Source organism: Scleropages formosus, chromosome 7, assembly GCF_900964775.1.
Source record: "Scleropages formosus chromosome 7, fSclFor1.1, whole genome shotgun sequence".
NCBI lineage: Eukaryota > Metazoa > Chordata > Actinopteri > Osteoglossiformes > Osteoglossidae > Scleropages > Scleropages formosus.
The window spans coordinates 17,633,550-17,758,742 of record NC_041812.1 but is presented as its reverse complement, the minus strand read 5'-3'; the positions used below and the strand labels follow the sequence as shown (position 1 = coordinate 17,758,742).

At 44.1% G+C, this 125,193-nt stretch overlaps 2 protein-coding genes across 4 annotated transcripts in view; one reads left to right on the top strand and one right to left on the bottom strand.

Annotated features, from left to right (window-relative positions):
• Window positions 1-39,821: 39,821 nt before the first annotated feature.
• Window positions 39,822-107,355, bottom strand: zfpm1 (zinc finger protein, FOG family member 1). 3 transcript variants are annotated; one of them, XM_029253607.1, is made up of 9 exons: window positions 106,878-107,355; window positions 81,088-81,231; window positions 77,539-77,661; window positions 57,377-57,513; window positions 48,604-48,706; window positions 48,062-48,280; window positions 45,792-46,088; window positions 45,012-45,254; window positions 39,822-43,992 (listed from the first exon to the last, which is right to left on the bottom strand). In XM_029253607.1, exons 1-9 carry the CDS (start codon window positions 106,915-106,917, stop codon window positions 41,651-41,653), a joined length of 3,648 nt encoding a protein of 1,215 aa, XP_029109440.1. In that variant the 5' UTR covers window positions 106,918-107,355; the 3' UTR covers window positions 39,822-41,650. The 3 variants fall into 3 exon arrangements, with proteins under 3 accessions (XP_029109440.1, XP_029109442.1, XP_029109443.1); XM_029253609.1 differs by having other exon boundaries at window positions 45,861-46,088; XM_029253610.1 differs by lacking the exons at window positions 57,377-57,513; window positions 106,878-107,355 and having other exon boundaries at window positions 81,088-81,174.
• Window positions 107,356-120,856: 13,501 nt separating this feature from the next.
• Window positions 120,857-125,193, top strand: part of ces3 (carboxylesterase 3) — a 7,218-nt gene continuing 2,881 nt past the window's right edge. The window contains exons 1-8 of the mRNA XM_018739369.2: window positions 120,857-121,004; window positions 121,943-122,147; window positions 122,243-122,381; window positions 123,067-123,200; window positions 123,351-123,504; window positions 123,726-123,830; window positions 124,315-124,416; window positions 125,131-125,193. The exon at window positions 125,131-125,193 is cut by the window's right edge and continues 93 nt beyond it. Coding sequence (XP_018594885.2) covers window positions 120,950-121,004; window positions 121,943-122,147; window positions 122,243-122,381; window positions 123,067-123,200; window positions 123,351-123,504; window positions 123,726-123,830; window positions 124,315-124,416; window positions 125,131-125,193 — 957 coding nt within the window. The 5' untranslated portion in view covers window positions 120,857-120,949. The remainder of the gene's footprint in view (window positions 121,005-121,942; window positions 122,148-122,242; window positions 122,382-123,066; window positions 123,201-123,350; window positions 123,505-123,725; window positions 123,831-124,314; window positions 124,417-125,130) is intronic.

Here is a 125,193-nt window from a genome sequence, read left to right as displayed (position 1 = left end):
CATGCATGCATTTTCAGTATGTTTACCGTGTAAAATAAATTCCTATTAAATTTAATTTTTTTCTTTAACTCCTCTGAAACACCTTCTTTAACTTCAGAACATACAATGATTGGACAGAAAAATGTAAATGTACCATTGTAGAAGAGCTGGTCGAAGGGCTTCGCATGGCATATAACTGTATCTGCTAGTATGTTGGAGTCTAAGCAGAGGATTCAAAGCCATTGTCCCATGAGAAAGTGAATTCAAAGTGAATCAAAAGCCCTGCCTGGCTGATGGAGGTAGTAAATACTACAGACGTCATTCCAAAATATTCCAAAAGTGCTCAATCAAGTGCAAAAATTAGTGTGATTCAGACCGTATCAGTCAGAACATTCAATCACTGGTTACCACACATTATCTGTGGATGGAAAACACAGTCATCCTGACAGAAACACCATAACACAGGCTAAAAATAATCAGTCACTGCCATCAACTGCTAATAAATATCACCTTTGCCTTCTGATGGACTACTGAATATCAAACTCCAACTGTACTGGGTCTGTGTCATTCATTCTGGTTTCTCGTGTTTGACCGCTACTTACATTATTACATTTAGTGTTGCCTTTCTAAAATAGTTTACCTGGATTTTAGACATGGGTTTTCTGTGAGTACAAAAGATTCTTATGAGGAGCAGCGAAGCAAATTCACTTGCTAAATGGGCATTGCGCTAATTCAGAGATTGGCTTAATGCAAATGAGGTTGAAACTCAATTCCCAGCCTTCATCTGTCAGCAGCTACTTACGCAAAGTGAAAGAACACAATCGCCTCCCTTTAACATCGCAATTAAATGGTAAAAAGGTCAAGTTAAGAAGAAAAAAATCCTTCCCATCTGACCATGAGGTTTGAAAGCTCTAGAGTTAAACAGTCAAACATAATAATATCTGTCTGGTTCTCAGACTCAGTATCATAATTCATGAGCAATAAAATCAATTGAAAAGTCAAATATATTCCAAAATTCTGACAAAGCAAGCAAAACTCCTGAAATATGTTGTTTTCCTCATTAGATTTCTCATTAATCTTTATACATCATGAATTTTCCTGCTCAATTTCTTCCTGGACCGCAGAATGAAAGTGAGCACGGACTGACCACTTGGATCTGAGTGCGTGCAGCCGGAAGAGATTACTTGAACAGAATGGCAGGTGAGAATACACCTGTCACTCCCACGAGTGCTTTAATCTCGAGGGCATCCTGCAGAAGATCAAACCGTTTCTGACAGGAGGAGTAACAAGAAATTATACTGATCTTGAGAACAGGTACTAACTGGGCTCAGGAATGGATGCAGCAAGTCAGTTGAGGGGTTGCCTTGGTTACACTGGGTTTTCTGAGCCGCGTTTTGGCTAGAGAGATGTCTGCAAGGCCGATAAGGAGCTCGCAAGAATGGATTTCCGATCAAGACTAACAATGCCAGTGCTGCCATTAATAACGCCCCTTTCAACAGGGTGTCATTCATCCAGATGAGATTCCTAACAGAAGTCAGAGGAGGATGGCCGATGGGGGGTGGCCACTTCACTGAACTCTGCAAATAGCCGAATTTAGTATAGCTTAATTACTGACGATTCAAAGCTAAAGCTATTCTCGCTTCACAAAGAACCCCATTCATCATGCACGCAAATTAGAGCCGGATTGCATAAAAGGTATTAAAAAGAGTGTTTAATCTTTTTGGAGGCAAAAAAAGAAGAAGAAGTCACATGCCCAGGTAGGAGAGATTTGCCCAGAGATGCTGTGATGGATGGATAAGAACTGAGTAAGCTGCACAGGACGGGAGGCGGCACTCTGCCAGGTACCCAGTGGCCCTCTTATCACAAGCTGTTACTTCACAGCATTCGGAGCGCTTTGTTTTTCCAATTCCTCTCGGCTTGACAAAGTCAACATCACCAGGAATTCTCTCTGATTACTTTACTATCCGTGCTGATAGAATTATATGGAATTTGTGGGAGGGAAAGTCCTTAATGTGAGAAACTGATAGAAGAAGAGGTAACAAAAAAATTAAAGTAATCCTAGGGGCTGCATCTTAGAGAGTGCTCGCCACATAATAACGTCAAATACTGTAATTAAGGATGAAAGGAGTCAAAGCTGTATCAGACAGTGAGGCGGAGTAAAAGTAATGAGAGGAAGGCTGCATATTTGCATTTTTGGAAAATCACACATGTTGTACATTTGAGAAGAATAAGATAAATTCCTTCAGTGCATATCAAGCTGTGCAAGTCGAGGTTAAGTGTGCATTTTATGTAACAGCTATACTTTTTGTATATGGTGGAGGACGCAATCACAAAAATCAGAGTATAAAATATGACGTGTCTGATGTAATTTTTTTTAACAAATGCATTTGTAAAGTACAGCATTTCTTTTATGAATAAATCCAAGAACTAATCTTTTAAATATTGAAACTTCCCTCGAATCTCCATGGATTCACACCTTCACTACTTTGCTATTTTAGCTTGTTTTAAAGCAAATATAGATTCTTCAGTGACTAAACCGTATTCAGAGGTACTGCATAGTCAAATTAAATATGCTGTATGGTAATTGAGTTATGTATTTATATATGAACAGCTAATTTCAAGAAAGAATTTCAATACTTTACATAAGCATGTAATAATATAAATTTTTAAATTGTCCCTGATGAATGCTCACCTCCTTTGTATTGACAACCTTAGTTACACCACATGTGGTCCATCTTCTTGAGTGAATATATTAAAATAAAACTGAGGCCTTAATGTTGATTTGGAATGCACAAATATGTTTGATTATGAGAGGGGAGAATAAATATTTCAAATCAGTAAGCGACAGCTGAAACATTCATCCATTTTCACAAACCACTTCTCCAGAACAAGGTGGTCCAGAGCCTGTCCCAGAATAACTAGGTACAAGCCTGGAGGGGGAGAACACACTGTAAAGGATACCAGCCCATCACAGGGTAGTCAAATACATACTATGGGCAATTTAGCATCACCAATCCAAGTGAACTGCATGTCTTTGGACAATGAGAGGAAGCCCACACTGACACAGGGACACTATGCAAACTCCACATAGACTGAACTAGATTCAAATCCATGCCCAAACAGACTGGATGCTGTGAGACAGCAGTGCTATTCGCTGCGCTAACATGCCACCCACAGCTGAAACAGCAGATCAAAAAACAAACTTGTGAAGCGCAAAGGGCAGCATGTATAGCAAGCAAGGGTTTTTACCTCCGTTATGCAGAAAAAGTATAACTAAGACACCACTATCGGATTGTGTGATTTTCAAGATAATATACCATCATGTAAGGATACTATGAAGCCTAAATGCTATTGTTCAGACCATAAATTTCATAAGTCAAAATACTGTTCAAATTCACAGCATGCATTTTGATCGATGAGGCAGATCATAATAATAAACATTACAAATAATAAATTACCAGGAACTTTTGCACATTGACACATTAATATTCATAACTATTTCGATCCATGAGCTTACTTCAAGTGACAGAAGGTTTGCATAATATTTTCTATTACAAACCTTTCTTGACAGAGTAGAGAAAGCACAACAAAGTTGTAACCAAAGGACAAGAAAATAGAAAAAATGATTTCTTTTTTTCCATTTTATGAACAAATAACTATTCAAATATGTTTCTGGTTTAACCCTGATGAATGTGCACTGCTTGCCAAAAAATCTCACTGGTTCCTTTCCAGCATGCAAATAAACTGAAGCTTATAAAGTGTATGATTTAACCTCTATTCATCATATATGATTAGTCATTGTGAGTCAGGAATGTGAATCAATTCATTCTGTCTGATTCATTTTGGCTAAATGAACTTATAAGCCTTCAGACCTTTCATTTTTGCCTCATATAAATTCAAGGATTTCTTGTGTCAGACCAGTTTTTATATAGTGGCACATGCAGAGAAGTTGAGGGGTGGACTGATGTTATTTGAATTATGCATTTATTTTTTAAATGAAATGTGAAGTTCTACATTGTGAGACTGAATAACACACATATTTCCAATGTCACTTCTTTTTCACAAAACATTGTTTTTTTTTTTCCCCAAAAGCTGCTGCCCCCAACTTCCTGTACATCATCTCAGCTTCACACCCCCATCCCCGCCCACCTATGCACTAACCTTCATTCAGACGAGTGAAGGTGAGGCAGATTCTCCATCATGGAAAGAGAAGTGCACAAAAGAGCATTGAAAACACTTTCCTTCCAATTGATAATGAATTGGAAATTGTCCTGTGGGTGTCTGCTTGTGCCTCATCTGCCATGGTCCATGTGTCACACTGTAATTACCTGATCCAGGCAGGCCCTCCTCAACGCTTAAATTAGATTAGAAACACTCTGCCAGGGTGTGTGCATTGGGGGGGGCGTTATTTAGTGCCGATTCTCTTCATCTGAAGAGCCCCTGCTACGGCTGACCCCCCTGCAGCAAGAGGGACAGTGATGAAGAGCTAGGAACATCTGCTCCCCATTCCTAAGGTGTGTGTACCCACCTGCAGACTGGATCCACACCTGGCTTCTTAATTCACGTGGTTCTCCAGCAGTCTTCCCTCAGGACCCATGACAGACACTAATGTCCATGAACACCCTACTGAGAAGATGGGAGTGACCTCTACATGACCTTCACAGGTCTTCAGTCTAGCAATGGAACCTCTGGTCACCGTTTCACTCACAAGTTAAAATTTCAACCCACAATTTTATTATTTCAGAAATGACTTATGTTATTGCATGATGAGAGTTAATTTACACCGATTCCAGCAAAAGCAACAAACCCAAACCAATTATCCATATACTGATTTATGACCCTTTACGCTTCTTCCCATGCATTTTATATAATGAGACATTAGTCATTATTTAAAAGCTAATTAAGGACACCATTTATAAACAACATGGGGAGTAAATGGAAACATTATAAAGAAATTAATAAGCCTTCTCTTTTGTCTATATGGTGCGTTGCAATATTAACCATATGTGACTGAATTCTAAAGCATACTCAACATCCTTCAGTTTTGCTTTTCCTTCTTAAAAAGGTGCCAAATCTTTCACCTGTATGTCCGGCTCTATGCCGCAAAATATATTAACAAAACTGTCTGGTATGAAACGGTACGGGAGGCTTGTGTGCGTGCATGTGTGTGTGTGCGCGTGTGTGTGTGTGTGCGCGTGTGTGAAGGGGTAGTGGGGAGCTGATAAAGCTGGGCACCCAGCTTAGTGCCGATGTTCTAACAAGAACATTGCAACTAAAGGCAGCAAAAGAAAAGGCTTTGAGCTTTTTATATAAATCCAGCAGCTGCCAAGGAGAGAGGGTCTCGCTCTCACCTCTGCAGCGCCTTTGCTGCGGGAGATTACAGCAGTCTCCACAGAAAGGAGTCCCTCAAGCCAGATCAAAGATCAGCCAAGGAAGATAACACGGCTGGTTACCATGGAGCGGATGAAACGATCAAATCTACGCTTTGAAAAATGGCAAGCTGCTTTCCGACAAGGCTTCAGCTTAAAACAGCTGCCTCTCCCAATTGCCTTGCTGTAACTGTATTTTAAAATAAAATTTATTTACTGTGCTCAGATAAAGTGGAAGTAAATGTCATACCATACAGGACTGAGCTAATAATTGCATTTGAAGATGTTACAGTTCCAGTTGCAATTAATTCAGTTTTTTGTCAATACCGTTAACTCATTTCTCCAGGAGGACTTACAGGGATACAAAGATTACAAACCCGCTCATGCGAAATGCATAGTGAAAAGCGTTCTGACAGCACAGGGGAGGACTTTCGAAAACTGACTTTATCAATATAGTTGCTAATTTAAAAATGTAAAAATTTAGGACAGCTGGCAAATAAGCCGGAACTTGCGATTGCCTGGTGTGCCAACTTTCGGCTCTCATGCTCTTCTAAAAATTGCCATATTTCAAATGACAGCTGTTCAATCCGAGGGCCATCGTAAGGGCTCTCTAGACTCTTCTCAGTGTAAGCAGATGGATATGATCGTTTTTGACATTTTGAGCTATGGGTGCAAGGACAAAAGAGGTCAGCTGACCATCAGTCTTGTATCCCTGTCATCCTATTATCACAAACCCAACAGTAATGCCACAGTTTAAAAAAAAAAAAAAAGTCAGACAAGTTCTACCTCCATTCTAAGAAAATATCAGAAACCACCCACTGCTTGTAAGAATTGGTACAAGTGTGGTGTGTGTAAATGGCTTCAAAAATTTAAGACACATGAAGTCACGTATTTGTGAAACATATGAATACAGTCTAAAGAGTATTTGACAATGTATGTAATAGAAAAGTTATATAGACTACATACTTTGCTTTGGTTCCGTTCATTGACACCTTTAATATCAATCATGAAATTACGTGGAGAGTGTTATGCAAAGACAAAATGCTAAGAAGACCTAGTCTGTCCAGTCTCTCCCAATCTGTCACATAGGGTTATTCCTTGATTAAACACACGTTAATACTTATAAGTGGTAGGGGCAATGAATGCAAATTGGAAAGAAAAAGAGAGAGCCGTGTTCAGGTGTTCAGATCCCGTGTGGTCTTGATGGAGTCGACTCTATTGCTCCCCAGACAGCTCAAAGGTGATCCACTTAGAGCCATGCCAGCAGCCCCTTCATTTCATACACAGCATAAATAGGCAAAAGCCATTAACTCACTTAATGGTGCAACTAAAGGCAGATGATGATTGCTCGACTGGGGTCGGTGACATTTTTCTCAGCCAAATCCCAGTCATGTTTGTTATTCCTGGTAACAACTCAACCTGTGTAGATTACGGTTGTCATCAGATGTCATGAAAAGGTAAGATTTTTCCCCCAAGGTAGACTCTCAAAATCAGCCTGAATTTAGGGAAAAACAGTTGTGAGCTAATCAGAACTGTTAATGAGAGAAACATATATTTGAATACAATATAAAGAGTATTTTTCTGACAAAGTGTGGAATAGGAAAAGAGTTATTGTTAATGCACTGATGATAAAGGTGTCACCTAAATACACACACATGCACATGCTGACTGAAACCGCTTGTCTCGAGCGGGGTCACGGCGAGCTGGAGCCTGACCCGGCAACACAAGGCGTAAGGCTGGAGGGGGAGGCGACGCACCCACGACGGGACGCACCCAGGAGGGGACGCCAGTCCATCGCAAGGCACCCCAAGCAGGACTCGAACCCCCCCACCCACCAGAAAGCAGGACCCGGTCAAACGCGCTGCACCACTGCAACCCCCGCCCCCCCCCCCCCAAATAAATAATAAAATACAAATTAAGGGAAAGCAGTAATGTGAGGTCTGCTGTATATTGGTACAGTGAGTAATATGCTTCATCTGTTTTCTAATAATTGCTGCACAAAAACATGAATTTGCAATACTGGTAATTGCTGTCTTGGGCTGAGATGCCTTGTATGATTTAGTTGTACTGTACAGCTGGTAAACTGCACACACAAAAAAAAAAAAAAAAAAAAACAGCAGCATCCTTGTTTACAGACAGACGCTGTGATTTCAGCCACAAGTACCTACTCCACGGAGCCTGAGCCTCTAGGCAGTGCATCAGGGTGTATGCTCTGCCGGTGTGAGGTGGTCTCTGTCCTGTTCTCTGTTTTGTTTAGAACCCTTTCTTATTCCCTCTGATCTGTTTATTGCCATGGTGATGTGTCAAAACCCTATTGTCTCCAATGTGCTGATAGGCTTTAATGAGAATGCAGCTGATTGGAAAATAAAACCTCCAGTGAAACAACAGGGGGGTGATGATGTCCTTATTTTTAATGCAGGGGTTAGGAAGGGGGCTGTGGAACCCGTGCTTTATAAAGAACTAAATACTTCAGAGCTTTTCAAGATACTCTTCAGAACGCTTCATTATTTCACAGCTGGCTTTGTGCTCATGGGTATCAAGATGAGGGCATCTTTGCCTTTGTCCATACATACAAAAAAAAAATATTGTTTCTTCTGCTAAAAGAAAAGTCATCTGCAGTTTAAACTGTTCACATCTGGTTTTACTGGAGAGATCAGCCAAAGGAAGCTTTTACTGATCACCCATTTTTATGCATGTTAATTTATGTTTTCTGCCTTGATCAAAACTGTGGAGTTTGAATACACCAGCAACATTCCAGTACAGTAAGCAGTACTGTAAACAGATTCCCCAGAGAGTAAACAGATGGTAAATAAACAGCACCATAGTTCCATGTGTCAAAGTTTAAATTTTCAAATTAGGACTGCAGTGCATCAGAATATCTAGAGTAGACATTCTTATCTTTTTGTAACCCACAAACCCATGTAAAAACCTCAAGAAAGTTGATTGCCTTCAAAGAAAAATTTCCATAGGTATTTATCATTCCAGTGCAAGGATCAGCTGGTAGTATAGCAATTGCAGTTGCTGATGGTGGATCCAAAGGTTGCAGGTTTGAATCCCACCAACAGCTGTAGCATCCTTCAGCAAGGTACTTACCCTAGGTTGCTCCAGTAAAATTACCTTATAAATGCATAAATAATTATAAAAATGTAAATCACTTTGGAGACTATAAGCTGAATAAAGAAAATTGTTTGAGATGAATTGTGCCATTAATCGTACAACGTTTTTACATTTATTTAGCAGACGCTTTTCTCCAAAATGACTTCCAGTGAACTCTATGTAGTGTTATGAGCCCACACACCTTATTCACCAAGATGACTTGCACTGCTAGATACACCACTTACAATGGATCACTCATCCATACATCAGTGGAACACACACTCTCTGTCACTCACACACTATGGGGGAACTTGAACAGCATGTCTTTGGACTGCGGGAGGAAACCAGAGCACCCAGAGGAAACCCACACGGACACGGGAAGAACATGCAAGCTCCACACAGACTGAGAAGGGCTCGAACCGATGTCCTCTCGCACCACCCAGGCGCTGTAAGACAGCAGCGCTATTCGCTGTGTCACTGTGCCTCCCACATTTTTCATTCTTTACTTTTATTTAGTTTGAGTTTATTTAAAAACAAGCCTGCGCTTCACAGTTCTGACGACAGTCCATCCCCTGGCCCCTAAGAGGTCTGTAGGGGTTTTAACCTCTTAACGGAGTTTATGTTTCATGGTGTTAAAAGTCCAGGAAAGTTTAATTACAAGGATTTGATTTGAAAGGTCTGCCAACTCAACTTCATTGTTGCTGAAGCAGTTTTCACCAGTGTGTCTGACCCTGAGCCTCTAATTGTGCCCCCCAGGCAGTGATCTCCTCACATCCAGCAACATTCTCATTATATACTTACCAGCTGCTGTGTAAATCACATTCACTGGTCCTGGCGTGGTTATGTTGCAGCCCTGTGACTCACTAATCAGAGTTTGTATGAAAACTTACCGAGGCGGTAAGTTTTTTTACTAAAAAAACCACAGGTATCTACACACATGTATTGGGTTACAGGCTGAATTTTCCCCCTCCGTTCGTTCTTTTTTCTGCCTTCTTTCCACTTTGACTATAAGAGATTTTGACTTACAACCTTGTACGGGCTTTTCGCACCATCTAAAATATCAGTGGCTACGGAACACGCTTATTTTCTACTTCTGATAGAAAGTACTCTTAATGGAAGCCTTGTAATTGTTCGAATGAAAAGAGCAGACAGTTTCCATGGCTAATCAGCTTTAGCCTTGAGAAAAATGAATAGATGAAACCTCTTTGCAGTTCTTACTAAAACACTTGTGTATGTTTATTTTGCTCCCCAACCCTAAGTGAGTAGGTGGGCAAATATTCACATTGACAACTTCTGGAGAATAAAGGAGCAAGAGATGTTTTCAGTAAGGTGGGTGAATGCGCAGGGTTATTGCTCTGGAAATGATGAGAAAGTATTGAGAAACAAACAGAAAACAGAGCCATTCTTTAAAATTAGGTGAGGTGCAGGTATATTTGATTTATGAACTGTTAGAAATTGTAGTGCACTTTGATTAAAATGGACTATATACTGTCATAGAAAATGTCGATTAAGTGCTCCACCTCTGAGCAGTCCTTGGACTATGCTTTTTGCAACAGCACAAATTATTATTTACAATGAGCGCCGGTGTTTACTTCCTCTATGGTTTCCAGATCAATGTGTTTATCTGTCCTCTGTAATAGATGCATTCTAGATCTGCACCACAGCAATTACCATCTGAGTTCTTCAGCAGCGATTTCTTTTAAAATCTTTACTACCAAAAACACAAATATACCAATGAAAGACTCCTTTGCCAGTTCATAACTATATGTACGCTGGAAGTGGGTTTTTTCCTTAAGTCCTCAATGGTGGTAAAAACCTCGGTTCCACCCAAAGTGCCATTTTGCAGGTACCTATCATTTCAAACCATAAGTTTGGCGCTTGCGAGACAGGCATCAACCGACTTCCCACCCATCCTATTCCAATATTTGCTGTGGGTCTGACAGGCTGGCAGAAACACATGCATGGCAGCAGGGAAGGAAAGTGACAACGATGTGATTTTTTTCCCCCCCCTCCCCTCATACCCACCACTTTTACAATACATTAGTGAGAAGAAATGTGAAGGGTAGAAAAACCACTTCTCGGTTTTCTGGAGCAACTCCCTTCAATTTGAAGAACGGCACTTAAGGCAAGGTTTTGAAACCCAGTGTGTATGTGTGGCCTACAGTCCTCAGAAAAGCTCACTGGCCCCCACAAGAGGAAGGATGTTTTTCAGCGCTGTGTATTTGTTTTTTTCCTCTTAAAAGGAAAAATGTGTTCCTCACAAAACGAAAAAAAAAAAAAATTCAGCACAGGAACACCAATTCAGAAAACCTGAATGCGGACATCGAGTAGCACCAATGCACCTACATCAGCCGAGTCGTCATGAATTACTTGTGCGAACTCCTACTGTTCACACCGAGGTCGATGCACAATGTGCTCCGTATGCCCGGTGGACAGCCTGGAAAGGGGAAGTCACAGCCTTGTTATTACCACAATTACCATACATTTGCCTTGTATTGCCATTTGTGTAAATACCTTTTGTGAAGAGTGTATTGGACAGCAGAAGCCCTTTGTGTTTGTCCCAGACATGAGAACTGAACGTCACAGCATGCAGCTGCACGGAAGTTGGATGGATTGAAGCTGGCCCAGAGGACAGTGATTTACTGATAGGCATTCAGTGCGCTCCATCTGAATCCCAGACCACACGAGACAGGATCAAGAAGCAGAACTCTCCTGTTGCTCAGCTGAACAGCAGTTGCCCTCACAGGCCCACTCACAAGCCAATTGTGCTTTATTTATGCCCTGACAGGAAGGACAAATTATTGCCTTGTACCCTTCAATAAAAACATTTCTGCATGTTGCTTTCTACAGATTAAAGCCTGGGTGAGTCACGTGCTTTCCGGCGGGGGGGGATTCACATACATGCAGTTACATCAGTCAGCTGCAGGATTAGTCACGACCATATGATGAACCTGACGCACCAGCAGAAAAATCAGATGTGTATTCTGAGAAGTGGGTATTCAGCATAGCATCACAAAGGTTTTATATTTATTTAGCTGTTTCTTTTCTTTTAAAGAATTTACATTTTTAAGCTACTTACTGCAATTCACCCATTTGCACATCTGGGTAATTTTAACTGGAGCAATTCAAGGTAAGTGCCTTGCTCAAGGGTACTACAGCAGGAGGTGGGATTCAGACTTGGGTCCTTTGAGTACATGACAGCAGCTTTACTAGGCTACCTGCCTTCTCAAATAAGAGTAGATTAAGTCGCTCACTAAGTAACTGCTGATTTATGAATACATGATAGTTCAAAATTGTTCAGCTTCACGTAGCTGCTGCTCTTAGAGCATGAAAGAAACAGAAGGGATGGGGAGAAATATGGGAACGTTTAAATAAAGCTCGTTTCGTGCAGGAGAAATGGCTTTTGATTATGTGGTCTACTGTCACTCAATGCCAGCTGAAGCGAGGTATGAAAAAAAAAAAAAAGCTTTTGAAAGAACCAAAGAGGCTCAGATATTTTGATGTCTTGCACATATGCGAGACGTATATTAAGATAGGTGGTAATTTGTTGCCACATATTGTCAGCTCCCGTCTGAAAAATCTGAGCAACTTCAGAGAAAGTGTATATTAGTACAGATGAGTTGACTGTATAAGAAATAAGTTCTCTTACCTCCCTATATTTGTGAGCAGGAATGTATGCATGTTTGTGCATTTTGAGTACTACCTCATTTTCAAAAGACAAGCGGTTGGAATGCTTCGACCTGATTACTTAGCTGCCATGGTGGCAAAACAGGGATGCCCTCACCCTTACACAGTCCCGTTGACAAAGAATAAGCTGCAAACTGGACCGAAGCTACCCATTCACGCTTGAAATAAGATAAACCAAAGAAATGTGTTGAAGCCAGCGGTAGTCTGAGGTGAACCTAAGTGCAGAATTTATGTACAGGTGAGCACTGGAAGTGATGAATTTTGGAGTCACGGTGAGTGCAGACATGAAGAGAAGGGTACATAGAGACAAAGACTTGTATGAAAAATACAGGAAACAGGATGAAGACAAGAACAGGGATGGAAACTTGGAGGAGGACATGTTGACTTGATATTTTGTGGGATGTGTTATGGCACCAAGCACAACACAATGTACAGGGCCTGTAAAATTACTTGTTTCCTTTCCCTGCTCAGGGAAAACTTTTATGCCACAAGCCTTCACCCCTTCTAGACCATATATTTAAACCACTACTACAAATCATGGCATATGACACTCAACATAAAATACATAACGAAAAAACACGATACATGTAGATATTCAGACACAAATATTCTTTATAGTCCCAACTGCTATTAACAATTTGGATTCCTTACAACACCCCTGCCATACTGGTATATTCCCCAAGAAGGGTAGGCCCTTCTCATGATGTGCTATAAAGCCAGTCCCAAAAAAAAAAAAAAAAAAAAAAAAAAAAAAAAACCTTGCTTCTGTTTGGCAGTGAGGAAACACATAGCAGGTCAAAGACGCGGTCTGGCAAATAATGGCAGAAATGACCAAACAAAGGTAAGTGTTTTGGAACTGCAAATGTACGTAGTTGTTGAAACCGCAATTGAACTTCACCTGAAACAATGAACAGAATAATCAAATCAGTATCAAATGACCTAACAATGTGTGTGCACCCACAGCATCATCTGTCAGTGGGTTTATGCATTACATTACTACTTCATTGCACACTGTATGACAACCTTTATTCAGAAATACGTTCACTATTTTTCCTTCCTTCAAGTGTAAAGTGTTTGTTTCAGCTGTCAAGGTGAAAAATAAATGAAGACTCAAAAGAAAATGCCCTGTGCCATTCAACGTTCGGCCAAAGTGACAACAGCAGGGGAAAGGGTTACGTCACAGAGATCAATTTAATGCCCATTTATTCTGCCTTGTGTAGCCTCAATTGAAACTGTGATCTCAGACAAGTAAAGGGCTCAAAATGAAAGCATTGATTCTGTGTTTTGCAGCACAGAGTGTAGCTCTAGGGTGCCATGGGTCACCATCCCCATGCACAGAAGCTCACAATGACAGACAGAATATCTCCCACATAGCTCGGGAACGCAGCATAAAGACAGACTGCTGGTTAACAGGCAGCCTTCGGAAAACTGCCCGAGGCCGATTCCCTCTTGTCACTAAAAATACTGTTGTAGTTGTTCATTTCAGATTTTGTTCATGTTCTTTGCCCTTTTTGCATTATGAAATACCTTGGGTGATTCCTTGGAACTCAGAATTGCAACAAAATTCAGAATGTCATGTTTTCCTTTGGTAAGCTGGAGTTTCAGTCCCACCATGGGACCAAAGAAGACTATCAGATCCTCAGCTTTTCTACATAGGAACAAATGTTATTGACCTATTTTAGCAGCCTCTGACCCATTTATGATAATGATCAAGAAATTCCACGAGCAGGTTTTCCAGCTCTTAAAAGCTCATGTCCACTCAAACATTAAAGGTAAGTTAGTCACCTGAACAGTGCCTTTGTTCTTCAGTTGTCAAGGCTGTTGCAGTGAACTTCAACAGTGCAAGATGAGTGATCACAGGTATTTGAGAAGTAGGAGAAAACCAGAGTGCCCATACAAAAAACATAATGGAAGTAGGAAGGTATACAGTAGGTAGCACTGCTGACAGCCTCTGTGCTGTGAATCTGGCCCACTTTGTGTCGCTTTTGCATGTTTTTTTTCTGGGTGCTCCCGTTTCCTCCCACTCTCCAAAGTAGGATTTAGCTGAATTGGTAATGGTAAATTGCCCTTAAGTGTGGATTTCTAGGCAACATTGTTGCAAGACCATTGGTTTCCCCCTGCTGTAAACCACTGAAGCAAATACCACTAAGTGAACCTTGATCAAACACTTATTCATGAGCAAGCATGAATCAGATAGGACACAGGACTGTCCAATTGTATCATTATTATATCCTAAAGAATTGTACTGCACATATGTGGGCTCAGTCTCTGAAGGGTTGTAACAGATTTCACAGTGCTACATTTCACAACTACTAGCAAATAAAATATGCATAATTTCTAGAAGGCAGAGGATGTGTAGCTGCTATAATTGATTAATGGACTAATTGTCACATTTTGTTGTAAATTAGTTTGTTTTGACTAATTGAGTCAAACTGCAAAAAGTGGTATGGCTAATTCAGAGAAAATTTAAAAATTGCTATTATAAGTGCTTGAAGAGGAAATTTTAATGGTTGTTTAAAACATGTGTGCCAGAATATAGTTCCAGTATGTTCTTTGTGTGCATTTCAAGTCACACTTCACTATGTCCAGCAGGAGACAAAAAAACTGCTGAAAACAGTAGTAGAGAAGTGTATGCATCAGCTGTAGTTAAAAGTATTTGTCAAAAGGCCTGTGGATTTCAATAAATGCTTCATTCCAATTAGAGTAATTATCTCCCACATATACACAGTATATATAGCAAGAGAAATTCTATATAACCACTCACCCATTGAAAGATTTGGGTCAAATACCATTACAAAAGGTTAAACCAAGAGGTATAATGTTAAGTGTTTGTACTGTACTACTACTTAGCAGCTTATATTGTACTTTAGGCTGGAGTCATTTTCTATATATCCATAGAAGTGTAGCGATACATACATATACACACACACACACACACACACACACACACACACACACACACATATATATATATATATATAAATAAACAAACAACAACAAAAATGACACGTCCAATACGCATCATTTTAACTTAAGACGAGAAGTGCAACCTCAAGTTAAATGCACTACTAAACATGTAAATATGTGAGTAACTTTAGTGCGTTTTTTTTTTTCTGGTGTATTACATTTGCCTGGTATAATGACCTGGTTAAAAGGCTCAGCTAAGAGAATGAAATGTAAAACATCAAGGGAGCTTTTTAGAATGAAAACCATAACCAGCTTATTAAAAACATACATTTTCCAATCAGTTACATAATATACATTTAATAGCACATCAAACATATAAAAGCATGCATTTTCAGAAAGCTACCAAATACATTCTGAAGATTGCATTAGTGGTCACGCTAAGAATGAGGCATTCAAGATACAGAGGACATGTTACACCCCATGCATATATTACAACAGCTCTGCATAAGGACCCAGTCCAACCAACATCACCATGAAGCCACAGAGAACAACATTCAGCCTTGTCAACAAATGTCTCCATAACTCGAGTCCAAGAAGTTTAACTTCTTTCTCTACCCAACACAACCACAGGGTATCAGCATAGGTATTTCATTGAGATTATCAAGTGAGCACCTCCCTTTGTCAGTGTTTTGTTGACTTAGGCCCACAACACCTCCAAATGCCTTAATAAGCAGCACATTTTGCCAGCATAGCTTCCACTTCTCCACACCTTCCCAGTTCACCCACTGACCCTGCTTAACTAAGCCAATCACCTTTGCACACCTTGCCTCCTCTTCCTGCTCCACAACCATCTGATGTGTGCTTCCAGGGCAGCACTCCCCAACTGCCGCATACAGCCAAAGCCAAACCCTGCCTTCCTCTTCTCCACATGTCCAACCACATCCAAAAGCTGCAGCACCTTTTTTGCTCTTTGTACTGCATCTCTGGAGTTCCACCCCCTACCCATCCTCATCAGCAGCACCACTTTTTTTCCCCCCATAAATTCATCTTTTGACTCTAGCAGAGTCAGCTCCAAACCCCCTTTCACACACTTATACTCCTCAACCAAACTTGTCACCAGCAGCTCCAGCATCCCCTTACCATACAAGGCTACACTACTTAAACAACATGGCACTCCTAGCCACCTTTAACAGTCTTACTAATAACCTGTTCAATCTTCTCAACTTCCCGGACAGAAAACTCACATACCATAAGTGTCCACTTAATACATGGCAACAGCCCAACCTGCAGACACCACAACTTTAATTTCCCAGGGAGGAGGTATGCATCAGTGCTCTTAATGCCTTTCACAACCACCTCCCTTAGTGCCACAACCTGCTCCTTATCACTTAAGATGGAATTACACCACCTACCCAGGCTCTTAACTGGCTTTTACAGAATAGGTGGAATTACCTCCTCATTAATACAAAACCTCTCTTGCACTGCCTTTCCAGCAACAACCGAGAGACTCCTCGATTTACTTGGCTTAACCTTCAACTTGGCCGATTTCAAGTTATCATTGAGCTTAGACAACAAACAACGAGTATAAAGAGCCGTAGCCATAACTGTCATCATATCATCCATGAATGCTTTAATAGGGGGTAGGTGTGTCCCATCCTGCAGCCTCTCACTGCCAACAACCCGTTTGGAAGCTCTTCTAATAATTTTGATTCCCATTGTGAAAGCCAATGGCGAAATTGTACATCCAGTCATGATTCAAACCTCCAACCGATGCCAAGACGGTGTATAGCTTTCTGTACTAAAACAAAATTGACTATCTGCAAAGTTGGCTTTCACCAGCCTTGAAATACTTTCAGGGACCTTAAAAAAACACCTGAACGCCTCCCACAGCAAACTATGCGGAACCAACCCAAAAGCGTTTAATGCTGTCCACGCACTCTCTTCTCTCCAGTGTATTAGCCGTTGACCTTATATAGGTTACATGGTGGGTAACATTAAAATAAATACTTACATAAAATTGTTCTCTTCTACCAGCCTTGACCTGTGTAAACAACACTCTCCTCTGATGTCACAAGCACGTAATCTTCATACCGACAGGTTTAGTTTTGGGTGTCTGCTGGGAGGTGATGTGCAACAGTAAAAACACCAACCATCCTACGGGTACACATTCAGAAACAGTGACACACTCCTCATCTCAGCTCCACCCATCAGACCCCCACCCCCCGCCCCCCAACTATAACATGTTAGACTTTGGGCAGATTTTTCCTTTATGGGGATACTGATAGTAGAGCTGTAGTTGAGTTGACCCAATACTTTACAGTATTTCATCAGGTCCACTATGTAGTCACAACCTGCAGCCTGTGACAGATGTCTGTCACAAATGCCTTCATAGCAACAGCTCTCTAATTTTATTTCTCATGCACTGTTAATGCTGTGGATTTTAAAAGCAAAAAATGTCATCTTACTTCCCAGCAACACAAGAGAGCAGAGAGCAGAATCCATTAGTTGTATGGGTATCAACACTGTCAATCATTCACAATGTATTTATGTTCTGGCTTCCATCTACCACTCACCAGGGAAAATAGCAAATTAATATAATCAATCATACAATTCTGTCCAATCAGCATGCTTCAGAGAGTGATCCATGTTGTCAGGACCGATCGACTGTTGATTTTATTTTTTCATTTTGAGAAATACCACAGAGAAATACTCCACCAGCAACCCTGCAGAGGCATATAAATAACCTCTTTATTAAAATGTCACTTGCCCTTCCAAGAGAGACACAAAAAGGGGCAATTACTGGTTATATTTTTACTCAAGTTTAGTAGTACGTAATTAAATGCTATAGCAAAGAGTGACATGAAACCATAAGATAAAGAGTCTTCAGTAACGTGAAATATGAGAAAGACTGAAAGCAATGTCAGGTATGACAGAAAAAAAATTACCTTTTCATTTTATTTTCCAGGTATCAGTTCTGTTCATGACCTTCCAGAGGAACACCCTCATAGCTTAATGCAGACAGTAGAAAAAGGAAAAAAAATGGAAAATGATATTTCCATTAGCTTGGGGGAGGGTAAGAAGAGAGTTAGGGGGAGGTGAAAGTATGTATCAGACTTTCACACTTTATCATCCCTTTGTCTCTGCCCGATGCCCCCTCTGTGCACCGTCGACAAGGAAATCAGAGCAGACGAATTGCTGTTAATGAAAATGAGTTTTAATCTGCTGTGCAACTCTGTGCTTTTGAGAACCTTAATTAGGCATTCTGTAGACTGACAAGGGAGATGTTGTTCTTAATGTTCTATGTAGAAGGAGGCAAGATATTACCCACAACTGAGAGCTAATTAATACATTCCCAGAGCCGAAAGCCTTTGTAATGGGGAAAAAAGTTATTCAAATCATGTTTAGAAATGAAAAGCATTGAAAAATTATGAAAATTAAAATTTGAGGTGGGGTGTAAGAGTACAGGAACATATTAATGTTTTCCCCCTAACAAATAATGGGAAATTGGGATTCAACATACAAACGATCGGTGTATGAACGATTTTCAGGACGAATTACACTTGTAAACCAAGGGATGCCTGTATTACCATACAAAAAATACCTGCATTCCTTCTTCCAACTAATTCAAGACCTTAGAGAATATTGGTGGTCTTCGTAGCTCGGGTTGATGGTTGAGATATACACTCTTCAGTCAATTCCATAAACAAACATATTGATCTGGACTCCATCTACAAGCCAATACGATGCAAGGACCAACAAGGGCCTAACTGGCATCGAACCGGTTCCAGTTTGAAACCGGCAACCAACCAATCAGAAATCAGAAAAACTGCTTGTGCTCAAGGTCACATGAAACCAACCAATCACGTCCAAGCTTCAGGCAATCCCACCCATCAAGCTATATACAAAGGAGGAAGCCTCCAACACAAACCACACAACTTGTGCACTGATGATGTCACCTTGACTGGTGATGAAATGTTTGCAACCTAAATGCCAAGCTCGGCGAACAACCGAACACCTCAAATTGAAGATTTTTCTGTATATCCTGAATCTTCATCATGAGCACCATTCTGTTTACCGTCAAGATACAAAACTTAATGCACAAAAGTTCCACTAATATCTGTTTTGTATGAACCAGTAATATGTTTTTAGTATCAATATACAGTCTTCTCAGTGTGGATTCATGGCACGATCATTAATCTGCAGCTATTTCTGCCAAAAATCAATTTTACTGATGATCACTTTCACATTTGGTGCAACTTAAAATCTTTTAACTTGTAGTCATCTACAGCTTTTATGTACTTACTCGCAGGCCAGTACAGTAATGGTCAGGTAAAACCAGGAACTAAACCCGTGGAAGGATTAATAGGGAAAAGACCATTTATGTATTATTAATGATGTTTTTCTGTTTAGCCTCCTTTCTGAGAAGTAGAAATAGCAATCTCAGTTTTAGCTTTGATTTAAGGATGGATCGAGAATGACCTACAGTCTCTATTTTGCTGATGTCATGTCATGGGATGTGCCAGGTGTGAGCTGGCATGAGGCGGAATTACGTTTTTATTAAAAATGAGAGAGTGCAAAAACGTAATAAAACACAAAATTTGGGCAGCATCTGCATGCACACCAGTCTGAGCTCTGCAGCATGACAAACTCCAGTTCTCCAACAGTCCATTTACAGTAAATACTAAAGCCACATCTGACCCTCATCAGTTAATCAGGTGTGAACAATAATCTGGCAGGTAGGCACAATCGTGATCCTGTGTGTCACAATATTTTCCCAAAAACAATTAGGATCAAGAGTCAGCCAAGATTCCTGAATCTGTGTTTGTTTTTTTGTGGATTTTAGTGTGAAGTTCAGAACACCAGGAAAAGTCCTCAAGCAACACTAGAGGCACAGTACTTCTAGGACTGAGCAGTGACAGTACTGTGTATGCATTTATACTGAGAGGCTCGGAAAAAAATTCTTTGCTCCGCAGGAAAAAATTATTCAACGTAAAAAATAGGTGGAACCTTAAATTTAGCACCTGCCTAATTTTTTATAAGCCACAATATGAGTTTATATGAATTAACAATGGCAGTGACCACTGTGCTCCATAAGCTTCTGTGGATGGAAGCCCAGACGGTCACTATCCATATTTGCCCACTTGTCACAGCACTTCTCATTTAACAGCCATTTCTTTTATATCTGAGAGTCTCTATCTTTCCTTTCTGCACCATTTTTCTTTCCTGATGGCTTCCCGAACACTCCTTTTCATTCCTCGCAGTTCCTCACTGATATATTATTAGTATAGTGTATGTGCATGTTAATTGTTTATCCTTCAGTTACTAGGTAACCATATTTCGAATGAAAATAGCGAGAAGCAAATCCTGTCAGGGACAGAATGTTAAAAACACACAACTGATTCACTGGCAGCTGAAATGTTGGAAAATGAAATGTTGGAAACTTTGGGAAAAGCACACAATTGTGTCTTGGAGATGTTTATTAATGCTATCCAGTTATTTGCTACTGGAGCTGGTTTCAAAAATGTACCTGCGAAAATCCCACATATCCCCACGTTTGGTGGGTGTTCATATGCAAACTTGATACTGAGGTAGGATTGTGAAATAGCATTATACCTCCAGAGGAAGTCAGAAAATCAAGGCGTATGCTTTAGACTTGCGAAACGAAAATCACACCATGGCAATAATATGATGTTTTGAGAACTTACGCAAAGGTCTATTATGATGATCGGCTTGGTCTTATGGGAAGTATGGTAAGATCAGAATGTCAGATTACACAGTGGGAGAGGGCATCTTATCATGTTTGCATTAGTCACTGATGAGAGTTAATCACGGATAGCGTGTTCGTCATTTCCAGCCATGTCACACAGACTGCCGCCCGACGCAATAAGAGCTTCAGGAGCAGCCTGAACACACTTTATTCACTCTCACTCTCCTTAATCGCTTGTCCAAATCAATGTCACAGCTGTCTGGACCCAGTCCCAGAAGTATGGGATGCAAGCAGGGTACCCCCTTAATGGGATGCTACTCCATCAAAGTGTCTGAACCCACTTTATTTGACTCAAAGTATTAAAGACAGCGAAAAACCAACGTAGCAAGTCCAGTGGCAGGTTTCAGCGTTTCATCTTCCCAGCCCTGTCACATTTTCAGCCTTGTGTTTGTGTCTCCATCGTGCAGATTCATCTCCACCCCCACCCAGCCATAGAGCACGCTCTGACACCAGTCATACCTGCAGCTGGATCACAGGGCCAGAGATGCAGAGCGTGCCATGCGGAGAGTGGGCGCCACGGCAACAACACCATCTGTGGCGACAGGGCCCGTACCCAGCGAAAGACTCACACGTCGCTGTGGCTCACAGCACACTCCTCTTGGGTGAACCCCCTCCTTCATCTGTGCTAATTTGCTCGATACTCGTTTCGCTCAGTTAGTGCGTGCTTTAAGCAAAAAGGGGGTACAGATACCAGGTGCCGATGGGAAATTAAGTGAATTGGGGGGTGGTTTCATCAGTCACATGTGCTATATAGCAAGACTGATGAGAGGCCAGGGACTTCTTCAGCCGCCCTTTACCAGTTCAGCACCGAAATCTGTAAATCCAGATGCAAAAGAAAAAAGCAAATACATCTGGATGCCTCATTATTTCCAGCTAGCGTTCAAATTTTCATTTTGCATAATGGAACAGCAGTTCAAACATTAATGTGCTGTGGATGAAGCTTACTCCCCTTACAAAGCAAGCTTTCTGTAAAAAAGAATAAAAATGGTTCTTCATCTAATTAAACTGCAATGTAGCCATCTTCCCAAACACAAAGGTTGGCAATTCATGTTACAGGAGAAAGTGGTCTGTATCTGTCAACAGCTTAATTCTCAAAGAACTAATAAGTCTGTATTGCACAAGAATTGTCGGGGGGTGTGGTGGCGCAGCAGGCTTGGCTAGGTCTGGGGTTCGAGTCTCGCTTGGGGTGCCTTGCAGTGGACTGGCATCCTGCCTGGGGTGTGTCCCCTCCCCCGCCAGTCACGTGCCCTGTGCTGGGACAAGCAGCTGTAGATGTGTGTGTGTGTGTGTGTGTGTGTGTGTGTGCGTGCACAGGTATCACTGAAAACAGCTAAATGCTATATGTCCATGTAAACACACACACACACACACACACACACACACACACACACACACACATTGTCTGAACCGCTTGTCCCATTCAGGGTTGGGGGGAGCCAGAGCCTAACCTGGCAACACAGGGCGCAAGGCTGGCGGGGGAGGGGACACACCCAGGACGGGACGCCAGTTCATCGCAAGGCACCCCAAGCAGGACTCGAACCCCAGACCCACCGGAGAGCAGGACCCAGTTCAACCCACTGCGCCACCGCACCCCCCTGAAAACATATAGCAATTACTCATTTGAAAATGTATAGTGATAAGCTGAACAAGGACACATATCAACAACCATCAAGTCACAAGCATATGGAGTGAAAGTGAAGTGAAAATAAAAATTTCTCGTTTAAGTTTAGTTATTAAGAAAATGAATGTCAGACACAGCGTGCGCATCACCAGTTTAACAGAATGGTGATGAAACTGCTCCGCACGATGACTAATTGAGCCGTGCGGTGGCCAAATTGAGTTTCCTTGTATGACTAATTGGACCTGTGAGGGACCTCAATTCTAGCAAACTGTTCTTGGATCATTTTGAGCAGAACAAGTTGTAAGAATGTTCTCTTTTGTCATGTCTACTACTTCAGCTGAGAAGTCGTATTTAATGGCATATATATGTCATGGAAATGCTTTGGAAAGAGGAGTATGCATAAGCAGGGGTACGGTGACGGAGTGGGTTTCGCCTGTGCCTGCTCTCCGGTGGGTCTGGGGTTCGAGTCCTGCTTGGGGTGCCTTGCGATGGACTGGTGTCCCATCCTGGGTGTGTCCCCTCCCCCTCCAGCCTTGTGCCCTGTGTGGCCAGGTTAGGCTCTGGCTCACCATGACCCCACTTGGGACAAGCACTTTAAGCCGCTCTGTGTGTGTGTGTGTGTGTGTGTGTGTGTGTGTGTGTGTGTGTGTGTGTGTGTGTGTGTGTGTGTGTGTGTGTGTGTGTGTGCGCGCGCATAATTCTGTTCCGCTGAGCCACAATAAACCAGACAGTTTGAGTATGTCGCAGTGGTTAGGGTTTTTGAGCAGTCCAGCGAGAAGGATCAAGCACTGGGGAAGATGGCTGGATGCTTCATTTGAACTGCAACACAAATAAAACATGTCAATAGCCCTCAGCTATTCATGCATAAAGAAGACTCTTCAGAGACATTTACAAAACCGATGGGCCTAAACATATCACCTTACATCTTAAAGTGGCTCACACATATTATTGCAGTTTAGTGTGAATATAAGATACTGCATCTCTTGTTTGAACATGTATTATTACACACGCACACGATCTGAAAGCACTTGTTCCATGCGGGGTCGCGGGGAGCCGGAGCCTAACCCAGGAACACAGGGCGTAAGGCCGGAGGGGGAGGGGACACACCCAGGACGGGACGCCAGTCTGCCGCAAGGCACCCCAAGTGGGACTCGAACCCCAGACCCACCGGAGAGCAGGACCCGGTCCAACCCACTGTGCCACCGCCCCCCCCACGTATTATTACATGATTAAATTACTAAGAAAAATTCAAATCAGCTGAAGTCAGAATGGAATATTTTAATTTTTTAAATAATTGCTCAGAGCATACATTAAGTGGTTAATTTCTTTCATATAAGGACATTAAACATAGGGGAACTGTCTGAACAGGGAAATGAGTGTTTCATAGTATTATCATGGTTCTTAATTATCTCTATGGTAACAGGCGAGGAGAAAGGCAGACTATTTTTACATCCCATACTAAGCGAATTGTGGACTGCACGAGATGGCTCACTTTGAACTTCTTGATTAGAAAGTTATCACCCCGAACCACGAATGGCAGGGTCCTCCCTAGGCAGGGTAAAGCTTACCAGTCTCGTGCGTATTGGCATGTGCGAGAAGGAGCGACGGTTCTGCGTTTCTACATGTGAAAAGAGGCAGGATTGAGCGCTCGTGTCTGGAACGGTTCCGTTTTTGGAAACGGGAGAAAAAACACGTCCGACGTATCCGGAAGGAACGGGTACAGCAGTACGTGCGCCGCACGTGTCGCCGTCAATGACATCCCCTCATTTCTAACGTACCACTGCTCTGCTTTCCCTTCCTTCCTTCCTTCGTTCGTTCGTTGCGGCCCTCTTAATAATTCAACCGCTACCGGAGCATTTATGTATAAATAATGAGAACCGATCCCCTTTTGTCTCTGGTAGGTGGGTAGTTCATTAGTCTCCCGTTCTGGAACAATGAACCTGCGCACAGGAAGGACTTGTCAGGCACAGAAACCCTCCCACAAAGAAACAACTCACTACATTAATCTGATTTTTTAAAAAAAAAAAAACCCTAGAAACATGTTGCTTTTATTATTTTAATTGCTAATGAAAGGAAGTTTCATTCATTTTGTCTCATTAATTAATGATTGGGAATGATAAAGAGGAGAAAGATTTCTGCGTGCGATACTTGTTTTTCCCATTTAGATACACATTTATCAGATTGCTGTCCTGCCCTTGCGTCTGTCCATTTTCCGTTCTGTCTTGTGCACACGTGCGTTCGTTCGGGGAGTCCGGCCCGTGGAGGGTGCCGCTTTTAAATGTGATTAATGCACGTGTTCCTTTGCGCCTTTTCCATGTCTGGCTCTTGACAAAGCCTAGGAAAGCTTCGATGAAGTCCTCTCGCCTTTGGGTCCGTGTTGTTGCGAAGGCTTGGCAAACACCGATCCAGATGTCCGTTGCACCCCTGGACGCGTTTAAGGACGAGGAGCGACGCCGGCTGCTCGTCAAGTCCCTAATTGAACCCTCTTGTGAACGGCTCTGTCGAAGGCTCCCGTAATGAGATTCGTCTTCGCGTCCGCAGTCCTCGATGCTTCCCAGATGTTTCGAAGTGGTCTTCTGCCCACATTCTCACCTCCAAAGAGAGCGTGCTGTCTCGCTAGATGATGTTTTTTTTGAAGACATCTCTGAAACCCACACTCCAGCCACATTTCAGGAGAGGCTCATTCATTTCATTTGATAAGGCGTGAAAAAGGTGGACGCCCCCTTTCTTTCGACACACCTGGTCTGATATTGAACGCACACCCATTTGTTAAGATCTTGACCTCTAGCTTTAACGCATGAATTATTCTTCTGAATAATTCAATTCAATGATTAGGACGATTCAATGTTAGGAAAAGGTTTGACAAAGTGCTGGCATTCCATTCAGGATGTACCCCCTCTGCCTTGTGTCCAGCGATTCCAGGATAGGCTCCGGACCCCCACGACCCTATTAGGACAAGGGCTTACCGAAAATGGACGAATGAATGTAAACAAGTCTAACAGCTTTGTACACCATTCTTTTCATGACTATACTTGATCATAATTTCATGTGGCGAAGTTACCTTGATGTCTGTTACAGGATTCGCTGTTCTTTCTAAATTTTGTACTTTAAGTACATGTATAGGAAGACAAGAAAGCAGCATTAACAAACACAATAATACACAGCACAAGAAATAGACATGACTCGCCTTTGTTCTAAGCGCTTAAAAGCCCCGCCATCCTCTGAGCCAGCATGAGGAACACAGCAGTGTCTGCTAAACTTCAACATCTTCAGCCAACACTCAGATGCACAAGAGCTTTTTAACTCTGATGGAATTTCAAGCTGGTGCTCTTATATTGCACAATGTTATTTTCTCCAACTTCACATTTGTCTGCTAGTTATCAGCTGATTTAGAACGGCATAAATATTTCCCAGACCTACAGCCGTATGAGTTAAAACTCCTAGTTCAGGCATAAACCATGTCATGGCAGAATCATACTATCTGTACATTGTGAGGAGATTCCTCACTGCATGAGTATATCCATTATGATTTGACAGTCAGGGTGGGAGTAAATTTACATTTATTCATTTAGCTGATGCTTTTATACAAAGCAACGGTGTTATACTACTTAGTTATTTACCTGTTTAAACAGCTGGGTAATTTTACCATAGCAATTTAGAGTAAGCACCTTGCTGTAGGGTACTACAGCCAGAGGTGGGATTCAAACCTGCAACTTTTGGGTCCAAGGGCTCATTTCACCACATTGGAACTAGAAAGGAGAACATTTGGGGTTTTGATTTTGGACCATTTTTGCATGAAGCCACCAAGCAGCCAGAGGTGGAGTCATCAGACAGTTTGCTGGGGGCATAGCAAGTGATCAGGTCTTGTACATATCAGGGGCAGATCCATCGATGGTCTTCTAGATCCTAACCAGAGTCTTGAATTCGATGCGAGCAGTTACAGGCAGCCAGTGGAGAGAGATGAGAACGTGGAATACACAACACTTTCATAGGTCAAATATAACTCATGCAGCAGCATTCTGTGTCAGCTGGAGAGGTCTGAGGGCAAAGGCCGGAAGGCTAAACAGTGGCGAGTTGCACTAGTCCAGACAGGATATCACTATGGCCTGGACCAGGAGTTATGTAGAGTTTATTGCAAGACAAGGGCAGATCCTGTGGAGGTTATGCACAACCACGTTTCTCCCAAGCGACTTCCAATGAACTCTATGTAGTATCATCAGCCCACACACCTTATTCACCAAGATGACTCATACTGCTAGATACACTAGTTACACTGGGTCACTCATCCATACATCAGTGGAACCCACTCTCTCTGTCATTCATACACTATGGGGGAACCTGAACAGAATGTCTTTGGACTGTGGGAGGAAACCAGAGCACCCGGAGGAAACCTACACAGACACGGGGAGAACATGCAAACTCCACACAGACCGAGCGGGGATTGAACCCACATTCTTTCACACCGCCCAGGTGCTGTGAGACAGCAACGCTACTCGCTGCACACAGTTAGGGCTTCAACGTGTTGAGAGAAGCTGAGACAAGCTGATCATTACTCCCAGGCTCTTAACCTGAGAAGCATGTGACATGAGTGGGTTCTTCAGTTTGATAGAGTTCCCAGCAGGTGGACAGACCAGGTGAATTATCACTTTGAGAGGGTGAACGGTAGATGGTAATCAGTCAGTGAAGCACAAATGTCCATCGAAGCAGAAATATGTGATCCACAGACATAATTAAAGGTATACAACAGCATCTGTAGCCATGCACATTATTTTTGTTCCTTTCTGCTGGCATTTTGTCACAAAATGTCTTTCCACTCCAAAGAGACATCATGAATGTGGATGCGATCATGCAATGTATCTCCTATTGATCTTAGGCTCCTCAAAAGCTACTCAACACCCTTCGGCGCCAGCTGTGTACCTAGATGACCTGCTAGGTTTTTCCTCCCCTTGAGCTTACTGCTCATTAAAGGTCAAAATTCAGGGTGCGTGATCTCACTGGACAGTTTGCACATGCTCCCAATTACCTAATAGAGGTAAGCAAAAGTGTGCCATTTGGCAGCAAGGTTCAGTATAGCCCTATACTGTAAGAACAAAACAATGCAAAAAAAAAAGCAACTTAATTAGGCAAAATAAAAACAAATCTCAGCTGCAAAATAAATGACCAGCTTTACAGCAAGAACCAGCACTCCAAAGCTCAGCCCATCACCCAAAACCTCGCCAGTCTGCTGAAAAAAGTGAGAATTATTATTATTATTGGCCGCACCTGGTGCTTGTCGCATTCCACACCTGAGGCTGATCATTCAGGAGGTGAACAATCGCCCCTACATGCCACCAGTCCCACTTATTGACATCCAGATTGCTTTTACAGATTCTGTGGATACTGTGGTAAGGGACACCTTGCAGATGTCAAGTGATCTATGTATTTTCTCCATAAAAGAGTTGTCTGAGACAACAGAAACACACGCACTGACCAGACAAGTATCAAGGAGATACAAATTCATTTTTGCTAAAGGATGATTATGAGAATTTTTCCCATGAGCAAAATAATAAAGGCATTTTATGAGTAGTTCCAAAGAACAACCCGCTTGATTCTCTGACTGGCTTCACAAAGACTGTTGAACTTAATATTTCATCTTTTCTATTCCATCTTATTTTTCTATGAAAATATTTACAAATGAACACAATGGCTGCTGGAGGAAATAATCAAATGCAAACAGTAATTCAAATTACCGTAATTATCATGCACAGTGTGGAAAATGTATCCATTCTGAGGTTCACAAAAAAAAAAAAAAATCTAAATGAGAATGTTTTTGCCGGAACAATTTTTCAAACTTTTTTTCTCACTGCGGTCGTTATGTGTCTTCTGTCGTGCTGCTATTAGAGTGAAGTACTCAGATTTTCCATAAGAGAAAACTAGCAACCTCTTTGTAGCTTTGAAATTGTAACGAGCTCTGTGATTACACAAATACATTGGCTGAAACCACTTGTCCCAAGTGGGGTCAAAGTGAACCAGAGCCTAACCCACCAGCACAGGGCGGGGGGCTGGAGGGGGAGGGAACGCACCCGGGATGGGATGCCGGTCCATCACAAGGGACCCCGAGCAGGACTCGAACCCCAGACCCACCGGAGAGCAGGAAGAGGCCAACCCCACTGCGCCACCACACCCCCAACTTTATGGTTATTGTGAAATAAATGCGAACCAATTCGTCTGCTCAGTTTGCACCAAAATAATTCTCAGGCTGCTGAAGGGAACACTGCTAGCGCTCAATAATTTTTCAGCTGTAAAGGCTAGAGCAGAACATCTCCGATAAGTAGCGAGAAAGTCCCACAGTGATATATGACTGTTCTCAGCTTGACACATGCAAGTGTTTGACACGCTGCAGTCCTTTCGCCTCTCGCTGTACATCCGAAACCGCTGCTGCTCCGAAAGTGGCCGGCTTGCTATTCCATTAATTTACCAGCGCCGCTGGGGTCAGACTCGCGTGTCGCGTCACTCCTCTTTCTGCTCAGGTGTCTATTTAATCTGTTTCTTCGGGTTCGTGTAAATACGTCGCCACGGGTACCTGTTCGGTGGAGTCGGTTTTGATTGTTGCATTTGTTTTCGGGAAAGTAGGTTTCACTACGGTATTGTCTCCCCTGTCTTCGCTCGGCTCTGTGCTCATTTACTTATTCTGGTTTCGGTCCAGGTGGATGTGAAGTTCTGATAGCCACGTCGTCTTATTTCATGTATTACACAAGCAGTGTCGGTTGACGCCTCCAAAACAAGTGAGTTAGCGAAGTTATGCTTGTCTTCAGCTGTACCTTGTTTTGCCACTCACGTACTCAGTTCTGTGCGACAGAGTTGAAGTATAAAGTTGTTCTACTTGTTATATTCACCTGGCGTTTTATGTACTCAATAGACGCAACCTCTGCGGCATTTGAAACCATCCCATTCTGCAAAATCACAGCTTTAAAAACTATAAGGTGCCATTAACATGTATTATATTATACATTTATTTAGCAGACCCTTTTCTCCAAAGTGATTTCCATTGAACTCTACGTAGTGTTACCAGCCCGCACACATTATTCGCCACGGTGACTTACACTGGGTCACTCATCCATACATCAGTGGAACACAGTCTCTCTGTTACACACTATGGAGGAAGCTGAAGAGCACGTTTTGGACTGTGGGAGGAAACCGGAGCACCCGGAAGAAACCCACACAGACACGGGGAGAACATGCAAACTTCACACGTACTGAGTGAGAATCGAACCCACGTCCTCTCACACCACCCAGAGGAGAGGAGAGGAGAGGAGACAAAGTGTTGCTCCCTAATCAAAGCGACAGCATCACCAGCAGCAGCCCCTCTTCGGAATGGATCAGTCGGACAGCTTCGTCGTCTCGCTAATCAAAGACAGAATATTCAGCCTCGAGGCCCAAAATAACCCATAATTGCACAGAGCTGCCATAGTCTAATTTCTTTCTATTGCGTCCAAAAAAGCATAAAGTCTTCTCCTATGGTCACTGTTGACTTCACATTGCAGTAAGAGACTTATGTAAATGAACACTTTACAAATTCCCAACATAAAAGCAATTCCTCCTTTGTCAGTTAAAGCCATGCAATCGCTACAAGAGCTATTTTGTAAATTACAGGATTAATTTGTGTGCTCATTATTCACTCCGGTAGAAATAATCCTTTTTTCGACCCAACTGACACTTTCAGCGCTCACCGACAAAGCACAGTTTAAGAAGACATGAAGGAAAGGGGTAAGCAGAGCTTTTAATGTGGACCTTTAAGGTATTCGTTGACACAGAGTCATTTTGACACCACACACACACCACACGTTTCAAGATGAAAACACCAACACAGGTACTTTTACATTTACATTTATTCACTTAGCAGAAGCTCTTCTCCAAAGCGACTTCCAATGGATACTATGTAGTATTATCAGCCCACACACCTTATTGACCAAGGTGACTTACACTGCTAGATACACCACTTATAATGGGTCACTCATCCATACATCAGTGGAACACACTCTTCCTGTGTCACTCACACACTATGGGGGAACCTGAACAGCATGTCTTTGGACTGTGGGAGGAAACCAGAGCACCCGGAGGAAACCCACACGGACACGGGGAGAACATGCAAACTCCAAGCCAAAGCCAAACCACTTACAACTGAACCAAAAACCAATTTTCAAACTTAGCAACTAAGCAGAAAGTGTGGTTCAAATTCAAATTCACTTTAAACATCCCTCAGGTAAATTTATTGCACACAATAAATGTGTTTTTTCCCCCATGAAGAAAACCCTTCTGAAAAGCACATACGGTTCCATCAGAATGTACTTCCGTGTTCTCGACAAACGATATTCAGAATACATTTTCATCAAATATTTCCCCTCTGCCTTTCCTTGCCATGTTTTCAATCTGAATTTCAGCAGTTTTCAGACACAAAAAAAACACACAGATTGTAAGTAATGACCAGACAAGCGCTATTTTGTCTTCCAAATCTCATCTTGCTTCGAGTGGATTTTTTTTTATTATTAATGGCTTATTTATCATAAGGAAGCCAAGTAAAAACAATACCATCTGTTCCAGCAGACTCCCACAATGCAATGCACAAGGATAGCCAACTGTTCCATATGGGGTGGTCAGTCACCTCTGCTATGCAAAAGGCCAGGATGACTGTGTTGTCTCACCCAAAGCAGGCTGTTGCCATGACATCACAAAGCTTTCATTGCGTACAGATTTGAGCCCATAAAGTTCTGACCGGTTTAAAACTGCATGAGTGCCTATCAAGCATGTACGTACGAATGTGTGTGTGTGTGTATGTGCGTGTGTGTGTGGCATCAGTGAAGTAGATTTCCAGCGCAACAGAGCATTAGTTCTACCTGATCTCTCAGTGCTTTTCAGTATTTTGCTGTGTTATTGCCCCCCAGTGCCATGTTTCAATGTGTTCCACCAGGGAAACCGCAGCGCATGTTTCTCCATGGCCGCACTCCCTTCTGACACTGCTGAGTCCCGAAGAAAACACACACACACACACACAGTTTATATGAACAATTTTGATTTATTTAATGAAACCAAACATATAAAACTACCATTTATGTGAACAACAACCAAATACACACACACTTTCTGAACCACTTGTCCCATACGGGGTCGCGGGGAACCGGAGCCTAACCCGGCAGCTCAGGGCATAAGGCCGGAGGGGGAGGGGACACACCCGGGACGGGACGCCAGTCCGTCGCAAGGCACCCCAAGCGGGACTCGAACCCCAGACCCACCGGAGAGCAGGACCCGGTCCAACCCGCTGCGCCACCGCACCCCCTTAACAACCAAATAAATGTGAAAAATATTCGTATGCATAAAATTACACAATTCAGAACCTTTATACCGTCTTTTCGGTGTAAATTGGTGGAAACAAGCTTTACTCTAAAGGTTACCGCCTATCTCCATACTTCAGCTGTACATCGTTTCATTCTTTCTACTACCCACTTTATGGTGTAGAAAAATTTTATAGCACTGTCTTTTTTTTGTTGTTAAGTGCCACTGAATCAAGGTCGGCTCCTGGCAACCACATAAACGCGGTGCCTCCTGAACATTCTTGCATCCTCGAGCTTGAAAACAAGCATCCGGTGTCGCCGTAGCCTGGCTGTCGGTCGCCCTTTTTTGTTTTTCCTCCAACCTCTGTAATTATCAGAGTCTTTTCTTTGCTCGGAACGTCCCGTTGACGAAAAGCACTTAAGTACTACTCATTTGTTTTCTAATAAGTAACGTCTACATATAATAATGAAGTACTACTTATGACCTTTTCTGGGTATTTTTAGTGAACTGAAAATTATAATAATGAAAGAAACATTCTTGTAATCTAAGAATCTATCTGGAATGATCCAAAGTACTTATTGAGGTTTCGCCACAATCTGCTTTCATGCTGCAGAATTGAAGACTTTATTGTCATTGTACTGCTGCGCAATACGAGGAAATTATAGCCGGAGAGAAGTCAGAGACTCCCATGGGTGGTACCGACAGCGAATGCTCCCTGAACTTCATCCCCAATTTTTCTCCAGCGCGGGGGGCTAACGGCGCTTTTCTTTGTCCTTCTTTGGGTTGGACCACAGTCCTGCTCTCTGGTGGGTCTGGGGTTCGAGGCCCGCTTGGGGTGCCTTGCGACGGACTAGCGTCCCGTCCTGGGTGTGTCCCCTCCCCCTCCGGCCTTACGCCCTGTGTTGCCGGGTTAGACTCCGGTTCCCCGTGACCCCGTATTGGACAAGCGGTTCTGAAAATGTGTGTGTATTATCTGATACAATTTCTTGCTCGTTATTGATCTATTATAATTAGGCAGATCTGTCTTATGAACCAATCGTACCGCTACGTACTGCTGAGCGCTCCGCGTTGGTCCATGCGGGAGGTCATGGCTCTTCTGCCGTTTAAACTCGGCTTGGTCTTATCCCGCTGACGTCTTAGGCTTTCAGCGTGCGAACTGCCTAAATGGGCATTTAATTACTTGTCAGCGTCTTTACACCTCTGACACACCTGTAGATTGCGCCTAACAACACACACATGGCTACATTTGTTCAACATCTCAGGAGGCTGAGCATGAATTCAAGCAGCTGTCAGGCAAGTACAAGGACTAAAAGCCAAGAAGCACACATCACCACTCTCTTTGAGGCAAAAAAAAAAAAGCAAAATACTCTCAGTTCCTAAAGGTGGGAACAATTTTCTCGGAGTTTCTGATGTAAAATAACAGTTTAGTAAATTATACTAATATCGGGCCTTAACGTTTGAGCGGGTATAAGTGTTCAACTGCGGCAGTATCTGCAGGACAAGCTGTAGGTTAAGAACTTCCGTTGTGCCTTTGGGTTTTCTGGAGAGTTGGCACCTCGTGTTGGGTGACATCGTTGAGCCTGGAATGCCATTGACAGAAGATGATGGGATGGTGACAATGTGCTCTGAGCACCATACCCACAACTCCAGAGACTTGTTGAAGGGTATATACAACGTACACTGGTTGTAATGGACAGTTTGCCACAGATTTAATTTCTGAACCAGCCTTTATACTGTCACATTAGATTGTGTATATAATTATCTACAAACGTCTGTGTTCTTAATGTTCAAAACATTTGCTCTGATGGGCCGCGAGGCAAGCGAAGGAGCGGCGCCTTCTGTGAAGAGGCCTTCATGACTGTATCATGTGCATTAAGCCGTCTTTGTGCTTCTGTTGCGCTTCCAAATCAACTTGAATCCGAACCCTAACCCTAAATCAGACAAGGAGGTATATCATATGTTTAATGTTGACTGGAGAACCATAGTCGAGTGCAAACAAGTGGCAGATCAGCGCAAGGACCACTACTGCTCTTTAGCATGCAAGTGTGTACCTGAAGTTAGAGCACATGAAGATCTTTAGAAGAGCCTGCTCATTTGGATTTGGCTCATACATCTTCATCACAAGTTAGTTCAGTCTACTGTATGTGAGTTTCCACTCTTTGACTTCCAACCCAGTATAAGCAAACCCCAATCCTCAAGAAGCACATTTTCCCATAACTGGAAATGAAAAACGGAACATTATCAAAACAGAAACAGGTCATTTCTGATATACTGCCATGTATTCCAATGCAAACATGATGGAGTAGCATTACTAAAAGTGAGGTTTTTACATAAAAACTATGACACCACCCAGTGTTGTGAATGTACAGTATTCTGCAAAAGGGGAAAAAGCTGTAAAGCAAGAATGCTTCTAAAAATAATGCTCTTAATTAATAAACTTCCTACAAAGCTTAGTAACCATCCATCGTCAACAACTGCTCATCCCAAGCAGGGTCGTGACAGGCTTGGCCGAGTCCCGCTCTCTGGCGGGCCTGGGGGTCGAGTCCTGCTTGGAATGCCTTGTGATGGACCGGCGTCCCATCCTGGGTGTGTCCCCTCCCCCTCCACCCTTGCACCCTGTGTTGCCAGGTTAGGCTCTGGTTCACTGCGACCCCGTTCGGGACGAGCGGTTTAAGACTGTGTGTGTGTGTGTGTGTGTGTACTTTCTTTCTTTAACAGCATACAAAACCCTTGCTGTAATACTGTAACTTTCTGCAAAAGGAATGCTTGGAAATCTAAAATATGCTCTTTCCCACTGACACTAATGCAGAAGACATTAACCGTCTAATACAAATATTTTTGTGAAACATCTACGTGCCTAAGACTTTTGCACAGTACTGTATGTTTATTCATGATTATTGCAATATGTACAAACCATTTCAGGCCAGTATATTAGGTACACGACAGTTTCACTCAGCTCTCTTCTGTAAGAATTTCAGGGACTTGAAAGATGAGAGGCTCAGCTGACTGTAGTAAATCCTTGGCATCCGTCCTCGATAACCGCGTGGCGCCAGCCGCGTTTCTCATTGCTGCCAGCAGCCCTATGAAGCGCCATATGTTTACACCTGCTGGCGCATGTAGGCACAATGTTATTATTAACTGCTGGCTGATCAGGAGCTGCGGTCGAAAGTGACCCAGAGCATGCGACACATTTATTACATTTATACAGCTGGCTCGTTCAGGGTAAGTACCTCGAGCGAGGGTACGACCAAAGTAAATGGGCAACCTTCAGAGAAGTTCTCGATGCCACGCGGGAGAGCAGAGGCTGAATGAAGGAGGACCTGCGAGTGCTTAATAAGTCAAGGGAAAGGTCTCATTTGGACAATGAAGACACGCTTCAAACCCTCGACCCCAGTGGTGGAGCAACGCCAGTTACACCCCCACCCCACCCCATAACAGTCCCCAAGCACACACGCACAACCGGGAGACGGCCCTCATGGGTCATCGCCTTTACACTTGGAACAAGAGTAAAAGCACACTGCGCCGTGAAATCTTTCGGTCTTCTCAGAAGTTTTGCAGTTACTGCTAGGATAGAAAAGCACAGCAAGACATCTCCTGACAGCACTGTCCGCTCATGTAACTCAACGTCCTGAAATGCTCTCAGCCATCATTCCGTTATTTCTTTTTTAATGCAAATCGGGACACGGTGGCCTATCAGTTGGCTGAGCTCGATAGACACGCTGTAAACTGCAGCTTTAATAAGCTGAACGTACAGAAAATAATGAGTCACCGAGACGGAGCCGCGCGCCTGACCGCGCGCTCCATCACTGACTCAGGGCGCAGACTGACGCAAACCCTGCAGCAGATGCGAGCAAAGCCTCGGTGAAGAATGTGACAACATCCCCTTTGATTCCACTCTCTCGCCCACGCTGCGCGGGCCGGGCAGCGAGCGGGTTTTGACGACACACTAGAACATTCCACCGGACGCTCCGCGTCCAGCCGCCGCACCCCCTCCTCTCCCGCCATTGACGTGACGATCAGATGAACAGCCATGCGCTCATTAGTCTTGATGAAGCGAAGGGTAGGGGTCCGAAAGGGCGGCAAAGCCCTCCGAGCCCACATCTTACACAAATTGTGCAGTGAACTCAGGACGAAATGCGCCGCATCCTCTGACGGTTTCTTTCCCAGCACTGTATCTCTAAGGGTGCAGCAACCCAGTCGCGGTGAACCGCAAAGCTCACCGGCTCATCACGTTGCAAACAGATTGTGCCGATGAAGAGGGGGGCCTACTGGGCTATCACAGCACAGATTTCAGAGGTCAAACTATTCAGAAATTACACTAATTCATTTTGCTCACACGTTCCTCCAAAAGTGACTTACAGTGTAAAGCTACCTGCCTATTCACACTTTTACCCTCTGTACAAGGGTAAGTATCTTGATCAAGGATACTACAGGGGAGATGGGATTTGATCTTGCGACCTCCACACCCAATGGTGGTTGTGCTATCCACTATGCTACCCACTTCTTTCATTTTGTTTTTAAATAAATGTTTTATTTTATTTTGGTATCTTATTTAAGTCTCGGCACATTTGGAACCGAGACCGACACCAATCGCCACAAAACAGACGCGGACATAACGGTACACCGCGCCAGCGAGTGTATCCGTAGGACCGGATAAGGACGGGTTCACCTGACATGGAGATTTTCTAAGATCCACAAATTGTTAAGAGCGGGAAATCTACCGTGGGCCAAACTCACAGGTAACAATTTCTTGGCTTCTTGCTTCTGTGTTCCAGCACAAGGCAGTAGGTCCAAGGTGCGAGACCAGGAAGGGCCCTGCTTCTCTCTGTCTCCGACTAACTGGCACCAAGTCCCACTGATGAGCTACGGGATCCTGAGGCCTTAACACCACAGTGTGCCATCATAATGATGTTGTCTCAGTAGCGCTCCATAAACCCAATTACCCAGCAGTGGGTGCACTCCAGTAATTGGAAGGGCGCACCCAGTAAACAGCCTTTCACCAGCATCATCCCAATCTGTCCCAGTTCAGTTACAATCAGCCTCCCCTCGGATGGCCTTAAATAAGAGAAATCCTGTCATCCACACTGGACGGAGCAAGGCTGCACGTACGTATGTGTGCGTTTGTGCGGTTTACGGGCTGAAGTACATGTACCTGGACGCCACAGATGAGCGTGGACTCATCCTCCAGAGACGCAGCATCGCAAAGACCTTCGGATCCAGCTGGCTTTTGAAATAAAAAGGCCAGTGTACTCGTATGTTCAAGGCATACTAGTTCTACGTCGCTGTGACAAAGTCCAGTCTGGTGCTGTTGTGTCATCAGTTAAAGATAAAATACATTAAAAAAAAAAAAAAAAAAAATGGTCACGTTACGACCAAAGAGGCAACGGGACGTTCTTTGACAGCCCATTGCCTGATGGGGATTGTTCAGACACTCATCAAAATTTTGCAAGAACTTTGGGCAAACCATCCATCTTTCTCATGGTCTCCAAGGCCCTAGTGCCACAACTACAGACATACCGGGGCGCTGATGCGAGGAAGCCAATGTCAAACAGTCCCATCCCGTCCAAAATGTGCACTGGGGTGGGGGTCCGCTGAAAGGAAGGCCGCCACGGGTTTACACTGCTTCACTTGGCTAATTTAAGCGCCGCCAACACTACCATTTTCTCAGCATTGTCATTCTGGACTCATGCACATGGATGCACCCTGGTAGGGGATTCAATTCCACTGTGCACCAGCCAATAGGGGGCACCCTTTTACACATGGGTAACTCAAACTCACACTGGCCGAACCCGCTTGTCCCAAGCAGGGTTGCGGCAAACAGGAGCCTAACCTGGCAACACAGGGCGGAAGGCTGGAGGGGGAGGGGACACACCCAGGACAGGATGCCAGTCCATCACAAGGCATCCCAAGCAGGACTTGAACCCCAGACCCACCGGAGAGCAGGACCCGGTCAAACCCGCTGGGCCACCTATAACACATTATACTGTCACTTCTCATTTCGACATTAATTGCGCAAAGCTCTTACGCTTCTGAATAAGAACCTTTGTTAACAACCGTCTTGGGCTCTCCTTCAACATCAGCTTCCAATTAGCAATCAGTGTCACATACATTGTTTTCAGTGCTGATTACCTTAGCTGATTGTAGCACTCAAGGACAAAAAGAGGCGGCAATTCGTACAAAACTATTTAACCCTCTCAGGCCCAGTAAGAAATCCTAATATGCATTAGTAGGCTATCGGTGACGCTAATCTGCAACGTCTGCCTGGAGAGGGTTAAGCAATGATTCCCTTTCATAAGACAAGTTTTGATGCCTCACTTCTCCAAACAGCGATCTGTAGAAACTTCAGCGCTTGCTGCTGAGAATAAAGTGATCATTGGTGTTAAAGTGTGAGTCATCGCAAGCGGCCAGCGGTAACGACGCAACGAGCGACGGCACAACGCGATGAGCCAGAACCCAGAGATGCAATGCGTACCAACAGGGGACGGCCAGGTTTGGTCTTTCCTGTCAAGCTGGCATCATTTCAGCAACTGAATTTACTGGGCATTTTCAAAAAAATAATTTAAGAAAGTATACAAAGGGGGACTTTCGTGGTTAAGCCACCAACTATTTTCTGAGTTTTCCTTCGTGATAAGACGTTAAAGCGCTCAGATGTGAACTTAAGTTAACAGTCTGCATGTCTCATTTTGCTCGCTACTAGAACTAGTGGCAGTAAGTAGGTGCTTGATGCAGCGGTCACCTCGTACAAAGCAGAATGAGAAAAGAGAGATTGTGAGAACATGCAAGGCTTCACTGCCATTACTTTCCACAAGGTCTAAGGCAACACTGTTGCTGGAGGCCGGTCGGTAAAGCTACACGAATTAACGGAAAACAATAGCGGCCTCTGGTGGTGGCACACGGTACAGCGTCGGCGGCTCCTCACACTTGCTGCCAGAGACAGTAATTCATTAATCACAATCCATCTATATTTAGACTAATTAGACGGTTGAGATAATATGAGGGAATAACCGTGAAGGGAGAAAAACAAGGACCAAATCAGGCAAAATTACCTGGTAAGAGAATTGCCCACCTGCCAGCCCAGTCCTCGATACAAGTGACTCAGAACGGAGTGACTGAGCGAGCTGCCAGATCTCAGCTCAGCAGTAGTCAACACACTAAGCTCCGTGTTCCAGCCATCCTCTTACTGCAGGCATGTGTATCCCACGTACTGGAGTACATGCAGAGTGCTCCTGCTGTAGTATTTGCCACAAAGCAGCGGCACAGGGATCTGTGGCTCGACGGGCAGTGAACTGGACCGGGTAGCGGAGTGGTTAAGGTCACAGACTCGTAACCTGAGAGCTGCGATTCCACCCCCCAGCTGGGGCCCTGCCGTGAAACCCCTCGGCAGGGTCTTTCACCTGAACCGCATGAGTATTATTTGCAGAAGTCTGAGTGGACGGACCAGCAAGACAAGCCGGTACCTCGGTGCCCACGCTCTTGGATGCAGGTTCAAATCCAGCTGAGCCTGTGTGGATTTTGCGGTTCTCCCTGGTTTCCTGCCACATTTTGTGTGTGTCTATCTGTGTGTGTGTGTCTGCCCTGCGAAGCCCTGGTATCAAGTCTAGGGTGTAGCCTATGCTTCTGGGACAGGCTCCAGACCAGAACCCTGACTTGGACAAGCAGTTAACGATATTTATGACTGAGTGTATAAGCGCAATGTTCAAGTCACTTTGGACAATACAATAAGAAGTCTGTCTAGAGGAAGCGGATTATTAAGTACAAGCTAATGGAGACCGTACACTTTAAAATGTCCCTCAGGATGTTTTATTTTCCATGCATAGTTTGGACAAGAGTGTAGTGGAACTTCAGTAGAGATTAAAAACAAAAAACAAACGCTGACATTCATAGCTTTTTCATTATCAACATTTGGAATTATTCACAAAATATTTTAGATAAATTCATGTTGAATGTTTCTATTCATCATTAATCCTTCAAAGGGGGGGTCAATTTGGCCAAAAAGTGCTGTTACAACATAAATACATTACAAAAAAGAGCATCTAAAACTAAAACATTCCGCAAATTTGTACAACATACTTGAAATACAGATTTGTTTTTTTCAGAACTGGTGCCTCTGCATTTGACATCCGCTGAAACTGCTTTCTATTCAAAATAACAAAGCACATTTCTGCAGGTACTCCTGTCTAAAATATAAATATTTCAGCCCTGTTGAGAACAAAAATGAAGCAAAAACAAAATCTCAACACTTTTTCTTCATAAACATTTGTACGTAGTTGTGTTTCCAGTTTGAACAGTAGAAGTCATCTCGAACATGTCAATCTTTGGAGATTAAACACCAGGGTATGAAGCAAGGGAAAGTGAAAATATGATTTAGTGTGTCTACTGTTTTAGGTCACACTGAAGGCGTGTGCTCTGAGAAAAGGTTACCGAGAGCTGACGGCTAAACCCATGAACATGATGGACACAGACATGATGGCCACAGCTTAGACCTAAGGCATTTTAATGTATTTTCCCCAAAAAAAAAAAAAAAAATCTGACACATTGTCAATACTTCTTGCACTTTTCATTTTGCACAGCATGAACAAAAATCATGCATGTTTTGCTTAAGGATCCAAAAATAAATTTTAATCTGTAGTTTAGCCACTTGAACTGAAAAAATATCTCCTGTCTTGATTAATAATTTGTTAAACGTATTTCATATGACATTTTAGTTTACTTCACACTATTTTAAGGAGCTGCAGAACTGAAATAAAAGGAGGGGCTGCACAGGTTTAGCTGCAACCCAGTTTGGAAGCTGTGACACTTCAGCAAGTTATAATACCAGAGAGCAAGGTGTGGTACCAGTACTAGAGTTTCCTGTGATTGTAGACGAGAGATTTTATCAGTCCATCGCAAACATTTAAACTACAGAAAACATGACAAAAAAAACCACGACCGGCTGTAACAAAACAGGATCGAAGAAGAAAAAAAAAAAAAGTGTTTTTTGCACCTATCCACTGAGCAGAACATTGACAGTGTAATAACAGTAAATCACACTTTTATCTTAGTGGTGACAGCTTAGATTAAAGTTTGTTTCTTGGTAATTGTTCAGAAACATACTTTAAGATACTGAGATAAAAGCAAGGTAAAAAAAAAAAAAAAAATAAAAACAAACCCAAAAATAGAAATAATCTTTTCTGAAATAAACTAGGTAGTTTACACTCACAGGAAATCAGTGAGGACTCAAATATAAATATTTTATTTTTTTTTCCCACTCTTCCCAAATACTAAACAGACTGGAAAGATTGTTTTTGTAATGATCTCTGCTACTGATTGCAGCTTCATTGCCATTATTTGGCTAAAACAGTCATTCTGTAGAATTATTTTAACAAAAAGAGCCAGTGTTTGAACAAAAACATACAGTATATCACCCAAATACACCTAAGTCAATGTATTTGCTAACAACACACAGTTCCGCTAGGGGGCGCTGTTAAGGGGGAACTGCTTTGGAAAAGGACAATGGAGAGCATGGGCAAGTAATGCATCAATTTGCCAATAATTAATTTCAATTTTAGTTTGAGAAAACAATTAAAACAAGCTTGCCAAGCTAAATTAAGCAGATAAATGCACAATCCAAACACTTCCATGTGACACGTCAGACATGAGGTTTCCCTCAAAAGCCGAGAAGGCAGAGAGAGGTAGCACCTCAGAGTGCAGGTAGCAGATTTCATCTTCTCGTACAATTCAAAAGTTGACCCATGACAAGTAGTTAGTTACCAAAGTAACAATACCGGGAACATCGAGGAGCCAATGGCAACTGGGTGCCTCGTGAACGTTGGCCTTTAAAGCCCCTGCCCCCCGTTGGCAGAGGCGAGAGCCTAGGGTGCGAGCGGTGGCAGGACCAGCGGCTGAGGACGGGCTGGGGCGGCAGTTCAGTCTCGCTCACTTGACGTGCTCCGCGCTGTGGGACGAGCAGTAGTACTTTTTGTGAGCTATGAAAGTGGACAGGCTGCTGAACTTGATGTTGCACAGGCGGCAGAAGCGCGTGTTGCCGTTCTGTAGAGGGTGAGAGATGAGCGCAGCCTTCGAGGCCCCGTGGGTGTGTGCGAGGGGCGCCTTGTCCGGCAGCAGGGACACAGTTTGCGGGTGCGTGGCTTCGGGGGCGGGCGACACGGCTAAGGGGGCGGCGGCCGGAGGGGAAAGCCCACCCTTGGGGGGTCCCGGGGGGCTTCCGTTAACGACGGGAGAGGACGGAGAGACGGGCTCCCTCTTCACCCGGCCATTCACGCTTTCCCTGTGAGGGGGCGGGCCCAGGCGTGGGGGCGTGGCCGGGGGCGGGTCCTTGGGGCTCAGACTAGGGCTGACGGGGGCGGACTGCGGGTCGCTGTCCTCGGGGACATTGCGGCTCAGCGCTGGCTGCAGGGTGAGGACCACCCCATGGGCCGTTTTGAAATGCTCAATCAGGTCTCCGGTCACAACCCCATTCGGGGGGCAGTAGGGGCAGACGACGGGGAGAGCGGCTGCGGGGGCCACCTGCGCTTTGACGCCTGGCGGGACAGGCAAGCCGGGCGACTTTGTGATGGCGGGATGCTGTAAGGACAAGGGCGCCGCAGAGCCAGCGTTGTCCGTCTTGCTGTCCTTGGCATCCGTGCGCTCCGGAAGGCGGGACTTGGGCGAGGTCGAGGCAGATCTCCTCAGCCGATGGAGCTGCTCCAGGGAGCGCTGCTGCAGGGACGTGGCGGGGCAGTAGAAGGTCTTGTGGCCCAGGTAGTTCTCGATGCTGTTGAAGCTGATGCTGCACGCGGTGCACTTGTGGTAGTCGGTGAGGGGCAGCGCAGGAAGGCCCGCTCTCGGGGCATCCCGCAGGCGGGGCCTCTTACTCAGGTCAATGGGGCCGTCGCCCTCAGGGCTGGGACTTGGCGACGGGCCAGACAGGTGCCTGGCAGGCAGGGGCGACGGTCCCAGCGGGGGCACGGGGTCTTGCTTCGCAGCGGGCGCTGGGGCCGCAGCCGGAGCCGGAATAACGGAAGCCAGGACCTCGTTGCGGGCCATGTATATCTCGTACATCTTCTTGCGCTTTCGAGTGCGGATGGGCTGCGGCAGAAAGGCAGCCTTGCTGGAATGGGGCCGCTGGTTGGAGGGGTCGTGGCGAGAGGCGCAGTAAAACCGCTTGTGCACCATGTAGTTGTCGTGCCGACTGAAACGGATGTTACAGGCCTGGCAGAACGTCCTAGTGGGGTCGTCGTCCGTGTCCTCCACGGAGCCGCCTGGGCTCTGACTGCCCTCGCTGGCCCGCCCGCCGCTCTCCCCCTCCGAAGAAGTGGGGTCCTTGATCCCCGAGTCCTCGCTCTTCACCTCAACAAGTTTCGGATTGCTTGTAGCACCGCCCCCGTCCGGCTCCGTATCACCTTGCAAGGCTGTGGAGGCCTGGCTACCCGTAACCCCCGGAGACGAGTCAACCCCTGCAGGGGGAGCTGGAGCCACAAGTCGGTCTTTCCCCAGGGGAGCGCAGCCAGCTAGGTCTCCCTGCTGGTGCCGGCTGGAACAATACAGTCTCTTGTGAACGTAGAAGTTGTTCACGTTGTTGAAAGTGATATCGCACTCAAAGCACGTCGCCCCCTTCTGGACAGGAGAGCCGGTTGCACAGAAGGCCGGAACGCTTCCGGGACTCTGGCCCTGCTTCAGCCGGCTGTGCACCATCTCTGACATCTTGGCCAGGATCTCAGAAGCCTGGGGCATGATCGTGGCCTCTGGGCCAAACATATACTGGGGCAGGAAGACGGCACCTCCCGGCAACACGGACCCCCCCGTGCTCAGGTGCACGGGGCTCGAGCCGGGAGTGGGGCTTGGGAGCTCTGTCTTTACATGCACCGATGGGGGACTTCGGGGAGAGGAGGTGCAAGACGACGCGTCTTTCGCCTTGTTCTCCTGACAGGTTGGATTCCCGGCCCTCGGCTCCTCACCCGCGTTTTCCGAGTCGGATCGAGGCTCTTCTTTGATATTCACATCAGCCAGGGGCCCCGGGGAGACATTAGGGCTGCCTTCCTGCGCTGCGGCCGATGTCCCGTGGCTCCCGGGGCTGCTGGAGTCGGGCCTTGGCTCGCTCGCCTGCTGCTCCCGGTGCTGGGGCTCCGAGTGTCCCGTGGAGGGGGAGCTCTGACGTGACGCGGGGCTCTTCACTTCCAGGTGGGTGCGCACGTGCTGCTGGAGAAGCGCCGGCGAGTCCGCCGCAAAGCCACACACTTGACACTTCAGCACAATCCCCGAGTCGACAGGGCTTCTGCCTGCAGGAAAGGAAAGAAAAGGAGACAGCAAGAAGAGAAGAGCAGGCTGGCAGGTCAGTCTAATGGCTCCCTTCTGAAACACACCAATTGCTAAACACTGATTGTACACTAAATACACAGTGCCCCCCCATGCGTTCCTAAAAACCATTCATGAGGTGACTACTCATAACACAACACGTAACACGTAACCACTAGTTTCAAATCTGTAGCGTTCCTGAGCCCCAAATTTGACACAGATGTGTGCTAATATATCATAGAATCCCAGTAACTCGGCACAATTTCTTCAACATTTAACATTAGTTATAACACAACATACAGCTTCTCTAACCATGTGTATTTGGTGGCACACTGGCGCAGCATGTGACGTGACTCTTATTGCCTGAGCGGTGCATATGGACGTGGGTTTCATCCCTGTTCAGTCTGTGTGGAGCTTGCATGTTCCCCCTGTGTTTGTGTGGTGTTCCTGTGGGTGCTCTGGTTTCCTCCCACAATCCAAAAACACGTATTTCAAACGAATTTGGTGACTAAATTGCCCATACTGTGTCTGACAGAGAGAGAGAGAGTGTTTAGGTTATGTATACGTAGTGTACTGCAGCGTTATTCACCCTGGGTGAAAAGGTGTCAGCTAAACACTACATCGTGTTCACCGTAGGGCCCTTTGCAGAAAAGCATCAACTGCGTGAGTAAATACAAACATCTTGTGCTGTGCAGAGGCACCTCAAATCCAAATTCGATCCTCATAAATGCAAAGAGATGTCCGTTAAGCTGAAGCAGGGGTATTAAATGGAACTTCCCGCAAAGATGAATTCTCGCAACTCAAATAGGTGTAGTCCAGGGAATGACGATTATTTATTTCTCAGATGCTTTTCTCAAAAGTGACTTCTCTGTACAACAAAGGGTACCACAAGCCAGAGGATACGAAACCTGGTCCCTTCAGTTGCAAGGTAACAGCCTTAACCGCTATGCCACTTGTTGCCCCCCTATATCTGCACAGTCAAGCAGCGACTCCAGCGCAGTACCTGTTCCCTGTGGCAGCGCAGGCAGGCCCGGTCCAGGGGAATACACCTCGCTGCGTGAGCCGGGCTGGCACACCATGTGGCTCGTGACCAGGTGGCTGTACAGGATGTCCCTGGTTGTGGAGACGAAGCCGCAGCCGTGACAGATGCCGTTCAGCGTGTCCGTGTGCACCTTCAGGTGACGCTCGCAGTTGGCCTTGGTGGTGAATGCCGACAGGCAGATGAGGCAGACGAAGGGGCGCTCGCCTGACGTGCAGACACACAGGAGAAAGGGCGTGAAACATACGCATACACACGAAGACAAAGTGACACTGAAGCATCTCCCAGAAAGATCACAGAATAACAGGCTGCAGTGAAATACTGTGAATCTATGATGTGTACTTATGATGTATTGATGTGCCACCCTGCCCTCTCTTTGGTAAAAACATGCTAGCTCATTTTTTTTTTTTTTTACTCATTAACTTATCTCTATGTAGATACTGTATGTATATACATATATGTATATATGTTGTATTACTCTATTCTGGTATAATTTAGCAGCATTTCACACTGGTGTCAATAAAGTGTCATTCACTCATTCGCTGCACATGTACAGCAGGAGTGATTTTATTATTAGTAGTTGAAAAAAACAGTAGTAGCTAACATTTTTAAAGTAAAGACCTTCACCCTTTTACATAGCAAATCAAGTGTCTTGCTCAAAAGAGCACAATGTGATGGCCTCTCCTGGTACTTGAAATCACAGCCTTTGCATTACAAGCCCACGTCTCCAGACATCGTGCTCACTGTTTATGCGGATCTCTGAGGGCGGGATTAGGAGTGTGGGTCTTGGAGAGGGGTCCCGTCGCGCCTCACCGCTGTGCGTGCGCATGTGAATCTCCAGGGAGCTGGCACTGGGGCAGCTCTTCTTGCAGTGGGGGAAGGGGCAGACGCGCTCGTTGGGGTACGAGTCCTTGGGCTTGTCTTGGGGGGGCGAGCCTGCCCCCTGCTTCTGCCGGCTGGCGCAGTAGTACATGAGATGGGCCTGCAGGTTCCGCTCACTGCGGTACCAGATTCCACAGTCCTTGCATGGGAAGATGTCTTCTGCACCAATGACACACAGACACCGGTGAGGTTAGGCCAACAGAGCAGGCAACGCTGCTAAGAGGAAAGCACTGACAGAAAGCCCGTTACACCGGGTCCTCGTGTTATAGACACTCGAGTTATGGATTTTCAAAGATACAATTAAAAATAAACACTTGGGAAAAAAGTTTGTATGTTCTTTAGTGGCCCATTTTCAAAAACTTGTTGGGAAACTGAACATTGCCTACCACTAAAGAGCTCCCGAACTAAATAGGAGCGCAGGACCGCCTTCATTCTGACTTCTACGGTGTCTGCACCTCATGTTAATTGTTGGTGATCGATAACAAGAATACAAACACTGTATGCATTTACTGAATGAAGTCTACATTAAATATGAATTTGTGGAGACAATATATTTGAGTCATTTTAGTTTTCATTTTAATGTGGTTCAAAGTTAATAAAATGTTAAGAGTCTTAAAAAGTATTTTTTTAATCTATTGTAACTATATCTGGCACTTTTATAGAACCTACTTGGCAAATAAATCAAGGCATGCCTCTATAATTATGCATTTATTGACTGTATAGATAACAAAGCAAACAAAGTGGCTGGGTGCTGACAAACATTGCACATGTTGTTTCAAATTTTAAAATTAAAAAAAAAAAAAAAAGTTCAGCAATGGACTGGCATCCTATCCATGGTCTTCAGTCTCTCACATGCTATTTGTCCAGGATAGGCTTTGGAACCCTGCAACACTGCACTAGACAAGTGCTTCATGAAAAAGGAATAAACAAAAGTCTTACAGTGAATGTTTAATTCATATAGGTTCATCCACAGTTTTCACAGGACCTAATCCGTGAATAAATGAAGGGGCATCCGTAATTTTAAGATTTCACGTAGCAGTTGGATTTACGAAAAACCGAGTTACAAACACGCTTCCGGTCCCAAGTGTGTTTGTAAGTTGAAGAGCCAGTGTACTCAGCAGTAGTACATGAGCATCCTTCACACCAAGAGCCTGTCCGCTCCAGGGGGGAAACAACAGGGGGTGAAACACCTCCGTTCGCAGAGGAGCCGAAGTTACAAATCATACATGACATTGTATGTATGACTTAAGAAGGAATCTTCAAAGGGAAATGATTATTAATCACCTTGTCTACTGGTGCTATTACACATTATCATTATTATTCTTACAGGTAGTACTACTACTCGTAGTAATAATAAGAGAAGTTCTGCATGTTATGACATTATATAATGTTTGACATTGTTAATTTGGTACAGGTACGAGACCTCTGCTGCCAGAATCGATCCATCATCTCCACGGCAACGGTAACAGGGGGTTCCGAGAGTGAATACGGCAGCAATCGGGCTCATCTGGTGTCAGGGCTCATGTTCATTGGCTATTTTGATAACAAGTTCTCCAGGATTTAATTACCCAGTTCCGTGCAGAGCGGTAATACAAGGAGAACTGGGAATATGGATGATCGTGTATTATCCCTCAGGTTCATTTCTGGTGATTAATCATTCCCTCATCAGACACCGTCCACTTTAATAAAGACTTCCGTGCGAACATGAACACGTAGCTTATTAAGGCGTCCCTCCGATACAGCGCTGAGAAACAGCAAATGCGTAGCCAACCACCGAGAATAGGTACAGCCTTGACCGCCACGTCCACCAGCGACTGCTATAAATTAGTCTCAAAAACGAGAAACATTGCAACAGACCAACCTAGCAAAACAAATATACTGATGCCCTAGAAACAGTGATGAAATAATATTTGGTAAACAGCTTTATTTACACTAACACTGCTCAGAATATCCTCTGCCTGCCAAGCTGCGGCTTGTTACGATTTATTAGCTGGGAAAAGTCGAGCCGACTCGTGTGACGCAAACGCAGACGCGAGAGCGTACGCGCTCGGCACGATGCGCACCGCCAGACGCACTCCCACACAGCAGACAAAGGCGCGCCCACGTCATGCTCCGAGTTAACGGGATCTTACTGTTGACTACAGCTGTGGCCAAGATGGCAGCCATCCCAGCCTGCTGAGGGAGCAGCTGGAACTCCGGGTGCACGGCCGCCGGATAGGCGGGCTCCTCCTTCACGGACACGGCACGCGTCTCTGCGAGGGACGCCTTCTCCGCCGTGGGCTCGGTCAACGTGGCCAACAGGCTCTCCCCCTGGCGAACCTCGCGGGTCACCTTACAGAAGAGCTCCTCTCCTGGGAAAGAGCAGAAACGGGGCTTCCGTTACATTTTCACTTTATTTATTGCACGGCCTTCTCTTACCGCTTCGTTGTATGCGCGTCGCTTTAGCATCGTGTAATTCACTTTGGCGTCAAGTTCTTATCTACTTATTTATCTGTCTCCTTCAGCATCGAGTTATCATCTATCAATCTGTCTCTCGGTCGAAGTGTAGTTTTATTCAGCTGCGATCGTACAAAGTGGCTGACCCGGATGGCACGCAGCGGGTCAGTGAAAATGCAGCGCGATGGCGGGTTTGCTGTGCTCGATAGGCTTGCCGCCGTCACTAAGCGCTACCCACCCTGGCTGGAAATGGTGCAGTTGGCTGCCGTCAGGCTGGACGTGAGGGGCAGCTTCTGCAGCCAGCACTCTGGATCTTTGCTCGCAAGAGTCAGTCGGGGTCGCTGCAGAGACACGAGAACGGACCGGTGAGACTCGGTGCCACAGACACACGTGCGCAGACACCAGGCCAAAGGAAACCTCAGTTAAGGAGGGGAAAGGGTGGCCTAGGAAGCAAAAAGACGAGGAAAGAGATAAGAAAAGGTAGGACATGACAGGGGAGAAAAGCAGGAAGATCCATGAGGGAGGAGGACGAGGAGAATGGGAGAGAAAGGAGAAACAACGGCGCTGAGATGGTCCCCGTTGCCCCTGTACAGCGAGGAGCCTTGAACGGATGGACAGATCACAGGTGGGGGAAAAAAAAGGAGGAGAAGAATGCAGTGAGTGTGTGTGTGTGTGTGTAAGCAAATATGTTAGGATTCATGTATTGAGTGCGCTTTCTTGTTCCATCTCTCCGCACATTCTCCTCTCTTCTCCGCAAAATCAGCCCTTTGTTCACCCACGACAAGTTCATTTCTCAAGACTCCTCTTGTGACCGAGCTTCCGTGTGTACAGATCAGAAATCCAGCTGGGATTTTCCCACAATTCCCACCAAAAGGCTCTCAGTTACAACCGTGCGTTTGTTTTTGGTGGCGGAGTAACTTGCTGCAGATGGTCCTTTCGAGAGCCAGATCACACTTCCCACCAGGTGGCAGTAGTTAGTGGGACCCAGGCCCGTGTCCACCGTGGCGCCATCCCCGACCCGGTCCCTGCGTGTGCCAGATGGACCCTTACAGCACCGACATCACAGCGACGTCGGCAAAGCCGCTGCGAGAGAACGAGAAGTACGGACTCTACATTTTCCCGCAAAAAACGTCACCGAAAAAGTATATCGTCAAATTAAAAAAGTGGACTCTCGCAGTATAGCAAAGGCTTGCCGAAAGATCTATTTTTAATTAAGGTTGCTCTTGGCGAAAGACGGCCCGTATTGTGTTTCACGGGGAACATTTGCTGATGGTGAGATATTTCTTTTTGTTTAAATTTGAAACCATAGTCTCTCTTCCGTCTATGCCCATAAGCACAGTGCCCTAAATTGTTTCAGACTAATTTCGCAAAGTGCTGGGTGATTACTTAGTATCGGGAAGAGCAAACAAGATGAGCCGGGGGGGGTGGAGTGCAAGTGGGAGTCAGGGGTCAAGACACACAAAGGCTTTACACGTACACAAGCTATAATGAGTCACCTGGAGAAACAACACAATTTTTGTATTTGTGCACAAGTACAAGCTGCCAGGAAAAGCGCTGTGCTGGAATGTGAGCGCCTTGCTCTGCTGGGCGTGTGTGTCCCTCCCTCCATCCACTGCCTTCATCTGCAGGACAGGTTGAAGAAGATGAGAGGCTGTGCACCTGAAGGAAGCCAGAGTGAGCTCAGCTGGGGGCTCTGAGGGACCAATCCCTGCTGCCATCAGTTTAAAGCTGGGCTGACAGCAAAGCTAAACTCTGTGTGTGTGTGTGTGTGTGTGTGTGTGTGTGTGTGTGTGTGTGTGTGTGTGTGTGTGTGTTGACAGCAAAGAACCAGCACACTTCTGTGTGCCCAAGCATGCCTGTGCCTTCCTCTTTGCGTGAATGCAGAGCAACTGCAATGCGCTGCTATCTTGGCACTGGGTATTCCTCGGTCTCATAATGAAATGCTGTTATAAAGCTGTGAAAGTGTGTTTCACAGAACAGTGCGATGCTTTTCCACACCGTTCTGCATGCGAGTGTGTGTCTGGGAAGGTGAGCTCTTCATCTGAGATACTTCACTGGAGTTTTAGCCTTGGACATCGCAGATGGGGGTTATTTTGCTTTGGCATCTGCAACAAACTTAAAGTACTATGGTACTGCACACACCTTTTTCTTATTCTCATTCACACCCTCTTATTCTATTATCATTATTGCTATTATTATTGCTGACAGCAGTAGTCTGTGGATTACACTGTGAAGAGGAGCAGTCGCGTGTCAGATTAATCTCACTATTTACAATGCCATGTTATTAACACTGCAACCATATCAGAGCATCTGCAGCAAACCAAAATGGACTGTGTTTTGTGCTGAAATGCCATAGCTGTATTATTAACAGTTTACTTGTATTAAAAATGTATTTAAGAAAATACATTCCCATCTCAGTACACATTAAATGGGGAATCCGGCTGCCCAAAACACACAAGCAGTTCACAATATTGTCAGACAAGAGCATTTCAGAGGTATAATGAAGCCTCAGACTTTTCCACATCATTCACGTCTTTGAAGGGGAAAAAGTGATTATTTATCTGAAAACAACATCATTCGGAGCTGACACCATGTCTTCGTTTTTTTGGCGCTCAGACTCAGGACATCTTTTGCAGTGATTTGATTGCTTCAAAATATTCCACAGAACAAATATGACCTCACTTAATTCAAACTCACTTTATTACTTCACTACCCACATTCCCATTATTGAGAGATGATACAGTATTATCATCGTTTACTTACATATGTACACACTTGTGCCTGTAGTCACATTTTTTCTCCCAGAACACCACAAAGTCCCCTCTCTCTCTCTCTCTCTCACACACACACACACCCATGCAGACCTCTCTTTCTGGTCAAACGATAACTGTCATTTCCCAGGACACACTGCAAGGACCATCTCTCTCTTTCACAACAAGTCACATCTTGCAGGAAGGAAAAGGAGGGGGGAAAAAGTGGAATGAATGTCTTTCAGCACCAGCGCTGCCCATTTCACCCCGCATCCTTCCCCACAGCTGAACTACTTTGAAAACGTTAAGCCGTGGTGTGAGGGAGTCTTTGAGTCTCCGGCTAAGCCCCTTGTCCGGCCCCTCTTCCCTCATGAATATTAATCAGCGGAGCGGAGCTTTAATCTGCCTGATCCCCACACTGCTGCTGCGGAGACGATAGCAAATCTAATTATTTGGTCTGATATTAACCAGCAGCCCCCCCAACCCCCTCTCCCCACCACCACCTTTACACACTTACTCCCCTCCACCCCACCTTGCTCCAGCACCTCACCATTTGCCCCCTACCCCCTTCCCGCTACGTGAAACGCCTTCTCCCTTATCGTTTCCAGAAACACCCTATTCTCAGGCCGATAAAAATGAAATGCAAATGACGCATGGCTGGTTTCGTTTCTTTATTCACACTCCTTTTTCTTTCCTGGGTTCAGGAACGACACTGGTCCTCCTGTAGCTCTTTGAGTTCATCCTTGCTTCAGGTCCCAAAAGTCTCTCCTACGTCATCTTGGCGTATTCAACAGGAGACAACAACTACAACCACAGAGCAGCAGTTGTGTCCACATGTTGCTCTCATGCCGCACGCCCAGGAGGCCGTCAGACGCTATCTGCCCAAGACGGCACACAAAGGACAAAGCGGGCCACCTTTTTCGCACTTGTTGACCATGCCATTCAAAGAGACAGCGACACCTTTGAGCCTACGTTACGGAGACACACATCACGCACATGGCCCGCTAATAATGTCTAAGCATGTCTGCGATCGCACTCATGACTTCAGCAAAGCAAACTCTTTTCTAACTTATTATGGTTCATCCTTGCATGACCAGACTAATGAGGGGATCTGCTCACAAGATTGGCCAGATTTGCTCTTTAATAATTCTAACATGATAGTAACCTCAAGCAAATAAAATTTTTCATTGTGACAAAACACAGCATAATATGACAAAATAAGACAATAAAATAGACATTTACTCCAGTCATGCGTGGATGAACTGTAATATCTTAGAAAGTCTGCGTGCTTAAGAGCTGATGTGGAGAACTTGGGAAAGAGATGGGGCTCATACAGTTTTTTCATAGTTCCTCAAACTGTTATTGAGTGGTTTAGAAGAAACTTGTCAAAGTTTAATATATATCCTGTATATATATATATATATATTTTTTTTTCATAGATGTATTTTGGAAGTCCTTATTCACCTGTATTACGTTAGTTCTCCCTTCCAAGACACAAACGAACAAAGTGGTCCTGAGCCTTAACCTGTGCACCGCACGGGGTCTACAAGGCGATGAGGAGAACAGGAGAATGGTCTCACAGTCTCACCTCCATCTCTACACTAAATTACAAAGTTATCCCTCGCTCCCCCTCCACTACAGTCACCTCTTTTTCCCCTACATCTTCCCGCTATCTCTCTCTCTCCATCTCTCCTACAGGAAGCTGTTCATCTCCTCATGGGGATAGAATGAGTGCACTGTCCTGAACAAAAAGGCCAGTGTCCACATGCTGTGGGGGGGGAAGAAAAAAAAAAAAAAAAAAAAACCTAGAACGGAAAGGTGAACGGAAAAGAAACTCTCCCCGCTTCATGGAGATTCTCTGTCTCTCTTGAACAAACACACAGGCAGATGAAACATGCTCATCTCCTCATGTCCCTCCCAGAAAATGAGATCCCAGTTTTAAGAGCTTCATGCAAATGACATGTAAAAACACAGAACTGCAGTAGTTAAAAAGGCTCCGATAAGAGATTGGAAAACAAGGCTGTCTTGGAAAGCACCCTCCTGAAGGATCGGAGATGAAGCTGAGAGATAGAGCGCCTTTCGTCGTTCCCTCTCCCCTCTCCTCTTGACCCAACAGCACGTGCGTTCCGAAACAGACCACATTCAAGAAGCTCAACAAAGAACCGAAGCTTCTCAGCACCTTGATGGGAAAATGCGATGGAGGCACATCAGATAGAGTACATGGGTAAGGGTGGGAATGGCACATCCTGAGGGATCAGATGTTCTCACTTCACCCTCTGGTCATTCATCTTCTTCCCTGCAGTCTTTGGACACTTCAAATGCATTTTTAGATGTAAAGTGGTTCACTAAGTATACTGCACATTAGTTCAGGTATCCCTGATGGGGAAAACAAAGGCAAGTGAGTTACAGCATTTCGCCGCTTAATCTGCCCCTTGACGTCATGAATAAAAAACACGCAACATTTTTGTTGACTGATGGTTCTTTATAAATGACACCGTATGCTTGTAGGAAGGACACAAGCAATAATGTTACACAAATTGGAGAGACAGCGCAAACTAAACAGACGCCACGGCCAGCGGACCCACGACGACCGCCACAGGAGGAGAGCTCACCTTCACGCATCCTTCGCGGAGCGCGAGCGAGGGGGAGTGTCAGCCCTTCCAAAAAATGATGTTTGAAACCCGTGGGTGGCGTGCCTTATCGTCTGAGTTCTCCTGGAGAGATTATTGGGGATTAGGGAGCGCTCTTGTTTCTAAAACATGATGAAAAGACGTTTGCGTGTGATAATGCTTTGAACTCTGCGCTCTCCCCTTCTAGGACTGCGCCTCTGGCTCCGTTTCTACAAAAGACGGGGAAGAGACGAACAATGTGGCCGCGCCAGTCGGGTGCGCTTGTCGTATCGATGTTTGGCAGAAGTCAATTACGAGTAGCATCGCCATCACTCCCTGCAAGCATCTTGCTTTATGCTGCTGAGCTGTGAGAGAGATGTGTGCGCACCTACGTGCACGAAAAACACACATGTGCATGGGCACACCCATGGGCCCCTCCCCAGTCACTCGCACACGCATTCACACATATCCATACACCTATCGATCAGCCCCTTGACCCAGTACTCACAAAAAAAAACCCCATTAAATCTATGAAAACCTTTAACCGTAATTTTGAACATATGAGTGTTTAGAGAAACTTAAAAAAAAAAAAGACAGCTGGAAGTGTAGCGGTTACAACTGCTCCCTTTGGATCCAAAGATCACAGGTTCCAATCCCACCTCTGGCTGTAGTACCCTTGAACAAGATACTTACCCTAAATTGCTCCAGTAAAATTACGCAGCTGTAAAAATGGGTAAATAATTGTAAGTTTCTTAAACACTGTAGGTCACTTTGGAGGAAAGCATCAGCTAAATGAATGAATGTAATTCACTGACTGTTTCCATACAGCTGTCAATTATTGAAATTAACCAATTAATCAAAGTAATTACAATAGATCTTAAAATACACCAAACCACTGGAGTAACCATGCACTGGTCATTTTAACCTTGTAGTCTCTGCAGAGAAACAGTGTAAAATGAGTACAAAGTTTCATCTGAGGACACCTGTAAAACCTTTGAGAGAATTTGCTCATGAACCTCCATCTGAGCACATCATACCCCCTTCATGTTCATTTGAACAAAGGAAATATTGTTGTGTTGCGTGGAGCAGACAGACGTTATTCAAACTCCCTCCAGGCAGTGACGACGAGTGGTCATTTTGAATTTTGTTGAAAAGGGTCACGATGAAGTATTTAGGTACACCTCATTTTTCACCCAATGTGAGAGCAATGTCGGTTTGAATGTGAGAATAAGGGAAACGCCATCACCCAAGCAGCTTTTCCTTAGAAAACAAAGAGACCTGCTCATCAACTCATTGTAAACAGGAACACACACAAAAGTAAAAAAAAAAAACCCCAACTCTATTGCAATCCAGCGATGATCATATTTACATAGATAGTAATTTCATCTTTCTTAAGAGATGCAAATGGGCCACATTTCCATAGAAACACAGACATGCCACACAGCAGAGATGATCTAATGTGCCCTAAGACCTTGTACGAGAGCCAGTGAAAAATGGACGTCTTCTATACGCCACCCTGTTTCCTCAGAACTACCAGCCGGACCCCACCCTCAACAGACACACTCGTGCGTCTATACACAGGCACACAGCACAACCATCTACGTTCACTGTGCGGTGGCGGGCACCAGTGATGCTCCTCAACAGCGCGTACACACACACACACACATACACACGCCTCCTCAAAATTTCAAAAATACCGGTGAGTATCACAAGCAACAAAATTGGCCTTACTCCATCCTTTGAATATCAGTTGAAACTCTTGGCACAGGCAGCTATGTGGCCCACCACGGGGGAGGGTGTCCCGTTGTGTTTTAGGGTAGGCCAGTAATAAACTGATAGCTTATCTGGCAAGACCAAATAAGAAGCAAATTTGCACAGAAACGGCCGAACACGAAGACTTGGCCCGGGTTTTGTGGTCCTTGTGGAGGAGTTCCAGGTCGCATTCTGATGAGAAACAGGAGTGAGGCCCAAAGCCAGCCCGGAAGCCTGGTCTGAAGCTGCGCCTACATCAGTCTACAGTTTCCACAGGTGGCCAAAGAATGAGCAGTCAAGCAGCGGCCATGAAGATGTGACACTGAAGCTAAGGTATGAAGCTGCCCACACAATTCTGTCAGACACAGACCAAACTGACCTCCGGATTCCGTAAAAGTGATGACTGAGCTTTGTGTAAGTCAACGGTAAAGTGAATTTTTTATAACCCGAATGGAAGTGGACAACGTCAGCTCAACCAAAACAGAACCACAAGTGTTTTCAACAGATGTTCACATTTAGCCGTCTCCCCACTCGCATCCCACAAATCGATGTTCTTTCGCCGGGTCTAAACAGCACTGATGGCTGCTGGATCCTACTCGCACCACCTATGGCAACATATAACCATCAACGGGAACTATTACCGCACGCCACGCTGCAAAAAGCAAGGAAGCGGCAGAGAAGATCCTCATCTCATCGCCTGAGAATCTGTGACCGCGGAGGAACGCGGTCGGCTGGCCCTGACCCTGGCGGACCCAGGGAGGGGGAGTGGGAGGCACAAACTCCAGGCGGAGGATGCAGAGTGACAGAGCTGATGCTGGAGGAATGCAAGATTAAACACACTATCTCTCACTGATACCAAGAGTCCGTCCCCACTCCTTCAGCTGGGAGATAGTGTGGGGAGAGAGCGATAGAGAGAGGGAGAAAGGGTGAGAGGGGAAGAGAGAGAAAGAGAGAGAAGTGGTCCAAGCTGAAAATTATCAACAAAGCCAACTTTCGATAAGAACATTCTGCTGAACACAAGTAGTGGGGGAAGGGGGGACGGACTCAGAATTTCTGATAATAAATGAAATCTTAGAAATGAGAGACTTTCAACCAGAAATCAATCATTCCGAGCTTGTTGTCCAGGAGGATGGCGCCATGGAGAGATAAAAGGAAAACGGACGTCTGGAGGGAGACTTGGGTGGGGTGGGGGGGGGGCAGGGCTGCAAGGAACGGGGGGATAAGGGTTAATGAGGCAGGGAGATGAGCGAGGATGTTTTTTTTTTTTTTTTTTTTTTTTTGAGAAAAGGCATCACTGTGGAAAAAAAAAAGAAAAAAAAATCAGGCTGTTGGCATTTGCCGATTTACATACAGTAATCTGATGTGGGGGGGGATTGGTTAATAGTGCAAAACAAGCACGTAATTCTTTTCATGTTGCGCTTTAAATGGGGAAAACAAAATCACGCCTCACAACAGCGCGTTCGTCTGGTGAAATCGTGTCCGTCAGCCCACGAAGTGGCACACGCTGCTGATGGGTGTTGGCCTATCTGACATCCCTTTACACCGCTCATTTCCAGCCATCCGTGTGTTCTACGACTAGGGAAAACATCTTTTGGCGTTTGCACATCCCTCGTGCGTGTGTTTGCGTGCACGTGTGACTGTGTCCGTGTCTGTATGAAGTCGTGAGCTTGACGAATTAATAATCATAATGTTTGTGCGCGCAGGCAAAACAGCTCTAAAAGATCAGGCTTCAGTTAATATGCTTCTGCAGGTGAAGAGAAGAAAAGGAAATGACATTTTCCACAGACACCCACAGACACACACTGCCAAACACGGTTACTCCCAGTCAGATACACCCATGTCCAAATGGCCTTCAGCTTTCCGTGACTCCTCCCTCCCTGAAGTAGGGTCACCTCCTCACCTCTCCTTCCTGCTCCTTGTCGGCGTCCTCCACCTGGACTGTCCCGGCGTATGGTCCCCACACAGTACTGTGACCCAGGTCCTGGCACGCAACAACCTTCCCTGTCCCGTCCTCCTCATCCCTCAAGCCCAGGGCCTCTGCGGGGGAAAGTGGAGGCAGGGTGAGCAACAGACAACAACAGACGGCCGCAGACCAAACACAGCTGACACCCAGTCACACACCAGGCGGAACTCAGATCCTGTTTACATCTCTGCCGGGTCTGTCGGTGCAAGACCATTTCAAGAGCCACAGTCCCCCCACTGAGCTTCAGCCAGCTGCGTGTCCTTAGCTGTGGAGTTTGGGAAGACCCTATAATAATATCCAGATACACACACACACATACAGCAGTGCTCCACAGCGCTGAAGGAGCTGACCAGATTAGGTCCCGAAGTTTGTAAGGATGACAGCGGTGGTGGCGATCAAGACGTAAGTTATTTGTCTTTATGAACAAGACTAAATAATGCTGATGTTAGGACAACGTGAATGGAGTTGTTAACCGCGTTGACGGTCGAGCCCGCTGCTCAACACGAGTATGCTGCATCCCGAATTTCCATCTTTCGGTTGTGTAACATCTCCGTTGCTAACCCAGACCTAGAACGCGTCTACGTTCACCATGCCGACTACAGCGAGAAAATGCTATGGATGTGGCAGCGAGCGTGTGGAACACACCAGCGGAACACACAGCACCTCGAGCTCCACACGCACAGGGCAGAGCTTTGTCCCATTCTCACCACTAGAGGGTGCCTGGTCTTTTCGGAACAGCACCAGAGGGCGGTTAACGTTTACGCTACAGAACATCGGAGTTGTCTTCAATAGGGTTTTCGGTAACGATTCGCTTAATACAGCATTGGCATCGATTGGTACCTTTCCACAGGTTTCTGCGGCAGTGAAGACCCCGAACAGCAGTTCGGCAACAATAAAGATGGGTCACGGTGGCCCCGTTATTGATGCAGCACCGCAGCAAAGCTCTGCCTACTGTCCAAACTGTTAGTGCTAATTATCATCCCATTTGCCATGCAATCTTTCATTAAAACACCACAGGAAGAATCTTAAGTACCAGACAGGTACTCAGTTGGCTGATTAAAAGTGATCAAGTCGCCAGCGCCATTCACACCCCGCGCCATCGCAGTGTCTCCTCACTTCTCCCACCGTGACCCCCAAAACTCCCCCAACACGTCCCCTGTGGTTCAGCTCCTCTTGCAGGGGGAGGGTTAAAGTGTCCAGCAGATAAGAGTGTTTGTCTAACACTCTCCATGTCAAAACACTCATCTATCTTCTGTGTATCTATCCCCACCAGAGAACAACAGACTGGGACTGATAAAGTGGCTTTCCCACAGCCAAGACTGCGAGAGATACAGGGCCACGGGGTTCGTGAGGGAAGAGGCGGACAGACGGAATGAGGTGAGGGACAGCGAGATGCAGACACGGGGGGGGAAACAGCGCAGGGCAACATCTGAGAGCAGAAAAGTCCAGAAAACAGTAGGTGGGACCAGAGCTGTGATGCAGTCCTGGACACCGGGGGAGAAAGGCCTCCCGGTTTGGGCGCAGAAACGTTGCAAGCGCACGGGCAAGGCTGGACGCAGACTTCGAGGGAGCTTCGGAAGGGAAAAAAAAAACAGTTTGTGGGGACGGTGGCTGTCAGATCACTATCCAACACACATTCAAAATATCTATTCGCAACTGTTTTTCAATCTTAAAAAAAACGCTGCCTCCTCCCAGCTCTCTTGCTTTACCCGTCTACTTTGACGGCACTTAAAGCAAGCTTGAAAAGATCAGCTTTTCTTGGAGAAACTTTTTTGTGAGTGGCCCCCCTCACCCCGAAATTTATTTAACATCTATTGTTCAATGTTTTCTGGCAATTGCTCTATCAAAAGATGGACTGCTAAGAAAAAAAACCTGACAGAAACGACTTCGATGTAGATCTGAAAATGAGGTTTCTCCCCAAGGTACGTTTCCACTGCACAGGTGCAGACAGCAGCCTTCAGGAACGGCACTCAGAAATAGCCAGCACTGCCCCAGCGGCCTTGACTGTGTTTTTCGGAGAAAGACTGGCCTATCAGGCAGCACCCACTCACACTGCCGGGGAGCGGAAAAGGTAAAAAACACTTCTAAAGTAGCTGAAGACCCTTCTTATTCCTTCTTGTCATCCGTCACGCTGCAGCCCTCACAGAGGCCTTGCAGTCCAGAGTAACTCAAGTACCATTTCCTACGAAACACTTTATTTCACCTCACTTCATTTTTCTGCTCCGCTTCAGCTCTGTGACATATTCTCAACCTTCGCACTGTCGATTCCAGCTCAGAATGTCAAAGTTTCCTCGGGATGGAAATGAACTCTGCACGCTTCTGCTTTTTTGTGACAGTGACTGCATGGTTATTGTACTACAGCAAAAGTGTTTTTTTTTTTTTTTTTTTGTGTGTGTGTGTGTGTGTGTGTGTGTGTGTGTTTTTGCTGCAATCCAGCTGACCAAGTATCTCCAGCCTTTTGGGACACTAAAGTGTGTTAAGCACAAAAATTTGCTTTGCAAATTCACCAATTCCTGTTTGTACCACCCATACACACTGATATGTAAGTTTAAGATAAGACTGCACCATGTTATGCTATCTCCAGCACATTTTTTCATGATTTCCCAATGTATTCCATCACAAAATGTAACAGGGGAATAGCTTAAGCACACCACCCACCAACACACACACACACACACACACACACACACAGTTTTTTCAGGTTTCCTATAATTGTGAGGAACTTCTACTTTCATGTGATGAATGATTCCTAAATCCAGCCCAACAAAACTAAAATCAATTGAAAGCAAAGAAGTATTTCAAATTCTTTTTTTTGTTAAATGGAGACTTCCCAGACTTCCACAAAGTCAGTTTTTTTAGGGTTTACTAACTTTGAGGGTACATTTTACATTTATCCACTTGGCAGCTGAACTGTACAATCACTATTACTTAGTATTTAGCCAACAACTTTATCCAAAGGTGACTTACGGTGCAAGATACAGTACATTAAACTACCTGCAGTCAATGACACATACAACCAGCACAGTCAAAGACCACACACACACACACACACACACACACACACACACACACACACACACACACACGGGGCAATTCAGGGTCTCCAGTTCACCTGAAACATAGAGGAAACGGTCTCAAAGTCAGGGAGAATACACACACAACTGAAACTATCACGTAACACTAAAAGCACCAGCAGTGACTCAAACGTCAGGAAGCTCTGCAAAAATGATCAGCGCACACACATTTTACTACACAATGTGCCGTGACTCTCCTTACACTGAGACTACTGAGAAGTGAACTGAACAAACTAGTTCACGACCCCAGGTGTGAAAGATGATATGACCTGCGATAGCCTTGTTCACGGTTGCTCTGAAGGTTTATCGACGTATTTTGTCCGTAAAAAGCTTTACACCGGTAAGTTTGCTGGCAGAGCTGATTGCTCGTTCATCACTGATTAATTACGAACCCTTGTAATTTTGAAAAACTTTTTATTTAAAACAACATTTATTTGAAAAATGCAGACAGTAGGCAGAAGAAAGCTTTTTTTAAAATCGGACGAAATAAAGGTAAATCACTAACCATATCAACTGCACCAAGAAATGAGAGTAAATTTGCTGTTCGACTATAATTAATTACTAGAATGCTTTCTCTGATGGGGGTGCAGTAGCACAGCAGGCTTGGCCGGGTCCTGCTCTCTGGTGGGTCTGGGGTTCGAGTCCCGCTTGGGGTGCCTTGAGACAGACTGGCGTCCCATCCTGGGTGTGTCCCCTCCCCCCCTCCAGCCTTACGCCCTGTATTGCCGAGTTAGGCTCCGGCTCCCCGCGACCCCACTCGGGACAAGTGGCTTCAGCCAGTGTGCGCGTGTGTGTGTGCGTGCTTTCTCTGACTGATGCCACTGATTCTGAAAAATTCTGCACGCAAAAAAGGGACCATGATGCCGAAGTACGTTTTTGTGTCAAATATTTAAAAACACAACAATAACTTAGTTAAAAGTGACAAAAAGCTGCACAGCAATGATGAACACCGTGTAGATATAACTATAATAAAAACCAAGCCATTATTTATAACCCCCCTTACACTGTTGCCATCTGAATGAACTGCCTGCGGTGCAAAGTCAACGCAAAAGCAACTAAACGCGACTGAATAAGTAAAGTCACTAACTGGATTAGCCACAGAGCAGTATCTTGTCTCATCTGCTCCTAATAAGAAAGCAGCTTGTGTCTGAATCATGAACAGCGTCCTATAAACTCAGGAGCCCCTAATCTAATCACTGAATCGATGGCCCGTCTGCAGCCATTTGTTGCCTTCAGTCACGTGACCCTATTATCACCGGCGCCTCCTATCTCTGCCATCATTAACCAAATGGTGAAAGTATCAAGGTGTTCACCTTCCACAAGGCGGTCATAGCACACCCACCCACACGCCAAGCAGCGCACGCACAAACATCCAGGCGCACGTAGCTTGTTGCTACAGGTTTAATGACTTCCCCTTAAGCAAGCAAATTACATCGATCCTATTTTGTTAGCTGACTTTATCATAAAGCTTCCCTTTTTTCCGCCTCCTAAAAGGAGTTAACGCAACTTCCCATTTTTCCGCCCAAACTGACCCACAATGTTAACGTTTTTGACTGGTTACCTGGTCCTTTGACTTCCGTGAGCCGTATTGAATTCGTTGCCCTCAGTGTCTTGCCTTCTTTAAAGTACACAGACATCGCGCTTCTTCTGTAATAAAACCAATTACTCTATATACCTCCTACTTCCTATCACCCTGACCCCCTCTACCAGCCCAACCCCTTAAGGTAAATATAAGATCAGAACTGAAACAGCAGATTCTGCATGATTGTTATCTTTGGCTCATTTAACTGATGCTTTTTTCCAAAGCAACTTGCAATGTTAAGCTACTTACATTTCTTTACTTATGTATACGGCTGGGTAATTTTTACTGGAGCAATTCAGGATGAGTACCTTGACCAAGGGTACTACAGCAGGAGCAGTGGTTCGGTTCCACCCTGGGTTTTTTGAGTGCAAGTTGGCAGATCTAACTACTACATTACTTGACGGCCAATGATATTTTACCATCCTTTCTGGACTGAGGGACAGAGGACAGTCCGGAATGATCCATCACGTTCAACAGCATCTCGTAATTCCAACTTGATTCAATCAAAATGCTGAGTGCCAGGCTTTGTGGCACTTCTGAGGTCCAAGAACTTTCAAAATGGCTTTCAAACACTGTCTCTAGACTACTGTAGATTCTCCACAGCAGCCTCGTACTGTCGATGCTAACAACGTGTAATATCGTCTATTTCCACAACTTGGCCTAGCAGTATGTAAAACTCCATCACACCCAAAGGATACGGCACTTTTCGCGTAAAAGCCATGATACGAGCGTGATGACGCGAGACCATTTTAAGTTTTCTGTATTGCTGTGAGCATGAGGGCAAAGAGGTTTGTTATGCTACCAAAGATGGAATGGCAGCAAATCTTAGGTGCGTTTTTCTCACCCCGCATAAGTCCACCATGCCCCACAGGTCTTATCAACACCACTACAGCACCAGCCACTGGGGTTCCTTCTAAGTCTTCCAGCTGCTGTCCGCTTTACAACTGAACACAATAAAACAATCACTCAATCATTAATGAAATTACTAATGTAATTACCAGCGAGGGAGATTAACAAGGAATATGTGAGTAGTGAGAGAGAGAGACAGAGAGCGGAAAAGACAACAAGATAGTGAGTGTGTGAGAGACTGTGTAAGAAAGAAATCATTAATTTGTGCGTGTTGGGTACGTGCTGAACCGGCCGTACCATAAATTTAAAGTGTTTAACAAGCTTATCTCCTGTCAGAAATAGGCCGACAGACAGCTTGTTAGTGGATCCTAGACCCCTGGATGGAAACGGATCAGAAATGGCAACAGCACATTTTGAAAACGCTCATTAAGCAGAGACTACCTGAGACTGCTGTTACAGAAAAAAAAAAAAAAAGTGTCTCTTCTACATGCAAGAAAAAAAAAAAAAAAGATAAATGATTGCCATGTAAAATGAAATGAAACTTCCTCAAAAACCATCCCTGCTGTAAGATAAATGGGAATCCCAGGATAAAAACACACAGTGGGAGGCAGACAAATCTCTACAAAGCCACAAGTTTTAATAGCAGACAAATTACTAATTGCAGGACACATAGTGAACAGTGTAGTGTTCTCATTCTTTATAAACATTTTCTAGAGGGGGGTTAAAAAAAGGCAGATTGCTTTAGCTATAACTGATCTGCATGAGCAAACAGTGACACAAGAATGTCGTATGATGTAGCCGAGAGGATTTAACCCCATGTCATACTCCACAGGCCATCCTGGACTCAAACAAGGCTCTGGACGGACAGCTAAAAGTCCCTCACTGAGCATGTGCAGCGATTCACCTAATTCAAACAAGATTTTTAAAAAAAATTCTACTTTTACAGTGCAAGTGCCCCCCCCACCCACCACTTCACCAAGACATCCGCCTCTCCAGCTTCCTCCTCACCCGACTTCTCTATCTGGGCTAATTGATTTTTAAAAAGACTATTGTAGATATCAAATGAGCAGATCGCTGCGAAGCTATTGATTTTTTGACACAGTACCACAGGAAATCGTTATCAGTGCCGCACTATGACCCTGCACTAATAGGTGGGGTTTAACCTCCACCGAATGACAAATCCTGTGCTCTCCTCACGTTGGGCTCCTCTGTTCTCCCTAATTGCTACGATCGCTGTGATGTAAAGTAGAACAGCAAAAAGCTGCCCGCTGACTTGAGCACACCTGGGTTTACCAGTTCATATCTGGGGCACACAGAGACCACAAAGGATGAGTAACAGCATTGGATGCCATGGTGAAGTAAATGTTGCTGTGTCGGGCAGGGTAAATCAGGTGCGGCTGCTGGTGAAAACTTTACACAAAGCTACTAGCTGCAGAGATAGTAGCCGTAGAGACAGCAAAAGACTAAATTTTGAAAAATACTGTCAAGATCTGTAGAAATACATATTTTTTAAAACAACAATTTGTATTCTTGCATAATGTAAACTATTCACATTTATTTATTTAGCAGCTGCTTTTCTCCAAAGCGACATCCAGTGAACTCTGTGTAGTGTTGTCAGCCCACACACCTTATTCACCAAGATGACTTACACTGCTAGATACACTACTTACACTCGGTCACTCATCCATACATCAGTGGAACACGCTCTCTCTGTCACTCACACACTATGGGGGAACCTGAACAGCAAGTCTTTGGACTTTATTTGTTAATAACATTGTCATGTTTACCCTGTATTTACACTGTCAATGCCAAGAAATAATAATGACTTAATCTACTGTAAAACAATTGGCTGTTCCAGTGAAAAATTTTCAAAATTACCTTAAAAAACATGATGTATTTAAATGTACTTAGCTGTGCTAAATGGAAGAAATGGCTGTATACTGTTAGTCACTATTAAATTAATACCAATGTTATTTTGAAAAGTAATGCATAGCCGCTTTCATTATTTGATACGTTTGGAAATTTGGGAGACGAGGTAATAACAACATGCTTCTGCATACCGTAAAGAATTTGTGTGCACATGGGTACACTGGAGGATGCCTTTTTTATATTGCATTTTCTAAAGCCCCCCTTCAGCTGCCCGGTGCCTTGGGGCCCAACTGAGATGTGAACTGTGCATCACTAAACTGTTACTTTGTACAATGGGGACAGGTGATGCCTTTTCTGTTTAGCAGGGTATTAATATAGTAATGGGCTGTTCAAGGGCACTGCGGTGTATGGTTGCACTGTTTACAATGTGTGCTTTTGTGTTGTTAGTGCCTTATGAGTTTGATTTAGTAATTTGGGGTTATGTCAACAGTTAACTATGAGCCACACACTAGTAAAGCTGTCCTTTTTACTGGAACAACTTAGGGTAATAGTAGCAGGCTCTTGTGTTAACTAAGGCAAAATACTGGTAGTATTGGCTCTTCCCGAAGAAATGGGGTTTCCCACTTATCTCTTCTGGCTGTACCGTCTGGGTGGCTTATTATATCATGGCTTGTTACAAAAGCATAGAGCTGTTAAAATTAGTTTAGGGTTATAATTACACGGTAAAAATACCTGTTTTGACATTGCCGAACTGTTATAATGTGATCACCATAATTTGTTATGGTCCACTGCTGTAAACAGTCATTGTTAAACACAGTACACAGTCCCCCTTTCCCACCTTAGGAAGGTAACGTGCACGTTCATATCGTTTCACTGGTAAAAGTTATGTGTTCCCGAGCCCCAAAAGTAACACCCATTTATACTAAAAAATCGCCAAATCCTCTTAAAGTGGACAGTTACTTAAATAGGTAACAATTAGCATAACATAACACGTAGAGTGCTAGCGTTTATTATCATTAATAACAATAATGTGTGCCTGTCTACCTGCACTCATTTAGCTCTTTCTAAGTCCCTACACCGCTGAGGTTCAAACACAAACGGCTTATGTACGATATTCAGCGTTTGTGCATTAATTCGGCTTTAATGCAAAGCTAGAAAGGCAGGGACTAAAGAAATGTATGGAAAAAAAAAGTGCCTGGTTGGCTGTCGTGAAAGAAAGAGACATAATAAGCTGTCTCAGTCTGCCACCAGTGCGCGCGCGAGCGTGCTCGTGTGCTTCAACTTTCTCCGTAGCTTTGCCGCAGCCACGCGGGAAAGAGTCGGAAAACGCGAGCACAAAGGAGACGGTCCGCGGAGAGACCGGACCGAACACGCGCCCGCACTCACTGCTAGGAGCGCGCGGCGCTGTAGTGCGCGCGCTCACCGATGACGAGCAGAAAAGGCACTTTTCAAGGATAAAATTGGCTATTATTCAACAGCACCGAGTTGCTATTCACCCAGTGCTTTTCGTACTGATTTTCCTTTTTTTAAAACATAGAAAAATTGTAAGAAAAATGTCTTCTGTAAACGCGAATTCTTGTTAAGTCGAAGGGGGAACGACTCTGTGTGTGTGGCGGGAGGGCTACGGGTTCAACTGTAACCGTAGGTTAAATGATTACCAATTTCACCGACATGCATTTAACTGTATAAAAATACTTTGTATGATCTCTTGCCGGCCTGTGTCACATGTTGTACTGGTTTCATACTGGTTTCTGGTGTTTGTGTGAAGACGATGTGGATGGTATCTGCAGAAAATTATTTAAGACGGACATGTCCACTAACTAAGGCAACACATTAAATTTCTTGGCGAATCAGTCAGAATGTTTTTACAAACTGCCGCGTAAAAGTTAACTTCACTGGTCAAATATGAAAAAGATAGATGCCTTTTCAGAAATTTACATAAACATTTGAAAAGATCCTGCAGTCTGCAAGGTTTCACTGATAAGTCAGATGCAAATTTCAGGACGTGCATTATGTTCAGAAATTATTTTCACTGGTTGTGCCCCAGATGTGACGACCTTCCTCACACTGTCAGGATCACTGCAACCAGGTGTTCCTCCATAATACTGCTTTAGCAGTTGCATCTTACCGCTGTTCCCACAAAAACAACGGACGTCTTCAGCTTCTCTCTGCAAGTCTGGGATTAAAGCATTTTGCAAATTAAAATGTATAAAACAAGAATCAATGTGAGCTGCAGAGTTTGTGCCTCCTCTCGCATTCCCATTATGGGGACCGTGGTGATAATAGCCTCGGCTCTTGCCTTGCCTTTCCACCAGACATGAGAACACTCTGTGCCTTTAAGCATCTTTAAAAAGACTCTTCAAACAGAAGGTTAATTAACTTGACATCTCTAATAATTCAGATGCCCTACATAGGGTCACACTGTATTTTATAGCCTCCTTTGCTTTGTATCGCAGGGGTACGGTGCGGCCAGTAACAGAAGAAACAAGGGGAAGATGAGTGGGATCGTTACAGAAACGACATTCAAGAGGCCTAGGTTTGCTTAAAATTGCAATTTTTTAGAGGCGTTTGTTGTGAAATGTCAAATCCTTTATAATTTTAAATGTTTCGACGGAGGGTCAGGCACCTGTGTGTATGTGTTGATGAGGGTGAGTGTTGGTCACACAGTCTGTGGACAAATAGAATATGTTTGTTCTCAAAGTTTTTTCCACCAACATGGTGGCTCTCAGACTTCAATAACACTGTTAATGTAATGATCATGTTTTCATTCCACCACATCAGATATGAACAGACTCTACTGGAACTTGCTTTCATGCTCTGTACATGTCACTCTGGAGAAAGATGTCTTGCTATGAAAATTAATCATCATCATTATCATGGTCATAGCCATAATGACTGAGATTTAATGCTCTGGCAGAAAATCAGGAACATATTACACTGACTTTGTTGCAGTGCACATATTAAGTGTTAATCTGTGATTTTAAACTGTCCTTTTACAAAGCTTTGCCCCCTCATTGCTGGCAGATGTGCTTCTGGATACAACTAAATGACAAACTACAATAAACCCTTCCTTAAAAAGGTGTACATGTGACAGTGTGTATGTGTAAAGGAGAAATGAGTAAGATGGTGCATGTTTCGTATGCATTGAAGAGGGTATATTAGAGATACTGTGTATATGTAACTGAGTACTTATGTGGCTGCAAGAGAGACTGTGTGTGCAGATACGCATGTATATGAGGACGATGCCTGAACGTGAGTATGTGTGTATGACCGAGAGAGAGTGAGCACGACAGTGGTCGAGCCTCAGCCCTCTTCTCTCCCAGCTTCGCCTCACTCCTCTGGTCCTCTTTCACAAATTAAAAAAATGGGGCCCTTGAAGAAACCCTCTCTGATTATCACACATAAATTAATTAGAAAATGTTTCTTGACATTTTCCCTGCATATGGGGGGAAAAGACTCAGGCAAAGCTACAAAATTAATTGTACGCTATATGACTTGGATAATTAATTCAATCTTTATTTCATTTCTATATTAGTTACTTCCTCCTGGCTTTATACAGAAATCTCGGTCAAAGCTGCATGTGAATGAGGCTCTGCAAGTGACCTGAGTTTTGTGTGAAAATCAAAAATGTAGTTGAACTATCAGAGAAAATTGAGCTTAACAGGAAAAGACAGAAGAAAGTATAACCTAGTTAAAATGCCTAAGATAGTGCCCACTAAGCTCTTCAACAAAAAGTGAGAGTTACGCTGTTTTGCAAACCTTACCACTGTGAAGTTATCGGGCAGAAGCAGGAACCTGTTAAAGACAATATAAAATGTGCAAGACAGTAAACTTACATTACATTTATTTATTTAGCTGATACTTTTGTCCAAAGCAACTTAAAATGATTTATCCATTTATAGAGCGGGGTGTTTTACAAAGGAGCAGTTCAAGAAAAGTAACCTGCTCAGGAATACTATAGCAGGAGCTGGGATTCGAACCTGGATCCTTTCAGTGCAAGGCGGCAGCTCTAGTCATTACACTAGCAGCTGCCCTTCTTCTAGGCCACGGGAGTAGCAGACACAAGGGAACAGCCATTAGGGGCACGAAACAGCGTCCTTATCTACCTTCCAATGAATTCAACAGCCCAGCCACTGACATCAGTGAGACGTGCATTTAATTCCCACTTGTGAGCTCACTGGCACAGCTCTGGCCACTCTCCTATGCTTGCAGCACGACTAAGGAAGGCAGTGGAGATGCCACAATAAGCACAAGCTTTGCTTAGAAATTGCCATTGCGAAGAAAAAGACAACACATCACAGTGAGCAGCAGGTTCACCACAGAAAGTCACTGGTTACTTTGACCAGCCTTATGCTCCCCAGCATCTAGGAATGAGGAATCATAAAGCACTTAAAACTGCCAATATAGGCCAACATACTCATTTCCAATTTCACTTTTTTTGACCCTTTTCTGAAAGATGAATTGCTCTGTGCAAGTTCATGGCAGGGGGCACATTCAGACAATTAAACAGAATGACGGAGGAAGCCAGAAAAAAAGGCATGCTGTCGGAAGAGGCCTGTGGCCTGGTGGGGAAAAGATAGGGGTGAGGGGGCAATGACGAGCAAAAGCACAGGCAAAAGGGACAGGATGTGGGCTCCACGCAGGAGCGCAGGCTCACGCCTGATAGGACCACAATCGCCATGGGCCGTCCGGGAAGCAGGCACTACACATCGCTGATGGAGCAGCCGAGGCGATAGCACGGAGACGGCCTTGAGAAATGGTCCACGAGATTACACCTTGGGTCTATCAATCATCGCGACGGGAAGAGAGTGACAGGGAGGCAGGGAGAGTGAACGCCACAGTGAAAGGAAGAAAGACACAAATCAGCATCCCGACACACATGCATCCTCACATAAATACGTACACATACAAATACACAGGTACGTGAGTGAGACTGACGAAACGGTTGTGGTACGTGCCGGAAGGTTACAGCAGGTGTGTGATCCATATCAGATAAGGCCTCAGCATCTCCAACCAACAACCAGTCAGAATGAGGAGACCCTTATCATCACTGCATCAAACACACACGTACACAGACATAAGACATCTGCTAAACCCCATAGCACCACACCAACAAAAGTAGAACAGGTTAAACAATATGACACCACGGAAAACAAGTCATAACACAACACAGTTCCACCGTGTACAGAAGAGCTGTGTTACTCAGTGACCAAACACAAACACCCTGCTCACTACTTTCTCATGAGGTGGTTTATTAGTGGCCCCAGTCGAGGTGTTTGCTTATTAAACCAACTGATGCCATGTGAGGGGTTGCTTTAGATAAACAACTATAAACACTCTTCGTCATCAACATCCTCATTAAAAATATAAAGATTAATTCAGCGTGACCGCAGAATGAAGGCGTATCTCAGTGTGTCAACAAGTGATTTAAAGAGGGGGAAAAAGGCAAACATGCTGTGACAATATATTGTCTCAAGCACCTACCTGTTCCAGCTACCTGCTCCAGGTTAAACACACATCTACAGAATACTGTGGGTAGCCATGTGCAAAACAAAACCCGTCTTCAGTTGTCCGAACCACGCCTTTTACAGTGAAACTGGTCTCGTTGTTTCCACTGGTTCCTACAGAACAGGACAAACGGTACACTACAACACTTGGCTCAACAGGATTGTGAGAGAACAGTGCTCCATCTCCCACAGCCATCATAGCATTACAAAAATTTTACTTCAATCTAAAGTTAATAAAACTAACATAGCAACAAAGCTGGAACGGGAGCCTTGCACGGCTACGCTACATTTATTTATTTAGCTGATGCTTTTCTTCAAAGAAGCTTGCAAAGAGCTACTTAAAATGATTTATGCACCGATACAGCAGAGAAATTTTTACTGCAGGAATTCACGCCAAGTACCTCACTCAAGGTGGCATTTGAACTTAGCTCCCTTAAGTTCCAAAGCTGTAGCTGTAATTACTACATCACCTTTATATTATAATATTTGAAAATACTATGGTGTGTGTGTCAAAAAAACCTCTGAAAAAGAGTGACCAGAACACCACATTCTTTTTCAGAGCATGAGAAGGAACCACAAGACAGCCACACAAACTTCAAGTTTGGGGCAGGAAATATCACTCTGCCACTGTCAGATGGTTTGTATGTTTGAATGTTACTCTGAAAGAACAATTACATCACCGACAAACGTAAGATGAGGGATTTCAGAACAAATTAACTTGTGTTGTGTTAAATCTCCTTTAAAAATTGAAGTTCTCCCCCCTGCATTGAAAGAAGGAAGTTGGATCGTGTCTCAACGGTTCCTCACTGCAAACAACCACTAGCAGTGCTTGACACCCAGAGGATCATCCTGTCGAAGACTTATACTACAAACTGGTAATATTTTCTCAGCTTCCAACACAAAGTGTGCTCCCCTTTTTAATATGTGGGCCTCTAAGACCTAAAGTATCAACATTTTTATCCATTTCTGAGAATTTTTTTTCTGCATATCTATGAAATGTTTGACCATCGACCTTCTTGCACTGTTTAGTTAAGACTTTAATTAGAAAACAAAGCATATTTCACAGACAAATATTTAATCATACACATAAGCAGTACAGTAAAAGATCAGTAAAATGTTGCCACTACAAGTGTTGCAACTACTTTATTCTCATTCACATGCCATAAGCGAGGGAATGAAAGAGGGAGAAAGTAAGAAAGAATGATACTGTGAAAGAAGAGAAACAGTAAAGAAGAGTGGTTTCAAGCCCCAACCCCCATGTTGCTGGGGTGTTGGTGGTAGCGGTGGTTGGGGGGGGGTCACAGACTGTCACCACCTTGCCACCAGGGATACACTTTTGTCTAAGACGGCAAAGCAATGTGACTAACCGTCTCACGGCTCTGTTCTCTACCTGATAACGGATTTTTATACATGAATTTATAACAACTGTCGCTGCCTACAAGCTCGCATGAAGAAATAAAGGCAGATAAAAAAACATGTTGATAAAAGTAACTACTAACTGAAAATCATTTGCATTAGAATTATCATCCTGAAAACCTGCACAATGTCTAAAAAAATATCCCTATGTTCCCATCAAGAAAAGCAGCAAACCAACAAATACAAACGATCCTACCGTGGCTTAAAAACAACGCGGCACGCAATACACATACGCGCACAGACGCAGAAAGAACTGCGTACACCTAAATTGGTTGAGTGCTTCAGCCTAAGTTTACCTCTGACCAGCTTTGTTCATATCAGCAGATTAGTTAGCCTAGCAAAGTTCTTGTCAGTTTTTCCAGTCAGCAAAATTATGAACAGTAGTCACCTTAGTACTTCAATTTTCAAAAAATTTTTTATGGATAAGCTACATACCACAGATTTAATTATTTAATTTTGGGACATGGCACTCATTTCATTTTCACAGTCCTTATCCATAAATACAACCATCTACATGAACGAAGGATTGATCACATAGCTGATCAAAATTTGTGCAGTTAAAGGTACAAAATGTAGCAGGCTCTGGCACTGCATCCCTCCATCCTCTACAGGCTGCCTTGTCCCCAACCGTCTTCAGCAACCATGACGGGAATGGTCAAGGTGGCGAAGGCGGACGAATATAACCGTCCCTGCTGCAGCGCAGAAGTAGGGCCGAGGACTGGGGTTGGTGGGTGTCGCGGCTGTGCGCATAGCTCCTGTACACACCTGCAACTTGACAGCTGGCAGCACAGTTAAAAGCAACTCTCCCCCTGCTGGCTCTAGTTCTCCTGTCAAACCAGCTGGAGGGAGGGAGGGAGAGAGAGGCAGCGTGAGAGCAGCAGGTAAACACAAATCCACTGTCAAGGCATCCACGCCCAAGAGGCATGTGCTGTGCCTTCCATGAAACGCGCGTTGTTACACAAGTTAGAGAGAAAGGAAAACTAACATTTAATTTTCTCAACTTTCATGATAAAGTTGACTACTTTTCATGGACAAACCAAGACAGGCGCTCTCTCATCCCCATGTCATCAGTGTGCCCGTGCATCGTTTGCGAGGTCTGTTCGCAAGCAGTTAACTTGAGGACCTTTTGCTTCGGTTCCCTTTGTTTCCCATCGTCTACATTTGTTCACGAATCTCCCGGACGACGAAAAAGCAACAGCAACTAGAGCGGCTGCCTTCTACTGGAAGGTCTGAGGTTTGAACCTCACCTCCTGCTGCAGTACCCTGAACTGATTCAGTAAAAACTAAGTAGCTTTGGAGAAAAGCATTAGCAAAATAAATAAACTCTAGAGATTTCATAGAAAATCTGTGTGCACACATCTGCAGATTTGAAGTTATACAAGTCTTAGATTTTTATACAGATTTCTTTCCCTTTCTCTCTGCCTTCAAATTGTAAGAGGACAATAGAGAAGCAGGTGAGATCCTATATCGCTGGATTTGGATTCAGCCAGATCACAGGTTTTTAGACGAAGGCGGAGGAGCTCACTGACATAATGGTTTAGGAATTTGGCTGAAGCACAGATCAGACTCACAGGTAGCGAGCCCTATAAAGCTCACTGTGATCTTAGTTGTACACTCTTAAACTCTCTGTATCAGCACTGTCAACAGTTCATTGATTAATTGACTTTATTTACTGTATATAATTTTATATACGTGTTAACATATATGCGTAGTCTGTGTCGGTAACTCTTTTATATGGTTGAAATGACAAAGCCTCTCTCGATAGTATATAAAAAAGTTATACAGTATTGAACACAGAGCAAGATTCACAAATAAACGCAACACCTGTACTTGAAAATAATTACACAATTCAGAGGAACTACTGACAAATAGGATGAGAAACATAAAAACATAAAAACAATTTAACACACAGGAATTACATATTCCGTTCCCATATAAGAACATAAAGGGACTATTATTTATACATAAATTACTTATCTCTTTATAAGAACACCGTTCATTTTAATTTCAGTATTACCCTTCTCTTTATAGGTTTATTGGTAGGACTATGTATTTGTATTTAACAACAGAATCCACATTTTTGTGCCATATCAACATATATCAGCAACATGAATTTTAATTCCAGACAAACCCCATTTTTGTACATAATTAAAATTTCAATTTCATGGCATTCTGCGATGGGAGATTTGATAAAAGAAGTAAATTTGCTTTTTTATTTTGGAAAATGTGTACAAATATATAAATTATGCCTGTCAAAGGCTCACAATAAGCGGAATTATTCTGAAGCATGAACAACATTATAAATCAAGAAATAAAGAACAAACTATCAATAAAAGGTGACTGAGCACTTAAAAAAAAAAAAAAAGAAAAAAAAAAAAAAGATCAGGATACTATTGCTTTGCGGAGCAAACACCTATATTCCATTTGTAATGTACGTGAACCCGCCCCCTCAGCCACTATGCCATCTCTTCTGCACCTAAATCCAGCTCGGAGCTGCCGGCTGCTGATATGCTTTTAATTTTCTTCAGCGGGTCTCATCCCAGTGAGACATGCATATTTCTCCCCCACTTCGCTGACGTTATAAAAACCTCACCTCACAGATGCATACAAATCAAAGCTTTGCGAGCTCAGTCAATAGCCTCGCAGCGTTCTCATACATACGGAAATAAATTGATAAGTAAGCGTTGCTTATTGTTCCTCCATAATGAAATATAATAAAACCATCAAGGGAGACAAATCATAATTATTATGATGATAGTTGTTATGATTGTTATTGCTATGTTAATATGTTGAGCACATATTTGGAGTCGGGAGGGTTGTTGCTCTACTGCCAGGCCTGGAATCTTCGTAATGTATTGAATAATATGGATGCCTCTGATTGGCCACATCACAGGCCCTCTCCACTCTCGAGGTCCAGGGACCGAGTGGCAGGGAGGCGGGGCCGTTGGACAGGGAGCGAGAGGGATTACCGTGACGGTCATTTGCATATCGGAATTTTAAGCAGAGCGAAAATATCAAACCCTCCAGCCAGCAAGGTCATTTTAAAGATAATTTTTTTCTTCATAATTTATTTTGCATATCATGCAGCAGGACGCATTATAGATTAAAAGCTGCTTCGGCGTATCAAACCGTTCCTGACACTAGAGCCTTGCTGGCACCTCTTTCCTCATTCCTACTCCCTACTGCCCCACCTCCTCGTCTTCTAAACATTACATACAAATCAGACGTGTTGAAAACAAACATTACAAACATTTGCTGCATTGAGGCTAGAGATGCTGCCTTTGGACCCAAATGTTGCAGGTTTGAATCCCACCTCCAGCTATAGTAACCTCAATCAAGATACTTACCCTAAAATTTCTTCAGTAAAATTTGCCCACCTGTATAAATAGGTAAATAATTGTAGGGAGCTTATCACTGTAAGCTGCTTTGGAGAAAAGTGTCAGCTAAATGAATAAATTTAAATGCACCCTACGACAATACTTCAAATTCAACAACACTAAATGGTTTGCCCTCACCATCATTTATTAACGCAAACATTTGAACTAAATACTGCTTTAGATAAACTGTTCAGAATTTAAAAGCACAAACTGTCTGCGACACAAAAAAAAAAAAAAAAACAAAGTGCTAGAAGGCAGAAAAAAACCTGCATAGACCTGAAAAACAGAGGGGAAAAAATTAGGCTTCAAAGAGGAATGATTTTACCCTCCCCTCAACTGGAAAAAAGTCCTGTTAAACAATGTTTGAATGTTTTTCTTTTCTTGGGATTTTTTTTTTTTTTTTTTTAATTAAAATTTAATTTTCTATGTTAGCCAAGATCATTGACTGGCCAATACCAGATGCGACATTCCTGGTTACTGCCACTGTGACAGTTGAACAAAACCAGCCGATGTGATCTTGTGTAACTAAAAAAAAAGTGTCCCTAATTTAATAATGTTTTTAATTCTTTGTATTATCTTATCCAGCCTAATGTAACCCAACACAAATAACTGTCCTCGTAATGACCTATGTTGTGCACAAAATTACACGCAACCTAAAATAATTGCATTCATATGATTAAAAAACAGACAAATGATAAATATACCTGCAAAAGACAGACAGGATATGTGGAGACAAGCCACTATGAAAAAATGGTAAGAACCAAAGAAGTCTGTAAATGTCAAGTTAGCACTAACATAACAACACATGCTGACATACGATTTAAATGTGTTTTTAATGTATTTAATAAAAATAAAAAAAAAAACTAACATTTCTGATTGTTAGTATTTTTATAATTGTTTCTGAATACAGTTGGGGACAGTGACATGTCAGACAGAGGGTTCAGTATAACAGTAAAGGTGGTGAGTGAATGATTGGAGAGGGCAAGAAACAGGTACATGGGACAGGAAAAGGTGGTCAGCATGAGGGAAGACTGTGGGCAGGTAGCGGGAACCTGTCTTCTTTGGCCCTTCGTGGAAAGCAGCGGGGGGGCCAGCAAGTGAGAAAGGTTTTCAACAAATGAGGACAAAAAAGAAGAATTACGGGATCTCAGCAGGAGATGACAGTGAGGCAGGCAATAAAGAGCCTATTTCCATACAGGCGAGAGCTGCCCACCCAGGGCTCCGTGTGAAAGAGACAACAGAGATGGGGGCTGAAGCCGATGTTCGAGCAACACCACGTCCATCATGACTCCACTCTTGACATTCAGGAAGAAAGAAAAAACTGTGGGCGAAGGGGTGTGTGTGTGTGTGTGTGTGTGTGGGGGGGGGGGGGCACAGTGATGGAGAGATGGGGAGAAGGGGGAGGTTGGGCTGGTGGTGGTGATTGGGGGGGGTCTTGACGATAAGAGAAAAATTCAGACCGGTCAAAGTTTCCCTTTTGCCAATCGTGCTCCTGATAAAGGCAGAGCCTGCTCAGGAGCTGATAGAGGGGCTATCTCTCGCTCGCTCCCTCTCCTTCGCGGCAGTTAGTTTGGAAGGAAAAGCCTATCGCGCCAGCATCGTCGTGCTGCCATCAACCAGCAACCACACGGCAATTAATATCGCTCCAATTACTGTTATAGGGACAGGCTGGGACACAACGATAATGAAAACATCCTCAGTATGAAGAATTAAAACACGCGTGCACGGAAATACATACGCAGAGGCGCGTGCGCGCCCACACAAAACTCTCAAAAAACTTATTCAACTTGAAAAGACAATTATAAGATCAAAAAGCTGCAATCTGCTTGTGTTATTAACCTATTTGGAACCATAAAAGTAAATCCATAACGAAACTACAAATAGTGATGAAGGGGCGGGAACATGCAGCTGAAGAAATACATTTACATGTTTATCTCCTCTTTCCCTTGCTAAACCAAACCAAAATCGTAACGTCGCAAAAGCATTTTTATGAACAATAAAATAAATCCCTGTTTAGCCGAGGCTGTCTCTCAGGCACGGGGCTCAGAAAATCTGTTCAGACACACACGCAGACACATACACAATCTCCAGCGTGTCACTCAAAGTGAGAGGGGTGGGAGGTGTAGAACTGAATAAATGCATGGGAGTGTTACTTTTGCCATAATTTGCATGATTTTTATTCTCTTAGGCTAAGCCTCTGAAAACTTTCACCAAAATTTGTGGTTTTAAAAACAAACTTGGCTCCCCTTCAAATATGTTTTTCTTTTTATGTGACAGGCACCATATCAAGAATTAAAACTACTGATATGAACATAACTCCTACGTGACATGCAGTGGTGAGGACTGTGGTAAATGACATGTATGAACAAGAAAAGTGACAATTAGTCAAGCAGGTCAGTCAGGCAAGAAGGTCATGATCACCCACCTGGACCATCCCAGCGTGGCGCCACCTTCTCTTCCTCTTGATCTTCTTCATCTGCACTTAGTGTTGGACCTTTGTCCTCCTCTTCATCATCAGGGGTACCAGGAGAGTCTTCCGTCTGAGGCTCTGTGGGCACGCATGACATCAATACTATCATCGATTTGACAACAATTTTCTCAGAAGCTGAGCTTTATATAATAATTGGCAGTTTTCAGAGGATTAATGTCAATTCATTGCGACTATCTAGTATGCAATCATATCTACACGATATAAAATATTTTTTCCTCCTGACATGGTAGCTTTGTGCGATAAATCTACTCCGTGGCAGCCAATGTGTGCGGCAAACCCAGTTCATGGGAGGTGAGCAACAAAATAAGAAAATGGTGTTTTGGAGATGGTCTTCCCATGCAGCTTTCCTCTATAGCATCTCAACCATGGGTGAAGGAGGTCCACTTTGCCAGACTCAAAGTTCATACGTGTCTTGCTCCTCACTGAACAAACAACATCAGATGCCTGTGATCCTGCACCGGCAAAAACTACTAACACACAGCACCCTGCCGATGAGGGATATAAAATAAATGGAGGAGATATATATATATATATGTATATTTTTCCCCCTTCACTCTGGGGCAATATTTTACATGGGGCTGGTTTCAAGAAGCAGGGTAGTGACAATCTCAAAGTAGAACGTTGGGACCCCTTCTGTGCCCTTCCACCACCCCCCAACCCCTCCTCATCATGATAACACCTCAAATGTGTGCGAACAAAGGGCATGTTTGCCCTCGCATTCTAGCTCTGATAAACAGCGATAGCTCCCGATCAATACCCGTCATAAACGTTCACCCACGTGACACGTTAACGTTTGCGTTATTAATGTCACAGATGGTGGGGAGATTTACATTGTCAAATAAATCAACTGCCTCACAAAACACACACACACACACACACACACACACACACACACACACACACACACACACACAGAGTTGACTTAACAGTACCATTATTTCCAGCTATAAATCACATTGAATGGCATATTGATCTTATCCTGCAGTGCAGAGCTCAGTGTGTGGAGCTGGAACAGCAGTTATTGCATTTAATATTATCAATATTATCTCCCGTATCATCTGCGGGGAGAAGGCAGGTATCAGGAGGAGTCGACAGAGATTTTCCGCCACCACCCCCCCCCCTCCACCAAACGGCCCCAAACAGTCGTTGTCTATCTGATAAGTGCTCAGAACTTCCCCTGTCACACCTGGAGGGCAAAGTCACCAAACATGAGCTTGTGAACTCCCGATCCACTTTCCATCGCCAATTCATTCTTTTACCTTCTTTACGTATTTTAACTTCTTTCCGTATCAATTCGCTGGACTTAACCTAGTTCCGACTGCACTGCTTAAGACTGTGTGGGATTCTGGGCGACGGTCCTGAACTACATCAAGGTACGAGAAGGCGTCTCCTGCGATTTGTCACCGAGGTGGCAGCGCAGTGAAGTGATAAAGTGGAGGTAGCCATAGAGTGTCAATCTAACATCAATCTCATTTATCTAGCGAGATCTAAGGTAGGATACTGTGCTCTGTACCCGTGCCTTCTACCCAGTTTCTCCTCAATGATGAGCAATGAGGGCATCTTCAGCACCCTTTTAAATTTCGCGATCATATGAATGAGCAATGTTGTCGCTTTTGCTTTTCAAGGAAGCCAGGATTTGCTCATCGAGAAAGAGCCCAACAGCATCTGCTTCACAGGCCCAGAATCCCTGGGTCATTCATCACAAAACCCCCCCATCCACCCAATGGTCAGGGAGCAGGAAGTACAACCCCCTTCAGAATCTTATGACAATTCTGAAAAGCCACAGAAGTGTGAACGGACATGTGTACGTGTCTTCTGAGATGACGTGTTGCAGTTATGTGCAACCAGTAGAATGCGCATTAACATTATTATCAAGAGTTTATCGGTCGTCTTTCTGTCCCAGATGGTGGATAAGGAGCAGGGTGTTTTATTAGCTAGTAGTGGTCTGATAAAAGACCTTTGTATTGATCCCAGGTTAAAAGATCAGGTTCTTCAAACATCCCTGATTCATGAAGCTCTGACAATAACAAGAGCTAACAGAAGAGCTCTGGTGAGAGGTGAGAACAACAAGGTGTTCAGTGGTAGGTTAGCAGGAGGAAAAAGGCACATCCGCCCACATACTGAACCCACCCATAACAGCACACTTATTTCTCTTTCTCTCTTCCAAATCCCACACATGCAGTCATACTTGTTTTCAGTCCCCTTGTGACCACATGTACACAGGTCTCTCTCGCGCTCCCTCCCTCTCACAAACGTACAAAGACACACACCGGGCTAATCTCTAATCTAGTCCCGATTAACACCTGACAAAATTTCCATGCATTTATCAAATACAGCCAACGAACAGACGCTTATCACTCCAACGCCAAATTTCACAAGAGCTGGAATTTTCCCGATTAAAAGAAAAACAGAAATTTTGAATAACTCAGAAATGACTCAAAACCTCCACTGTCACAGAGGAACAGGAAAAACTAGACTACAGGCAAATAACTGTTTGCCAGGATGTTGTGTGTTGACAAGACAAAAAAAAAATAAAATCTTTTCAAAAAACAATATGGACATCAAACGTCTTGAAATCAAATTACGGCAAGTCTTCATTTTCCAAATAATAAACATCGGGTAACAAGTTTCCAAGATCTATGGTTCGTAAACCACACAATGAATGACATGTACCAAAACTGGCATTCCGAACAACTTCTCAAACCGTACCATTACAGCTCCTGTACACTGCAGTATGTTTCCATCATGTTCTCTGCCCACCAAGAGAAGCCTTGGCTAAATCGTCCATGTCAAACAACGGCATCTCTACCAAAACATTTGTTTCACCACCTGAACTAACCAATCTTCTGAATGTCTCGTGTATTAAATGCAATAGCATTAATATAGCACATGGCCTGTTTTAAAAATGCACTCAGAGTTAACCAGGCTAGTAAGTAATCTAACAAATACAATTTTACTTACATTAGCATTTTATTTAACGTTTAAGTACAGGACACATCTGGAGGTTAGATTAAAAGAATGAAACTAAAATAAACAAAGCTAAAGATGATATTGTGGCCATAAAACGATAATGTTTATACTCCACATAAACACTAAACTGACTATCATACAACCTGGATTCTCGCTATTTAGAACCATTTAACAGCATCCTGACACATTCTGTTGAATAGAACATAATTAAAAATCTATATCAAGTGAGAACTCTAATCACTTTATAACATGTTCCAGAGTTAAGCCTGGAACCAGGGGCTGAGTGAGACACCAGTTCTTTGGAAAAATTAAATAAAGGCAAAAATGGAGTAAACTCTTTATCAAACAATGAAATATAGCGCTTGGGAATTCCAAAAATAAGTGTGCATTTTTTATTTCTATTGTTACATCAAATGATTAGGAATGCAAATGAAAGAGGTGAGAAAAGAACAGTGGTATGGTTTAATATTAAAGGGAGAAAATAATGTAACGCCCTCATAATGGAAAATTTACCTTCACTGTAAAGCGATGCGAACACAGGACTGGCACTATCACATCCAACAGAGTCATCTGGATCTGATGCAGCACCTTCATCCCCCGACAGGCTCAAATCGTCGGGTGGGTTCTCCTCACCTTCCTCCAGGTCCCCCATGGATCCTTTACAGGACACAAAAGAGCAATCAAGTTTAAGACAGTTTACAACAAGCTAAGACACCCCCGTCGAAAGCAGCCTCAGCACACGTGGCACATGCGAAGGACAAAAGAAAACTGTTTACAAGGATGCACACTAATTGCCGTGCATAGACTCTGAAACGGCAGTCTCACACACCACACAAAGTGAACTAATGACTGCAACCAGTTGACCAGTGACAAAGTAGAAAACTATTTGAGATCAATTACATAATTAGTTCCCTTCATATTCAAAAAAAATTTTAAACCTCAAATTTTAAGTGCTCCTGCTTTGTACACTACTCTTGGACACCACGTTCCCTGGATTTAATTTCAGTCAATGAGCACCCTAATCTATTTCACTGAGAGGCAGATATGTGTTACTAATATGCAGTGTAACACTGCTAAATTTGTTTGAAAAACATAACATTTGTATAAATGTCACTCAAAATGATGAACAATCAAGAGTTAGTTACAGAAAGAGGGCTGAAAGCAGATTTGACATTGTTCAAAGAGATGTACATTGTTTAACTGACAATAAATACACCAAATATATTCATATGTGGATAACTATTTTATCACATACCAAATGTGGTTAGAAGATGAATGAAAAGGACAACTGGATATATCAAATACACCTAATTCATGAACTTGAATGCTATGTATGCTCGAAATTAAGAACAAACGAAATCTAGTCCTTCAGGTGCTGATGATGATCTGCCAGAGTCCTTGTAGAAAGACAGAGCTTATTATGCTCCGAATAATAAAAGCAAAAAGGACAGAGAGGAGGTGAAAGAGGGAGGGAAAAAAAAAGGGAAAAAAAAATCAAATGAACCAGAGAGAACAAAACGGGAACCATCACGCTACACTGCTGCACAATTAAAAACACGTCGAACGAACTTCAAAGACCCACAATGTTCGTAAGGAAGGTGTATGAATTCTTTTTTTTTTTTTTATAAAAAAAAAGCCATTTACAAATGGCAAGTGTGAGAGGCTGAAAAAATCACAAGGAGTCACTGAGACTATCCCACAAGAAACTGGAGATAATCAGAATATTAACTTATCCTCAGACATGCACCTGAAAGACAACAAAAATTCCTTTGTACAAAAATCTCAGCAACAAACACTAATGATCAACAAAAATTAAGCGAAAATTGTGGATTTACTCGCACATACAGCAAAACTGGAAGGAAATTAGCAGTAGCCGAAATTCTCCAGTTTTGGTAAATTAATTTTCATTAGGTTGTGATGAATGAGAAGGGGATTGTTCCTAGCTAATGCCGTGACTGGAGGCGTATATATTTACACTCCCTGAACAAAGAGGCCTATAATCTATACAAAGCACACAACAATACCCGTGAATAAAGAGCCTTGTACAAAAAGGGAAAGGCAATTTTTCTAATTCTGTTAATTTCACTTCCAAAGCAATTAAAAACGAGGCGGAGATAATGCTTCGAAACAATCGCTGCCTGACAAAGTGTTTCTGTCTTTGTAAATGAAACATCTTTAGGCTAATTTCGACTTCCACGCCTGCATGGTTCACTCTAATTTCAGATAAAAATTAACACAGTTAGATTTGGAACTTAATAAAAAGAGGAAAGAGAAAAAGATAGATCCTGTATACAATATTTTTAGAATTATAGAGCACAGGCTTTGCTAGATCTAATTTTCAGTATCTGTGAGGACATTTTCATACAATTAATTTTCCTTTAATCATAACTGTACAAAGGACTTCTCTGTTTAAAATTCCAATTACATTTCATGTTTAAAATGTAAGTTTGAATTATGATTTTCTTTCGCACAAGTGTTCTGGTTTAATGAATCAATCGCCGCATCACCGCTTCGCGACATCAAAAGGTAAAAGGGAAAAAGTTCCTCTTATCCCTCCTCAATTAATGCTCTTTTTCACCTTTTTCACCCCCCCAGGGAAGATTTTTGTGGAAATAACAATGAAATTGCAGCAAAAGTGGAGCAGATTCTGCTATGTTATGGCTTCCACTACATATGCAGTCCCATTTTTGCCTTACCCAGATACACCCGAATTACACTCTCCTACAGCTACTATTCAACTTTTATCCAATCCACTTTTACTCTTGCAGAGAAAAATAGACCAAAAAGACCAACCATTTCATTTTAAACGTTCCCGGTGTTTACAGTTGTATTCCCATGTGCGGTTCCTGCTTGGTAAAGAATCACAATATCGCAAAATGTCAAAACAAGTGTTCGAAATGCAGAATTCAGCTTTTGCTCTCAAAATGTCATTATCTTTTGCAGCTGTCCATAGCTGACAAGTACACTTAAAACTCTTGAAAAGGAAATAAGTATTTTTCACATGAGCAAATGATGTCTGTTTCACAAGAGTAGTCAATCGAGGTTAAGCGAAAAGGTTAACTGTGCTTACATTAACAATTCTTGATTAATCCCATAACAATGGACTAACATCCAGGCAATAATTTAATGCAGTGGTTTATGAAACACTTTACAACTGTAAAAATGAAAGCCTCTTTCAGTACCATTAATACAGAAGTTACCAAACAACCACATTTTGGGTTACAGATGTCTTTCACTTCTGGTGATGAATCATATTCCGATTACAGGAGATTCATGCTCTTTAAAAACGCCAAAATGATTTTGAATCAAAGAAAAATTCATATTGTCCAATACTCACTAGTCTTGAGTACAATTTTGAACTCAGGTGCTTTTTTTTTTTTTTTTTTTAAAACATGGTGAGAGAAAATAATGAGGGAAAAGGCTTTGAATCTGAACTGCCACTCCACCCGAGGAACAGAGTGCTGTGGTGATGAAGGCAGCAGAGATAATGATTTATTAACTCCGCGTCGACATCAAACCTGTGTGTTTAACAACTATGATTAAACAGGAGACACAGCAGCTCTTAAACTAATAACAGTCTTACAAAACATTTTTTTTAAACTCAAATTAAAAAAAAAATGATCAGCAATTCCTGCATCAGACAAAAGGCTTAGAGAAAGATATAAAAGAGAGGATTTAAAACAGGTATGTTTGGACCTACTTCTGAGGAAACCAGCGATTCCCAACATCAGTCAAAAAGACAAAAACATCATGTTCTTAAACACAAAACTGGGCACTCAATATAAAAGTGTAAATTTACAGCTGTCATCACTGCAGAAAAGACAGAAATGCAGGCTATTTGCAATTAAATCTATTCACAAATAAACTTTTTTCCAAAACAACTAATCACAGATAAAATTATACATTCTGAAAATATGACATCATTCAACAAATTTGAACATTGGGTGACACTATATATACGCGAGCTTTGAAGAATGGTGCATAAGTTTTATGTTTTTTCTGGTTTTGTGGATACGTGATCAGTACTTACTACAGCTTGCCCCTGAAATTTACTGCGGTAAATGTGTGTATTACGGCTGGAGGGTGAGGAGAAAACCCATACAGCTGTAGACCTCAGATTCCATCTTGCCACCCTTCCATCAGAAGCTGAAGCTCTTCATGTCTACGTCACTTAACCAAAATGAACACTAACCGTTACACCTGTGCCATGCAGCTTTCACTGTGCATGCAAGTGCAAAATCTGGTTTGCACGAAAGAACGAAAAAGGAAAAGAATGTCTGGATGTGCTAACCTTGCGCACAAATGGCATCAATCCCATCAAACCAATGAATGGTACTCGAGAGACCACACGGCTGTGATGCTTGCGAGCACAGTGCCGCTGTGCGCCATGTGGACGGACAGTTCCTCGGCCTCACAGCTTAAGTATGGAATATAAAACGGCAAAATCCCAGGCCACGGCAAGGAGGTAAAGAAGGAGTTAAGGAGGCTCCTCTCCCTCTCTCTGTGACTGGGAGCGTCACTTGGTGCGGATAGCTGGGAGCCGTTTGCGGTTATCGGCTCCTGCAGACTCTCTCTGCCGGTCTGATCTGTCTCCTCTTCATTAAGCAAATACGCCGACGTGGAAATGAAAACATAATAGCTATTTGATTTCCAGCGAGATATTTTGCATATTGGTTGGGCGCTGATAGTGGAATTTCATCAAGCCTTTTTTTCATGCTTTAAAAACTGAATTACTGAGCCCAGCTTCAGCTGGATTTCTTTACATTTCTGGGAAGAGCGCAAAAAAAAAAGAAAAAAAAAGACGCAGTTCCCCAGGAAGACTACTTAAACTATTAAATATCCCCCTTTCCTTTTTCTTTTTCTGATAACGAGGAAGAAATTTAAAGCATTGACAGTGCTTTAGGTTCACTATATTAATCTGAGATAGGAGAGAGAAAATTAACTCCTTAATGAGCAGTAGCTGTCTCTCAGATAATGGTTTCAGCAGACGATACAGTGGAAAAATAGAGAGAAAATAAGAGAATTTCCCTCTCCTCTGACGGTAGCATTGCAGGTCCAGAGAGGGCAGGTGTGAGGGGAGGTTACGATACCAGCTATCGCGGATTGCCACAGAGATTAATCGCTCCGCATGGGGGTATTTTTCATACCCCACAGGAGAAAAACTGCACCGGCCGGCAAAGATCTACAAAACACTTCACACCAATCTACCAGATATCCCACTACCACACGGGGAAAGTCACCGTGGCCAAAATAAATCTCTCTTATCTTCCCTGTCTAGAACACAGCACACTTGACCCTGCTGCAGCCCCACCCTGCTCCTGTACCCTCACACTCCTTCAAGGCACTCATTGACCCAGTCAATGGTCCACCTAGCTTCAGTCCCTGGTGACTTAACGCAATAACCACGGTGATGCCGGCACACAACAGCCATTGTGAAGGTGTCCTCAGTATATCTGGGCTTTGCCATAATTCCATCTTTGCCGTGTCTTCTTCGGGACAGAAGGGGCCAGCGACTTATTTTTTATTCCTTCAGAGCAAACTCCAGCAAGGTTCTGAAATTGTGCCTTTTTAAACTTGAAAGCCTTCAGGGTCAGCTTAGTACTAGACTACATTGGGTGTAGTTTAGTACTACACTCCTACTGTACACCGTTATGCTAAAGGAATAAAAGTCGCAGTGATGGAAACAGGTGGCAGTGGATGGAGAGCTACTGCTTCAACAAGTAGATCATCTTAAGGAAGCAGCTGTCAGACAGGTGTGAGATTTTATGCTCAAGTAGGTCCTCTACTCATACAGAGTCCTTTCCCTTCCCCTTCCTCAATACAGGCCATGAAACCAAGACCGAAATCTCACGGGGGAGATCCTGTAAGTTTCGCTGCACTTTACTCCCTTAGGACTAACGCTAAACTGTGTCATCTTTATGGAATTTTATTCTGCTGTCCCTGAATCTTTGGCCTTTGTCACTGCTCTCTAGCACCAGATCAAATGCCTGGTTCACAACAGATAGGCGCTTTCCTCAAGGCCACCTCAAAGTCCCACCCCCCCACTTCCCCTTTAAGCAGGGATGGAGCCCCCGACACTACACTGAAAATATCAAGGAATACAGGAAGTGTGCACACACATGCATGTCTTTGTTCTATTAGAAGTGTGTACCATGTTGGATTCTGAGCAAGCTATACAGTCTTTTGAGCTTCCCCAGTTGCTCTCCAGTGGCATGGCAGTAAGAGAAGTGAAAACAGTCTGCTCGCTCCCTCTTCTTGGCACACCCAGGGTTGGGAGCAGGGAGGTGCAATGACAGTAATGGGGGGGAAACAAGGAGAGCTAAGTTGCCAGGCAGCAGAGGCTGAGACCCTGGACTATCCAAGCCAGGCATGCAGACAAGAGCCAGCCGATAAGCGGCCTGATAAAAGATAGAAAATAGCAGCAGATTTGAACTTTCCCACCGTTCCGAGATCCACAGGAGGGAGGGCGGGGTGGGGAGGGCGAATGGAATCAACTACTGACTCCATTCCTCCCTATCTCTCCCCCTGTAAGCAGCAAGGCCATCGAGTGGGCCTGAGAGCACCCTGCTCACACACACACACACACACACAGGGTGCAAGTGTGTTCACATATACTAGACATACATATATCACTCACACACACACACACACACACACACACACACACACACACACACACACACACAATGGAAGCAGAGCAATCCGTAGGGGGTAGGACACAGAACCCTATCACTGACCTTCCCAGAAAAGAAACAAAAAACACACAAACAACAGTTCTTGGATATTGATCTCTTAGTGCATGCTGACAACAGAACAATTGTTGTCCTTGGATGACTATGCAAAATGAAAATCAAAAAAGACAACACTGATTTGTGTAAATATGTGGAGTTGAGCTGTATTGTATGTTACACAAGAACTGGGTACAAACTAGAGAACTACACTGCAACTCTTGACTCAGCTACCGACACATTTACTGTTCGGTTAAAAGAAAGCAGTACTTTGTCCGTTACTGTGTTCAGTGGAAAGCTGGGCAGGCAAAATAGGTATTAATAACAGATAGCATTTGGGCATCTCAGAGAGCATCCCAGACAGCACTGACAGTCACATGGGGTTCATACGGTGGGCGTCATAAGGGTCACACAGCGGTCTCTGGAGCTCGGGGTGCCCTTTCACGCACCAGCTTGTGTTCAACGAATCTGGAGACATGCCTGTGCCGATAGGCCTGCATCACACATAGAACTGGAATCTGGCATAAAATGCCATCACACTATTTTTCTCAGTTTTTGCAAACCATTAATTTTTTGTTAACCTCAGAATAGAGCAGTGGATGTTGAACAGAATCATAATAAATGAATGAAAAGAACAGTATGTTTGTCCTACTGTCCACCAAAACTTTATAAAAAAAAAAAATCCACCAGGATTTGTACCACTGGTCAACATACCTTCACACCCTCAGGAGATAAGATGACCAAACACACAAAGCCATCATGGCAGATAGCTTTCAGAGAGAAATTTTGTCTGCCAAGAATACATATTAAATTGTCCAATTTTCTTAAAGAAAAAAAATTTTAAACTCAGAAATGACAACAAAGCAAAGCTAACAAGAATCTGTAAAAAGCCTCCTTACAGAAAGCAGCAATCAAAACATTCGTTTTAAGGCCTAAAGAGATTCAGTGCTTTTTTTTTTTTTTTTTTTAAAATCCACAAAAGATGTCATTTTTTGTATCATAAACAACAGGAGGGGAAAAAAAAAAAAAAAAAATCAATTTATATATGGTTGAAAGAATCAAAGTTTTTTTTTTTCCAAATCAATTAAGGATGCACGAGCTGCAAACAACATGAATGAGACATGAAGTAGTTAAACATATACGTCAGTTAGAAGAATAGATCTTCTGTGGTCTGCACAGAACACAGATGGTAAATAGTTTGATGTCAAGGACTCTCGCTCCTTGTGCTCTTTCTTAAGCCGAACCTGAGCAATGAGGAGTGGTTGCGAGTTACCCCTTCCCACCATCCCCACCAAGCTTTGAACAGTAATAGCAATCGTGAGCTTCTCCTCTACTCCTCTGTCTTCCTCCCAAGAGCCCCGACCTTCATCGTGTAGTCTCAAGGTGTGCTGGCCCTGAAGCAGAGTCCCGCCGTCAAGGGCTGACGCACCTCCTCCTCATCTTCATCCTCATCAGGCCGGCAAGCATAGAAACAGATACCTCCTATCAGCGCAGGAGACTAAATACATCCCTGAGTAGAAAGAAACAGTGCAGATTCCAATCACAATGATAGAGAGGAAGCCTACGGAGTCCACAGTGAGAAAGCAGCGCAGAACCCATCGTCTTAGCTCAGCACGAGGGTCATGTTTTGTCTGCTTAGATACAGTGGCGTGATTCAGAGTGTATTAAAGGTCAGAGCCGCCTGGCTGCTTTCGAACTCCTTGGTCAATAGCACATTTCATCCTTCTATAACATGGTGCCAAAGAAATACCTTCCTTGTGTTTATAGCAGCTGTCCTTGTCAGTGCCCACCTTCCAAAATGGAACCACTTATATACTTCCTCGCTTACTGCTCAGCTGTGGCTCATGTGGAAGGATCTACCAACTGTTATCTGTGCATCATTATGGCCTGTGACATACTTGCGTGTTTTTCGCGTCTTCATGCAGCACATTATGCCAAACCTATGTGAAAGCTGCAGTTCTTTATGGCTTTCCCATAATTGTTATGACTTAATTGTGTATTCTAAAAGAGCATAAAAGTCTGACTGTACAGGTAGCTACCAGCCTGCAGCAAAAAGCCGTATCGCAGCGTGACTGACTTAACGGGGTTAATTCAGTTACTCAGCATCCAATGTTGACCCTGGAGTCAAACCATGTCTTTGCCAGTTCAGTCAAAATGTCACTATCCTTCTAAGGCGAGTGCGTACATTAACCTGGTGCATTTAAAGTTGAGCATACTTTAATACCGTGACTAAGATCACGTGTGTCAATAGCTTTAGTTTCTGCTTTTTGTCATTCATTGTCACTGCAATCTCAGCTACTGTATATTTCAACTGATTTCTCTCTCTGCCTCCTAAGGCTTAAAACAACAATGGCAACAGGTAGCTTAGTGATTACACTTACTGGCAGGCACCTGATGGACCCAGGTTCGAATCCCACCTCCTCCTGTAGTAGGTCTGACCAAGGCACTTACCCTGAAGTGCTCCTGAAAAAATATACCCTGCAGTATAAATAAGCCAATGACTGCATGCAATTTAATCCCTAACCTCTTTTGGAGGAAAATATCAGCTAAATGAATAAATAAATAATCAAGTCATAAGTCACTCACTGACAAAAGTAAAGAAAAATGTTTGAGCCTTTAGCCCCTGCTCTGCTTGAATGAAACCCAGTGGAAAGGTGTCAGGAGACCTAACACACTCAGGGTTCAAATACCACAGCATAAGCAGGTCATGGGTGCCTATGGACAGTAACCCGTGTGTCTAGGAAGGTATGAGAAAGGGGTGAAAGGGTTCAAAGAGGGTAGAAGACGGGTGAGGGGCGGATTGCAATGCAAACGTTATCTGCTGCCTGTGTCATGTGGCACAAAAACGACAGATAAAAGGAGATCCTCCAAGTGCTATGGTGATAGCTCTGTAGAGCATGTAGAGGGGATGTAGCAGAGATACCAGGCTTGTTGAATATCACCTCCTGCATGGCTGGCAGCGCTGAAGAAAGGGGGTATTTATAAGAGCTGGGGCATGGCTGTGGCCCCCACTGCACAGATAGCATCGATCTCGAGGGAGAGAGGCACAGAAACGTTGCTCCGAGAGATGAGCTTGCAAACGGCGCATCTCAGCCACTTACGAAAGGAAGTGTCACCGCCCCTCGAATGCAAATAAATAAATAAAATAAAATAAGTCATGGTGGGATTTCTGATGGGAAAAATGTGTTCTTTCAAGATGAGGGGAGCGATTGGAGAGTACAAACAAATGTCAGCGATGAGAAGTGGAAAAGTGCAGAGGGGAAAAAAAAAAAAAAAAAAAAAAACCATGCGCAGACAAACAGCATCCTTCCCTGCTTCATGCAGTCCCATTTACACACAAACACACACACACTGATTCACTTGCTCATACGCACGGACAGATGCAACAGCACAAATGTACAGGCACAGTTGCGCTTAAAGTCATACGCGCATTGGAGCACGAACGGCCTGGCAGAAATGCATATGCACACACATCGCAACCATCCAGCTGCACACCAACCCGCCGCACCCCACGTTATGCTCGCCAGCACACGCGCTCATTCAACTACAGTCCCCAAGAACTAACAAGCAGGACAGATAATGGTGGCTTGACTCCTGGTCACCGTGTCACTAACAAAGCCAGACTTGCCATGTACGGGAGAGTTCGGTCCCTCCCACATAGACCCGGGTCCGGGCCGGTCTGGTCTGTTCTGGTCTGGTCTGTGCCAGGGTGAGACTTTTCTGAGCAGCTGGCGGCAGATAATTTTAATATCAGGCCGGTGTGGATTGCTGATAGTGTTTAAGGCAGGGCCCAATGGACTGAAGGCTGGTAGTACCTATCTGTAATTAGTAACCATTCTCTATCACTGATAAGATAAACTCACCCTGACCTTTTCCATTTGGTCTCCATGGCAACGAGGCCTTCTCCCCCTGATATTATTTTAGTGATTAAACAGCAAACAGCAGGGAGATGTGAGGAGCCGATAGAGATGATTAATAATGGTGTCTGGTGTTGGGGGGGGTTGGCAGTGGGGTGGGTTGCTGGTGTCACAGAGTCGTGTGAATTGGGAAGGCTTGGCTTTGCCATGAACAATGAAAAAAGCAGAATGATGAAAGTGATAGATGTCTCATTTTTTTGAGAGGCACTCAAAGAAAAGAGAAAATTAGCATAAACCCACCCCCATCCCCCCCCCCACCAACTCTTTATCATACCCAGTCCTCACACAAACGTGTCATTTTGATTAATACATGTAAAATTCTGCCGTCTCCTTCGGTATGGATCCTGTGTTTTGGATAACTTGAAGAGAATTTGACAATAACGTAAATTCTAAACAACTCTACTACTGTGTTTGCCTTACAGCTGCGGCTTACAGTTTGGATTTGAGTCTTTATACAGTAGAAAAATCAGAAGTGCAAATTAAAAACTTGCAGTTAGTATTACGCAAGTACAGAAAAGTGAAGGTTTTGTAATTTTTTTTTTAAGTTCTTCCAGCAGTAGTCTAGCGCAGGACAAGCAAAAGTGATAAACAAGCACACATATGGAGACAAAGAAGGCAAAGTGAAATTCAGCGTATGATGACCTGTGTATGGTACCCATCTTTGCAAAGACTTACACCGCAAACAAAACGTGTCCCGAAACAAGGCAAGGCAGATGAGGACAGTTGGAATATATCTCACCTGTCCAACGTTTCCCGGTATGAGGGAAACCCTAGATCACAGCTGGGTGTATCCCTGGCACTTGACACACCCAGCTGGCATCCCTGTGCCCTGCAAGAGCCAGGACTCCATGGCCTACACCACCGGGCCTCTCCACGTTCTCATTTGCGTGCGAAGGAAAGAACTGGCTTGCATGCAAAGCGGGTCTCGCCAGCTAAAAGGTCACTCCGGGGTTTGGACAGCATGAGGGCAAACATGATCCAATCACAACAGTGTATATCAGCCAAATCAAGAGCACTGATAGATACAGGAACCTTCCCTAAACTAGGAGATCTCTATTCATCACGGCATTACTCCTCACTTCCTATTTATGAGTCACGGATAAGCACAAGAAAAAAAAAAATTACCCCTTGTTCTTGCCGAGTACCACCGTCACCGAAGTTGGAATTGCCACATCCTCTCCTCTCCGTGCGGTATTAGCATTCTAATATTGTGTACACCCTTAACCCTAACCGTACTTCATCTCTTGTGCAGTGCATGTAATTTTGAGGCCAAAAGGCACTAAAATAGCCGCAGAGGTTGATGATGGAAAGCAACTTTCTGTGCTTCTCAGAAGGGAATAACCTCGGTTTCCCGAAAAGACATTACTTTGGTTTCTGCTCCCACGCAGCCTGTGACACGGGTGGGACTACTTCCCAGCGTAGCCCCCAAAGACATGAGTGAAAGAAACTTGCAGCAAAATATGGTCATCACATATTGATGCATGCAACGCAAAGCACTAATAAACCTGTCCAGCTTTAACACACCTGCACATGTGAGGGTATACTGCACTCCTTTTGCCCTGACACTGATAAGTAACAACTGAAGTGACCTAAATCTGCTTTATAATTAGGACAGAGCAGTACCATTATAGATGAGCCTGAAATTAGGTTAGAAAGTAACTGAGTAGCACTGAGCACCTATAAATTCTAAAGGTATGCATACAGTATGGCTCTCCGGTTTACATGTTTTGAATATCTTATTTTGAGGTGCTTTGAGACTTGCTTGCTACAGCACTTCTGGGTTGTGTTGAGCACCCTACTAATTCTGTACTTTTACCCGAGGCTATGAATGCAAAGGTTTTTTGAACAACAGTGTGTTTAAAAAAAAAATTTAAAAATTTTTTTTAAAAAAAAAGCTAAAGGACTAATTTGATGCACCTTTTAAAATTTTCTCGAAATGCTTTCAAGCATGCAGTTATACAAGCACTCATTTAATGCTGGCCAGATACAGCATAACAGATTAAAATGAGTCTCAATAAGCCCATTACATGTCTTAAAGTAACCACAAAGAAAGCAACACCAATTAAACAAATTTTATGTAGTGTTTGCTTGATGGGGGGTGCGGTGGCGCAGTGGGTTGGACCACAGTCCTGCTCTCCGGTGGGTGTGGGGTTCGAGTCCCGCTTGGGGTGCCTTGCGACGGACTGGCGTCCTGTCCTGGGTGTGTCCCTTCCCCCTCCAGCCTTACGCCCTGAGTTGCCGGGTTAGGCTCCGGTTCCCCGTGACCCCGTATGGGACAAGCGGTTCTGAAAATGTGTGTGTGTGTGTGTGTGTGTGTTTGCTTGATGTTTATTATTTAAATGATCTTTATTTAACAAGCAGCTGAAACTTAAATGCAGTAAATCTTGCAGTACCAATATTAATTTCTGTTTTTCACCAAATCTTTTTATTGCTAGCGACACACCCGAGCAGCACGTTCGGAAATTGTATTTCCATAATTGTTTCAACCGAGTACAATACCTTCTATACTCACACCACATTCTCACAGTAAGGATTTAATTCAGTGGGATTCCTTCACTCTCTCAGCAGCCTTTAAGCCCCGTCTCTTTTTTTTTTTTTTTTTTTCCAGAATGCACCCACAGAGGATAGGGTGGGCAGCGCGTACACGAGCAGGGCTCACACACTCACAGAGCTAAGGGAGAAGCATGAGGACACTGAGTAAGTCCACGCTATTGCTGCTGTAAGCAAATTAAGCACTACGATGAGCTGAGGAGGCAATACAAGGACGGCAAATAGGGGCCTAATCTTTTATCTTTCCCCCTTCCAAATGATTTTTTTCAGTCTATCACTCCAAAACTGGCAGTCGACGTCCCACTTTCTTTTTCATTATTTATTTATCTATTTTTGCTTTGTGTGAATTCAGCTAAAATACTTCTGAAGCACTTAATAGGACTATCGGGGGCCCGGATCTGCTGCCACACGCTGTCTGGGCCTTTCATTTAGATATCCACAGCCGGCCCCGAGAACTTTCAGCATTATCAAATGTCTAACAGGGCTGACACGCCACATTATTGACAAATTATTCTCCCCGAGCAGCGGTCCCTTGATGAGCGCACCGAGTAGCCCTTGGTCCCCCTTAGCCAAGGCAGCCTCTATCTGATTCCATTAAACACTGCGCACAATGTGAAGAAAGCGACCGGGGCTTCGCATCACATTAATATCTTTTATACGCTCATGAACTTTGTTACCATCACAATAGTCCTGAGTAATTTCCTCACCACTTTAAGGGGAAAGAAGGAGAAGGGGGGGGGGGGGGGGAACTTGAGTGCTTTTAAAATGTGCGCCTTGTCATAAAATGGAAATGCGAAAGATTACGTCTCCCCGTCTCTCTCACACAAATTAATATCTACTGAAAACGAACAGCGGTTTCATCAAATATTTAAATTTAATCAAATTTATTTTCACCATATATCCGTACACTAAAAGACGCACAAATGTGAACGTAGAGTTTGGGTGGAATATCTATTAAGGAAATAATGACCTGTCCTGTCAATAAAAACTGTGCAATGCGAAGATCAGCTTTCTTATCGAATGCACTGTCATCACTAACATTTGGAGGCTCAGAGCAGTGGCTCATGGATGGCGCAACCACTAACTATGGCCTGTAAAGATAGATGGAAGACAGAACCATTTTCTCTTGCTGGTAGATGGAAGGATGGAAGCCATAGAGGAACCGGGCAGTGAACTGGCATTAATGGAGCACGAGGTGACGGCACCCCACTTGTCTGAGGGGGTCAAAGGAAAATATTGTGTTAAAAGACAGTGAGAGCAAGGCAGCAAGGAAAGGAAGGGCAAAAAGAGAAATAGATTTTTTTTTAACAAGCGAGGAAGTGAGGGGTACAAGTGCCTTTTTGAGAGGGGGGGGAAGAAAAAAAAAAAAAGAAAGCAGGAAAGAAAAGGGACCTGACCTGGCGGCTGGTGTTGACGCTGGGCTTCAGACAGGGCTGCCCCCCACTGCCAAGTCCACATCCTATCTAACAAGGGTGTAGTTTCTTAACATTCATCATCACTGAACTCTGAAACTTTATCAGCTCCAGAGTACGGCGCCACAGTCCGACCGGGCCATTCTCAGTGCTCCGATAGGCCAGATAACACACTGATAGATTACAGCAGATTGTTTTACTTCAGGGGACACTGCTGCTAATACTAATACTTAGACAAGACTCGCTGCAGAAGGGGGGAGGGGGAGGAATGGGAGCAAGGAGGTAATACAAAGAGGAAAGGACAAGCAATCCAAATGAGCAAGTGAAAAGAGAGAAAGAGAGAGACAAGGGGTGGGGGAAGAGGATTAATATCATTTTGTGCAGAAGTGACCCGAGTTTAAGACGACAGCCTGCAAAAAAGTGATGGACCAAGAGTTTTTCCAGAGGGGAAAAAAGGAACAGCAAAGGCACCACAGACCCACATGTGGCCATGCCAATAAAGTTCAACTCTAAAGAGAGAAAGAGAAAGGACGAGAAGACAGCAACCCGACAGAGACGGGACCCTGACTGAGGGAGAAACACTTCTAGTCCTGAAGGCTCAAGTATGTCATCAGTGGAAAGAAGATGGGGGGAGGTGGTAAATTACAGGAGACCCACACACTGAGCACACACACCCCCAGCTCTCCACTGACATCCACCTGGCTTTACAGTAGTGAGGAGGGCCAGATGAGGGTATTGAACGTACCTCCACTCTGATTCCCAGCCCCCAGAAACACCCAAGAGCGACACAGGGGCATGCGGTCACACCAGTTTGCTTCTCCAACAAGCACTCCCAGTGAAGGCACAAAAGAGCGTGAAACACGAGCCACTGGCAGGCCGGATGACCTGGAGCAGGAATGGGGTCAAGTGCGAAACACAAGGCCCGAGTACCTTACAAAGGTCTCAGTCTGCAGCAACAGCATGCATCACAAGGCTGAGAGAGTGAGAGAGAGAATATGAGTAACAGAGTAAGAGAAATGCTGCTGCCCTGTGGAATTAGAAATCAGATTTTTACATGTATTCATTCAGCTGATGCTTTTCTCCAAAGCAGCTCACAATAGTATTAAGATATTTAAAATTATTTATGCATCTATACAGCTGGGAAATTTTAGTGGCGCAACTCAGGATAAGAACACTGATCAAGGGTACTACAGCAAAAGCTGTGATTCAAACCTGAGTCCTTTACATCCAAAGGTGGGAATTTCAACCACTATGGCACCTGCTCTCCCAATACTGTAACACACAGAGATTATAGTCCACAGGGAAGCTATAAAAATAACAAGTAGAATGGAAAGAGACCTACAAATAAAGCGATGCTTGTAAGCACTTCTGTCCAAAAAAAATATTAAAACCGCTAAAGACAGTAAACACAATGGAAACTTTTAAAAATAAATAAATTAAACAACACGAGACAAAACCTCTGACCACAACCTACATTTGATACCAGAGCTCCTACCCATCTTTCAAATATGTCCTGTTTGGCTGTGCAAAGAGGTAAAGCCTATGAGTGCATCCCACTCTCTCCTGAGAGGGTAAAGAGCACTGCTCCTTTGTCCCAGGGCTGCAGAGCGCCTCTCTGACAACTCCAAATCTTAGCAACACAAGCTGCCCATCGCTGTCGACAGCAACCGAGGTGGGTCCATATAGCTTCTGCTTCTTTATTGGTGTCAGATTGAGGCTGCGCTTATCTGAACGAGCCAGCTCGCAGCTCATTACAGAGACAGAGGCAGTTACGGGAGGCGTGCGTATGGAGAGCAGGGGGAGGACAAAGGGTTAAACAGGGTTCAATCACTTTTCTCCCAATGCTGACAGAGTGGGGGGGGGGGGGGGGGGGGGGTGAGTGTGGTGGACAGAAAACTGACAGAGCCTGCACACACCTCACTCATGCTTAAATAAAAACAATCGCGGGAGGAAAAAAATATCTATATTCATTTTAATTTCGTATGAACATTTTATCAGCAGCCCATGAATAATCCGTGCGGTAATTTCTTTCTTTCTTTTTTGTTCCTGGCATTTTGGTGGTGCAAGATAAGGGTAAAAAACAACAGAAGGGCTAGGAGAATGAAAAAGACAGATAGATAACATTGATATCAACTCCTACACAACACAGTCACTCTCTTATCTGGGCTTTTAATCACAGTTCCGTTTTTTTCTTCTTCCACTCCCCGTTCTTAGCCGACCAGCTGAATGGGACGACTGCCCTTAAAACAAAATCCTGGGTTTGGTATCAAATTAACCTTATGCACGCCTTTTAGCAGCCTGTTAATGTGAATAATTCAGCACTCTGACAGCTTTGTGAAGGGTTGCTGGAGACTTTGGGGAAGCAGGAGTATATCTCAACCTGGGGGAGTGGAGGAACTCTGGCGGAAATAAGCACAAAGTCCTGTATCAAAGAATGGATAAAGAAAAAACTTCTGAGGTCAATCATTTATCCAATACAGAAAACTGCAGATGCATTAATGCACAGGGTGTAAGGAGAAAGGAGCCTATAAAACCTGTAGACAGACAGAACTTTCCTATACAGGGCCTGTAGAAGGAGCAAATATCAGCACAGGGTCTTTAATACACTGTCTGATGTGATCTTCATGAGGAGATCCTCAGAAATGCACAGTGTGCTCGAGTTCACCATGTCGTTCCTGGAGTGGCTCAATACCACAAATTCCAGAAAAAAAAAGGCTCCTATTGCTCCGTCTGCTGGAGGAAATGTGGGCAAGCATTTCGGAGCATCTCCAGGGGAGATCCTCACTCCCACTTGATAGTTATCCAACTTTGCAGGGGAGGAATCTCTCCTCCTGGTTGGTGTTGAGTCAGTCGGAGATTGGAAGGGGCGTGGCATTCAAATATTTCTGGCCCCTTGGTGCCCCCCACTTGCCAGCATGAAGGGCACTGAACAGAAAAAGACAGCAGTGTGAAAGAAGAAATGTGAGCATTTAGACCACAAGGGGAAAAGCTTTCTATGACTGAAACTACAGCTACTTTAATCGAAACTCCTTTACCAGCAGTTTAAGCAGGTCCTGCACATCAGGTCCACTGTGAAAATCAAAAGGCAAAGAGTACATGTTTTTTACATAACAACTTAGTTAAGCATCTCAATCTGTTAAAAACACAGAATAAAAATATATATCATAATTTTACATTAGAATAAGTGTGGGCTATTGTGACAACGTACCAGCATATTCTGCACTTGGACATCAACAGTTTGGCTACACTAGTACACTTTTTTCCAGTGACGGACTGGACCGCAGGTGAGTTGAGCTACTGTGCGGGAGCAACACCACGTGAGGAGCACAGCTGTGCACGTTTGTTTGTGCACATGTAGGCAAGCGAATGAGAATGCACGGCCACGAGCAAGTTTCACAGCAATGTTCCCTCCCGACAAACGACGGGGCCCACTTCGCCGTCCCACGATTCCCATCGACCTCGTCGCACTCCACGTCGCTCCTCGCTCATTACAAGCTCATTTCAAACGTCCCCTTCCACCTCTCATTCTCCTTCTCCCTCATACAGACCAACAAAGAGAAGAATTAACACAGGAGAGGTTTTTGTACACTCTGTCGCTGCCCTCCCTTTCTAGAGAGAGAGAGAGAGAGAAAAAAACATAATTTATCTGTGTATTATCAAGAAAGGCAGACACTTTAATCAGTCAGCTATGAAGTCAGTATTTCCATTCTTATCTGGTGGAGGAGTGGAAATGGAGAGCCGATAGTGCGCGGGGAGCCCATCGGTGGGCAGGAATGATAATGGGGAGAGAGGGCTCGCTATTGGACCGCTGTGTCAGCGCTATCTCCACCCATTATCAACGGGCTTATCGGCGCTCCCATCAGCCGAGCTGTAATGGGGCCAGTTCAACTTTCCACATTATCATACGGCTAGGACCTGGTGCGCGGAGGCTAGAGGTCTGGCTGGAGACAGAGAAGCGTGGGGTGGGGGAGCAGGGTGCTGGGATCAAAGAAAGAGGGAGTGAAAGAGGAGAGCGGCAGAGAGGGAGAGATGGAGAGCAGGACGAGATGGAGGATGGCGAGAGATCCGAACAGTCAGAAGGTTATTGTTTATGGACAAAGAGCTCACAGAGCTCAGAGATAGCGGAGCAGGTCGGGGGAAGCCGAAGTGGAAAAGGATTAAAAGGAAATATTTGAGATTGCTGCAAACTAATATAAAAATTCCACAGGCAGCAGTTTGAAACATCAAAATTCCTATAAGACAAAATTCTGTCTAGCTGGAGCACTTTGTGATGCCCAAACCAGCAAGCTCATGCAGGAGGGCACAGAATTTGCACCATGCGCAAGGCATTTGGTTCGTGGACAACTTTGACTGCCAAATCAGGTGTAGATTCAGGCTGCCAACTACATGTTGGATTCTTCTGATGGACAAAAATTTGGTAATTGCAGATTCTTTAAAAAAAAAAAAAAAAAAAAAAAAAAAAGCATGTCTCCACTTTTGGCTTTATTACAACACTTTTTTTATGCATACGGTATTGAGGGAATGAAAGCAAAGAACTGTAATGAACTTAACTCTTCCAATAATCTTATCCACTGAACTTGTCTTTTAAAAGTATGGAATGCAAACAAACAGGGATTAACGTAAATGTAAGCATTTGTATGCTTACAAGGGTTCTTATCCACCGGGCCTTTTTACATGTTTAGTCCACTTAACCAATTGACTAAAGCAATTAAAGCTAAGTGCCTTTCTTAACCTCAGGTTAAGTAGCTTTAGAAGTTCCCTTCCTAAGATGTAAAGCAGCCTCTGGTCTCAGTTTCAGTTCTTCAGCCATTAGGTCCATGGCCTAAGCATAAGATAAACATCAAAACTGCAGAACAGATACAAAAGAATGAATAAAATAAGTGAAAACAGGCATAAGATAAAATAAGGACGCAATTATTTTATTAAATGAATTGTTCTCCTGAACACTTCTTACTGTAGATGTGCCACAACTGACTTTTTCACAAGAAACATTCTTGGGGTTTGTTAATGTGGGGGTGGCATTAACCAAAAAGAGAGAGCCAGCTGACAGACGGCCAGCATCCACATTTCATCATTTCCTTGTGGACCAGTCTTTAAATTCACCAAATACCTTTCCAGCTGTACCAGTTCCTCATTTTGGATTGCTCTGATGGCTTGCAGCTGTCTAAGGAACACTTCCCCATTCTTAATGACAAAGTAGTCCGGCTACTTCAGCACAGCTTCCCTTGTCAACGGATGTGGATCAAAGGGAGCGACAGGTCAGCGGGTCACGACCTGTTCTACAGAACGAAAAAGGCACTCATTGACCAAGCTCTGCGAAACACTTAAATCTGTGCCAAAATGCTCACAGACCAGAAACACATGTTTCAATGAACCAAAAGTACATACTAGCTATTTCAGCTCTGAGGGATACCTGATATTAATATTACACAGACCCCGAGGTCACGTGGAACTAGACATCTATTGTTCCACCCCTTTTCTGGAGACATCACCAGCTCCTGGCCTCTTCCCAGCTGCCTCTGACAGACAGGTTACTTATCAGCCAAAAAACAGACTCGCATGGTTTACATAAGCACAAAGCAAACCAGGGTCTGAAATCACTCATAACACTATCCCTAATGAGTCACCCTGTACAGTCCACAGGACATTTCACAGTGGGAAAGGAAAGGAGGAGGGAGGGACAGAGAAAGTGACTAATGGTTTGAAAGACAAACACAGAGACGCATAACAGAAAGAAAGATGGACCCCTGGTTCTAGTTAAAGAACAGATTCATTTCAGAGTTACAGAGGCCCGGATCACAGACGTGGCAATGCGCTCCCTGGAGACAACGTCACGTCTCTTCTTTCTCTACCTTTGTCTCAGCCGCCGTCCTGCACACACTACCTTTCATTCTACTCCTCGGGGGGGGACGACTACTCATCAAACCTCTGCTTTGGCAGTTATTCAGACTTTTGTCCATAACTTTGTACTCTTTATAAAGAGGCAGCTATTACAAAGTGTGCAATATTAAATTACCACAAATAGTGGAATGAGACATGGTCAAAATACAGAAAAGAAAACCCTTCTAAGCAAGTCCAGTATCACAGCAACGGGGGCAAGTTCCTTTCTTGGCCAGCGTGTGTCTGTGTGGCTCGGCACCGCCCGCCTGTCGTAAAATCAGGTCAGCCAGGATGTTTGCCCAAGAAATTTACACCTGGGAGAAAATGCTGAAAACGGTAGGAGTAATAGCTCCCTTATCGTCAGCAGCAGGGGCCTTGTCATAGCATTAGTGCTACACTGTGTCCCAGTCCTGGCCAACTGCCACCCAGCCTGCTACCCACACCGCAACACAACCTCCTTCACCTTGCCCTGTGCACGAGCACCATTTCCCCACGGTTATAGCCTCCCGACCGTCACGCATCCTCCTTCCACAACATGCTCTACATAGGGGAGGGACATGAGGACCAAGCCATCACAAACAGTTCTCAGCAGTACAGATCTGACACACTAGACCACTCATCAAAAAGTGGTGCTAATTTTTAACATCACGGTACAGTCTTTTTGATAAAGGTGAAAAAGACTTCTTATCAGAGGACTAGAAGGAAGTTTACAGAACATCTTCTACTGACACACAAAAAGACTGGCTAACAACGCTGTAGCCTGTGCACCAGAATCTATGCAATGACACTGAGTTAAAGGGGGAGTAACAACCAAGAAACTGAGCAGCGATCCCGAGTGAAGATGAACCTGAGACAAAGTAGGTTTATTTAAACTCTTGGCCCCAACTCAGACAGATTAAAGAGAGGCCGTTTCACTATGCGTGCATGGTTTTCTGCGTGCACCTTCCCTGTCAGTTGGTCATGTGGAGCAGCTTGGAGACAACTGTTCGAATGCACAGCAGATCACAGCTGCAGCCCTCAAACAGATGTTTAAACAGCGTGCAACGACGGAGCTGCACATGCGCCACAGAGGGTAATGCTGTCATAGCAGTTGATCAAGGGCCTTTGATCGTGCAACTGTAACTAACCCACAAGATCCACTAACACCACATGGCCTCCAGTTTCTCACCCATCTATACTTCTCTTCAGAAGTTTTCACAATTACAGAAAATGCTTAAGAAAAAAAATTATATTAAGGAATCTACACTTATGTACACCCACGTTTTATCAGGCACCTAAAGGCTATACTCAGAACAACCCAGGGCAGCAGGTTAAAGAATAATCAAGGACATGAGTTTGTGACCATAGGGCAAATGACCAAAACCTCAGAAGTTGAGCCCTTTTAAAGTATTTATCCATTCATTTGTTTTAAGAATATGCTTGGCCAGGGCAGGATCATGGTGGTCCAGACCCTATCCAAAAAATATAGGTGGTGAGGAAGGGTACACACCCTGAACAGGGTGCCAGTCCATCCCTTGCTGAAGTTTCCTTGTGCAGAGTTATTAATCAGAACGCATCAATAAAATCCCCAGGTGTAAAAGTACACAAAATTATGGGTTCCTTCGCATTGTAAAAGCAAAATAACAGCAATTACAGTAATAACAATACTACACCATGTTGGACCACAGTGGTTATTCTTATTCAGCTACTTGATTAAGTATATCCGCCTTGCTTGATCAAGTTTCACACTCACCCACTGCATCTCTAGTAGCTGTTTTGAAATAGATCAAGATCCTACAGGATGTATGACTTTCTAAACAGCAGTTCAGCAATGAGGGAACTGACTCATCACTGTCATCCAAGAAGCACTCTCTTGAGTGTAGAGATTTAATGGCCTAGGGACAAGGCTTCGATTCCCTTGAAAAGGACACTTCACCCCAATCAGTCCAGTAGAGGTCTAGTGACACAAATGTATGAAGTTAGAAAAACAAAAGCAAAGCTTTCAGAACCTGACATTTGCTTGCTCCAAGGTGGAAAGCCTAGCAGTGTCGCCGAAAGCTAACAACATCAGCATGGTGTTAACCTGGCACCCTCCACCAAACCAATGCACAGAACACTGTACAGAGAACATGGGAGGAACAGGAAGGAACGGTTCTTTATCAACAGAAAAACAGGCAGCATTTATCGCACGCCATCTAATATCTCACAGCATAATCATCGCAATAATTCTGCTGCCACAGCGGGTTCTCTTTTTCTTTTTGATTCATGGGTATGCAACAGTTTTCTCGCAACGATAAAATAAACAGCACTCGTGAGATAATCATCGAGGGGGAAAAAGTCCCAGGAGTATCTTCCAAGAAATCTGCACTGAGCAGGCTAATATGTGGTATTAGTTTTAATTAAATTAATTGGCTACAATGGTTGTTAGGAGAAAACACAGGCAAAATAGAGAGAGGGAGGAAAAAAATACATTCACACCTATCATGTAATTATACAACAACATTAATCACATTAAGAGTGGAACTCATTGCCAGAGCCTGGGCCGCTGTTCCTCTGCGCTGCTTTGTTATTGCAGTGGAGTCTCACTCCTGCCTGCTCAGCTCTGATAAGAACTCATATCGAAGTTGGCAATCTCTATCTGTGCAGAGATCGGGCCGACGGCTTATCAAAAGTTCACATCGAGCTAAAAGCAGAACAAAGAAGGAAAAACATGCAGGCGAAGCCACCAAGGCGCTAGCGTGCTCTCTCTGTGCCTGCATGTACGAGTACGGGACCGCGTTTACCCCGTTTTCAAACCCACCCTGGAATACTCCAAGCAGGACAACGCCAACCCGCTGTTTAACTGTCCACCTGGCAAAAGACACAAAGTTCAGCACTCAAACAGCTAGTCCTTAAATATTATCTGCAGATAATTGATAATGTTTATTTTATTTTAAAACATTGCTGTCTTGTTTTATTTAAAAAGAAATAAATAAATAAATAAAATAAATAAATAAATATAAAAAAAACAACTCACCCCAGAACTTCTCTTATGGACATTTCAAAATCCCTGACCAAAGTGACATTGGCTTGGACATTTACCTCTTAATCTGCGTATTGACATCGCTTATCAACTGGCCCTGCTGCCGCACACGTCACCGGGGTGAAACTCCTGCTTATCTTTCAGGATCGCCCGAGTGGCTTATCGGTTCAGGGGATCTCCTGAAGAAAGGCGCTTTTATACATCTTTATATCACTTGTGTGTCCCCCCCATTCTTGCTATCAGTTGTGCCATCCTACTTCAGCCTTATCTGTTTTTCTTTTTTACATACTTATCAGAAGATACAACCGGCTAGTCTTAAAACAACAACACAAAAAAATTAAACTTAAAAAAGGAAAAAAAAAAAAAAAAGATGAAAATGCACCAGCTGAGTGTAATTAACATGAGCATTCCGTTGTTATCTCACAAATCTGTCTCGCACTGGCTATCACGCAGAGAGATCACCACCCGCCCTATCCTGTCTCACATCTCAACTGCCAGAGCTTAAAAACCAGGAGCAGGAAGGACCCACTGTATATATGAAAAGAATTATTATACTTGGAAGGGACCATTGATCTTTCTGAGAGATGTGGTTATCAAAAGTGAAATATGAAACGGCCCAACATAACGGCCACTCGCATGGGCGTATTTTTAAATAGTCTGTCACAAAAACATTGACAGCTGTCAACTGGCAGCACGAACCCGAACCACGCACAGTAGGCTACGGTGAAACAAGCAATTATCAGAATGCTCCTCGGTGACTAAGTGAGCAAGGGTCAGCTTCAAGCCCTGTGAAAAAAGATAAGTGAGGAGACGCAAAGAGTCATGGGACGAGTGACTGGACTGAGGAAATAGGAGGGCTACTGCACCTGATAAAAAGCTGAAGCTGATGACACCTAGGAGTAATAGGGAAAATGATCAGTGTGCAGCTCTGCAATATCAGACACCGCTGTCTACAACCACTAATACAGATGTAGTGAAGAGGGCCCTAAACCCAAAACAAGTGAATATATGGGTTGTGTGATAAAGCGCAAAACTTCCACATTTACACGTTCTGGAAAACATCTCAAGTGCCGCCCTCATCATTCTGACTTTTTCTGAACTCAACGGGGCTGACAGACATACACGAGCAAGTGTTGATCAATTCACAGTGTAGGCGCCAAGAGTGGAGCATCACACAAAACACACCATCTCCACGCAGCACCATGGAAGAATTCACACCGTTACCCACAACGCTGCAGATCCGCTCTACGAACAGTGCAATACTAAAACACTTGTCTGGGCACTTACCGCAAACATTTCATTACTTCTTCTTTGCATAATCATATCGGGGGATTCTGAGAATGTAACTTAAGTCGAAAACATGAGATGTATCCAAACCTCTTGGTGGAACGCGGCACTCGAGCTCGCCGGCTGTCTGTGGGAGTCCTCGGAGGGGCTTAGACAAACCTCGAAACAACGGCGTATGCTAATGTTACCTTATCAGGAGACTTCGCTTTCCTCTCAGAGTCGCTTTCTCCCTTTGACTCACATTAATATTTTCTTTTTCTTTTTGAAAAGCCCTTTCAAACCCAGCCTCCAAGTTATTGCTACTGTGTTTATCAGGCCGAAACATCTCCCTGTGGAAGCAGAACTGAAACAGAGCCTGTACCACAGTGGAACGACTTTTCAGCTCTGCTGCTCCTTTTAACTGACACAGGAGCACTTAATATTATATTTAATGTTATCCTACGTGGGATCGAGACTTGAGATAAACATTAACGTGTTTAAGGGCGCAAGAAGGATCTGCCAAACACAGAGACCAAGCTCGGGACAAGCTGCTGTACACCAAGCCCTGCAGACTTAATGGGACAGATGTGTGGGGTTGGAGGGGGGGGGTCCCATTTCCACGGCTATCTGCGAGTGCGATCGGCTCCGAGCGGCATCTCAAGGCCCCATCTCCAGAAACAGAAGAGAAAAGCCGGCCACAGACAGAAAACAAATAAAAAAAGATCCAATTTTAATCCTTATCTCCAGCGAGATCAGATCTCTCCGCTTATCTGCGCTCACATCTCCCTTTTTTCTCAGAGAGCAGCGCGTTTCCAAAACAGAATTAAACAGGAAACCATGGCAACGCTCTGCTGCATGTGGACAATGCTCCGTTTACAGCGACAAAGGAAGAACAACCCGAGACACGTTTCAAGAGACGACATGCATATGCACATGTTAATAACTTGTGTGCAAGCGGAGCGACTCACTCCGTGTCTCAGGCAGCGCGGACAACAAAATGTGACAATTCAACGCGCTGCTTTGAAACTCGGGCGCCCGCACCGTTCTTCTCGTGACATGACCGTCGATTTCACAGCTAGTACGCTACTACACCGCACACTGCTCCCTTTTATTATATACATTCCATATTTTGTCCCCTGAAACTGAACCTTATCAAACTGTCACGTGCCGTGGACGCAGAACAATGCCGGATAATATTCATTTAATATTTTACACGAGACACGTGCTCCGAAAACACACGACTCTCTCTCTCCCGGGGAAGGGTCCGGCGTAAATAAAGTGTTGTTGGTAGGAGAACCGAGCGGGGTGAATTAATTTAAATGTAAATGTGCGTTTCATGGAACTGTGGAAAGCTCTGTTCTCCCCCGGTAACGCGAGTCGTTACTTACTTAGTTACTAACTAACTGTTAGTACAGCTGCTACAAGTTGCCGACTCTAATCCCCCCCCGTGACGGTGAGAAAGATGTGCGCCGCGCTCGCGCCGTTCGCGCCGTAACCGCCGCGCTCGCGCCGCCGGCGGTCGGTGTGAACTTTCCAGGTTTGTACTCACGTTTGATCTGCCTCGGTTTGCTCTGTTTCCTTCTGGACATGGCTGCCCCCTGTCCGTCCGCGGAGACCTATGAGAAAAGCTCGTCCGTGTCCCGCACCGGAGATATCCGCATGTCCCGCACTCTGGTGTCGTAATGTTGTTGTTGTTGTTTTTACTACTCGGTGTGTTAGCTGAGCGGGCTAACCAGCTACCTGTGGACCAGCGGGCGCGCGCCGTTCGTTCTACTACTCTCTCAGCTGTTCTAGATGTGCGCGCGAGTTCCCCCTCTCGCTCCTCTCTCGCCCGATTTTAGCTGTCGGTGTCACGCAGGACGTGCTGTGCCGGCGCGCGATACTTCCCCCCGCTTTTCGCCGTTTCTTCAGATGGCTTGAGATTTATGTTAAGATTTTTTTCTGTTCGCGTTCGCAGTCCGTTTTCATTCGCTTTCGCCCAGCCGTGCGGTTGTCAATGGGAAGGCAAACACTCACACACCCCGGGCTCCGCGAGCTGGAATAACGACACGCCCCCGGCCACGCCCCCCTCGCGCATGACGGGCCCGTTGCGCGCTCCTGAAAGTGACGTCACGTCACGTCACGCGCCCATTGAGTTTATACTCCGAACGCTTATAGGGCATGGGGAGGGAGATGGATGTAGTCTCCCGTGTTCTGGCATACGTTCCACTTAAAAATATTATTATATTTGTATTATGAGCGTTTCCCGTTGAAACATGTTTTAGCTGAAAAATGTAATACATGAAGCAGTCTGTATTATTTCCGAACAATTGTGTGGAACAGGATTCATTATCGATTACAAATTAAAAACGACCGCCGAAAAGAAAGTGAATCAAACAGCGCCTCGGCAACTTTTTTTAAAGTTGTTTTTGATTTTGGCATTTAAATATTGTTTGCTAATGTGATCAATAAGTTAAATTCAGAAGTCACACCAAATAAGCATTTGCGACTCGGACACATTGCAAAAACAAATGCCAATCAATCAATGAAACGTCTCCGATTACTTTGCTGTTAAGAGGAATGAATAAGAACAGCAGGGGAAATTGATACATGATAGTTAACACGGATTGAGTCCCACCTGCCAAGCACAAAAACATAATAATAATAATAATAAAAGTTATTTTGCGATGGACTAGCGTCCCATCCAGGGTGCACCCCCCAGTCTCCCGAAGCACTGCAGCCTCCCGCCCAGTGACAAGTCACGTGCTAATGACAGCTGATCGATTGAATAATAATAGTTGTATGTCAGGTGTGCAGGCTGCAGTAAGGCTCTCTTTTTCAAAGTTCACAACTCTGGCAGGTATCTACTGCACTTTGCTGACTCGTTTTCTACATGGATGATGGACAACAACACTTTATTCTTCTCTTTCTAACGTTGTAAATAACAAAGGGTTGACAAAAAAAATACACTCTGCGGCCATTTAGTTACATCATATTTCCTATGGAAAAGTATAATTAGTAAAAACAAAACTGAGTCACCAGGAGTCTGTTCCCCAACCCATGATATCTTCACGATTACTGTAAATTCAGTGACTGTATTTATCTATAATCATAGCACTGTTTTTCGTGAAAAGAGACCATTATTACTGTTGTATTAGTGGAACATTGTATATATGACTAATCGAAAAGGAAAAACCGTACAGTAGTGCAGAGCGCAGCGACCGTTACTGGCGTTGGGGCTGCGATGGACACTGCCCCCTAGAGGAGATTTGCGAGAACTGCCCGATTGTCCATACAATACGATCGCCGTTATAAACGTCTATAAAAAGTTACATTCGCATTTACCTTATACTTTTGGTAGAGGATCCGCTCAGAGTAAACAAATATGCACCACCACCCCCCCCCCCCCCCAACAGTCATAGGGCTTAGATGCATACACACAATTGCTGAAGTACCTCTTCTTTTTAAATTCCTTTGTCATAGTGCAAATATTCCCGTGAGCGCCAATAGACTATAGAAATGAAATAAGAATGTGAAAATAGATAAAAAGTAGCAGGTGGTGAAGGACTAACTTGCAATGTTTTCAGGTCAGGAATCTGTGAGAGTAAGGCTGAGTTTTGATCATCCTTGAATGCTGGAAGGGATTCGCCAGTTGTGCTGGGAAACTGCAGCTCATTCCATCACATCGGGGCAAAGACCGAGTAGGCCTCAGATTTTGACCCCTTGTGATCTGGACCACCAAGCAGCCAAAAGTGGAGGAGGGTAGTGATCTTGCCAAGATGTAAGGATGGATCCAATTCTGCACTATTGGATGGAACATTCTTTAATGTCTTGTAGACCATAACCAGAGTCTTACAGTCGTGATGCAGGCAACAGCAAGACTCCAAGAAAAAGAGTCAACGCCTGGTCTTCCTTTGACAAAGTCCTCATAATAAGAGTGAGAGCTGTCCTTTCACAGGTGAAAGAGGGCCAGGCTTGAGGACCGGACAAACTGTGCCACGATCTGCCGCCTTGAGACCGTCTATATCAAAGTGCATCAGCGAAAGACTTCCTAAATGTCACACTTAAATGGACATCAATGTTTCAGAGTGAGCATCCAGCTCCTAAAGTAGAACAGTTAAGATGTTGCACTTGTAGCACAGAATATATCCTAAAATAACACACAAGGGGTCTGAAAATATCCACAATAATGTTTACAAAACGTAAAAAAAAAAAAACTGCAGATACTTTTTGACTTCCCCTGTATTTATTCAGGTGTCACCTGTTATACATATTTATATTTTGTAACGCTGCTGTTTCCACTTCTGTATTCATATTACTTAGACATGCACATACTCATTTCTGTAAATAATTGTACTATTTATTGTATTTCCTTTGAATTGTGTAAACTGGTATGTGCTGTTACTTTGATGTTGTTCTTCTGTATTAAATATGTCTGATTGAGCAGGAAGCACATCAAATTCTTTCTGCGTGCCAACAAACTTGGCCAAAAACGTTATCTTATCTAATCCTATCTTATCTCCCCCAGCACAGTGATGGAAGGAGCCATTCCAGATCCTTCTGATAACGAATACTGCTGTGACGTGTGAAGGTCGGTCCACCTGGATTCACCAATCACGCTGCAGGAAGACGTCGCCACCTAAAAATGCATAAGATGCAAGATAAGATAAGATTCGGTAAGATAAGATAAGACCATTTTAACGGCCAAGTATGTGTGCTCACAAATAACGTGACATGGTGGAGTCACCTTCAGGCACAGTTAATATGCGGAACAACAGAAAGTAACAAATTGCGAAGCGGGTGTAATAAATAATATACACAGCAAAAAGAACAAAGTATAATTTGCAGGAATGCATAGGAGCATATCTAAGGAATATGTCCTGGATTTTGGACTACCAGACCAGCAGAGCACAGTTTTGGAGGCAGACAGGCCACGTGCAGAGAGGGAACACCTCAAGAGGCAGTCCTGGATCCTGTACATTTCAGTTGTTAGGTACCACTCGGAGTTGTGTCATCCGCAGAAGTTCTCAGATGACACAGCAATAGCTGGGTGTATGCTGGACCGCCAGGAGGGTAAGGACTTTGCCGAGTGCTGTTAATGGAACCTTCTGCAGTTCAGCATTGCAAGGACTAAGGAGGTGGCTGTGGACTTGAGGAGATCTAAGGGTGCACCATGTTCACTGGAAAGAAGGTTGAGTTGGTGAGAATGTATAAGTAGTTGGGGGTGCATTTGCACAACAGGCTATAGAGGATCTCTAACATTGAGGCTCTCTACCAGACAGGCCAGAGCCACCCTTACTTTCCCAGGTGGCTTGGGACCGTTGGAGTGTGTAGGCCACTGTTGAAGAAGTTCTACCAATTTGCTGTAGCTGGTGCAACCTTTGTTGCAGTGGTATGCTGAGACAATGGCATTTCCCCTGTTGAGGTCAAGAGGCTAAGCAGACCGCAGAAAGGCCAACTTTGTACATGTGTACTTCGTGAGTACACGCCTCTGGGAACAGGTGGCTGCATCCCAGCACTGAGAAATGTGGAATCAGTACTAGAGGAGGAGGCTAGGGACTCTGCTGATGGCCTCGCTAAGATCAATGGAGAGACTGGAGTCATGAGAACTGTCACTCTCCAAAACCAGATGGTGCTTCACTTTGTGGTCAACGCCAAAGGGTGCACCTGCATGTAGTCTTGTAAAAGTAAAATCTGATTTTGTGTGTGTTTGTTTCAATCACCTTATTAAAATTTGATAAGAGACATTTTAAAAACATGGGAGGTGTGGTGGCGCAGCGGATTTGGCCGGATCCTGCTCTCTGGCAGGTCTGGGGTTCGAGTCCTGCTTGGGGTGCCTTGTGATGGACTGGCGTCGAGTCCTGGGCGTGTCCCCCTCCAGCTTTACGCCCTGCATTGCCAGGTGAGGCTCCAGTTTGCCGCAACCTCGCTTGGGATAAGCGGCTTGTGTGTGTGTTTGTGCGCGCGCACGTGCACATTTTAAAAACAATATAACTTTAGCATGTTTCCCATTGAAAATATTGCTATTATTACACACACACACATTTTCAGAACCGCTTGTCCCATACGGGGTCACAGGGAACCGGAGCCTAACCCGGCAACTCAGAGCGTAAGGCTGGAGGGGGAGGGGACACACCCAGGACGGGACGCCAGTCCGTCGCAAGGCACCCCAAGCGGGACTTGAACCCCAGACCCACCGAAGAGCAGGACTGTGGTCCAACCCACTGCGCCACCGCACCCCCTCGCTATTATTACAGCAGTTAATAATATTCTCCCCTCTGTTCAAAAGTGAAATACTAATTTGAATTTATTATACATAAAATGTTTAATAAATGCTGCCCTTTATAATCCTTTTTATAAATATATATATATATCTTCTTGTTATAAAACATCCACATTTTTGTGTGATTTGAATCCATGTTTAAAAACACAGCCGAAGCACTTTGAGACACCAGTGCCACACACTGTGCCACTCGTAGAAGTGCAGAGTCATCTGTGATGTCGTCAACACGAGTGATAATTATACAACTATACAAAAAAAAGAAAAAAAAAAGAAAGTCTTCTGTCTTATTACTGGTTTTAAAGCAAATTACCTTGACATTTTTATTAAATATTTAAAAATCATGTCTTTCTAAATTTCCTGTTCATATACAGCACAGCTGGCTCAGAGATCGTACCACTAACAGAAATGTTGGCAGCAGGCAACTGGCGTGTGCCCAGAGTTTTAGACTTGAGCTGTTTGGTCATTCCAGAGGTGTGTGTTGAGTCTCAGACGTCAGCTGGACATCACGCCTTCTGACTTATCTGGAGCTCTTGAATGTGAGGAGTCCAACACCTTATAGCAGCTCCATTTGCCTCTCCTATGTTTTCTCTCTCTCAGGAATACTGCACAACGAGTCTGTTTAAACGTTGTTATGAGGTGAAGGACACTGTGGGCCAGGTCACTTTTCAAATAGTCTAATAGTGTCCTGTACTGGGACTGATATACGATTAGTGATAAGGATCATGGTTCCCTTGTCTGCTTCTTATAAGTTAGATTTTAAAGGAATGTTTTTGTTACACAGTGTAAAGGTGAAAGGAATAAAAATATTTTCTCATTTTTTCCCAGATTCTACTATCTTTAGATTAACCACTGGACAGGACTAGGTGTCATAAAACTGTTTTATAATTGTAACAACACTGTACTGATATATATATGTAAAATATGTGAATTATGAAAATTAAATAGTACTTTTTTAACTGTATGCACCTTTTTGTGTGTGTATATACCACATATACACTTGTCATAAAATAAATGCTGTATGAAATTTAAGACAAATTTGCAGTTCTATACTTGGTGTTATTTCATGTATATGTAGTGAATGATACTGAAAAGCGCAAAACAATAGCAATGAGATTATTTAAAATATTATTATTAATAACACTTAGTTTAGCTGACTTTCAACAAAGAGGCTGCCCAGCACTGCAATGGTGGCCTTTATGCTGGACAACATCATCATAAATTAGGAAGGATTAACACAGCAAACGTTTGTTCGTTTGCTGTGCTGTACAGTATTAATATTTTGTCTTGTGAAAATGAATAATTTATAAAAGACGTACATATAGATATGGTGATACAACATATTGTATGCATTTACCCAGTAGTATAAAATGGTAAATAATTGTAAAGGTATCTTATGATTTCAAATCACTTTGGAGAAAAGTGTCAGCTAGATGGATAAATGTAATGTAAATACATAACTGTGTATGAAAGATATACAGGATATAAATGTTATAAATGTTGCCCTCTTGTGGACAAGCTAACAAAGTAACCGGTTTCTTTACTGGTTTCTTTACTGGTGTGTAGTGGCTCTACAAATCGCATACATTGTATTGTACTGTACAGCATCTGTTTCACTGCAACATTGTCTTCAGAAACATCATTTATCCTACAAAAGAACATTTTTAAATTGAAAATATAAAAATCCACTTGCTTATGTAACTGTTCATTTTAAGTTTAAATGTGTTACCGGGTAGGCTCCGGTTCCCCGTGACCCCGTATGGGACAAGCGGTTCTGAAAATGTGTGTGTGTGTATTCCTCTAATGGTTTAGCAACGTTTACAGGGTTAATGTCTCTTGCATCGAGAAGTGTTTAGGAATAAGGGGCAGCGTATCTGCAAGACAAAGCAGAGCCTCCACTTTCATGAAATTACATTTACTTAGCAGATGCTTTTCTCCAAAGCAACTCCCAATGGATACTATGTAGTGTTATGAGCCCACACACCTTATTCACCAAGGTGACTTACACTGCTAGATACACTACATACACTGGGTCATTCATCCATACATCAGTGGAACACACTCTCTCTGTCACTCAAACACTATAGGTGAACCTGCACAGCTTGTCTTTGGAGTGTAGGAGGAAACCCACATAGACATAGGGAGAACATGGAAACACCACACACACTGAGTGGGGATCAAACCCATGTCCTCTCACACCACTCAGGTGCTATAAGACAGCAGTGCTGCTCGCTGTGCCACCATGCCACCCAGTACTATATAACAAGATAAAATCAAAAGGAATCCTACAGAGATAATTTAAAAGATATAGATGCTCATCCATCCATCCATCCATCCATCTTCTGTCCCACTTGTCCTAAAAGGGTCGCAGTGGCAGCAGGGAGAGCACAGAGGCCCAGCCGCCCCTGTCCCCCGCAACTTCCTCCAGCTCAACCTGGGGGTCCCCAGCCGTTCCCAGGCCAACTGTGAGATATAATCCCTCCAGCGGGTCCTGGGCCGACCTCGGGGCCTCGTCCCAGTTGGCCGTGCCTGGTATACCTCCAAAGGGAGGTGCCCAGGGGGCATCCTTATCAGATGCCCGAACCACCTCAACTGGCTCCTCTCAATGTGAAGGAGTAGCAGCTCTACTCTGAGTTCCTCCCGGATGTCCAGACTCCTCACCCTGTCACGGAGAGTGAGTCCCAGCACCCTGCGGAGAAAACTCATTTCAGCCTCTTGCATCCGCGATCTTATTCCTTCGGTCATCACCCAGAGTTGATGATCATAGGTGAGGGTAGGGACGTAGATCGACCGGTAAATGGATCGCCACTACAGTCCGGTACAGGAACGGCATTACTGCTGCCGCTGCTCCCAGTCTGTGGCCGATCTCACACTCCCTTCTTGCCTCACTCGTGAACAGGACCCCAAGATACTTGAACTCCTGCACCTGGGACAAAACTCTCCCCTTACCTGGAGGGGGCATACCATCCTTTTCCTTGAGAGAACCATGGACTCAGACTTTGAGGTGCTGATCCTCATCCCCACCGCTTCACACTCAGCTGCAAATTGTTCCAGTGCGTGCTGGAGGCAGCCATGTGATGGTGTCAAAAGGACAACATCATCCTCAAAAAGCAGAGACATCACCTTCTGACTCCCACACAGAATGCCCTCCTGACCTCGACTGCGCCTTGATATCTTGTCCATGAAAACCACAAACAGGAGTGGAGACAAGGCACAACCTTGGCGGAGTCCAACACCCACACTGAACAGGTCTGACTTAATGTTAAATATGCGGACACAGCTTTCGCTCCGTATGTACAAGGACCGAATGGCCCGCAGTAGTGGCCCCGGTACCCCACACTCCCGAAGCACCTCCCACAGAATTTCCCAGGGAACACGGTCATAGACCTTTTCCAAGTCCACAAAACACATGTAGACTGGATTAGCAAATTCCTATGCCCCTTCAATGATCTGTGAGAGGGTAAAAAGCTGGTCCACTGTTCCACGGCCAAGGCGGAATCCGCATTGTTACTCTTCAATCTGAGGTTCAACTATCAGCCGGAGCCTCCTCTCCAGCACCCCGGCATAGACTTTCCCAGGGAGGCTGAGAAGTGTGATGCCCCGATAGTTGGCACACACTCTCCAATCCCCTTTCTTAAAGATAGGGACCACCACCCCAGTTCGCCAATCCAAGGACACTGTCCCCAAGGTCCATGCAACATTGCAGAGGCATGTCAACCATGACAGCCCTGCAACATCCAGGGCCTTAAGCATTTCCGGGCAGATCTCATCCAGTGCTTTGCCACTGTGGAGCTTACCAACTACCTCAGTGACTTCCACCAGGGAAATGGACTTTGATAACCCAAAAGCCTCTGGCCCTGACTCCCGTAAGGGAGGCATATCACACACACACACACACACACACACACACACACACACACACACACACACACACACACATTTTCAGAACCACTTGTCCCATACGGGGTCGCGGGGAACCGGAGCCTACCCGGCAACACAGGGTGTAAGGCCAGAGGGGGAGGGGACACACCCAGGACAGGACACCAGTCCATCGCAAGGCACCCCAAGCAGGACTCGAACCCCAGACCCACCAAAGAGCAGGACTGTGGTCCAACCCACTGCGCCACCACACCCCCTGGGAGGCATATCACTTGGGTTTAAGAGTTCTTCAAAGTGCTCCTTCCACCTCCCGACAATGTCCTCATCAGAAGTCAGAGTTTCTCCACTCCTGCTAAACACAGCCTGAGCGAAACTCCTCCGACCTCTTCTGAGCTGCCAGATGGTTCTCCAGAACCTCTTTGAAGCCGACTGATAGTCGTTTTCCATGGCCTCTCCAAACTCCTCCCATGCCCGGGCTTTTGCTTCTGCAACCGCAGCCGCTGCTGCCTTTTTCGCCTGCCGGTACCTGTCTGCTGAGTCAGGAGTCCCCAGAGCCAACCAGGCCCTAAAGGCCTCCTTCTTCAGCTTGACGGCTTCCCTCACCACCGGTGTCCACTAGTAGGTTCTTGGGTTGCCGCCCTGGCTGGCACCAACAAGCTTTTGGCCACAGCTGTGCCTGGTTGCTTCCACAACGGAGGTTTTGAACAGGGTCCATTCAGACTCCATGTCCCCTACCTCCTCCGGGACATGGAAGAAGCTCTCCCGGAGGTGTGAGCTAAAATCATTCCAGACAAGGTCCTCTGACAGTCGTTCCCAGCACACCCTCATTAAACGTCTGGGCCTACCGAGTTTGTCCATCAGTTTTCCCCTCCATCTGATCCAACTCACTACCAGATGGTGATCAGTTGAGAGCTCAGCACCTCTCTTCACCCGAGTGTCCACAACATGTGGCCTCAAGTCAGAAGAAACAACTACAAAGTCGATCATTGACCTTTGGCTCAAGGAGCTCTGGTACCAAGTACACTTATGAGCATCCTTGTGTTCGAACATGGTGTTTGTTATGGACAAACCATGGCTAGCACAGAAGTCCAATAACATTTCACCATTCGGGTTCAGATTGGGCAGGCCGTTCTTCCCAATCACCCCCCACCAGATTTCCCAGTCATTACCAACATGAGCGTTGAAGTCCCCCAGCAGGACTATGGAGTCTGTAGGTGGGGCCCTGTCCAGAACCCCTCCCACCTTCTCCATGAAGGCCGAATACTCTGAACTGCTGTTTGGTGCATAAGCACACACAACAGTCAAAGTTTTCCTTTCTGCGACCGTAAGTCACATTGAGGCGACCCTCTCGTCCACCGGGGCAAACTTCAACTGTATGGCAGCCAGCTGGGGACTTGTGAGTATCCCCACACCCGCCTGGCGCCTCTCACCCCGTGCAACTCCTGAGTAGGAGAGGAACCACCCCCTATCGAAGAGTTTGGTTCCAGAGCCAACACTGTGAGTGGAGGTCAGCCCAACTATATCTAGTTGGTATTTTTCAACCTCTCACACCAGTTCCGGCTCCTTCCCCCCAAGTGAGGTGACATTCCAGGTACCAAGAGCCAGTTTTCATTGCCAGGGACCATGACGCCATGCGCCACCCCGCCCCCTCCTGCCGCCAGGTATGCATAGTACCTGACCCCCATGCTGGACCTTGCAGGTGGTGGGCCCACATGACCCTTCCACGATGCCTTTTCGGGCTGAGCCCAGCTGGGCTACATGGGCTGCCCGGCCACCAGGCGCTCGCCTAGGAACACCACCCCCAGGCCTGGCTCCAGGGGTAGGTCCCAGTGACCCTATTCCGGGCAGGGTAAATGTTCTCTTGTTTAATTTTTTCATGGAGGTTTTTGGATCGTGTTAGTCTGGATCTTCACTCCAGACCTGTTTGCCTTGGGAGACCCCACCAGGAGCATAATGCTCCCGACGACATAGCTCTGGAGATCCCTAGATCACGCAAGCCCTTCTGCCACACCAGGAAGGGATCATCAATCAATTCTATTTTATTATGTAACCACAGAGTTTACATTGCTGCATGCAGCATAAGCTGTTACACTTGCATGTGTTGATTTAAGTGACTTTCAGTGTTAAGCTACCTATAATTATTTACCCATTTATATAAGAAGGGTATTTTTACTGGAGAAGTTAAGGGAAAGATCATATTGAAAGGCAACAGCTCTAACCACGACACTATCAGTTAAAATGTAATGCAGCGACACTGGAAATGTGTTTTAACAATATCCCAATGCTTACTGTATAATGAATATTTTCTGTGTAAATATTCAAAAAAATGTTGTGTTATTTCGAATGACGAAGGAAGGACATATTGCACTTTACCAGCTTTAGACACTTCGGGGTAAATGTTATAAAATTGGACGGCCAAAAGGACACAGAACCAAGACCGCAATGTGCCCTGTGTAAGAGTTGGCCAAATAGACGTGTAAACACTGGAGAGGAAGGTTCCGGAGAGTGCTGATGATGTTCTGTTAAAAGTGGACTGAGTGCTATGATGAGTCACTGTCAGGTCAGAATCGCAAAGCATGAGCAACATCGTGGATACCAAGAAAGCGCAGGGTCACAATAGCATGCAGGCAAGGACAGCACGCCGAGAAAACGCACACGTGTCCACATACATAGAGCAAGGGCTCAGGGTCAAAAGGTTACGATATTTTACGGGTGTGATCACGCAGCACCTTTCAGTAACTTCCAGAAGCATGCAAATCAAATGTGAGTTTTTCCAGTGGGAAAAATCTAAACACTTCACTCATCCACATATTTAGAATCAGAATGAGGTTTTATCTGCGAAGTGTGCTGACGCACACAAGGAATTTGCTTTGGTGCTTTCAGTATTACAGACAATAAACAAGACAGACAGCTGACACAGAATAAATAAACTGCATATTTACAGAGTGAAAAGAATAAATACAAAAAAATGTAATGAAAAACAAGTCAATTACAAAAGCGATGGGATATATTGCACCGACAGGAGATCTACTGGGGAGTGTTAACTGTTCATGAGGGTGATGGCCTGAGGGAAAAAACTGTTCCTGGATCTGGTCATTCTGGCAGACAGTGCTCTATAACGCCTACCAAAGGGGAGAAGTGTGAAGAGTTTGTGCCCGGGGTGTGTGTGATGAGTGACGATTTTGCCCGCCCGCTTCCTCTTTCTGGACTCGTACAAGACCTGAAGGGTAGGCAGGGGTGCACCGCTGATCCTCTCAGCCGTCTTGACAGTCCATCTTTACAGAGGAAACTTCAGGTCTGGACAACAACATTAAATACATTTCTTTGCCAAATACGTAATAGTTAGTTTATGTACTGTAACACCATCAAGAAGGGACTTTGGGTTGTGATTTAACAAGGGAAATTTTTGTCAAGGGTTTATTGTAGAGTTTTGTGTACCTCGGTCCAGTAAGTTTGTGTCTGATCACAGAGCAAGCGTATCAAAGTGTCTGGAGAGGCTTTGCATTCGCAGCGTGGCTGGGCTGTCCCTGGGAACATCCCATGAAGACGCACTGGAGTGAGATACATGCTGCAAGTCAACTTGAACCGTTGTTCCTGGATGTTGAGGGAAGTGCAGGCAGGGAAGACTTTCACACATATAGATGACATTACATTTACATTTATTTATTTAGCAGATGTTTAGTAGATACACTACTTGCACTGGGTCATTCATCCATACTTCAGTGGAACACACTCGCTCTCTGTCACCCACACACTATGGGGGAACCTGAACAGCACGTCTTTGGACTGTGGGAGGAAACCCACACAGACACGGGGAGAACATGCAAACTCCACACAGACTGAGCAGGAATGGAACCCCCATCCTCTCAGACCACCTAGGTGCTGTGAGACAGCAGCGCTACTCGCTATGCCACCTTGCTGCCCACTCATAGTTGCTGAAAGACACATCATGGTCCTGTTCCCAAGTCTCCCTTGGTGCGTCAAAAGAGCCAGTACCAGCGCTTGATAAAAAAGGTATATAACGCAGACTACACTCACCGGCCACTTTATTAGGTACACCTTGCTAGAACCAGGTTGGACCCCCTTTTGCCTTCAGAACTGCCTTAATTCTTCGTGGCATTGATTCAACAAGGTGCTGGAAACATTCCTCAGAGATTTTGGTCCATATTGACATGATAGCTTCACACAGTTACTGCAGATTTGTAGGCTGCACATCCATGATGTGAATCTCCCCTTCCACCACATCCCAAAGGTGCTCTACTGGATTGACATTTGGTGACTGTGAAGGCCATTTGAGTATAGTGAACTCATTGTCATATTCAAAAAACCAGTTTGAGATGATTTGAGCTTTGTGACATGGCGTGTTATCCTGCTGGAAGTAGCCATCAGAAGATGGATCCACTGTGGTCCTAAAAGGATGGACATGGTCAGCAACAATACTCAGGTAGGCTGTGGCATTTAAACGATGCTCAGTTGGTACTAAGGGGCCCAAAGTGTGCCAAGAAAATAGCCCTCACACCACTACACCACCACCACCAGCCTGAACCGTTGATACAAGGCTGGATGGATCCATGCTTTCATGTTGTTAATGCCAAATTCTGACCCTACCATCTGAATGTTGCAGCAGAAGTCGAGACTCAGACCAGGCAATGTTTATCCAATCTTCTATTATCCAATTTTGGTGATCCCATGCAAATTGTAGCCTCAGTTTCCTGTTCTTAGCTGATAAGAGTGGCACCCAGTGTGGTCTTCTGCTGCTGCAGCCCATCTGCTTCAAGGTTCGACGTGTCGTGCATTCAGAAATGCTCTTCTGCATACCTCGGTTGTAACGAGTGGTTATTTGAGTTACTGTTGCCTTTCTATCAGCTCAAACCAGTCTGGCAGTTCTCCTCTGACCTCTGGCATCAACAAGGTATTTTCACCCACAGAACTGCCACTCACTGGATATTTTCTCTTTTTCTGACCATTCTCTGTAAACCCTAAAGATGGTTGTGCGTGAAAATCCCAGTAGATCAGCAGTTTCTGAAATACTCAGGCCAGCCCATCTGGCACCAACAACCACGCCACATTCAAAGTCACTTAAATCACCTTTCTTCCCCATTCTGATGCTCAGTTTGAACTTCAGCAGATTATCTTGACCATGTCTACATGCCTAAATGCACTGAGATGCTGCCATGTGATTGGCTGATTAGATATTTGTGTTCACGAGCAGTTGAACAAGTGTACCTAATAAAGTGGCCGGTGAGTGTATAATAAGTAAACACCTGAAGGATACTGGCAGCACACAGACCAGGTCCCCAAGTCCAAATAGATACATTTGGAAATAAGAAATCAAAGGTCAGTTTGTTCAGGGCTGTTGTTTGCTGTTGGTACTTATGTCAGAGCGTTCAGTCAACTCACGCTTACTGGACTAAAGGACAGCGCAGTCGCATGTTCCATCCGCACTCTGACCACACAACTTAGGGGACACATTCCCTGAAGACATGGCTTTGCTGAGAGGCTTTCTGCTTGCTGCCTTTCTGGCTCACACACAGGCAGGTGAGTAGTCCAAACTAGTGACACACATACCTGTTCACATTAGTGCACCTTGCCAGTTAAACTGTCATATGATGTACTGTGTAAACAGTATATGAGTTATATAGTCTTTATATATGTACATTTCTAAAAACATGGATTTATAGCATAGCTCGTGTCCTGTTTTCCAGTTCAAGGTAAATCAATATCTTCATTAAATAACATATATACTGTAGATACAACATAACTATTGAGAGAGGTGGTGTGGTGCTGCAGCAAGTAGCGCTGCTGCCTGACAGTGCTTGGGTGGTGTGAGAGGATGTGGGTTCAATTCCCACTCACTCTGTGTGGAGTTTGTATGTTCTCCCTGTGTTTGTGTGGCTTTCCTCTGGTTGCTCTGGTTTCCTCCCACAGTCCAAAGACATGCACTTCAGGTGGATTGATGATGCTTAACTGCCTGTAGGGTGTGAATTGGTGAGTGAGTGTGTATGTGGCTACCCTGTGATGGACTGGCATCCTATCCAGGGTGTCCCAGCTCAGTCTTGCTCCCGAGGATTCCAGGATAGGCTCCGGATCGCTGCAACCCTGAACAGGGCAAAGCGGTTATTGAAATTGGATGGATGTAAAATCCTTATGATATTATATAGAAACTTCTGAATTATTGAACACTATGCACTTAATAAAAACACACAAGTTGGAGTAAGACTTTGGAGCTATCCCTGGATTTTGGGGACAGTAGTAGAAAGCACAGTTCTTCTGAGTGAGTGACTACAAGTTACAAACATGTTGCAAGTGTGTGGTCGGAGTTGCATTTATGTTGTGACACTACAATTGCTCATTGCCTGTTGTGAGAGGTGGGACAGTAACTTGGCTGAAAATGATGGAGCGCTGTGAAGGGAGGGTACGCACCTGGAAAGGTCGATACTTGCGGTGCGGATGACCCACGGCATGGCCTCGCTTAGTTCCTGCAGATCTGCGTCCCGTGGTTACCCTGAAGAAGGGGACCTTGCATGGAGAGTATGTTACTGTGAAAGGCACGAAGCAAGTGGTGGAGCAGTACTTGGGGATCCCTTTTGCTCAAGCCCCCGTGGGAGCCCTGCGCCTGAGTGCCCCCCAGCCCCCACTGTCTTGGGAAGGGGTTCGAGATGCCACCCAGCAGCCTCCTCTGTGAGCTCTTTTTCTCAGCTTCCATGCCCTTGACAGTGAGATGTCAAACCACAAATGAAATGTTCTGATCATGTTTTTTTTTCTTCATGTCCCAGGTGTCTCCAGAACACAGATATTATTGCTGATATAGCAAAAAGTGCAAACATGAACTTCTCCATTCCACATGTGTCTGAAGACTGTCTTTACCTTAATGTGTACACCCCCAGTGACCGTTCTGCTGATGAGAAATTACCGGTATGTCCTGAGAGTACAAACACGCATACACACAGCCGGACACTATAGCCTCAATACACACAAACGGACTATGTATAGTACAAACATTTACATTTACTCATTTAGCAGACGCTTTTCTCCAAAGCGACGTACATCTCAGCGAAAAATACAATTTGTACATTACATTAGCAGAGAGACATAGTTGCAGACATGTGATTCTTAAGTAAACCTAGTTTATTTCTTTCCACTTTATGCACTAATGTTCATCGCACAAGTAGCTGTACAAAACTCAGGATAGACTAATCCTGATTACCTTCCTAGAATATTTTTTTTTTTATAAAAAGGTACACAAACATTTACATAGAATGTTGGAGTAGCGGCTGTATAAAGGCTTATCTAGGGATGATCATAAAGTTACTGCGCATGAACATTTACACCCTACACGAGCTTGAGAGATCATGGGCAAAGTGAGTCTGGAAGATGTCAGTTTTCAGACCCTTCTTGAATGTAGACAGAGTTTCTGCGGTTCTGCCTTATATGCATACACAAACAAATAATTTAACCAGTGGCTCTTGAGTTTGAATGCCAAGAAATTTCTAAAAAGTCAAAGAGTGAAAACACTGCAACTTAATTAATTTTCCACTTACTTTATTGAAATGTTTTAAATTGTCATGTCAATTCACATGGAACTGCTTTCATATCAAAGGTGATGGTGTGGATCCATGGTGGTGGGCTAATCATGGGTGGCGCTGTCCTGTTTGACGGGTCACCGCTGGCAGCCTATCAAAATGTGGTTATGATTGTGATCCAGTATCGCCTCGGAATTCTGGGATTCTTCAGGTATGAGAAACACGGTACAGGATATTTAGAGGTAGTTTTTACTTCTTAATTGCATCTCCATTGGCGACTACAGCTTTGTTTGACAGCACGGTCATGAAATTATTCTTAAGATGATAAAATTTTTGTTGTTGATTTGTGTAATTTTGGTAGTACTGGAGATGAACATGCCAAAGGCAACTGGGGCTTCCTTGACCAAATCGCTGCCCTTCAATGGGTCCAAGAAAACATTGAAAGTTTTGGAGGAGACCCAAAGTCTGTCACCATTTTCGGAGAATCTGCCGGAGGGATGAGCGTATCCTTGCTCGTGAGTTACTAGTTCTCTGGGGGATGAGAATGTCCAAATCTGCTGGGTACCCTTACAACATAAATAAATGTTATAATTAAAGATGACTGACTTCCTGGGCTGGAACAATCAGGACTACAGAGCACTACTGCAAAAAAATGAAGTTCAGTATTGTACATGGAGAGAACAAATAAAGATAAGCCCACAAACAGGATGTTTACCTGTGTCTTCCACCCTGGCAGATGATCTCTCCCTTGTCGGCAGGCCTGTTCCACAAAGCAATTGCTCAGAGTGGCATTGCAAACGTGGAAATCACTTCCAGGCACAATTCATCAGTTCTGGCCAAGGTACTTCCTGTCCCTTGTTATTTTACCTCCAGTGGTGATCCCATTTCTACTCTGGTTCCACCTCAACTATCCAACAGAAGATCAAATAAATGTCTTTTATTAAAACTAAGAATAATAATTAAAAAAAAAACAATAGCGAGACTGGCCAATTTTTTTATATCAGGTTTGCTGGCCCCCTTAACCCTAGCATTTTTGTCCCAAGTTCTTCAACATGTTGTCCCAATTTTACATTATAGCTAACAATAAAGAGTTCTACTGACTGCACCTACTGAATCCATTATTAAGGGTGATCAATTTGGACTGAACTCGGTCTCCAACCATTTTATATTACTGGTTTTAGTCGTATGGGTGATCTTGTCAAAGCAGCTGAATAAGTTTCAGGTGTCCGATACTAGTAGAGAAAGTAAGAACGAAAAGCAATAAAAAGTTGTTTCGCGGGGAGTAGGTAAATGATACTATGGCATGTTCCCATGACTCTCTCTAGAAAGTGGGTAACCTAGCTGGGTGTGACAACAATACTTCTGAGCATCTTGTCCAGTGCCTGAGAGAGAGGACTGAGGAGGACTTTCTGAAAGTTATCAGAACAGTAGGTATTTTGATGGGGAGGGGATGAAGTATAATGCAACCTCAACGGGAATTTTCATTGGAGTCCTGAAAAAGTCCTGTTGTCAATGTCAATATATTGAATGTTAAAGATGAACAGATTTTTCTACAACCCCAATTCCAAAAAAGCTGGGGCAGTATAGAAAATGGTAATGAAAACTAAAAGGAGTGATTTGCAAATTTACTTAAACATTAAACATGTATCTTCAAAAAACAATGCAGTTGATTAGGTAAAACATGAAATACCTTGTCGTTATACTGTTTTTTGCTTGAATACAAGTAAATTTACAAATCACTCCTTTTTGTTATTATTGGTCTTTTCTATACTGTTCCAACTTTTTTGAAATTTGGGTTGCGATTACAGAAATGACTGCCCTATTTACCTTAATACCTGTTAGTATGAATTGTAAAATATAATACTGGTTTCCCTTGTATAATGAGGGCTCCTTTTATGATAATTTGGTTCTACAAGCAAATGTTGTTTGTATCCTTAAGTATAAACAACAAGCTGTCAAATCTCACTTACACCTCACAAGAAGAGGCATTTTAATTTAAAATGTTTAATTTTTCACAGTAGTCTTCTAGGTATTTTTTCCAGTCAGAAAAAATTAATAAGATAAAAAGCATCTGTACAGAAATCTGTCTTTCTGAGGTTTTGCTGCTTGACAGTTCATGTTCTTTGTTCCTTCTGCTGAAGTTGACTTCGTTTCAGCAACAGCTGATTCCAGGCTTAACAGTAGATGGACATTTTATGAAAAAG

Coding starts and splice junctions, on each gene's coding strand:
- zfpm1 (XM_029253607.1), bottom strand. CDS start 106,917: ATGTCCAGAAGGAAACAGAGCAAACCGAGGCAGATCAAAC. Junction 81,232..106,877: donor CAAACCGAGGCAGATCAAAC/GTGAGTACAAAC, acceptor TGTCCTGTAAAG/GATCCATGGGGGACCTGGAG. Junction 77,662..81,087: donor CGCATCGCTTTACAGTGAAG/GTAAATTTTCCA, acceptor GCGTGCCCACAG/AGCCTCAGACGGAAGACTCT.